This window comes from Nomascus leucogenys, chromosome 16 (assembly GCF_006542625.1).
Source record: "Nomascus leucogenys isolate Asia chromosome 16, Asia_NLE_v1, whole genome shotgun sequence".
NCBI lineage: Eukaryota > Metazoa > Chordata > Mammalia > Primates > Hylobatidae > Nomascus > Nomascus leucogenys.
Window position 1 is genome coordinate 75090109 of NC_044396.1, and position 135616 is coordinate 75225724.

General features: G+C 41.3%; 1 protein-coding gene and 1 non-coding gene across 13 annotated transcripts; one reads left to right on the forward strand and one right to left on the reverse strand.

The window, feature by feature from the left end:
* Positions 1-26433: 26433 nt before the first annotated feature.
* On the forward strand, positions 26434-109255 carry TBC1D31 (TBC1 domain family member 31). 12 transcript variants are annotated; one of them, XM_003256170.2, is made up of 22 exons: positions 26434-26594; positions 31192-31338; positions 36818-36933; positions 40649-40827; positions 50067-50218; positions 53732-53891; positions 57575-57775; positions 61822-61998; positions 65757-65836; positions 65914-66060; positions 76617-76750; positions 83763-83896; positions 84215-84394; positions 85980-86212; positions 86768-86920; positions 87897-88032; positions 92119-92211; positions 98802-98942; positions 100296-100490; positions 102744-102882; positions 107123-107218; positions 108908-109255. In XM_003256170.2, the coding sequence occupies exons 1-22, from the start codon at positions 26518-26520 to the stop codon at positions 109039-109041; spliced, it is 3204 nt and encodes a 1067-aa protein (XP_003256218.2). In that variant the 5' UTR covers positions 26434-26517; the 3' UTR covers positions 109042-109255. The 12 variants fall into 12 exon arrangements, with proteins under 12 accessions (XP_003256218.2, XP_030651271.1, XP_030651273.1 ...); XM_030795411.1 differs by having other exon boundaries at positions 107126-107218; XM_030795413.1 differs by having other exon boundaries at positions 86166-86212.
* Positions 109256-114452: 5197 nt separating this feature from the next.
* Positions 114453-114525, reverse strand: TRNAM-CAU. The gene has a single exon. It is a non-coding gene; the product is annotated as a tRNA-Met (tRNA).
* Positions 114526-135616: the final 21091 nt, after the last annotated feature.

Here is a 135616-nt window from a genome sequence, read left to right on the forward strand (position 1 = left end):
AAGTGTCATTACTGGGTTATGGGAATGGGGTGTATTTTTGGTAAAAATTAAATGGAGCAGTGTTTGATAGACTCGAAGCAAAGCAGAGCTGTGTGTAGCATCAGTTTAACATCAGACCTGAGTAAGAAGCAGGCTCTTTCCTTGGAAATCTCAAAGTTAAGATAAATGTGAAACGTTGGGTCTGAAAACTCTATCTAAAGCTTTGTACCTGTATTGAAAATCCTGTGTCAAAGTGACCAGTATGGCTCAGATGCTCTGGACAAGAATGGGATGTTCCATTCACACGGAAAGAATGTCAGACAGCAGAGTTTCCAACATTCTATAATTTTAGAGAATATTTGTCAGCACCATATCCTTGATGTTAATTAATAAAAACAGTTTTTTCATAACAAAAAGGCATTAAATATTCCACAGTGTAATGAGAGTATACAACATTTGGGGACCAATGGATAGCAAATATATGAAGAACACAGCTGGTGGGAATATAAATTAATACAGCCTTACAAAAAGATAATTTTGATATAAAAGTTAGATATTTATATAAATAACAGATAATACTTGATGATATTGCCTGAGGTTTATTCTGTTTATTTCCCTCTACTACCACCACCATTGTTTTGTACCCACTACTCATACCCAAGGTACAGTGAAAGAAAACAGGAGTTATCTGGCTTAGGTGGAGGGCTAAGGAAAGTTTCTCTGATAAACTCGTAAGTACACATGCATGAGAAAAAGACAAGAACAAGAAAAATGTACACCCAATATCTGGCAGTGTTTATTTTTTTTTTCTTTTTTTTTTTTTGAGATGGAGTCTCGCTCTGTTGCCCAGGCTGGAGTGCAGTTGCGCGATCTCGGCTCACTGCAAGCTCCACCTCCCGGGTTCATGCCATTCTCCTGCCTCAGCCTCCCGGGAAGCTGAGACTACAGGCGTCCGCCACCACGCCCAGCTAATTTTTTATATTTTTAGTAGAGACGGGGTTTCACCGTGTTAGCCAAGATGGTCTCAATCTCCTGACCTCATGATTTCCGCCCGCCTCGGCCTCACAAAGTGCTGGGATTACAGGCATGAGCCACCACGCCCAGCCTGGCGGTGTTTATTTCTAAGTTGTGCTCTAGAATTCACAGAGAGTGAATGCTCTGAAATTCAACTCCGGCGTTTAGAAACACTGAAGTTTAAATCACAGCAACGGTAGGCCAGGCGTGGGGGCTCATGCCTGTAATCCCAGCACTTTTTGGGAGGCTGAGACAGGAGGATCGCTTGGGCCCAGGAGGTGGAGACCAGCCTTAGCAACATAGCAAGGCCCTGTCTCTAATAAATAAATAAATAAAATTACGGCAACACCACTTTTTAGCAATATCATGTTGTAAAAATCACTTAACCTCTCTGACCTTCAGTTTCTTTATCTGTAAAATGCAGAAGAGAAAAGTAACGATAGTACTGAACTCTTAGGATTGTTGTGAGGATTTCAATGAGAAAAATTTATATCCAGTACTTGAAGCAATGTTGTTACTATTCTCTTTTGTGCTTAGCTGTCTTTTTGAAATGTTTTACTATAAAAGTGTATCACTTTGTAATTTCTAAAAAGTTAATTAGTAAAGGCACTTACCTGCCTGCAAATTGTCCTACCCTAAGGATGGAGAAGCTGTTTCCAAATGACAGTGGGTATAAGGATCGCCAGTGAGAACTTGGCCCCTCCCTTGGAGATTTCATGTTTCATAAGTCTCCATTTTTCAAAAGCCCTCCCTCCCTGCACCTTCCATGTGATTCTGATAGCAGCTGATCTGCAGATCATTCTCTGAGAACTATTACATTAGATAAACATTTATTTTTCTGTTCTCTCTATATATTGGAATAAACTATTCTAGGCATAAAATACAAAGATAATTTAATATTAGATATCTTAAATAAAGGACTTCCTCAATCTTCCCAGATAGTTTGCTTTAGAATTCATCACTTAACTTGTAAGGAATTTCTTGTGTTGCTGCCATCAATACAAGCCATCTTTTAAAAACTTACAGGTAAATGATACTGGGCTAAATGTTAGGAAAGAATATGGAGAGGTAAGGTGGGAAAAAAATGTGGAGATGTAGGCCTTCCGTGAATTATTGATGACAATGTACATTGGTACAGTCTCTACAGCAAGCAATTTGGCAATATTTAAATGCGCTTCTAGGAATTTAAGCTTTAGATAGACTCCAACATATTTTTTAATGTAAAAGGATAGTCATTGCTGCATTTTTAAATATTTTTAACTCTGCATTGCCTGAGGAAGTGCTGCATTTTTTGAAATAGCAAAAGATTGGAAACACCTGAATATCTGCCAACGAGAAATTGATTAAATAAACTTGTTTATCCATATAATCCAATGCCAGATAACCTTTATTAAAATAGGACAACTTTGTATACCCCAAAGTGGAATAATCTCTAACATATAATATTAAGAACAAAAGTCTGGGCGCAGTGGCTCACGCCTGTAATCCCAACACTTTGGGAGGCCGAGGTGGGCAGATCACGAGGTAAAACACACAAAGAGATAATTCACAAAAAAAATTAAATTACCTTAAAACATTAAAAGATACTCAACTTTTCTCATAATATGAGAAATGCAAATTAAAATCATACTGAGATACCATTTCTCACCTATCAGATTGGCAAAAAGTAGTACAATAGGAAATATTGTATAACAATGGAAACAATATATACCTTTACACTTTAACTCGACAATGTCAATTTTAGTAGTTTACCTTGAAGATAAACTTGTAACAGCATAAAATATTGTACAAAAAATGTCAGATACCCTAGTAAATGAAAAAAGTAAAGGGTAAAATAGTATATAATATGTTACTTTTCATGTAAGAAAAAAGAGGAAATAAGAATACACACACAAGTAAAAAAGAATTAAATCGCACCACTGCACTCCAGCCTGGGCGACAGAGCCAGACTCCGTCTCGAGAAAAAAATAATAATAATAATTAAAAAGCTAGGTGTGGTGGCTCAGTGCCTTTAATCCTAGCACTTTGGGAGGCCAAGGCAGGGGCATAACTTGAGGCCAGAAGTTTGGGACCAGCCTGGGTAACATAGCAAGACCCTGTCTCTACAAACATAAAAATTTAAAAATTAGCCAGTCTTGGTGGCACCCACCTCTAGTCCCGGCTACTCGGGAGGCTGAAGTGGGAGAATCACATGAGCCAGGAAGTGGAGGCTGCAGTGAGCTATTATTGTGCCACTGCACTCCAGCCTGGGCAACAGAGTAAGTCCCCATCTCTAAAAAGAAAAAAGTGAAAGGGAAAAATAGTACAGTCTTTCTCGATGAAAACAGTAGAACAGTTAAAAACAAAGAAAGAAAGAAAACAGTAGAAGAGTGGTTGCATTTCAGGAAAATTTGGTGTATACTGAATCCCTATAAATATTCTTTATGTTTATATGTAAAACAGAGTTAGTTCTAGGTTCAGATATTACAAACAGGGTTTTTACTTACAGCAGTATCTTAGGAATTGACAAATGGGTGTGGGCCATCTTGCACATTGTGGAATGTCTTCCTAGCACCCCCGGCCCCTGCCCTACATGGCAGCATGTCCCCTAGTTATTGTGATAACTGAAAACAACACTGTTGCAAGTTGGATTGTGTTCCTCCAAAAGGTATGTTGAAGCCCTAGCACCCAGTACCTGTGAATGTCACATTTGGAAATAGAGTATTTGCAGATGTAATCAGGTTAAGCTGAATCATACTGAATCAGGGTGAGGCCAAATCCAATGACTGGTGTCTTTTTTTTTTTTTTTTTTTTGAGACAGAGTCCAGGCTGAAGTTCAGTGGCATGATCTTGGCTCACTGCAACCTCTGCCTTCCAGGTTCCAGTGATTCTCCTGCCTCAGCCTCCTGAGTAGCTGAGGTTACAGGTGCCCACCACCACACCCAGCTAATTTTTTATATTTTAGTAGAGACGGGGTTTTACCATATTGACCAGGCTGGTCTAGAACTCCCGAGCTCAGGCAATCCACCTGCCTCGGCCTCCCAAAATGCTAGGATTACAGGTGTGAGCCACCACACCCAGCCAACTGGTGGTTTGTTTTTTTTTGAGATGGAGTCTCACTCTTGTTGCCCAGGCTGGAGTGCAATGGCACAATCTTGGCTCACTGCAACCTCCACCTCCTGCGTTCAAGTGATTCTCCTGCCTCAGCCTCCTGAGTAGCTGGGATTACAGGTGCCCGCTAAAACACCTGGCTAATTTTTATTTTTTATTTTTATTATTTTTTATTTTTAGTAGAGACAGGATTTCACCATGTTGGCCAGGCTGGTCTCGAATTCCTGACCTCAGGTGATCTGCCTGCCTCGGCTTCCCAAAGTGCTGGGATTACAGGCGTGAGCCACTGCACTCAGCCTGACTGGTGTCTTAATAAAAAAGAAAAAATGTGGACACACACACACACAGAGAGAAAGAGAGAGAGAAGGTCATGTGGAGACAGAGGCAGAAATTAGAGTAACATATCTACCAACCAAGGAACGCCAAGGATCGCCAGCAACCTCTAGAAACTAGGAGGAGGGCATGGAACAGACTCCCCTTCAGTGCCTCCAGTAGGAGCCAGCCCTGCCAATACCTTGACTTAGGATTTTTTTTTTGTGTGTGTGACAGAGTCTCGCTCTTGTTGCCCAGGCTGGAGTGCAGTGGCACGATTTCTGCTCACTGCAACCTCTGCCTCCCGGGTTTAAGCAATTCTCCTGCCTCAGCCTCCTGAGTAGCTAGGATTACAGGTGAGCCTCACCACGCCTGGCTAAGTTTTGAATTTTTTTAGTAGAGACAGGGTTTTGCCATGTTGGCCAAGTTGGTCTCGAACTCCTGACCTCAAGTAATCTGCCTGACTTGGCCTCCCAAAGTGCTGGGATTACAGGCATGAGCCACTGCACTCAGCCTGACTGGTGTCTTAATAAAAAAGAAAAAATGTGGACACACACAGAGAGAGAGAGAAAGAGAGAGAGAAGGTCATGTGGAGACAGAGGCAGAAATTAGAGTAACACATCTACAAACCAAGGAACGCCAAGGATCGCCAGCAACCTCTAGAAACTAGGAGGAGGGCATGGAACAGACTCCCCTTCAGTGCCTCCAGTAGGAGCCAGCCCTGCCAATACCTTGACTTAGGATTTTTTTTTTTTTTTTTTTTTTTTTGTGACAGAGTCTCGCTCTTGTTGCCCAGGCTGGAGTGCAGTGGCATGATCTCTACCACTGCAACCTCTGCCTCCTGGGTTTAAGCAATTCTCCTGCTTCAGCCTCCTAAGTAGCTAGGATTACAGGTGAGCCTCACCACGCCTGGCTAAGTTTTGAATTTTTTTAGTAGAGACAGGGTTTTGCCATGTTGGCCAAGTTGGTCTCGAACTCCTGACCTCAAGTAATCTGCCTGACTTGGCCTCCCAAAGTGCTGGGATTACACGTGTGATCCCAGCCACCACGCCCGGTCTTGACTTAGGACTTCTGGACTCCAGATATGTGAAAGAATAAATTTCTGTTCTTTTAAACCAAACCTCCACAAAGTATAGTGCACTACTGAAAACCTGTCTTGGGCCAGGCATGCTGGCTTACACCTGCAATCCCAGCACTTTGGGAGGCTGAGGCAGGAGGACTGCTTGAGGCTAGGAGTTTGAGATCAGCCTGGGTGGAGGTTGCAGTGAGCCAAGATTGTGCCATTGCACTCCAGCCTGGGCAACAAGAGTGAGACTCCATCTCAAAAAAAAAAAAAAAAAAAAACACCAGTTGGCTGGGTGTGGTGGCTCACACCTGTAATCCTAGCACTTTGGGAGGCCGAGGCAGGTGGATTGCCTGAGCTCGGGAGTTCTAGACCAGCCTGGTCAATACGGTAAAATATGGTTAAAAAAAATATGGTGAGATAAGACTTCGTCTCTAAAACAGAAGAGAAGGGGAGGGGAGGGGAGAGGAGGGGACGGAAGGGGAGTTTTGGGGTCTTCCTTCTGTACAGCTTAGACAACACCCTTCAGTGGTACCTTCCCTGAACACTTTAATCAAAATACCATCCCACGCCATCAGTCTCATCCCTTTATTCTGCTTAAATGTTTCCTCGCTTTTCATTACTCAATACATCATTTATTTATTTTCTTATTTGTTCATTGTCTGTCTCCCCAGCTAGAATGCAAGCTCCATGCAAGCACAACTTGGTTTTGTTCACTGCTGTAGCCCCCTGACCCAGAGCAGCTCTTGCGCACAGTAGGAGCTCAATTCACATTTATTGGCCAGGCGCAGTGGCTCATGCCTGTAATCTCAGCACGTTGGGAGGCCGAGGTGGGTGGATCACCTGAGGTCACGAGTTTGAGAACAGCCTGACTGACATGGTAAAACCCCTTCTCTACTAAATCCAAAAAATTAGCTGGGCATGATGGTGCATGCCTGTAATCCCAGCTACTTGGGAAGCTGAGGCAGAAGAATTGCTTGAACCCGGAAGGCAGAGGTTGCAGTGAGTGGAGATTGTGCCATTGCACTCCAGCCTGGACAACAAGAGCGAAACTACGTCTCAAAAAAAAAAAAAAAAAAAAAAAAAAAAAAAAAAAAAAAAAAAAAAAAAAAAACAGAAAGAAAAGAAAAGAAAAGAAAAAAATTGAGCTAATAAATGGGCATCCCTTTATAAAAAGAGCGCAAATGTGGCTGGGTGTGGTGGCTTACGCCTGTAATCCCAGTACATTGGGAAGCTGAGGCAGGCGGATCACAAGGTCAGGGGTTTGAGACCAGCCTGGCCAATATGGTGAAACCCCGTCTCTACTAAAAATACAAAAATTAGCCAGGAGTGGTGGCACGCACCTCTAGTCCCAGCTACTCTGGAGGCTGAGGCAGGAGAATCGCATGAACCTGGGAAGCGGAGGTTGCAGTGAGCTGAGATTGTGCCACTGCACTCCAGCCTGGGCGATAGGGCGAGACTCTGCCTCACAAAAGAAAAGAGCAAATGTAACCTTGGTATCATGAGGAACAGAAGAGAACCGTTTACCTGAAGAAGAGAGCGGAGAGAGGCACCAAGAACGCCTGAAAGCCAAAAGACTCAGAGGAAAAACAAAATAATTTGAGATTTTTCAGTAAAAGTTGAATGTGCAACCCCTTTTAGTCACAGAATATTATTGCTGTCACTGCAGACGTGATGTGCAAACATGCATATGCTTGACTGGCAAGGCATTTGAGCCAAAAATGCTACATCTGTCATGTTTGTTTGAAGCCAAGCCAAATAGGCTGAACACACATTTAGAGAGCGCTAAGAGAATTTTATACCTTGTACTTGCTGTCAAAAGCAGCAGGGGAAAATGTGTTGAAAAGAGAAAGTGTACATACTAAACAGCCAAAATGGTGCATGTGTCAGGTTACGTGCAGAGTTTCTCAACCTGGGCACTGTTGACATTTTGGGTTGATAGTTCTTTCCTTGTGAGGGGCTGTCCTGTGCATTGTAGAATAATTTGCAGTATCTATGGCCACCCCATGACAGTAGAACTTCTTCCCCACTTATGACAACCAAAAATGTCTGCAGATATTGCCAGATGTCCTCTGTGGAGGGTGTGGATGGAGGAGATGGCAAAATCACCCCGGTTGACAACCACTGAGTTTGTTTGGGGTTTTTTATTTGAAATAGAGCCTCGCTCTGTCACTCAGGCTGGAGTGCAGTGGAACAATCTCAGCTCGCTGCAACCTCCGCCTTCCAGGTTCAAACGATTCTCCTGCCTCAGCCTCCCGAGTAGCTGAGACTACAGGCACGTGCTACCATGCCAGGCCAATTTTTTGTATTTTTAGTAGAATCTGGTTTCACCAGGCTGGTCTTGAACTCCCAACCTCAAGTGATCCACTCACCTTGGCCTCCCAAAGTGCTAGGATTACAGATGTGAGCCACCACTCCCAGCGGAACATTTCTTAGATGCCAACATCATGTGAAGAAGCTCAAGCTAGACTACTGAATGATAAGAGGTCATGTGGAGAGAGGCCCTGATGTATGAGAAGCCATCTTGGATGTTCTACCCCAGCTGAGCTTCAGCTGAATGCAACCGTGAGAGGTCTTGGCTGTACCATGCAGGGCAGAAGAACTGTTCAGCTGAGCCCAGTCAACTCACAGAATTGTAAAAAAAAAAAAAAAGAAAGAAATCACAGGAAATCACAGCTGTTTTAAGCCAGTAAGTTTTGAGCTGGTTTGTTGCACAGCAATAAACAACTAAAGTATTATCAAATGTCTAAGTTGATAAAGTTGAACGCACTGTTGCAGCCAGCTCACACCAACTACAGGAGCCAAATGTTGAATTTTCTGAGTCAATTATTAAACACAGCTGTTATTAAAATTAAATTAGAGCACAATTCGCAATTGCCAAAATGTAGAACTAGCCTAAATGTCCATCAGTCAATGGGTAGATAAACTGTGGCATATATATATATACGATAGAATATGACTCAGCCATAAAAAAGGAATTAATTAATGGCATTCACAACAACCTGGATGGAGTTGGAGACCATTATTCTAAGTGAAGTAACTCAGGAATATGTTACTCGTATGTTCTCACTCATAAGCAGGAGCTAAGCTATGAGGATGCAAAGGCATAAGAAGGATACAAAGGACTTTGGGGACTCAGGGGGAAGGGTGGGAAGAGGGTGAGGGATAAAAGACTACAAATTGGGTGTAGTGTATACTGCTTGGGTGGATGGTGCACCAAAATCTCACAAATCACCAATAAAGAACTTACTCATAATCAATACTACCTATACCCCAAAAACCTATGGAAACAAAAAATTTAAAAATATATTTTTCTAATTAAATTAGGCTGGGTGCAATAGCTCCTGCCTGTAATTCCAGCATTTTGGGAGGCTGAGGCAGGAGGAACACTTCAGCCTAAGAGTTTGAGGCTGCAGTGAGCTATGATCACACCACTGCTCTCCAGCCTGGACAATGAAGAGAGACCCAGTCTCTAAAAACAAAATTAAATTAAATTATATAAACTTTCATTAAAACACATTATATTTCAAAAGGTAATAAGTACCAACTTTCTATTTATTTATTTTTGAGATGGAGTATCACTCTTGTTGCCCAGGCTGGAGTGAAATGGCCCGATATCAGCTCACTGCAACCTCCGCCTCCCAGTTCAAGCAATTCTCCTGCCTCAGCCTCCCAAGTAGCTGAGATTACAGGTATGCGCCACCACGCCTGGCTAATTTTGTATTTTTAGTAGAGATGGGGTTTCACCATGTTGGCCAGGCTGGTCTCAAACTCGTGACCTCAGGTGATCCACCTGCCTTGGCCTCCCAAAGTGCTAGGATTACAGGCATAAGCCACCACACCCAGCCTTTCTAATTATAATACTGCATTTTACTATTATCTATGCTCTTGAAGTTATTTATGTCTACTGTGTCTGTACAGTGAACATACTATATGATGGTGTACTGTTGCTCACCTTTGTCCAACTCTGCATTCAGTGATATTACATTGATAGCCTGAAATTGGCCATCACAGAGTATTTCCACCACAGAAATTGCCAAATGTTACATACCAGAACTCTTTTTGTCCAGAGAGGCGGTCATTAAACATTTACAGCACATCACTGGTACCCACCTGGCAGGGCTTTAATAATAGCTAGCACCCATTGAGGACTTCTATTTGCCTGATGCTATTTAAACTTTTCGCAACTCTATGAGGTGAGTCCTATTATGATACTGATTTTACAGATGAAGAAATCAAGAAACAGAGAAGTTAAATACTTTGTCCAAGGTTATAGTATTATTAAGAGTAAGAAATGGAGTGGAACTGAGGCTTCCGGGTTTCATGCCTTTAAGTATACTATGCATAGTTTTCCAACCATTACTCAGGGTACAAGATCTAATAATTGCAAATGTATTTAGTGGGGAGAACAGAACAGAAAACATGAAATGGGAACTCTATGTTCACAGTACCTATGAGTTAGAGGTTTTAATATAATGCAAAATTCAAGTAGGACCTTCTATGGGATTTAAAAACAAAAAGGAGGCCAGGTGCAGTTGCTCACGCCTGTAATCCCAGCACTTTGGGAGGCCAAGGCGGGTGGATCACTTGAGATCAGGAGTTTGAGACCAGCCTGGCCAACACGGTGAAACCCCGTCTCTACTAAAAATACAAAAATTAGCCGGGTGTGGTGGTGGGCGCCTGTAATCCCAGCTACTCGGGAGGCTGAGGCAGGAGAATTGCTTGAATCCAGGAGGCAGAAGTTGCAGTGAGCCGAGATCGTGCCACTCCACTCCAGCCTGGGCGACACAGCGAGACTCCGTCAAAAAAAAAAAAAAAAAAAGGAAGCAAGACCAAAGAACAAACTAGAATAAAGTGAAAAGCAGGTAACCTATACCTGGCACAGATGTCTAGTCAATGTTGGTTCCATTACCCTCTCCATGCCCCAGATGTTCACACCTACTTCCTTGAAAAGAAATTCTCTGCAGGGTTAAGCAGCTGGGCCCAACTTCTGGGCTTGATTTCACTAACAGACAGTACCCTTCCAAAGCCTATAGAGTAAATCAATGATCCATTGTGCTTATCCTCTTATCTTTTTCTTTCCTCACATGGAAAGTTGCTTGCAGTATTTATCAAACCCATCAATATAATAAAAACAAAAACACTTGGAAAAAATGGTTTTTACTACTAAGGCCACATAGAGAAGGAAAGAAATTGAAGAGCCAGTTGATGCGATATTTGGCTGAGGAGGGGTCTGTTAGATGCTGATCTCTTGCTGGTCATCCTTACTCCTCAGGGAGGGTGCCCAAGGAGCGATGCTGCACTGCCCTAGAATACTTTACTGGACAATAAATGCTTAGTTCAATCACTTTGTCTTCCACCCTTACAGCAATTAGAGGCATTTTACTCATAGTTTACTGGCATTTTCTCAGGCTTGATTGACAGCCTATCCTCTGAGCTCACAAATGTTATTGGGCACCTGCAAATCAAGGCTAATTATTCAGTCCTGTGGAGATAGTCCCAACATCTTTTGACCCCCACAGCCTTCCGCCCAGGGAGATCTTTGGAATAGGTCACTACCTGCAGATTATAATTTTACAGCCTAACTGATAGAATCTTCCCAAGCTGGTTTATACTAGTTCCTGCAATAGCACAATTAGATATTAATTTTTCTGGCACGCAGATTGCAAATTTTTTTTTTTTTGAGGGGGGTCTCACTCTGTCGCCAGGTTGGAGTGCAGTGGTACAATCTTGGCTCACTGAAGCCTCCGCAGTGAGATTGTGATTCTCCTGCTTCAGCCTCCTGAGTAGCTGGGATTACAGGTGACTGGCACCACACTCAGCTGAGTTTTATATTTTTAATGGAGACGGGGTTTCACCATGTTGGCCAGGCTGGTCTCACACTCCTGACCTCAGGTGATCTGCCTGCCTCGGCCTCCCAAAGTACTGGGATTAAAGGCGTGAGCCACCACTCAGCCTGCAAATATTTTTTTAAACCCAACTGCCAACAACTGGGGGATTATAAAAGTATGCCACATCCTATATGATGGAATATTATGTAGTTCTGGCTATGGCCCAAGTGGCTCTAGACTGTCCTTATTTCTTAGGACAGCTTTAGATGTCATAAAGGCTGATAATTCTTCCACTCTCACCTCCTCTCCTGGCCACGTGGAAGGGCTCTAAAGACTGGAAACTTGCAAGCAGGGCTCATTCTGTCGTGGGACTGGGAGCTTCAGTCCCTTTGGGCTCCTCCTTCCTTTAGAGTGGAGAAACCCTTTTAGAAACCTAATCTATGTCAGCAGTTTTCTCATCGTATGTGGGCATGATCTTGCTGCCTGTCAACACCAACATCACATTTCCTCCTCTCCTCTGATATTGTACTATTTCAGCCGCAGATGCCAAGTCCTTTTGATTATACATGAAACACTGCCCTTGGTTGCTTTCATGTATGTTTTATGAGAACACCTAAGCATGAATATTTATTAAAGCAGCTTGGAACACATCTCTTTGATTTTTTTCTGTTCTGACTCATATTAAATTGGGGAGAGAGGGAGGTAAACTATGTCATAGTTCACCTGCAATGGTTTCTGCCTTCTTCCTCCCCCTCACAAGGCCAAATAGTTGAGCCATTTAGGCAATGGAAAGCATTGCCTAGGTTTACATCAGTTAGCAGCGTGACACATATTTCTGTTTTACTGATGAAACAGAACTGTTTCTTTTGCAATGCCAACTTTCCTACACAACAGTTCCATAAATTTGTCACCTAACTGTTGCCTGACTTGGTCAAGGCTTCTTCACTTTTTGTAGAATAACAGCTCCCCTACTGTGAACTATGACACAGTGTACCTCCCCTCTCCCAGTTTTAATGAGTCAGTACAGAAAAAATCAGAGATGTGTTCTAAGCTGCTTAAATAAATATTCAACTTCTGTCTGAAGCCTCAGACTCCTTTGAGTGATATTCCCACTGCAGTCAAAGGGATGTGTTTAGAAAAAAAGGAGTTTCCTTAGAACCTTTCAGGATAAGATCCAAACTCCTTAGAAAGGCAGACTCAGTATATATATGTATATATATATATATAAAAATATATACATATATACACACACACATATATGTACTTATATGTATGTGTGTGTGTGTGTGTGTGTATATATATATATATATTTTTTTTTTTTTTTGAGATGAAGTTTTGCTCTTGTTGTCCAGGCTGGAGCGCAATGGCACGATCTCGGCTCACTGCAACTTCTGCCCCCGGGTTCAAGTGATTCTCCTGCCTCAGCCTCCCGAGTAGCTGGGATTACAGGCACCCGCCACCATGCCTGGCTAATTTTTGTATATTTAGTAGAGATGGGGTTTCACCATGTTGACCAGGCTGGTCTTGAACTTCTGACCTCAGGTGATCCACCGGCCTTGGCCTCCCAAAGTGCTCGGATTACAGGCGTGAGCCACCGCGCCCAGCCCCTAAAATATATATATATATTTTAAACACATTGTTTCCGTGTGTTTCTTGTTCTAGTGATTTTTTTTCTTTTTCTTTTTTTCTTTTTTTTTTTTTTTTTAAGATAGGGTCTCATTCTGTTGCCCAGATTGTAGTGCAGTGGCACCATCTTGGTTCACCGCAACCTCCACCTCCAGGGTTCAAGCGATTCTCCTTCCTCAGCCTCCTGAGGAGCTGGGACTACAGGTGTGCGTCACCACGCCCGACTTATTTTTGTATCTTCAGTAGAGACAGGGTTTTGCCATGTTGGTCAGGCTGGTCTTGAACTCCTGGCCTCAAGTGATCTGCCCATCTTGGCCTCCCAAAGTGCTGGGATTACAGGTGTGAGCCACCATGCCTGGGCCCTAAAATATATATATATATTTATATATTTATAAATATTTATATATTCATAAATATTTATAAATATATATATTTTCATAAATATTTATAAATATATATATTTATAAATATATATATTTTTTAAACACATTGTTTCAGCGTGTTTCTTGTTCTAGTGATTTTTTTTTCTTTTTCTTTTTCTGTAAAAAAATCTGGGATTACAAGATTCAGCCACTGTGCTTGGCTGGGTCTTTTATATTCTAACTTCGGCATAACTCTTATTCCTCTGCCATTCTCCATATAGAAATAATAATAACTGTTATTGTTATTATTGAGGGCTTTCAAAGTGCTAAGCATTGTATATGCCCAATGACTCCTTGTGCATCCTGCCCTTTAATTGAACAGAACTCTAGTTTCTGGAAGCTACCCTGTCGCTTCACAACCCTGGATTTTTACAGACGCTATTTCCTCCCCTAATGTCTCCTCTGCCTTGGTAAGCGCCACTCATCCTTCCCGACTGAGTTCGTGCATCATCGCCTCCTGAAGCCTTCCCTCGCCCTTTTTTTCTTCCAATTCCATCTACTCTCCAAATAAGAGGCAATGTTTCAGCTCCAGTACAGGAAAGTCTGGAGGCCAGATCAACTTCTGGGGCAATTAGAACAAGGGATATGGCCGAGAGCAGTGGTTCACGCCTATAATCCTAGCACTTTGGGAGGCCAAGGCGGGTTGATCACCTAAGGTCAGGAGTTCGAGACTAGCCTGGTCAACATGGCGAAACCTCGTCTCTACTAAAAATACAAAAATTTGCCCAGTGGGGTGCCACATGCCTGTAATCCTAACTACTCGGGAGGCTGAGGCAGGAGAATCGCTTGAACCTGTATATGCCTGAGAGGCGGAGGTGGCAGTGTGCTGAGATTGTGCCACTGCACTCCAGCGTAGGTGATGACAGAGCGAGATTCTGTCTCAAAAAAAAAAAAAACCAGGGACGTAAATGCTGCCAGGATGCTCTCTTCCCACCGCTTTTTCCAGCTTTGTCCTGAGCTTTAGCTATCCTCTCTCAGACTCATCACCACAAAGCTATTGCTTATGGCTACTCCCTGTCTTTGCTACTAGGGAGTATACACACACACACACACACACACACACACACACACACACACACACACACACACAAAATCCCAGCACGGGGTTCTGATTGGCTCAGCTGAGTCAGGCCCCACCCCATGCCAATCATACGACCAATGAGGGTGGACTAAGGAGCCTGTCCAGGAAGGGTTTGGGAGAGGGCAGTAGGTTTGCGGGTGGAAGTAAGAGTGCTGAGCAGGCGGAACTATCCATGTTTACAATCCTCCCCCAGCCCCACTTCCTCTGTGCTTTATTATGTTTTAAAAATGCTATCAGCATTGACAGCCTCTTTATGTACCAACACTCCCTTTCATATGCAAAGGAACTCTTTTGCCTTGCCTTCCCTTTTCTTTAAAAAAAAAAAGTTTTTAAATTTAATCCTTGTTTGGTTGAAACTTTTTATTTTATTTATTTTTTTAAACAAGGTAGGCTAGACTAAGCTATGATTGATGTTCAGTAGATTAGAACAGAATTTTGTAATAAAGGTTCCCAGAGATTTTTAACCCAGGTTAGCAATAAATTCTTTTCTGGTCTGAGAGATGGATCTTTTGGAAGAATTACAGAACTACATCAGTCTACCAGACTAGCAGACCCATCTACAAAGGCAGAGAAGCATAGGAAACGCAGAGTGAGACAATGGAGCCAGCTAGGTCTACATTTCAACCTTGGCTTAATGGCTGTATAACCATGGGCAAGTTACATAACCACTCCAAACCTCAGTTTCCTCGTTAGTCAAATGGGGACAAAATTACTGCATTAGGTGGAATGGGCAATGTGATGGTTAATACTGAGTGTCAACTTGATTGGATTGAAGGATGCAAAGTATTGATCCTGGGGGTGTCTGTGAGGGACTTGCCAAAGGAGATTAACATTTGAGTCAGTGGGCCGGGAAAGGCTGACTTACCCTTAATCTGAGTGGGCACAACCCAATCAGCTGCCGGCAAGGCCAGAGAAAAAAGCAGCAGAAGAATGTGAAAAGACAAGCCTGGCTTAGCCTCCCAGCCTACATCTTTCTCCTGTGCTGGATGCTTCCTGCCCTCGAACATTGGACTCCCAAGTTCTTCAGCTTGCAGATGGCCTATTGTGGGACCTAGTGATCATGTGAGTTAATACTCCTTAATAAACTCCTCTTTATATATACATCTATTAGTTCTGTCCCTCTAGAGAACCCTGACTAACACAGGCAATAACGAGAAACCACCAAAACTCTTTCTTCCATGTAGAAAGCCTTTCCACCTCATCCTTCCAGGCCTAGCTCAAGTGTCACTCTTCTTTTTTTTTTTTGAGATGGAGTCTTGCTGTGTCACCCAGGCTGGAGTGCAGTGGCATGATCTCGGCTCACTGCAACCTCTGTCACCCGGGTTCAAGCGATTCTCCTGCCTCAGCCTCCCAAATAGCTGGGATGACTGGTGCCTGCCAATGCACCTGGCTAATTTTTATAGTTTTTAGTAGAGACAGGGTTTCACCATGTTGGCCAGGCTGGTCTTGAACTCCTGACCTCGTGATCCACCTGCCTCGGCCTCCCAAAGTGCTGGAATTACAGGTGCGAGCCTCTGCGCCTGGCCTGTCACTCTTCTTTTAACATCTCTCTCTCTTTCCCAGATAATTAATCACTCCCTTCTCTGAAATTTACCAATACCTCAGTTATAGATGGTCCCAACTTGTGACAGATCAATTTATGCTTTTTTTGCCTTTATGAATATTCAAAAATAATAGGCATTCATTAGGAACCATACTTCAACCCATATAAGCATTGTCTTTCACTTTCAGTACATTACTCAATAAATTTCATGAGCTATTCATGGAATATTATTATAAATTTATTATAAATATTATTTGTTCTATAATAGGCTTTGTATTGGATGGCTTAGCTCAAGTATAGGCTAATGTAAGTATTCTGAGCATGTTTAAGGTAGGCTAGGCTAAGCTATGATTGACATTCAGTAGGTCAGAGGTATTAAATTCATTTTTTGGCGGGCTGCAATGGCTCACACCTATAATCCTAGCACTTTGGGAGGCCAAAGCAGGAGAATCACTTGAGCACAGGGGTTCAAGACCAGCCTGAGCAACATAGAGAGACCTTGTCTATACAAATAATAAAAAAAATTAGCCAGGCATGGTGGCATACACCTGTGGTCCCAGCTACTTGGGAGGCTGAGGTGGGAGAATCACTTGAGCCCAGGTTGTTGAGGCTGCAGTGAGCCATGATTGTGCCACTGCACTCTGGCCTGGGTGACAGAGCAAGACCCCATCTCAAAAACAAAAGTCGTTACTTATATATTTTTTGAGACAGTCTCACTCTGTTGCCCAGGCCAGAGTGCAGTGGCATGATCTCTTCTCACTGCAGCCTCCACCTCCCAGGTTCAAGTGATTCTCCTGCCTCAGCCTCCCAAGTACCTGGGATTATAGGCACTCACCACCATGCCAGCTAATTTTTGCATTTTTAGTAGAGGCGAGGTTTCACCATGTTGGCCAGGCTGGTTGAACTCCTGACCTCAAATGATCCACTCACCTCGGACTCTCAAAGTGCTAGGATTACAGGCGTGAGCCACCGTTCCTGGCCAACTTACGATATTTTTAAACTACATTGAATTTACCAGGACACAACTTAATCATAAATTGAGGCACATCAGTATAACACTGATCAAATGGTATTATAGTCACACATCTATTTCTCCCTAGAACTTCCCATTCCACCCTAAGCTGTGAGCTTTCCAAGAATATGAAACTCATCTTATTTTGTCTCTGCAACTCCAGGTACTTGTACAGGGCCTGATGCCTAGTTGGCATTCAAAATATTGAGTGAATGATCCACTGATGATTAAATCAATGAGTGACAAAAGCAAGATATGGCCTACCTATAGAGAGGAAAAGAACTAATCCAGGCCCTTTTCCAATTTTGATAGAAAGGATTTTGCAGACACATTGAGAATATGGTCATTTATAAGCTTTAAGTTTTTCAGGAGTAGTTACCAAGCCAGTTTTTTTGAGAATCATTGGGTTGAGCTGCTGTCTCCAATTTGGGGCATCAAAAGTTGGCTATACTTGGGTAACAAAGAATACAGGTGTGGAAAATAGGTACCAGGGTTCCTTTGTGACAAAAGTCAAAATGAAGTGACATGTCACATGTGTGTCATGAGAAATCCCAGAAGAAATAGGGAAATAAGTGATGAGGGAATCCTATTTCCCACAAAAAAGAAACCTCTTTCAGAAGTTCCAAACTTGACATTGATAACTTCAAGGGGTAAAAATGCAGCCATGTTTTTATGTGTGTCAGGAAGAAAACTTGTGTGTAAACATAAATCATGTCTGCTTGTGGCCTTCTGAATGCATACCTAAAAATATGAAATAATATTTTCTTTACAATTACACAGAAAAAAAATGTCAAGGGATGCATAAATGAGCTTCCATGTTGTATATTTAGCAGCACAGGATGTGGGAAATGGAAGGGGGTTAAGGGAGCATTTTTCCATTCCTGCTGTTTGCAGGTGACGAAGATGAGACTCAGAGAGGTTGTGACTTACTCAAGATCATGTAACAATGTAGTGACTGAGCTAGGATTAGAAACTCAGCCTCGTTTTTTTTTTTTCTTCTTTCCCACTGTAGTTTGATAAATTATTTATATATAAACACAGCCTGAAGTAGTTTAGTTTAAATAATAGCTCAATTGTTCAATAAACATGTCTTAAGGGCTTACTATGTGCCTAACACTGTGCCAGATGCTAGGGAGCACAAACCAAGTAAAGTCCCCCACTCAACACATATATTTTGTCCACTTTTCTTTTCCTTTTTATTTTGTAGAGATGGGGTCTTGCTATGTTGACCGGTTGGTTTTGAACTCCTAGCCCCAAGGGATTGTCCCACTTCTGTCTCCCAGAGTACTGAGATTACAGGCGTGAGCCACAGCACTGGTCTTTTGTCTACTTTTTCCATGCCACACTCTATGCTAGGCTCTGGCGAGCTCTGTCTTCATGAAGTTAACAGTCCTGTGGGGCAGGCAACATTAATCAAAGAATCACACAATTAATGAGTATCTGACATGGAGGGAAGAGAGTTCCGTAAGTGTGTAATCTTCCCAATATTTTTCCTTTTCTTTTTTAAATTTTTTATTTTATTTTACTTTTTTTTAATAGAGACAGGGTCTTTGTTGCCCAGGCTGGTCTCAAACCCCTGGGCTCAAGTGATCTGCCCACCTCGGGCCTCCAAAAGTGCTTGGATTACAGGCTTGAGCCACCACACCTGGCCCTCAACATTCTCACAAGGAAAGATTCTAGTTTCTGGGTCAGCTTCTAGACTCTGTTTCACTCCTGTTAATGAGAAAAAGAGCTAAATAAGCAGAAAGATAAAGCTGAGCTTCTAACAAAGAAGTTAGAGTCAGAAAACCTAGTGTTTATGGGCGCTGAGAAAAGTTTTAGAAGAGGAAAGGAGGAAGCCCTGAGGGTTGTGGAGATTTTAGATACTGAGAAATAGGGATGGTGTGGGAGTTTTTAATGCTTTTCACCAAATATTTTAGGTTCTTCCCCCTTCCAAACACATGGTAGGTGTTGTAGATTGCATAATTGGTCTCCGTTCTCCACTCCTCCCTGGATTCATGAAACTTTTCAGTGCTCTCCTGCCATGAATGCAATATAATACTCAACCCTTGGGCTCAGCCACATACTGGCTTTGGCCATTAAGAAGAGGTGAAAGTGATGGTGCGCCACCTTCAAGACTAGAGGAATTGCATGTCTGCTTGCTCACCTGCACCACTACCACTGCCTTGAGAACATGCTTGGTTAGCGTGGGAGGATGAAAGCCACTGGGAATAGAGTTACTGCAGTTGCCCCAGATGAGGTCAGCCTACAGAGCTGAAAACCAGCTGGCCCCTAGACATGGGTGTGAGCCCAGCCCAGATCAGTGGAGCCACCTGCTGACTTCAGATGCATGAGCAATAAATGCTTATGGTTAAATGCTAAAGAGGTTTGGTGGTTGTTTTTTTTTTTCACAGCTTTATTGCAACTATATATAACTGATTTAGCAGCATTGTACTTCCTAGGTCTGTGTTAAGGATGTAGCCATAGTTCTGAGGCAGCATCATTGTTTGGGGTAAATACCCAAGGTTCATCGTCTTACGCGAAGGAAATCAAGTATGCAGACACAGGAAGTCGGTTTAGGAGCAGAGGTTTACCAGGCAAAAGAAGGAGAAAGGAGAACAGCTCTCTCTCTTGAAATAGAGTGGGGAGGAGCCCGAATGGGACTTCCAGCCTGTGGCAGAGTGAACCAGATTTTACAGAAAAGCTTAAGGAAGTGGTGTCTGATTTACATAAGGCCCACAGATTGGTTGGACCAGGTGTGACGTTTACATAATGCCTGCGGAATGCTGGCCACACTACCCTAATCTTATTATGCAAATGAGCTTTCTACTTGGCCAGCACCATGTTGTCTGCTGCTTGCTGTATACCTGGTTTGGCAAAGAGAAGGGATGATGGGGACGCCATTTTGAACATGCCTAGTCCCAGGTAGACTTTTCCTAGTGGCACAGCTGCTGGCATTCACCCATGCAAGCTTCTAGCTTGCTTGTCTATGTCTGCAGCTCGATTTTACAGGCTGCTCCTTGTTAGAAAAGAAAATGATTTTGGGGCTGCTTTTCATTAAAAGGAAAACCTTACGAAGGACTTTCCTACCCTCACTATCTGCCTAAATAATTTATTCTTAACTCCTATATCAGTTCTGGTCATGAGTTGGAAGCAAAAACAATAATGACGTTTCTGGGCTGGAACATTTAATTGCTGGTGTGAGAACCTCTAGAACTCTTTTCCTACCAAAACTTTTCAACCAAAAACTTTTGAAATATTAGCTGCTCCCGCTGTCTGGATCCCTGAGAGAATAAGATAAACTGAAAACCCAGCCAAAAAAAAGCTGTTTTAAGCCACTGAGATTTTGAAATTGTTTGTTACTGTGGCATAACTTAGTCTAGCCTCACTGAATAAGGTGGGAAGGGGATATTTTAAGAAGTTTGCTAAAGGTTATTAACTGCTTTCTCTTTGATGCTCTTAGAGAGATTATTTGAATTGTATTTATGTGAATAAAATTATATTTATTTGAATTGTATTTTATTCTTATAGAGAATATTTTAATTGTATTTTCAATTATTTTTTGTTAACTTTTTTTTTTGAGATGGAGTCTCACTGTGTCACCCAGGCTGGAGTGCACTGGTGCAATCCTGACTCACTGTAACCTCCACCTCCCAGGTTCAAGCGATTCTCCTGCCTCAGCCTCCCAAGTAGCTGGGACTACAGGTGCCTGCCACCACACCTGGCTAATTTTTGTATTTTTAGTAGAGATGGGGTTTCCCCATGTTGGCCAGGCTGGTCTCGAACTCCTGACTTAAGTGATCTGCCTGCCTTGACCTCACAAAGTGCTGGGATTGTTATTTTTGTTACTGTACTACTTTAATTTGCTTGCTAACCTGTTGACTGGCCTAGGTTTTTTGAGACTTATCAATATAGTTACCAAAGAGCTGGGAAAGAGAATAGCTTCACTTCTTTACTTCCAAGTATCTTGACACTTTTCCCAGACCAAAAGGGTATTCAGATGTTGGGCAATCTATATGTCCACTAAGCTCCCTCTAGCAAACAAATTAGAAGTACTCTTTTTCTGTCCAAGTGCGAAAGTGTAGTGTGTGAGAGCACAAGGAGAAAGGGCTTTGCAATGCAAAATCTAAAATACCCTTAGACACACACAACTTTCCATTCTTCTAAGAATATATTTGACATACAAAGAAAAAAACAAAGGAAGAAATCTTTGTGACCTTGGTTTGGGAAAGCGTTTCTTAGAGATGACACGAAAAGTACAATCCATAAAAGAAAAGATGGATTGATCTGTGTAGACATTAATAACTTCTGCTTTTTGACAGATACTGTTAAGAGAATGGAAAAAAAAGGCCACAGACTGAGAGAAAATATTTGCGAAACATATACAGAATAAAAAATTTGTATCCAAAATATATAAAGTATTATGAAAATTTAATAAGTTTTCTTTAATAAGTTTAATAAAAACAAAATGGTCAAAAACAAGGCAAAAGATATGAACAAATACTTCACCAAGGATGTATGCAGAAGGCAAATAACCCCGTGAAAAGATGTTGAACGTCATTTGTCATTTCAGAAATGGAAATTGAAATCACCATGAGATACCACTACAACATGGAATGGCTAAAATTACAGACTCATCATAGATGTGGAGCACTTGGAACTCTCTCATACTATTGGTGGGGAATGTGAAATGGCACAACTACTTTGTAAATGTTTGACAGTTTCTTAAAAAGTTAAACCTACTCCTACCATATGACCCAACTATTACATTTCTAGGGTTTATCCAAGACAAATGAAAGCACATGTTCATACTGAGACTTGCATAAGAACGTTCACAGCACTGTTATTCGGAATTGCCAAAAACTGGAAACAACTCCAATGTTCATGACCAGGGGGATCAGGTGGATGGATAAGCAAATTGTTGTATATTGGGCCAGGCATGGTGGCACACACCTGTAATCCCAGCACTTTGGGAGGCTGAGGTTGGTGAATCACTTGAGCGCAGGAGTTTAAGACCAGCCTGGGCAACACAGTGAGACCCTGTCTCTACAAAAATACAAAAGATTAGCCAGGTGTGACACCTGTAGTCCCAGCTACTCAGGAGGCTGAGGTGGGAGGATCCCTTGAGCCTGGGAGGTCAAGGCTGCAGTGAGTCATGGTCATGCCACTGCACTCCTGTCTGAGCAACAGAATGAGACCCTATCTCAAAAAAAAATTGTGGTATATTGATGTATTAGTCCATTTTCACACTGCTTTAAAGACATACCCAAGAGTTGGTAATTTATAAAGAAAAGAGGTTAATTCGACTCACAGTTTCTCAGGGCTGGAGAGGCCTCAGGAAACTTATAATCATGGTGGAAGGGGAAGAGGTACATCTTACATGGCAGCAGGCAAGAGAGAGTGTTACGTGAAGGGGATAGAGCCCCTTATAAAACCATCAGATCTTGTGAGAACTCACTCACTATCATGAGAACAGCATGGGGGAAGCTGCCCCTCTGATCCATCCAATCACCTCCCACTTGGTCCCACCCTTGACATGTGGGGATTACAATTCGAGATGAGATTTGGATGGGGACAAAAACCCAAATCATCTCAATTGATGCCATAAAAAAGAATGAACTCGCCAGGTGCAGTGGCTCACACCTGTAATCCCAGCACTTTGGGAGGCGAAGGTGGGCGGATCACGAGGTCAGGAGATCGAGACCATCCTGGCTAACACAGTGAAACCCCGTCTCTACTAAAAATACAAAAAATTAGCCAGGCGTGGTGGCGGGCACCTGCAGTCCCAGCTACTTGGGAGGCTGAGGTAGGAGAACGGTGTGAACCCAGGTGGCAGAGCTTGCAGTGAGCCGATATTGAGCCACACTGCACTCCAGCCTGGGGGACAGAGCAAGACTCTGTCTCAAAAAAAAAAAAAAAAAAAAAAAAAGGAATGAACTACTGATACATACAAAAACAGAATCGAATCTCAAAATAATCTCAAATTTATGATGAATGAAAGAAACTAGACCACAAAAAACAGGAAAGACACCAAAGTACAATACATACACGTAGTCTATGAATCCATTTATATAAATTTCTAGAAAATGTTAACTAAAGAAAGGAAAACAGATCGGTGGTTGCTCATGGGCAAAGTAGGGTGGGAGTAGAAAGGTTACAAAGAGAAATGAGGAAACTTTTAGGGATGATGGATGTTTTCATTATCTTGATTATGGTGATGGTTTCATGGGGGGGTTAGCGATCTAAAAACTTATAAAACTGTACACTTTCAATATGTAAAGTTTATTGAATGTCCATTATTTCTCAATAAAACTGTTTATATATACATACTTGGAACACTAATTGGTAGTCCCTTCTGCTCTAGTTCCTTTCTGAATCATTAGTCATTCAATAACAGGTACATATGTGTATATATAATATACACACATAATATAATACACACGTAATATAATATATACACATATATATGTACATTCTGTTTATATATGTACATGCTATTTATATAGTACATACTATTTATAGGTATGTAAATATATATAAAGGTACATATTATTTGTGTGTATGTATTTATATATATACACATATAAATATATATAGGCTAGGTGCAGTGGCTCACACTTGTAATCCTAGCACGTTAGGAGGCCGAGGTGGGTGGATCACTTGAGGTCAGGATTTTGAGACCGGCCTGGCCAACATGGTGAAACCCCATCTCTACTAAAAAAAAATATATACAAAAATTAGCTGGGCGTGGTGGTGCAAGCATGTAATCCCAGCTACTTCGGAGACAGAGGCAGGAGAATCACTTGAACCCGGGAGGCAGAGGTTGCAGTCAGCTTAGATCATGCCACTGCACTCCAGCCTGGGCAACAGAGCAAGACTCCATCTCAAACAAACAAATAAACAGACATATAAAGGTCCATACCGTGTACCTTTATAAATACACATAAAAGTACGTATAAATAGTATACCTTTATACTATACAAAGGTATACTATATACTAAAGGTATATTTATATATAAATAGGTATATAGTATACCTTTATATATAAATAGGTATGTAGTATACCTTTATATATAAAGGTATAAAGTATAGGTATATAGTATACCATATATATAATAGGTATATAGGTATACTATATACCTTTAAACATGTAGATACCTTTATATATGTATATGTATTTTATATATATAACGTGTGCGTATATATATGCATATAAATAGTATGTACCTGTTACTGCGTGACTAATGATTCAGAAAGGAACTAGAACATAAAGGACTACCAATTAGTGTTGTAAGTGCATACGTGTGTGTATATCCATATATATACACTTGGATATCCAAATATAAATATATGTATATATATTTATCTATATATTGTTTATCTGTATATATACAGATAGATACATATAAATAGTATGTGCCTGTTATTGAGTGACTAATAATTCAGAAAGGAAGTAGATCACAAGAGACTACCAATTAGTGTTGTAAAAACTGGGAGATCTAATGAGTAGAAGGTTAGCAGCTGTGGGTACACATCTCTTCAGCCTGACCTTCAAATTGTGCCCCCTAAATCAAAAGATAAGTACAAAGTGGGAGTCCAGAAGATCCAACATATAAACCTCTTTATCACATATCTGAGATTGAATAGGATGGTCACATGGGCTGAGACAGCCCAAACTAGCTTAGCTGCAGACAGGTTAAGCTAGAGAAGTTAAGAAAATCATTCAGCAGGTTTATCTTTGTTTCTGATAAAAAAGGTTGTTTGGTTAACAGTGTGGGATAGAAATGTTGTGAAATAATCTGTTTCAGGTTGGGCACTGTATCTTAAGTTTAAGATTCTAAGTTTCCTAAATAATAATGCAAACATTCATACATGTAGTTTATCACAATCTCAAAACCAATAAATAAAAATAAGAGCTGCAGTTGCTTCCTCTGCAATAGTTCATTACAAGTTGTCTGATCTTTCAGAGCCACCCCTTGATAACAATATAAAGTTTAAAAATCTGCATTACTATTTTTTTTGAGAATTTGCTTTTCTGATCAAGAGTTTGAACTTTTCAAATACCACGACCATATAATTTTTTTAACATCATTTTTCTGTTGTAGAAAAACACAGAGACTAGGAATGGAAAGATTTAAGGTTTCCTTGTCTGCAAAAGTGGATAATATTAGTACTTACCTGTAATAGGTTGATTGGTGGCCCCCCAAAATATATGTCAACATACTAATCCCAAAATCCGTGACTGTTACCTTACTTGGAAAAAGGGTCTTTGCAGATGTAATCAAGTTAAGGATTTTGAGATGAAAAGATCATCCGGTATTCCTGTATTATTCATATGCACCCAATGACAAGTTTCCTTATAAGAGAAAAACAGAGGAAGATTTGAAACAGACAGAAGAGGAAAAGATACATCCAGGAGGAGAAAGACGGGTGAAGATGGAAGCAGAGAATGGAGCGATGCGATCACAAGCCAAGAAAGTCAGCAACTCCCAGAAACTGGAATAGACAAGTAAGGGAATCTTGCTTAGAGCCTGAAAGGAGGCTGCAGACACTTTGATTTACGATGTATGGCCTCCAGAACTTCCCAAGAATACATTTCTGTTTTTTTTATGTCACCAAGTTTGCGGTAATTTGTGAGGGCAGCCTCAGGAAATTAATGCACAACCTCATAGAGCACTAAAAATGGAGATAATTAGTACTACCTAACTTGTAAATTTGCTACGAGGGTTAATTGAGTTGATATATTCGGAAAGCAAGTAGAAAAGTGCCCCATACCTAGTGAGCACTCCGGAGGCACTAAGAGAATTTTTATCAAAGGAACGCTTAAAGTCAAGGCAGCCAGTTGTTGATATTATTGCTTTTCTGGACTGTGATTGGTGGACTGGACATCATAATGCTGGAAGGTCCTGTCAGATAACGGAACTGAAGAAACAAAACAAAACCATGAAGATTGTGAAAAGGTCGGGAAGAATGGACTATTTCATCTGTAAGTTTCTTTTGAGCCCGAACGTTCTATGAAAGGAACTCATCAGTTCTCAATGTATTTGTCTCCTTGCTTCTCTGCACTTGTCTCCTTGCTTCTCTTAGTTATTTCTATACAATTCCTTAATCTCTAAAAGCAATTTAGAACGGAATGCAGGGACCACAGGAGAAAATGACTTTTATTGCCTCTGATGGGAGCCTAAAACCCCACGAGGCTCCCAAAGGGCAGAATTCCCAAGCCAATTCCTCGCGTCTATGATCCACCTGCAGAAAACTACGATTCCCAGAAGGCTTTGGGTCCGGGGACGGGAAGACTGGGCTCAGAAAGAGGTGGAGTCTAAGAGAAGGTCTTTGGTCGATTCCATCGTCCAGAGAGGGAGTGGCCGCTTGGGCGGATTTTGGGAGGGATCCGCCTTCCGATTGGTTGTTATCAGAAAGGAGGGGGTTGGTACGGCCGGCTGGTGCAGGACCCAGGCCGCCGCGGCCGGAGCTCAAATTTCCCGGGCCGGGAGCGCTGGGCCTGCCGGGAAGGCGCCCGGACGGTTACCCAGCGGGCCGCCGGCGGTCGTGGGCGAGCTTCGCCATGCAGAGCACTGACCTAGGCAACAAGGAGAGCGGCAAGATATGGCACCGCAAGCCGTCCCCGGCCACGCGGGACGGGTAAAGGCCGTGGCGGGAGGGCGCGGGCTGTGGAGGGGATGGAGACCGGCGAGGAGGGGACGCCGGGCGTCAGGCAGCGGTCCGGGTTCTGGCTCTGACCTTGCCCCGCATCCCTGGATTGGATGACCTGCGGTGGAACAGGTGGCCCCGGACGCCAGGGTCCGCAGAGATCCCCTTCTGAGTTCTGGGAGCGGGGGTCTGGTCCGGGACAGCGCAGAGCAGGAGGAGGCCGGTGGTTCTCAGACCTAGGAACTTGCGGCTTTTGCTGTGTGCCGGGACTCTCCTGCTTTTATGATCACGGTATCCCGCTAGTGTCCCTGGCACGTAGTAGGTGCTCAGTGAGTATTTAACAGTTGCAGCTGGAGCAGAACTCCAGGGGGAGATGCGGCGTGGAAAAGCAGGACAATTCTGCCTCTTCCAAAGCCTGCAGTTTATCCATCCTTAAATCCTTGGATGTGTTTAGACGCACAAGCATTCATCAACTATTTGTTGAGCGCTTACTGTGTGCCAAGCACGCCTCTAAGCACTGGGGACGGCGATGGAACAAAACACACTTCCGGTTCTCTGGAGTTCTCTGGAGTTTACATATTGGCGTGTATACAGGGGCAGGGGCTTTCATTATGCATTGCTGGGGGGCTTCTAGTACGGCCAGCGCTGCTTTTCATTCTGTTCCCAGTTACCTGTCCTGTTTGAGGCTCAGCCTGTCTTGTGTGATTTCCGTGGAAGCCTTTGCTACAAAGCGGTGCCATCTGGATTTCGATTTCTGCACGCAGAGTGACCTTATTGCTTCTAATTCCCTAGGATTTCACGGAAATCGCTTGAGTTCCTGTTTCCGTGTGCTTCTTGTTCTAGTAGTGATTTTTCTTTTCTTTGAGACAGAGTCTTGCTCTGTCGCCCAGGCTGGGGTGCAGTGGCGCGACCTCGGCTCACTGCAACCTCCACGTCCCGAGTTAAAACGATTCCCTTGCCTCAGCCTCCCAAGTAGCTGAGATTACTGGCGCGCGCCACTACACCCGGCTAATTTTTGTATTTTTAGTAGAGACGGGGTTTCACCATGTTGGCCAGGCTGGTCTCGAACTCCTGGCCTCAGGCGATCCGCCTGTCTCAGTCTCCCAACGTGCAGGGATTACAAGCCTGAGCCACCGCGCCCGGCCTCTAGTGATTTTTTTATTGATTGTTTGGTTGCTTCTCGACAAATCGGAATTTTTTTTTTTCTCTTGAGACTGTCTTGCTCTGTCGCCCAGGCTCGGATGCAGTGGCACGATCTCGGCTCACTGCAACCTCCGCCTCCCGGATTCAAGCAATTCTCCTGCCTCAGCCTCCTGAGTAGTAGCTGGGATTAAAGGCGCACCACTCCCGGCTAATTTTTTGTATTTTTAGTAGAGACGGACCGTGTTAGCCAGTATGGTCTTGATCTCCTGACGTCGTGATCCACCCACCTTGGCCTCCCGAAGTGCTGGGATTACAGGCGTGAGCCACCGCGCCTGGCCGACAAATCAGAGTTTTAAGTGCCTACTCCGTATATCCAAAGTGTGATGCGAGACGTTTTACCAGCAGCTTGTTTGGCTCCTGGTTACTGTCAGGCCTCTTTATCAATGCCGCTGTCTCAACTACGTTGAATAAAAAATTTTGTCTAAAGTGGGGATTCCTCAAGTTTTTCATTTTCAAATTTTGAGTTTGTGTAAATACCACTCCCACCTATGGTATTCTGTAAACATTCTAAAAGTTATCGCCAACTCGCCTTCTCTTTTTTTTTTTTTTTTTTTTTTTTTGGAGACAGAGTCTCGCTCTTTCACCCAGGCTGGAGTGCAGTGGCGCGATCTCGGCTCACTGCAGGCTCCGCTCCCCGGGGTTCACGCCATTCTCCTGCCTCAGCCTCCCACGTAGCTGGGACTACAGGCGCCCGCCATCTCGCCCGGCTAATTTTTTGTATTTTTAGTAGAGACGGGGTTTCAGCGTGTTAGCCAGGATGGTCTCGATCTCCTGACCTTGTGATCCGCCCGCCTCGGCCTCCCAAAGTGTTAGGATTACAGGCGTGAGCCACCGCGCCCGGCCTCCTTCTCTTTCTTGATGATACAAAATATCTAGATATATGTGCAAGATTCAAAAAGTGAGAGAAATGGGTTGATTATCCAAATGTCTTGTTGCTTCTTCCACTAAAGCATAGCTTATCTTTGTGTTCGTTAAAACCCATTGTTCACGCTGTTTAGACAGGCAGAGAGCACTGACTTGGAGTCAGATGTATTTTGTTGAAGTAAATGTCCGTTTACCAACTCTGTGACCTTGGGCAAGTTAATCACTAAGGCTGTCAGTGGGGATAATCAGATTTACCAGACAGGTTGTCTTACACATTTAGTGCTCAGTAAATATTTGATATTCTTCTTATGTTTGAGAACTGAGGAACTCTGTTAGGCAATCTGTGAGAATCTGAAAGGAAGTTGCTCTAAAATAAATTTTTTATGTGTGATTTATATGAAAAATCGGAGGGGCAGAATGTCACTATTGTGATTACATCTACATGGTAGGATTATAATTGAGTATTTTTTAGTGTATTTCTATATTTTTAATATTTTGAACAATGATTATGTAATTTTGTAGCCAGAACATGTAATAAGTGTTGTAGAAAATAAGACTGGAGGAAAAAGTGGTTTGCTCTGAGTTCAGTTGCCATGAAACATTTTGATATTGCTTGTCATTTCTGTACGTTTATTTTTGTGTTTTTAATTCCTTGGGGACTAGATAAAAATAAGCATTGTTAAGAATTTTGCTGTTTCCTTTAGTGAGTCTAAAAAGCCTTATGTTTAGATAAACATGAAGAAAATGTTTAATCCACTTAATTCAATTTAGCATACTTTAATGAAATTATAATGAAGATAGATGTTTCTAATATAAAATCCAAAAACTAGGCAAGGTGCAGTGGCTCACGCCTGTAATTCCAGCACTTTGGGAGGCCAAGGTGGGCAGATCACGAGGTCAGAAGTTCGAGACCAGCCTGGCCAACATGGTGAAACCCTGTCTCTACTAAAAATACAAAAAATTAGCTGGGCATGGTAGCAGGCACTTGTAATCCCAGCTACTCAGGAGGCTGAGGCAAGAGAATCACTTGAACCCAGAAGGTGGAGATTGCAGTGAGCTGAGATTGCACTACTGCACTGTAGCCTGGGTGACAGAGCGAGACTCCATCTCAAAAAAAAAAAACAAAATCCAAAAATTTATGAAAAATCAATTAAGATAAAATTTTCATGATTAAAAACTATTGTTGCAATAAAGAATGGGATTATTCTGATCTTTGCGAACAGAATATACACACATATATTATTTTAAGGCGTTATTTTGTGCTGTAAATTAATTTTACAGATTTTCTTTCAACAGATACAGGGTATATGATCCTTGTCTCAAAAAGGGTAACTTTAAACACATGTATTCTTGTCTTTCCTGTTAATGAAAATAGTACGTAATCATTAAATAACATGTCTAAAAGATAGAAAAGTAGAAAGGGGAAAAAAATTAACCATATTGCTATTACCTGCAGACAGCTGCTGCTAATGTTTAGCTGTGTTCATCTTTTTTTCCCTATACGTATTTTTCTTTTCCTTTGGAGACAGGGTCTTACAGTGTCACCCAGGCGGGAGTGCAGTGGCATGATCATGCCTCACTGCAGCCTTGCCCTCCCCAGGCTCTAGTGACGCCACCTCAGCCTCCTGAGTAACTGGGATCACAGGCACATGCACCATGCCTGGCTAATTTTTTGCAGTTTTTCTAGAGACGTGTTTGGTTTTGATTTTTCTTCTTTATTTTTTCTTTTAATTGTGTGTGTGTGTGTGTGTGTGTGTGTGTGTGTGTGTGTGTGTATGTATCAGTGTTTAAAACTTCAGGTTAGAATATTTTCATTTTCATTTAAGTTTAATCATTACATATGTGTCTCCAAAATAAGATTGAAAAATAAGCTCCCTTACTGTTTTATAGAGCAGTATGATTAATGTGGGTTTTAAAGAATGATTTCTTAAAGCATTTGTTCATTCAGCAGGCATAGTTTGAGTGTCTTGTGTGTTGTAGGCCAGGTGCTGGGATACAGTAATGAGCAAGCAGTGGTCCTGTCTTTACAGAACTCGCCTGGCAGGGTATTCATGGTAGATACATTAGAAATGGAAGTAAAACTCATGCACGCATAATTCACTGTGAAACATTCCATACACAAAAACAAAATCTCATACCCTGTTGTTACCACTTAATCACAGTTTATAAATCTGTTTATATGTGTGTTTATTTTTTTAATGTCTGTCCTTACTACTAAGCTGTAAGTGCCATGAAAGCAGGGACCATATCAATTATTCTTAGCACCTGGCTTGTTCTGTGTCTGACACAGTGAGTTTTCAAGTATTTGATGAATAAATGAATAGTAGCTACTTTGATAATGAGTAGCTTCTGACCTGTTTTTCTGAAATCCTGGTAAGATTGATTCTAGAGGAGAGGGGGTATAGCGGTAGCAGTAGGAGAGGGAAGAATGAACAGACAAAATGCTTTACTTGCCATATTTTTCATAATATCAAGTAATAGGTGACATAGATTCAATGTTTGGGTTTTTTTTCTTTGACAGAATTATAGTGAACATTATTCACAACACTTCCGATTACCATCCAAAAGTTTTGCGATTTTTGAATGTGGCTTTTGATGGCACAGGCAACTGCTTAATTGCTGGGGACCACCAAGGAAATATTTATGTTTTTGACTTGTATGGAAACAGGTAAGCAGATACTGTTGATATCTACATTATTTAACAAGTTATTAATTCACTGACTGTTTTCATACCTGCTATTCATTATTCATTCAGAAAGATTTATTAAGTTCTATTATATTTCAGGTACCTTGCAAAACACTGTCATAAGTGCTAAAGGAAGAAAGTGGGAAATAACAGAATGATAATATGGTTCACATTTTAAAGAATTAAAGTGCTGGTTTTAATAGTCTGTCTAGTAGTTAATTTTTTTTTCTTAAATTTAAAAATTTATTATTGCTATTTTTTTTTTTCTTCAGACGGAGCCTTGTTCTGTCGCCCAGGCTGGAGTGCAGTGGGACGACCTCAGCTCACTGCAAACTCCGCCTCCCAGGTTCCAGCTACTGCACCCAGCCCATTATTGCTAGTTTATCAATTTCTGGTACATCATCAGGCAATGTAGAAATAACGCAGTTTTCTTTGCACATTGTTGTTGTGGGGTGCCAGATCTAAGAATTTTAAAGAATTGATTTTCAGCTGGGCGTGGTGGCTCAGGCCTGTGATCCAGCAATTTGGGAGGCCGAGGTGGGCGGATCACTTGAGGTCAGGAGATCGAGACCAGCTTGGCCAACGTGGTGAAACACTGTCTCTACTAAAATACAAAAATTAGCTGGGTGTGGAGGTGCACGCCTGTAATCCTGGCTATTTGGGAGGCTGAGACAGGAGAATCACTTGAACCCAGGAGGTGGAGGTTTCAGTGAGCCAAGATTGTGTCACTGCCACTGCACTCCAGCCTGGGCGACAGAGCAAGACTCCATCTCAAAAAAAAAAATTTGGTTTTCACTCTTCTTCCTCTTCTCTTCCCTTGTGAAACAATTTAGTCCGAAAGCAATTAGGTGGGATTGATGGAGGTAGATATTCATGCAGTGGGGCTAAGAGGGAAGGAGAGCTGCAGCAGCCTAGCAGAGAGGCAGAGGATGTCTGCATAGCGAATGGGGCAGTGATGGGAAGCTAGTTTAATACAGGGGGCTGTGATCAAATAAATATATTATGGATAATGAGGGCCAAGTTTCTCACTCTTAGAAAAGAGACTTACATATATGGAGGGCAGAAAACTAGAATAAACCCCGTGGTATTGTATTGGAATTAGATATATCAGTTTGAACCCCTGGTTTTGAATATATAGAGATAGATATAGAACTAAATAGAGGTATATACAAATATATGTACACTTATTCCCTAGCTTCGTACACCCAGAGGGCCTGGGAGCAACAGCATGCCAGTAGCAACGAATAGACCCGGTGTTGAGTTCTTGTTTTCAAAATACCACTTTCTACTAAAAAGAATCAAGGATATTTGCAGAAATGGCCAATTTCAGAATGCGGACAGGGAAGGTACAGGATGAGCCTGTAACATTTTGTAGCCAGAAAGAAGGAATTGTTCAAAGAATGTTTGGGATGTGTCAAAAAGACACAGTTGCCAGCTTGAAGGAGCTCCCTCTGGTCATATTGGAGATGGGTCATCCATTGAATAACATTGAAATCTATGAGTTCATGTTGTAACCAACAAACAAACAGTTTAGTAAGGCATGGATATTGAATAGTCACAAAGTACCCCCCCCACAAAATACTTATTAATTATAGAAGAAAAAAAGAATAATTATACAATGAAGAAGCCTAGCAAACACTGCCTTAATCAAATGACTAAAGTTAATATAACCAGTAGTGGAATGAATCAAAATTTGTGTGCCACCTGATAGAATGCAGTGAAAAGAACACAGCATCATTTCTGTGATATTCTTCCCAAGATATATAACCTGAATCTAATCAGTGGGATCATCACACAAAGCTAATAACAAAACTGTTTTGTTGCTAATAACAAAACTGTTTTGTTAGTAATAACAAAACTGTCCTGTTATCTCCACAAGGGACAAGATCATGCAAGTTGGGTAAAGACTAAAGAACTCCTAATCTGAGGGAGGTGAAAGGGACATGACAAAGGCATGAATCTGGACTGATCCTTTTGCTATAAAGAACATTATGAGGAAAATTGGCAAAATTTGATTGGAGTTTTAGGATTAGATGGTGGTAATATATAAATGTAATTTCTTGGTGCTGATGGTTATGTTGTGATTATGTAGGAGAGTTTTTTTCTTTATAGGAAACTTGATCTTGGTAACTTAAACAGTTAAAGAAAAGATGTGACATATAATTTACTTCTCTGTGATTCATTAGGTAAAAATCTGTAAATCGTTGTTTCTGCCCTTTACCAAAAAAGTAATGGGCCCAACTTTTCTACCCTTTATTCTTGCTTAACTTACCTCACCAATTCCCAATCTTAAATCAGTACCACTGTCTATTTGCTAATACTTCTGAAAAAAATAAAAGTAATTGTTGATTGATTTCATGACAGAATAATGAACTTCAACATCGAGGATTCTTTGCACTTCATTTGCTTATCTACCGTTACTTAACTTTTCCTATTCTCCACCAAGTGTCGCAAACCTTTACCAATTTCCTTGTCTCCTTGCACTGGACTCTACTCTTATTCTGACTGCCAGGCCTCCTGATTCATGGGAAAATAGATACCTTCAAGCTTTCCTTTCTCCTTCCCCATTGCAGCCTCAAGTATATTGTAAGTTCAGCCCCCATTACCTTATTCATAAAGTTCAGCTCTCATTACCTTATTCATAAAGTTCAGCCCTCATTACCTTATTCATAAAAACAGGCAATCTTAATTTCTTCTAGTGCTAATCCCTGTCTTCGATAGCCTCCCCTGAGACATTGCACCATGAGTGTTACTATTTTGTCCATTGTCGCCTTTTCACTATTGGTTGTTGGGGAGAAAAAATAATTTTTCCTCTACCCTTCTAAATTCTCAACTGGGCCCTTGTAACAAAAGATAGATTAACAAGAGAAGAATGAACAAGTTATTAATCTCTATCATGCGTGTAACACATGAGAATACCCAGAGTATCCAGGTATTAGTATGAGATGTTATCAACTTGTATCATGTATGTAACACGTGACAATATCCAGGTATTACTAACTCAAAAAGTGGCTTATGCTCTGGCTTATGTAGCATCTTCAACGAAGAACAATACATTTTTAGAGAAGTGACAAGACAAAAGAAGAGGACCTTGAGTCTCTAGGGGCAGCAAATTGTGGGAAGGCAAATATATGGGAAACTAATGGTAGTTATATACATTTCTCTGGTGCTATTTCCAGGATGATAAAGATCTAAAGTCAACTCCTGTGATCAACCGTTGTCCTTCCTGGTAGAGAAGGGAAGAGGGACTGCTTTGTAAATGTATGCAAATTCATGTAAACTTTCAGACAAGGGCAGAGAGCTTTTCTTTTCTTTTCTTTTTTTCTTTTTTCTTTTTTTTTTTGAGATGGAGTCTCACCCTGTTGCCCAGGCGTGATCGGCTCACTGCAACCTCTGCCTCCTGGGTTTAAGCAGTTCTCCTGCCTCAGCCTCCCAAGTAGCTGGGACTACATGTGTGTGCCACCATGCCCAGCTAATTTTTTGTATTTTAGTAGAGACAGGGTTTCATCATGTTGGCCAGGATGGTCTCGATCTCCTGACCTCGTGACCCGCCCGCCTTGGCCTCCCAAAGTGTTGGGATTAGATGCGTGAGCCACCACACCTGGCTGAGAGCTTTTCTTGTATCTGCTTTTTCTCATTTACCTTCAGCTCAAAGTAATCCTATGCCAAAGTGGGATGTTCAGGATGGCATATTCTGCCACCCTTCACTAAAAACATTTGCGGCTGAGCAGTTAGCAGCAGAGCTGGGACTTAAAATCAGACTTGATCATAAAGCCCAGTATACTGGGCTCCCTCAAAATCTTCCCAACTGTTCAATCCATTGGTCACTTTTCAGTTCTCATTTTACTAAAACAGTAAATACTCATCTTCCTATCCTGCCTGGAATTATTTTCTTTGGCTTCATGGTACAGCTCTTGCTGAATTTTCTACCTCTCTGATCATTTTTCCCCCTTGTTTTACTGACTTTTCTTCCAGTGCCTGCCCCTTTCATGTTGTGCTCCCCAGACATCTTTCTTTGGCTTACTTCCTTCCATATTTCAGGTACTTTTTTTGATAATCACATCACCACCAAGCCTCAGGCTTCATCTGCCATGTAAACACTGTTGACTTAGACCTACTTCTGCTACTACTACCTACTAGAAATCTTCTAGATTGGGCTCTCCAGGAGCCACTAGCTTGCATGTAACTCTTGAGCCCTTGAAAAGTGATTGGTCCAAATTGAGATATGAAGCACGTGTAAAATTAAAATACACAGTGGATTTTGATGACTTAATATGATAAAAAGTGGAAAATATCTCAATAATTTTTGATTAAATATTGAAATACTAATGTTTTAGACACATATTGAGTTCATAAAGTATATTAGTCTGTTCTCATGCTAATAAAGACATACCCGAGACTGGGTAATTTATAAAGAAAAAGAGGTTTAATGGACTCTCAGTTCCATGTAGGTGGGGAGGCCTCACAATCATAGCAGAAGGCAAAGGTACTTCTTACATAGTGGTGGCAAGAGAGAAATGAAGACCGGGGAAAGGGGTTTCCCCTTATAAAACCATCAGATCTCGTGAGATTTATTCACTACCATGAGAGCAGTGTGGGGGAAACTGCCCCCGTGATTCAATTATCTCCCACTGGGTCCCTCCCACAACGTGGGAATTATGGGAACTACGATTCAAGATGACATTTGGGAGGGGACAGAGCCAAAGCATGTCATGTATTATTAAGATTAATTTTACCTGTTTCTTCTTACTTTTCTAATATGGCTACTAGAAAAGTTTAAATTACATATGTAGCCCACGTTGTATTTCTTTCAGACAGCATGACTCTAGATCAGTTTCACAAGGGCCTTAAACATCACGTTTAAAAGGTTTATTATTTCCTACCCCCAAACTTATTCCTCTCTTGCCTAAGTTCAAAAGCTTAATTTTTTGTAAATTAAACTCTAGCTAGGTGCCCTATACTCTACTGAGCACTCAACATGTATTATTTCATTTAGTCATCACAACAGCCTTATATCTATTCTTATCTTCATTTTACACAAGATCGGGTCCTGATTCCCCCTTCTTCACTCCATGCTTAATCCATACCGAGCCTCTGCTTGGCTTCTGAAACCTCTCCTATTTATGCTCCCATATCTCTGGCTGAGATTTTCTGTAGTAACTTTCTTAGTGATCTCCTTTATTCCTTGTCCCCTGTCCATTTGCCATTGCTGCCAGGATCATCCTTCTAAAACACATACCTGATTGTGATTCTGCTGTGCTAAACACTTAAAGTGGTTTCCCATTCTGATAACATCCAAACTCCTTAATATGGTACATAGCACCCTTCATAATCTATTTTTGGCCTAAAATGGTAGCTCATTTTTCTGGGTTTCATTTTCTTCGTCTCTCCGGACTCCTTCCACATGGAATTTATAATTATTGGAAGAATGTGTGATACTAATGCAATGATCTCTTAATAGGTTCAATCTTGTTCAGCGAACAGCACAAGCTTGCACAGCTCTGGCCTTTAATCTTCATAGGAAATCTGAATTCCTTGTGGCATTAGCTGATTATTCTATTAAATGTTTTGATACAGGTAAGAATTTCTCCTATTTTTCTTTTGAAGCAGAGTAAAATATAGACTGAAGAACTGCAAGAAGTTTATCACTCTGTACAGCTTGAGGGAGCAGTGCCCATGACAGCCCTCCCTTCAGACACTAGGTGCAAGCTGGGGGTCCTAGAAACAGCCTCACTTTAGATCAGTTGACTACAAAGTCAGGGTTTCCTGACTACTGTCAGTTTTGATAATTCACTAGAACAACTCACCGAACTCAGGAAAGCACTGCACTTAATGATGACAGTTTTAATATAGCAAAAGGATACAAAATATAACTAGCCAAAGGAAGAGAAGCATAGGGTGGAATTTGGGAGGCTTCCAAAAGGGAAGCCTCCATTGTCCTCAGGGACGCATTGCCCTCCCAGACGACCCTCCCAGCATTGGTGTGTAGCTGGCCATCTGCGCCAAGCACTGTTGACACGGGGAGTCGACCCAAGCTTTGGTGTCGAGAGTTTTTACTGAGGCTCTATGACATAGGCATGGTTGATTGGATCATTCCCCACGTGGCTGGACTCCGTTTCCAGCCCTCGTCTCCTCCTAAGAAGTTAGTCTGATGTCACCTGTCCCAAAAGCCCCAAACTTCTAATCACACGGTTGACCTTTCTCGTGTGGCCATCTCCCACTCTGAGTCTTCTTAGCATAAGCTATCTGGTATAGTGTGAGGGACCCGCCAGGAATAACAAAGACACCCCTAAGTCAAGGGTTTAGAGGTTACCTCCCAGGAGCCTAAACAGAAGCCAGACCTCTCTGTAAAGGTCAAATTCTTTACTACACAGGTACAGTATCTTTTTTTAATATAGCCTGTGTGTTTTCTACCATATCATGTTTTTAAATTGAGAACACAGAGTTCTATAGACTAAACATATTACTCTTAAAAAAGATATCTCAACTGTATTTTTTCATATTGAAATAATGTGTTCTAATATTCAGCAGATGTATAAATAATAATGGTAAAGATAGTGATAGCTAACACATAGTGTTTACTCTTTGGCAGGGACTTTCTATGACTTTATACACATTAATTAATTTTAATCATCATCATAACCCACAGAGATGAATACTGTTATTATCCCCATTTTGCAGATGAGGAAACAGAGGCACATGGGTAACTTATCAGAGTCCCACAGTTTATAAGCAGTGGAGCCAGAATTCCAGCCTAGGTGGTCTGGCTGCAGAGTCACTGCTGTTAATCACTGTACTACACTCTCATCCTGCATACAAAGAAGAAAAAAAAAACAGTGATTCTGTAGTACTGCCTAGAGACACAGTGTTTTCAGAATGGGGCTCTCTCTTTCCAGTCTGTTTTCTATGTATATACTTTTTTTATATTCTAACAAATGCATAATTATCCTATCTATATTGTTTTGTGGGATAATTTTACCTCATTAAAATTCATGCAGCATATGTAAAATCAATACCTAACATTCCATTGTACAGATAATTTTTTAACCTATTACCTATTGCTGGACTTTCAAACTGTTTTCAATTTTTGGCATTACAAACATTGCTGTGACAAAATATCAGAAAAATGAGGTCTTTATAACTCACCTTTCCTTAGATTCCACTCTTCTCCTCTTTTTCTTCCTTGTTCTGTGTTCTTACAGTTTCTTCTACTTTACTCAACCCCCATCATGAAGCCCCTTCCTTAGACACTGTCTCCCTCCTTCTTTCTTTCCCCTCTCTGCCAAATTCTGATTCTTCGCAGTATCCATTGATGAATTAATTCTGACCCTTGCATCCCCTACCCCATGCTACTGAGACTTCTGTCTCCAAGGTCCTTAGTAACCCTAACCCCTGATTGTTTAAGTCATCTTTATACCTTTCATCCTACTTCTCTATAGGATTTAACAATTGGGATTACTTTGAAAGTTTTTTGTTTTGTTTTGTTTTGTTTTAGTTTTCATTCTATTACCTTGGTTCTCTTCCTGTCTTTCTAACTGCTTCTTAATCATGTCTCCTGAATTCTTTCAGTGGTTCCTAGACTTTTGGATTTTTGGCCCCATTAAAAAAGTGGAAGAACTCACATAGCTTGTCAACTTTTAATATTGCCAATTCACATTGGAAAAAATACAGTTTCATAAAACAAGGGATTTTCTTTCAACATAAACAGGGAGTGACATAATACAGATGAAAAGGTAGTACTTTAAATTTGACTTTATGAAAAACTCACTGCATTATCTGTATTTTTCTCTTTCACTGAAGACCAGTGGAAAATTTATCATTAACTAATGCCAGACCTCTGAATGGTGTTTGGAAACCACTGCTGTTTCCCTAAGGGATTGGTCTGTTTCTCTGTCTTCAGTTTTTTTTTGTTTTTTTTTTTTGAGACGGAGTCTCACTGTGTCGCCCAGGCTGGAGTGCAGTGGCGCGATCTCGGCTCACTGTAAGCTCCGCCTCCCGGGTTCACGCCATTCTCCTGCCTCAGCCTCTCTCAGTAGCTGGGACTACAGGCGCCCGCCACCACGCCCGGCTAATTTTTTTGTATTTTTAGTAGAGACGGGGTTTCACCATGGTCTCGATCTCCTGACCTCGTGATCCGCCCGCCTCGGCCTCCCAAAGTGCTGGGATTACAAGCGTGAGCCACCGCGCCCGGCCCTCTCTGTCTTCAGTTTTGACCTACTTTGTATCATAATGTTTCCCAGATTTATATCTTGCTTTCTGACTATTCTCAAGTTCCATCTTTCTGGGGGGAAGATTCTGATCATAAAAGCAAAACATGCCTACTGTAGAAAACTTACAAACATACAAAAAAGTATAAAGGAAAATAAAAATCACCTATGCTTTTACTACCCAGTGATAATTAGCATGAATAGTTTTTGGTGTTTTCCCTACCAAACTGTTTTCTCTGCTTACACAGATACACACAAGTACATCAGAATCAAGTTTAAAAACCAAATGTATTGTCAGTATCTCACATTGATAAACCTGTTCCTCCTCATGTATTTATTATTATTATTTTATTTTATTTTTTTTAGAGATAGGGTTTTGTCATGTTGCCCAGGTTGGTCTCAAACTCCTAGGCTGAAGTGATTCACCTGCCTCAGCCTCCCAAAGTGCTGGGATTACAGGCGTGAGCCACCACCCAGCCCCTCCTCATGTATTTCCTACATCCACTAACAGTATCACCATCTGCTTAAATAACTAAGCTGGAACCACTGGAGCCTTCACTTCTCTTATATCTCAGGATATCAACTTGATCACTAATATTTTTTGTTTTTCTCCTTAGTAGCTCTTGGATTTGTTCTTTTCTCCATTGCCACTTTCTTAGTTTAGGCCCTCCATATCTCCTGCCTGGATTATTACAGCAACATATAAATTAGTCTTTCTTGTTCAATCTCTTCCCCTCCACCAGATATCCTCAAAGTGCTCTTTCTAAAACACAGACTAGATATGGTACTCTTTTACATAAAATTACCTGCAAGAGAAATCCCAAACTCACTAGCATCAATTTTGAGGTTATTCTTCATCAAAGCCTTTGTCAGCCTTGTCTCCTACATGAATGAGATGTTGCTAACATGTCCCGTCATACGCTTTATCAACTAGCCACAGGCTTCCATTTTTGTGGATATTAATGGGAGTGCCTCATAGAATACCTAACCACCCACTGGATCAGTTCATCTGTGGTGTTTATACGTAGCGTTACTTCTAGACGTACAGTGTTTTACCTGGGTAACACTTTTATTTTTTACCACAGTCACCAAGGAGCTAGTTAGCTGGATGAGAGGACATGAGTCATCAGTATTTTCGATCTCTGTGCATGCATCAGGGAAATATGCCATCACCACTTCTTCTGATACAGCACAATTATGGGACTTGGATACCTTTCAGAGAAAAAGAAAGCTGAATATTCTCCAGTCTGTGGGTATACAGAAGGTCAGTGAGGGGGGACATCTTGGCCTGTGGTGCTTCTCAGGCTAATTTCTTGGTCAGCAGGATGTATAGATGATATAAGAGTAATGATTTACTTTGTCTTTGTAGCTCTGTAACTCAGCAACAAGCAAAGCAAAGTGGCCGACACAAAGATGTTGCCTGTAGCTACAATTTATGACTTAGTGAGCTCTTTTCTAAAATTATAGCTGTGTAACTTCAACTGTCCTAAGGCGAAAGTTATTTAGTTGATTGGTTTTGTTTTCATTTTTAACCCTCTGACATTTTATTATGAAAAATTTGAAACATGCAGTAGATTTGTGAGAATTTTTGAACACATCTAGATTCTACCATTAACATGTTACTGTACTATCCTTTACTCTACATGGTACTATACTCTCTTATGGGTCTATCCATCTTTCTTTTTTTTTTTTCTTTGTTGTTGTTTTGAGACAGAATCTCGCTGTCACCTAGGCTGGACTACACTGGCATGATCTCAACTTACTGTAACCTTTGCCTTCCAGGTTCAAGCGATTCTCCTGCCTTAGCCACCCAAATAGCTGGGACTACAGGCATGTACCACCATGCCCAGCTAATTTTTGTATTTTTAGTAGAGACAGGGTTTCATCATGTTGGCCAGGCTGGTCTCAAACTCCTGGGCTCAAGCAATCCTCTTGCCTTGGCCTCCCAAAGTGCTGGGATTACAGGCATGAGCCACCGTGCCCAGCTGTGTGTGCGTTTTAAAGTAAACTTCGGTCATCCGCGTACTTCCCTGTGAATACTTAAGCCTGTACTTAATTGACTAGGGGGTCAATATTTGTTGATGTAAAATTTATATATAATGAAATAGGTAAGTCTTAAGTATTCATTTGTTCAATTTGACAAATACACACACCTGTGTAACCTGTGCAGCTGTAGCATTACCATTATCCCAGAAAATTCCATCATCTCCCTCCCTGGGTGACCACTACTCTTACGTTTTCCCACCATGGATTAGTGTTGCCTATTCTAAAATTTCATATATATAGAACTATACAATAATAGTCTATGTAAGGCTTTTTTCACTCAGCATAATGTTTTTGTTTTTTGTTTTTTGTTTTTTTTTGAGATGGAGTCTTGCTCTGTCACCCAGGCTGGAGTGCAGTGGTGTGATCTCGGCTCACTGCAGGCTCCGCCTCCCAGGTTCACACCATTCTCCTGACTCAGCCTCCCGGGTAGCTGAGACTACAGGTGCCCGCCACCACGCCGGGCTAATTTTTTTTGTATTTTTAGTAGAGACGGGGTTTCACCCTGTTAGCCAGGATGGTCTTGATCTCCTGAGCTCATGATCCACCCGCTTTGGCCTCCCAAAGTGCTGGGATTACAGGCGTGAGCCACCGTGCTGGGCCCCACTCAGCATAATGTTTCTGAGATCCATCCATATTATATTTATTAGTAGTTTGTTCTTTCTTATTGCTGTTTAGAATTCCATTGTATAAATATACCACCTTTTAAAAATCCATTTCTTTTGTTTTTTTCCAACTATGTAGCAACATATGGTATATGGGCCTCCAGTTGTACTCTTGTTCTGAGCCCCACAAATGCCCCAGTTTGGTTCTATCATTTCTTTTAACAGACAAGCCACATAACCAACCTCTCTGGGCTTCCGTTTCCTGAGCAGGAAAATGGGTCTGTGGTAACACCTTACCAGGGCTGGTGAGAAAATGAGATAAAATAAATAATTCATGTCAAGGGCTTGGCCAGGTGCCAGGCCCTTATATAGTAGCTCCCATTGTTATTTTGTCCTTTATGTCCCCTGGCTGTCATCTCCTGTGATTTCCTATATGACATCCAAACTGGTCTCTTTCATAGGGTTTCCACGCTGCTACCCCCTCCTCCCTCCTTACGACACCCAATAACCTTCCCATTCTCTCCACCTAGTCAAATCTCACCCTTTCTTCAATTGTGATAATAGCTACTGAAGCATTTACTATGCTTCAGGCATTGTATTAAGAACTTTCCATACATTATCTCAACTCAGTCCTGACACTGCCTCAATGAAGTAGGCAGTGTTTATTGTTCCCCAAACACAAAGACACAGGGGTCTGGAGACTGGAAGCACTGGCAGCTGCAAGCGCCAGAGCCGGCAGGGTGTGAAGCCAGACTGGAGCCTTTCTGCAGAGTCAGACCTCCCAAATCCTGGGATGGAGTCAAGGAGCCTTTGGCTGTCCCACACTTTTTCAGTGCCCCGGTGACTCTTCCTCCGTCAAGCCCCCACATCCAAGCCTGTCATATCTCTTCAGCTCTAGGGGTCAGTCTGTGACTTCCACCCTAAGGGAGCTGGCACTTTGTGTCACACTACATTGTCCACATCACCGATTCTCCCTCCCTCTCTCCCCTTCCTTCTTCCTCCCTGTTCTTTTTTTTTTCTTCCCCCTTTGAAACGGAATCTGGCTCTGGCACCCAGGCTGGAGTGCAGTGGCACGATCTCAGCTCACTACAACCTCTGCCTCCCAGATTCAACCGATTCTCGTGCCTCAGCCTCCTGAGTACCTGGGATTATAGTCGTGCGCCACGACAGCCAGCTAATTTTTGTATTTTTAGTAGAGACGGGGTTTCGCCATGTTAGCCAGGCTGGTCTCAAACTCCTGGCCTCAAGTGATCCACTTGCCTCATCTCCCAAAGTGCTGGGATTACAGGTGTGAGCCACCTGTTCTGTGCCAGGCTTTGGTGTTAAAAATGTTAGAATTGGAGAAGTCAGAGGAAGATGGAATTATAGGTCTTCCCTCTTCAAAGCTTTCTGTTTGGCTGATTTTATTCAAATGAGCACACAGGCCCTATTCCTCAAACCCACTTCAAATGTGGCATTGCTAGGTTGTTTTAGTCCAAGGAAGGCCCTGTCTCCTTAACACCCACCGTCTTTTGCTTTTCAGGTTTTTTTTCTTTCTATTTCATTAGCTAAATATTATTTTCAGACGTATCTGAGTCTCTTGTGTGATTAATTATTTTGCTTCAGGTTATATTATACATGCAGTACTGCTTTTAATTTCTAGGTTATTAACATGAACAGCCAGCAATGCATGTCAACCAAAAATTTACTTTGTAGTCTCCATGGAAATCCCAGAGTTCTTTAAGGTGCTTTTAATAATTAAAAAGAGATAAAAGTTGTGCCAGCTTATTCATTAGGGATTTAGGCCAAATGTCTTAGTAGGTCTTTTCTTCTTTAATTGCTTTAGTACTTACATTTTGAATTTTAAGTTCCAAAGAAGAGAACACTGGGAGTTGAACCCACATGGAAACAGTTATGAAACAATGACACATGACACAAAAACCATCTGTTCTTTTTACTATGAAATTAAAATGAGTATACGCTGAATAGTTGCCAATGCAAACCTTGCTTGGACATTTAGACATTTTAGTTTAAAAATTAGGACTGTGGAAAATGTATGTATAGTGTGGTGTGTGCCTAAGTATATTAATGTTAGTGCTATAAGAATAAAATTAAATGTGAAAGTGTATGTATAGTGTGATATGTGCATATAGTAAATTGTTCTAAAATAATAAAACAGGACCGGGTACGGTGGCTCACGGCTGTAATCCCAGCACTTTGGGAGTCCGAGGCGGGTGGATCACCTGAGGTCAGGAGTTGGAGAACAGCCTGGCCAACATGGTGAAACCTCATCTCTACTAAAAATACAAAAATGAGCTGGGCATGGTGGCCCATGCCTGTAATCTCAGCTACTGGGGAGGCTGAGGCAGGAGAATCACTTGAACCTGGGAAACAGAGGTTGCAGTGAGCCGAGATTGCACCATTGCACTCCAGCCTGGGCAACAGAGCGAAACTCTGTCTCAAAAAATTAAATAAAATAAAATATAAAATAAAATAAAAACCACTAAAGTCTAAGTTATCAGCAAATTTTTTTAAAGGGCCAGTAAATGTTTTTGACTTTGCAGTTCAAGAGCAAAATTACATAACCATTCAGAATGTAACCATTTAAAGCCAGGTACCCAGCTACTCTGGAAGCTGAGGTGGGAGAATCTCCTGAGCCCCAGAATTCAAGACCAACATGGGCAACACAGTGAGACCCATCTCAAAAAGAAAAAAAAAAAGTGACCATTCTTAGCTCCTGGGCTGTGCAAAGACTAGAGATGGGCCAGGTGATGACCACTTCAGTTGTAAACAGGGAATAACTGTAACCTTCATATTAAAGTAAAACGTTAGTTTTTTAAAAAGTTTTTTTCCCATGACACAGCCCTCAGGAGAGCCTGAGAACATGTGCCCCTAAAAACATTAATTCTTATCAAATTCTTACTAAACTCGTATTTTTATTACAGATTCTGATTCTATATTTTAAATAGAACTTTTATTTATTTATTTGTTTTGATGACACATGTGACCCTTCAGTAACTTGCTTTGGGTCTTTTGTTATGGATTTCATTTTTGATGGCTCTTTTAATCTAACACAGTCTTCTACTTTTTTTCTCATGACATTAATTTTCTGGAGAGATCAGACCAGTTATCTCAGAAAATGCCCCACATTCTGGAGTTGTTTTTTCTGTTTCATCATTATTGTTTAACTTCTCTGTCTTTCACCTGCATTTTCTGTAAACTAGACATTAAGTCTAAAGGCTTGAGTAGATTCATGTTAAACATTTTTGACAAGTTATTTATCTTATGTGTAGGAAAAAATAGTAAACAATGCAGGTTGAGGATTCCCAATTTGAAAATCTGAAATCCAAAATGCTCCAAACTTTGAAACTTTTTGAGTGCCAACATAGTACTCAAATATCAAGCTCAAAGGAAATGCTCATTGGAGCATTTAAGATTTCAGATTTTCAGATTAGCGATACTCAATTGGTAAGTATAATGCAAATATTCCAAAGTCCAAAAAAATCCAAAACATTTCTGGTTCCAAGCATTTTGCATAAGGAATACTCAGCCATAGTACCTCCCTCAGGGTTGGTTTCAGCATTGAGTGTGATAATCTATGCAAAGTTAGCACAGTGCTGGTTGTGTAGTAAGTGCTTAGTAAAATTGCATCTGTTGCTGTTGTTACAATCAAGCTTATGATAGGATTATCTCAGTGCAATTAGACAATGTGCTTAAGCGGTAGGGTGCCAGGCACATGGGCTCACACCTGTAATCCCAACACTTTAAGAGGCAGGCTGATGCTTGAGCCCAGGAGTTTGAGACCAGCCTGGGCAACATGGCTAAACCTGTCTCTACAAAAAATAGCGTGGTGTGCTGGCATGTGCCTGTAGTCCCAGTTAAGAGGCTGAGGCATAAGAATCGCTTGAACCCAGGAGGCAGAGGTTGCAGTGAGCCAAGATCACACCACTGTGCTGCAGCCTGGGCGACAGAGTGAGCTCCTGTCTCAAAAAAACAAAACTGTGGAGTAACTGTTATTTATTTTTTAGCTACATTATATTAACAATTCAGAAACCCAAAAGTACTTAAATAACTCAGCGGCAAAATGCGATCTGACCTCAATTCATTTGGCAGCAAAATCTGAACTGAATTGACATGAGGCTGAAGTATTAATATATTTGAGTATGGGGCATTGCCCCAGGTCTCCTAAAGTTCTACATAATGTTATAGAATATACATCATACTACCTATCTAAAATTGGAAATCTGCATTCTGAAACACATCCGGCCCCAAGGGTTTCAGAAAAGGAACTATGGAACTTTGATTTCAGACTGTTTTTAAGGAACCTACCACTCTAACCTCTTTCCGCTGATTTTTGTAAGCAGTAATAGTAGTAATTATTAGTAATAGTAATAGATACCTGTTGTTCAGTATGTTCCATGAACCTTCATTTTAAATATTTTAAAGCTTTAATCCTAAAGGGTGGATATTATTATCCCCGTTTTACAAGAAGGGAAACCAAAGTTCAGAAATATTAAGCACTTTGTCCAGAAATATTAAGTAATTTGTTCAGTATCACATAGTATAAGGGAGAATTGCAGTTGGAATTCAAACCTGTCTTTATCTAAAGCCTTGCTGCTTCTCAGGTAAACCAGTTATACCTCTTCAAATTAGTACATTTTTATTCTTTTGTTGATGCTTGGAGGTAAGATATTCAGCTCATTAGTTAGGGATTTTGGAATCCCCGGGATTTGTGATTACTGTGGTTCAGTAGGTATCAGAAAAGGCTTTGTGATGGATACCACAAAACATCTAATAAAGAGTGTTTTGCTGAACTTAATTCAGCCTGTGTACCCAGGACACTCACTAAATTTCTGCCAAATAATACGTTTGACCTTAACTTGCTAATATTAGTATCCTAAACTCTTTAAACCTTGAAAAAGGGCTGGGCACCGTGGCTCACCCCTGTAATCCCAGCACTTTGGGAGGCCAAGGCAGGCGGATCACTTGAGGTCAGGAGTTCTAGACCAGCCTGACCAACATAGTGAAACCCCATCTCTACTAAAATATACCAAAAATTAGCTGAGCGTGTTGGCACGTGCCGTAGTCCCAGCTGCTTGGGAGGCTGAGGCACGAGGATCGTTTGGGAGGTTGTAGTGAGCCAAGATCGTGCCACTGCACTCCAGCCTGGGTGACAGAGGGAAGACTCTGTCTCAAAATAAATAGATAGATAGATAGATAGATAGATAGATAGATAGATAGATAGATAAAATAAACCTTGAAAAGAGTTCATCTACCTCCTAAAACTGAATTGGAAAGCTTAGGATTTTTGTGTCCTACAAGGAAAAACTACAGCTCCGTCCTTGAACCTAACCCCCCAAAAAGTATACTTTGTTAATGTTTTGAAGTTTTTCCTAAGGTTTTTATGTTTCTCAAGAGATGACACTATCTAAATAATAATGACATGCTTCATTAGGAACAATTTTATAATCATTAAAATATGGCAATTAAAATCACAAATCTAGTAATGAATAATCATGTAGGCAATAATCTATCACAGTTATTCTGCTAAAATAGCAGTTGATGCTCATTAACTTTTAAGCTTCTGCTTTTCCCAGTAGGAATAAACTTTATTACTTTTCCAGAAAAATGACTGCTAATTATAATAATAATTTTCTTAAGTCACTTTTTGACATCAGTTTTGAAACAGTGTTTTAATGTATTCATTATAGATTATAGAAATCTGTAAGGCCTTCATATTATAAATCTTCCTAACAGTGAATCTGATAGCAAAAGATCTACCACAGATTGTCTTTAGCAAAGTGAGCCAAGGAAGAAGTGAGGAGCTTGATCAGGCCCTTGCCTGATCTGTCAGTATCTGATGTAGTTGAGTTCGTATTTTTTATTGTCTTATTGGCATTAATCCTGAGTAGATTATTTTTGCTAACCAGTATGTTCTCTAGTGCATTATGTATGTGTGTATGTTGTACAGATGACACACAAAATTATATTCGAAGCCACTGAAACTTTTGTGAGAAAATATTGGTTAATTTCCGTTAATAATTTTGCATTAACAAAAGGAAGCATTGTTTATGCTTATGTGATAGAAAAATGAAAATTAGGAGAATAAAGTGATGACATTTTCAACTTTGCTGTCAGTTTCACTCTCAGTTGTCCATTAAATGAACTGAATCTGTAATAAGATAGGATTATATATGCATTTGCACCTTTTTACTCTTATAAAAAAATGGCTTAACACTTACTTATCTCGAAACACTTTGCCCAGTATTCCCAAAGGACTTTTTTTTCTTGAGATGGAGTTTCACTCTTGTCGCCCAGGCTGGAGTGCAGTGGCGCAATCTCAGCTCATTGCAACCTCCACCCTCCGGGTTCAAGTGATTCTCATGCCTCAGCCTCTTAAGTAGCTGGGATTACAGGCATCTGTCACCACACTTGGCTAATTTTTGTATTTTTAGTAGAGATGGGGTTTCACCACGTTGGCCAGGCTGGTCTCAAACTCTTGACCTCAGGTGATCCGCCCACCTCAGGCTCCCAAAGTGCTGGGATTATGGATTACAGGTGTGAGCCACTGCGCCAAGCCAGGACTAACTTTTAAAAGCAAACTGACTAATTTGGGAAGATATATATTTTAAGGCTGTTGACACATATTGTATAGTATCTTTAACTAATTTTTACTCCCAGCAGCAGTGTATAACAGTGCATTTTTTTACTATATATATAGTATATATAGAACTATATACTAATATAAACACTATATACTAATATAAACACTATATTAAATACTACTGATAGATGTTTAAAAAATATCAAATGTTGGTGGAAGTATAGGGAAAAGGCACTGTCATACACTGCTGCTGGGAGTAATATATACATACACCCCATTTTGTGGGAGTAATATATATATACACACACCCCATTTTGTGTATGCATATATGCGCTTTCTTTTTGAAGACAGAGTCTTGCTCTGTCACCCAGGCTGGAATGCAGTGGTGCAATCTTGACTTACTGCAACCTCCGCCTCCCAGGTTCAAGGGATTCTTCTGCCTCAGCCTCCTGAGTAGCTGGGACTACAGGCATACGCCCGGCTAATTTTTTTTTTTTTTTTTTTTTTTTTTTTTTTGAGACGAAGGCTCACTTCTTCGCCCAGGCTAAAGTGCAGTGGCAGGGTCTTGGCTCACTGCAACCTCCACCTCCCGGGTTCAAACAATTCTCCTGTCTCAGCCTCCCAAGTAGTGGGGACTACAGATGCCTGCCACCATGCCTGAGTAATTTATGTATTTTTAGTAGAGATGAGGTTTCACCTTGTTGGTCAGGCTAGTCTCGAACTCCTGACCTCAGGTGATCCACCCGCCTTGGCCTCCCAAAGTGCTGGGATTACAGGTGTGAGTCACCACGCCCAGCCTAATTTTTGTATCTTTTTATAGAGATAGGGTTTCACCATGTTGGCCAGGCTGGTCTCGAACTCATGTCCTCAAGTGATCTGCCCGCTTCGGCCTCCCAAAATGCTGGGATTACAGGGGTGAGCCACCACACCTGACCAATGTGCTTTATTTTTAAAGTAAAATTGATACTCAAAATTGTATCTTGTTTTCATTTAACTCTTTAATAATATTAGGTGAAATTTTTTAAACTGTCGTTTAGAATTTTGTGACTTGCCTAATGATTATAGTGTACCTAGTTTTCGTTTGAAGGGTTTTTTTTAGTTAATAATAATTTATGAAATAATCAGTATTACTCCTTGTCATATATTAGAAATGTATTTTTCTCCAGCTTAAGAATATTTTAATAAAGAAAAATAGACTACTTGTATAATTTTAAATTTAAAGAGTACTATGTGAACCTTATGTGAAAACTAACTTTCTCTATTCCTCCTTAGGTTTTCTTTCTACCATTAAGTAATACCATCCTCAGCTGTTTTAAAGATAATTCCATTTTTGCCTGGGAATGTGACACACTTTTTTGTAAATATCAATTGCCAGCTCCACCTGAAAGCTCTAGTATATTATACAAAGTGTTTGCTGTGACCAGGTAATGTGCATTTTAAGACACTAGGAATATTTAAGAAATTTAATTTCTGGTAAAAAATTACAAATTTTCATTTAGTTTTTATTCAGTATCTTTTTGTCATATTAGAAAAAGTTACCTTCAAATTTAGATATGATCTGCTGACTTTTTTTATTTTGCAAAATATCAAATATACACAAAAATAGAAAAATACATGAACCCCTAAGAATTTCTTCTTTTTTTGTGTGTGTGTGTTGTTTTATTTATACCAGCCGTTCCTCCATCAGAACCACTAAATATTTCCATAAGCCACAATAATCATCAACAAATGGCCATTTTTTTTTTTTTTTTTTTTTTTTTAATGGAGTCTCGCTATGTCGCCCAGGCTGGAGTGTAGTGGTACGATCTCGGCTCACTGCAACCTCTGTCTCCCGGGTTCACGCGATTCTCCTGCCTCAGCCTCCTGAGTAGGTGGGATTATAGGCACGCGCCACCACACCAGCTAATTTTTGTTATTTTTAGTAGAGACAGGGTTTCACCGTGTTAGTCAGGCTGGTCGCAAACTCCTGACCTTGTGATCCGCCCACCTCGGCCTCCCTGAGTGCTGGGATTACAGGCATGAGCCACCGTGCCTGGCCATTTCTATTTTTATCAATAACTTCACCTACTTCTCCAGTGCATTGTTTGAAGCAGAACCTAAGCATATCATTTTATCCATAAATATTTCAGTTTATCTCTGAAAGATAAGGGCCCTTTTGGAAATGTAACCATGGTATTATCACATTTTATTTATTTATTTATTTATTTATTTATTTATTTATTTATTTTTGAGATGAAGTCTCATTCTTGTCCCCCAGGCTGGAGTGCAATGTCACGATCTCAGCTCACTGCAACCTCCGCCTCCCAGCTTCAAGCAATTCTTCTGCCTCAGCCTCCCAAGTAGCTGGGATTACAGGTGCCTGCCACCACGCCTGGCTAATTTTTGTATTTTTAGTAGAGACGGAGTTTCACCATGTTGGCCAGGCTGGTCTCGAACGTCTGACCTCAGGTGATCCACCCGCCTCGGCCTCCCAAAGTGTTGGGTTTACAGGCGTGAGCCACTGCGCCCGACCTATTATCACACTTTTTTAAGATTAATAAGAATGTCTTAATATTGTCATATATCTAGTTATTGTTCAAACATCCTTGATTTGTCTAATAACTGGCTTTTATGATTGATTTGTTTGAATAAGAAGGAAAACAAGGTTCACAGATTGTATTTTGTGGATATATTCGTCTTTTTTTTCCTTATAGTTTATTCATTAAATAACTGGTCATTTCTCCTCTAGAGTTTTCTATATTCTGGATTTTGCTCTTGTTTTCATGTGGTATTGTTTAATATGATCCTCTGTTATCTGTATTTTTCCTGTATACTGGTTATACCTGTATTTTCTAAAAACTGGAGGCTTGATCTGATTTAAGGACAAGAAGACATTATAGGTGGTTTGTGTAATTTCGTCAGGAACAACATAGAACAGTTTTCTTTTGTGATGTCAGTAGCCATTAGTGATCATTCCCTAGATCCAGTACTGCCTTAGAAGTTAGCAAAATGCTGCTGTTCTAATTCTCTCATTTCTTCTTCACTTATTAGTTAATAACCTTCTATAGAAAGAAACTTCCTCTCATCAACCCCTTGGTTAATTTGATGTACAGTTGTAAAGGAAAGACAGGATAAATGCTTAATTTTCCCTTCTTTTTTCTTAAACTAGTTTTCGAAGTAATGAATTGGTTTATTGTCATCTTTCAAAAGTGACCAATGAAGTTTTTTATCTTGAATCTTTGTAAACTTACAGGCTTAGAGTAGTTGACATGTTCTAATACATTGCAGCTGTCATTCTTAGAGATGTTCCAGTTCTTTCATCTTTGACTAATAGGATCCTGTTTTTGCTGGCTTTGGCATCCTTTTACTACAACTCCAGTTGCCTGTGATAGCTTTCATGCTTTCTGGTATGACAAGATGTTCCAAGCTTATCTTGTACAATTCCTGCCCTAACCCTGGAATTAGCCATTTCTCTAAAGAGTCTGGGTTCTTTTTTGGGAAATGGTAATTCAAGACCCTAATCTGGATGCTAGGGGTTCTCATTTTGACTGGGCCGATCATTGTTTCTAGTCAGGGGAAAGAGTTACGAAATAATTGTTAATTCCTCTCTTTTCTCACCCTGTTCTTCTAAGTCATCGGTAAATCCCATCAACTCAACCAAACTATATATCAAATTGGTCAATTTGTTTTTATTCATTGCTGTGGGTATTACCCTAATCCAAGCTACCCTAGCCTCTTTTAGACTACTATAATAGCCTTCTTATTTGTTCTCCCTGTTTTCAATCTCATTTCCTATAGTCATTCTCTGCACAGCAGATAAAGTGGTTTTTATAAATCAGTAAGTCAGATCATGTCACTTTCCTATTTAACCACTCAGAGTAAAATCGAACCCCCCACCCCTCATTTCTCCCGAGGCCTTCTGTCATCTGGCCTAGGCCTCCCTCGCTTCATTTCATTTCCTTCCTTAGTCTGCTCTAGCCACATCCGAGTATAGCAGTGTACTTTCATATGGCAATGCACTTGAGTATGACCTCTTACTTACTTTTCGTTATATACTAACCTTACTGCTTTTTCAGCACTTTTGTACCAGCCAGTCTGGAATACTGATCAGGATAGAATTCTTCCTCCAAATCATCCCATGACTGGCCTATTTGTGTCATTCAGGTAGCAGATCTTCCTCCTTTCCCAGCTTTCATCACTTTATTTTATAGTTCTATATAGAACTTATCACCCGCTGAGATCAAGTTCATTTATTTGTTTGTTTGCCTCCTCTAGAACGAAAGTCCTGTAAGAGCAGGATTACTTGACTTGTGCAGCCTTAACTGTGTCCCTGGCTTCTGAGACCATACCTGGCTTATAGCAGACACTTTGAACATAACCATAGTATTATCACACTTTTTAAAAATTAGTAAGTCCTTTACAAGTTCTTGTTGAATGAATGAGCAATGGCCTTGCAAGTCAAAACAACTTACTCTTTTTGTACCTTATTAAGGTAGCTTTCTTTGAGCAGGAAAAAAGTTTGGGCTGTTTTGTTTTTTTCATATAGCCATGTACCACCAATTCTATATAGCTGTATGTGAAATATAGAAAGTCGGATAGTGATGAGTGACTTTGAGATTATGCTATAAAATATAAGTGTTATATAAAAAACCCACAATCAGGTCATTAAACAAATGTTTGGTAAACTGGTGCCTTAGCACAGTAGGTAAAAAAAGATATACTATAAACCTGAGCTGTCCATGCAAGTATTTGAATTAATACAAATTAAATAAAATTAAAAAATAAGGTCCTCATTAACATTAGCCACATTTCAAGTGCTTGGTAATCACATGGGACTAGTGTGACCATACTGGATAGCATAGACACAGCACATTTCTGTCATCATAGAAAGTTCTGTCGGACAGTGCTGCTACAAACAATTGAACCCGTTTTTCTTTCTCACTTTTTTGTTTATATAGAGATGGCCGAATCCTGGCTGCTGGAGGCAAGTCAAATCATCTTCATTTGTGGTGCTTGGAAGCTAGGCAGCTCTTTAGAATCATCCAGATGCCCACTAAAGTTCGAGCCATTCGCCATCTAGAATTTCTTCCTGATAGTTTTGATGCTGGTTCTAATCAGGTTAGTAACATAAATGTAGGGCACTGTACTTTTTGAGAAAGAACACATCCATGTCTGAACTATATTAGCTCTTATTTATTTAACTTACACCGTGGCCATTACAAGAGTTTGAAATTACAAATATGTTATTTTTGTGAAGAGTCTAGAATTGAAAAAAATTTCAAAATCTTGTATTCTTTATACTATTGACAATTTGCTCTTTTTATAAAATCAACATACTGTAAATTTATATTGTACTTTCTGGTTTGCAGTGTGCTTTAGCATGCTATTTTTCATTTGATCCTTACTTCTTTGGCATAGGCAGGAAAGATATTCTCCCCATTTTACAGATTATAACACTAACAACAAGAAACATTGACTCGTCAACATTCCTGTTAATTGTAAGGATTAAAGATTGGACTAGAACTAAAATGTTTTCATTGTGTTGTTATTTTATTTACCCTAACTGGTTGCTCACTCTGTGAGACATGTTTTTATTGGTATCTTTCCTTAGTTTACAAAGGGCTTCTTTGCCTATCCCCCTTCGCTTATTCCTTTTTAAGAGTTGAGTTCTGTCAAACCTTAACTTTCTTATTTCAAATAGACTGTCATGGATCTTGTATTTTAACAGATTATATATATGTTTTACATATATCTAATAACTTTCTATGATGACAGAAATGTGCTGTGTCTATGCTATCCAGTATGGTCACACTAGTCCCATGTGATTACCAAGCACTTGAAATGTGGCCAATGTTAATGAGGACCTTATTTTTAAATTTTATTTAATTTGTATTAATTCAAATACTTGCATGGATAGCTCAGGTTTATAGTATATATTTTTTTACCTACTGTGCTAAGGCACCAGTTTACCAAACATTTGTTTAATGACCTGATTGTGGGTTTTTTATATAACACTTATATTTTATAGCATAATCTCAAAGTCACTTATCACTATCCAACTTTCTCTATACATACATACATATGCATGTATGTATATATCATGTCCATTTTACTTACGTTTTTGATTAGGTAATATATTCACATGGTTGAAAACATAAAACAGCATACAGTAGGAAGTCTGTCATGCCTTTCTACCATTTGTCTAGTTGTTCACCTCCCCCCATATCCACTGTTATTATATATAGTGTTATGTTTTTCCCATTATTTTATACAGCCTTGCACCTTCTATTCTTCCGTTTTTGTTGTTGTTTTGAGATGGAGTCTAGCTGTGTCTCCCAGGCTGGAGTGCAGTGGTGCAATCTCGGCTCACTGCAACCTCCACCTCCCAGGCTCAAGTGATTCTCCTGCCTCAGCCTCCCAAGAAGCTGGGACTACAGGCATGAACCACCATGCCCAGCTAATTTTTGTATGTTTAGTAGAGACAGGGTTTCACCATATTGGCCAGGCTGGTCTCAAACTCCTGACCTCAAGTGATCCACCCACCTCAGCCTCCCAAAGTGCTGGGATTATAGGCGTGAGCCACTGTGCCCAGTCTACCTTTTATTCTTAAATTGGAAATTGTTCTGTATCAGTGCAGAACTTCTTTTTCACAACTGCATAGTGTTGCAGTTTATTTTTTAAACCAGTCTTCTATTGGCAGTTAACCTATTTTTAGTCATTTCCTGTTACAAATAATGCTCACTGAATGACATTTCGCAAGAGTCATTTCACACATCCTCTTTGTAGGATTAAGTCCCAGAGTCAAAATAGTGGCATAAGGGTTATGTGCATCTGTAATTTGGGTAGATCTTCCAGTTGACTTCCAGAGGAGTTGCATCAACTGCAGATGAGGGGCTTTGTTTCCTACAAGCCAACCAACAGGAGAACTTTATAGAGTGTCACCTCCAAACTGCCTTTTACCGTCTTTTGTATGATAAGTGACATCAGCATTTCAAGCAATCACATGGTGGCATCACTTACCAGCCACTGCCACTGGGAAGAGAATCTGCACTTAGACAAGGCAGCATAGGGGTTTTTTGCTTAAACTTTTTTATTACATGTTTTTTTTTGTTTTGGTTTGGTTTTTGGTTTTTGGTTTTGAGATGGAGCCTCACTCTGTCACCCAGGCTGGAGAGCAGTGGCACGATCTCGGCTCACTGCAAGCTCCGCCTCCTGGGTTCACGCCATTCTCCTGCCTCAGCCTCCCGAGTAGCTGGGACTACAGGCGCCTGCCACCACACCCGGCTAATTTTTTGTATTTTTTAGTAGAGACGGGGTTTCACTGTGTTAGCCAGGATGGTCTTGATCTCCTGACCTCATGATCCACCCGTGTCTGCCTCCCGAAGTGCTGGGATTACAGGTGTGAGCCACTGTGCCTGGCCTTTATTACATGTTTTTAATTTTTGAAATTATGAGTTAAAATTTAAACTTTTCTCTCCCCTTAAAAGACTAGCTTCCCTTCTAGCCCTCTACTACCCTTGCAACTCACAAACTCTCCATTCTCCAAATGTTACTTAAAATATTTGCTGAAAACAGGCAGACAGTGGGGAGCCTCAGTGGGAGTGACAGGTTTGTGTGGGGGCAGCAGGGCTGATGTTAGCTTTGATTAGCTATGGAAAGAGTACAGGAAGGCAAACCCTCCACACTCCTTGTTTCTGATAGCCAGTGTGGAGGCAAAAGTTAGGAACTGTCTGTCTTAGTCTGTTTTGTGCTGCTGTATTGGAATACCACAGACTGGGTAATTTATAAACAATATAAGTTTATTTCTCACAGTTCTGGAGGCTGGGAAGTCCAAGATCTAGAAGTTGGCATCTTTTGAAGGCCTTTGTTCTCTGTCATAATATAGTAGAAGGCCTCATATAGGTGAGAAAGGGAGGGAGGAATGGGAGGGGACAAGAGGGAGCCAAACTCATCCTTTTATACCAAACCCACTCCCACAATAACAGCATTAATCTTTTCATGAGGGCAGAGCCCTCATGCCCTAATCACCTCTCATTAGGCCCTATCTGCCAACACTGTTGCATTGAGCAAGTTTCCAATATTTGCTGTTGGATAGACACATTCAAACTATATCATTGTCTAATCCTCTGTCCCCTGTATATGTCATCAGTGGGTATGATCTGCCTGTGGGAAGGGAAGATTCTTAGGGTACCTTTCCATAGTCTACCATGATAGGTTCCCTGCTGATTCTGATTAGAGCCAGGGCATAATCAACATGAGCCATAAGTTGTGATTTTAAAACATATAATACCAGGCCAGGTGTGGTGGCTCATGCCTGTAATCCCAGCACTTTGGGAGGCCGAGGCAGGCAGATCACCTGACATCAAGAGTTCGAGAGCAGCCTGGCCAACATGGTGAAATACCATCCCTACTAAAAATACAAAAATTAGCCAGGCGTGGTGACACACGCCTGTAATCCCAGCTACTCGGCAGGGTGAGGCTGGAGAATTGCTTGAACCCAGGAGGCAGAGGTCGCAGTGAGTGGAGATCACGCCACTGCACTCCAGCCTGGGCAACAAGAATAAAACTCCATCTCAAAACAACAATAATAATAATAAAATAAAACATATAATGTCTCTCTGAGAATAGAATTTCCTCTGGGTGTCTCCCTCAAAATATATATATATTTACACACACACACACACACACACACACACACACACGTACATAAACGTTGCATACATGTAAAGACGTGTATATAGTATGACTTTCAGACATTGACTATCACATATTTTTAGGAATTTGTATTTTTTCTCTCTTAGGTGCTTGGAGTACTAAGTCAAGATGGTATTATGAGATTTATCAATATACAGACTTGTAAACTTCTCTTTGAGATTGGGAGCCTTGATGAAGGAATTAGCTCATCAGCAATTAGCCCACATGGACGGTACATTGCATCTATTATGGAAAATGGAAGTCTAAACATATATTCAATTCAGGCTTTAACACAAGAAATAAATAAGGTATGTATGATGAAGTAATCAACATCAGCTTTTTATAAACACTTATATATTATATCATCAAGAATAAAATCTTCATGCTACTATTTCTAACTTACCTGGAACTTCTCCATTTTTCTGGATATATTTTGTTGCTCTTACTCCCAAAGCCACATCTCTGGCCTTGATTTCTCACGTATGCTCCATTCTTAAATTGCTGCCTTCCTGAGGGACATCTCCGTTTGATGTCTCTCATTTAGGTGTTACTCATTATCTCCTTCCCTAAAGAGTTCTTCAGTCCTACTTTCTTCAATTCTCTCTCATGTTTTCTTCCCATCTCATAAGCTAGAAACCTTGAAGCTCTATGACTTCCTATGCCTTTATTTTCTAAATCCAGTCAATACTAAGTCATATAACTTGTTTGGTTTTTTTTGTTTGTTTTTGTTTTTTTTTGAGATGGAGTTTTGCTCTTATTGCCCAGGCTGGAGTGCAATGGTGCGATCTTGGCTCATTGCAACCTCTGCCTCCCAGGTTCAAGCGATTCTCCTGCCTCAGCCTCCTGAGTAGCTGGGATTACAGGCACATGCCACCACGCCCAGCTAATTTTTGTATTTTTAGTAAAGATGGGGTTTCACCATGTTGGTCAGGCTGGTCTCAAACTCCTGACCTCATGATCCGCCCGCCTTGGCTTCCCAAAGTGCTGGGATTACAGGTGTGAGACACTGCGCCCAGCCCAACTTCTTAAATTTGAAATATCTATAAATGTGCTGTCTGTTCTCCACCTCCATAATTGCTATCCATGTATTGGTCTTCATTAACTACTCTGGACTAACGGTAATTTAAAGAAATATCTTAAACTCAGAGCCCTCAGTGCTTGCCCTGCCCATCCTTCCATCTTCATCATCATTTCTTAACTAATGCTACTTTAGTGGCTTCCTTCCTTCGCCTGTTGAATTAAGTCCAGACTCTTCTGCCTGGCTCTCTGTGTTCTCTCTAATCTTGTCTACCTGTCTAACTTATTTCCTCGAACTTACAGCTTCCCTCGTTATCCCCATAGACACCATCCTTATTTCTGCATCTATTATCCACACCATCCATTTCACTAAAATGCATGCCTCACTTCTCTTCTCTGGTTATCTAAAATTCCTCCAGCTAACCAGTCATATTGTCCTGTGTCTTCCAGTCTGGAATTGCACCTTGGTAGCTCTAACAGAGACTTTGATGATCACCTGATTTAACCCTTTCATTTTACACAGGAAGAAGTTCATGTTCAAAATTAATCACACAGCGAGTAACTAGCAGTTCTGGGTGTTCCAATTCTTCCAAGATCACATGAGATTGGGTGCATTTGGAGTGGCGTTTGCCACCTTTTTTTATTCTAAAAAAAAGTTTGTGCCTCCTCCTTTTTGTTTTCTTTATCTTTTAAAAAATTATACAAGTAGTTAGTGTCTTATTGCAGAAAAAAATAAGAATATACAGAATAGCAAATAGGCAAATACAAATCACTGAAAGTCTCACCATTCTCAGATGATTCTGATTTATACGTTCCCAATTTCTCTTCTATGTGTGTAAATATATATAGTCACTCCTCATTATTTGTGCATTCTATACATGAGAATTCACCTACTCACTAAAATTTATTTGTAACTTCAAAATTAATAGTTGCAGTGCTTTCATGGTCATTCAGGGACATGCACAGAGCAGTGAAAATTTGAGTCACCAGACACCCTTGTTCCCAGCTGAAGTCAAACAAGGCAACACTCTGTCTTCTTATTTCAGCTCTCATAGTGTAAACAAGTATCCTCTTTGTGGTCTACTTAATACCATTTTTTTTTTTGCATTTTGAAGCTTTTTGTTAAGATTTTACTGCTTAAAGTGGTCCCCAAGTGTAGCGCTGAAGCGCTATTTATTGTTTCTAAACACAGGAAGGCTGTGGCTTACCTTACAGAGAAAATACGTGTGTTAGATAAACTCATTCAGGAATGAGTTATAGTGCTCAGCTGTGAGTTCAATGATAAGGAATCAGCAATATGTATTAAATAAGATGTCTCTAAACAAAAACACACATATATGTATTGATTGATTAATGAGGCTCTCAGGAACCTGACTCCGTGTTTCCCCTAGGAGCAGTGTTTTAGTATTCACTAATTGAGTGTTCATGGTGACTTTATAGAACCACTGCAAATGGTGAGAATTAACTATCCATATATGTTTGTGTGTGCGCGCACGTGTGTGTATGCATACTTGTCCCTAAACATACGGGATTATACTCTGCTGCTCTTTTGCTCTTTATATCATTATGTATACTATATAAATATGTTTTTACATTATAATATGTGCTATATATTAATAAATTTTTTGAAATGTATTAATATCTGTTCTTACTGAGAGTTTTCAGCCTCTGAATAGTCAGTTTCACAGTACTAGCTAAACCTTCTTTTCTTTTTTTTTTTTGAGATGGAGTCTTACTCTGTCGCCCAGGCTGTAGTGCAATGGTGTGATCTCGGCTCACTGCAGCCTCTGCCTCCTGGGTTCAAACAATTCTCCTTCCTCAGCCTCCCTAGTAGCTGGGATTACAGGCGCATGCCACCACGCCCGGCTAATTTTTGTATTTTTAGTAGAGATGGTGTTTCACCATGTTGGCCAGGCTGCTCTTGAACTCCTGACCTCGGTGATCCACCCACCTTGGCCTCCCAAAGTGCTGGGATTACAGGCATGAGCCACCACATCTGGCCTTGCCAAACCTTAATAGAGGCAAGCAGAGATCTGAGAAAAACTGTGGTAAAAATGAGTCATTTAGTTCCTTTCTGCTTGTTATCTGTTGAGCAAATTGAGATCACGTGAATAGAAAAGCTAGCTTAGAAGTAGAATGATCTTTTTTATTTTTTGGAAACATTCCCAGTACTGTCAGTGTCTTTATGGCTGTTCCAGGCTACATTAATGTTCAGCTCTATATTCTCTATAAATCATAACTCACCTTTGTCCCATTTTTACCAGTTTTATTTTCTTGTCATTGGAGAATTTCTGGTATTGTGGTAATAGAGTAAATGAATTCTTACATGTTGAAGGTTTAACACTACAAAGGTATGTCAAGTCAGGTCATATCTCAGGTTCTTTTTGGGAGGTGATACTTCATGGTAGAGGAAAGGCTCAAACAGGAAATTGTGACATTACAATGGAAATTTTAATAAAAATTTAGAAGAATGGATTGAAGTCAAAAAATAGTTTAAGGATATTAAAGATGGGTAATATTCAAAAGTCAGGCCACTATTAATCCCATCCCATAGATGAATTGAAGAATTGAATCATAAACTGTAAATGGTCATTGTATTTGAATTGTATTTAGAACTTAGAAAGCCTGAGTTACCTTATTTGCTCCTTTGAAGAAGGAAGATCTTTTGATTTCAAAGAGAATATTATTTATGGAGAAAATGTTCTAGTGAGTAATGTTACTTTAAGTAAATTGAAGTTGTTCAGATTTTTTTCCCTGTTTGATGAGCCCCATAAAAATGAAGGTATAAGTTCTAAGTCACATTGTCTGAACTGCTTAAACTGTTGATACAGTAAGGAACTAATAGTGATCGCTAAGCAGATTAAAACATTTAACCAAGGGATAGAGGGGCAGAGATTCCATGCTTCTAGAAGAAAGTCATTTGGCAGTTTCCTCTGAGAAATTTCACTTGACCCCAAAGAATATTAGGATACTTCTGTCAGAATTCTAGAGGGCCATACCTCTAACTGTACCTTTTTTGCTGTAGATAATAATCACCATACTAACTATGTATGTGTAAACATGATTTGGTATTAAATGATTTAAGGCCAGCTTTCAAGGAATAATTATATTTATTGCTTGTTAATCATGTATCTTTATTATGTTCTTCAAAAGGATTCAGCAGAAATTTGCTTCGATTTATTAGCCAAAGCAAATGTTCTTAGATATTTTACTTAGGTTTTTTGCCTGAAGAATAATTCTATGGCATGTTATTAAAGCAAATTTTGAAAATTATATATTAACAGGCCTATCTTCCAAGGATATCCATTAGAATATATATATTTATTTTTCCATTTAGCCGCCTCCACCTTTAGTGAAAGTTATTGAAGATTTGCCCAAGAATAAACTGAGTTCCGGTGATCTTAAGAGGAAAGTAACATCAGGAAGAGTACAGCAGCCAGCAAAATCTAGAGAAAGCAAAATACAAACTAGAATATTAAAACAAGACCTGACTGGTGATTTTGAAAGTAAAAAGGTAAGAATATTTGGTAATTAAACTTTATTTGTCATGACTCTGCTGTAGCCAAGTCTTGTGATTTCTAAGCCATCACCACTCTTCCCTCTCTTGGGAATTAAAGAAAGAGAATAAATGAAGAGAATAAAGTTGTAACCTAAATTACGCACAGGCTGGTCTCAATCCTGGCCTCAAGTGATCCTCCCACTTTGGCCTCTCAAAGTGCTGTGATTACTTTCTTTCTTTGAGAAAGAAAGAAAATATAGCTATTAATAGAGAAGTTACATTATTTTCAAGGGATTTTAAAACTTTTTAATGACAAATATATACACACACATATGCAAAGTACACATTAAATATAGAGCTCAGTGAACTTTCACAAAATGCACACACCATGTTACCAGCACCCAGATCAAAAACTGGCACATTACCATCAGCTTCTTGCTCCATTCCACGCTCTCTCTCCCTTACCCCCGCCCACCCCAGAATAACTACTCGACTGATACACTGTAGATTAACTTAGTAAATACTGTCAGTTTTCCTAAGTGGTTGATTGAACAGTAGTTGATTTACATTCCTACCAGCAGTATTTGAGAGTTCTAGTTGCTCCATATTCTCACTAATAATACCTGTTATTTTTCACATTGATTTTAATACAGTGTCCTTCCTTATCCATGGTTTTACTTTCCATGGTTTTGTTTACATGTAATCAACTGTGGTCCAAATATATTAAAAGGAAGATTTCAGAAATAAACACTTCATAAATTTCAAATTGCACACCGTTCTGAGCAGCATGATGAAATCTCCTGCCATCTTGCTCTGTTCAACCTGGCACATGAAGCATCATTTTGTCTAGCATAGTCACTCAGTAGCCTCTTGGTTATCAGATCTACTGTCACAGTATCACAGTGCTTGTGTTCCAGTAACCTTTATTTTACTTAAAAAACTTCTGTAGAGCACAAAAGTACTGATACTGACATTGTCAGAATTGTGCTATTTTATTATAAGTTATGATTGTTAATCTATTGTTGTGCCTAATTTATAAATTAAACTTTATTATAGGTATGTATATATAGGGAAAAACATAATATATTTAGGGTTCAGTGTTATCTGAGGTTTCAGGCGTCCTCTAGGGATCTTGCAACACAGAAGAGTGTCTAAAACAGATTACAACTTAATGAAAAGTAATAAAAAGATTACATATGTATCCTGTGTCAGGTGGCTGCAAGACCATCCTTAGGTTTGGTGATTTATTAGGACTCAGCATGTAGTCATATTCATTGCTATAATATGTTAAAAGTGAAAGGATGCAAAGCAAAATCAGCAAAGGGAAAAGACACATGGGGTGAAGTCCAGAAAAAACCAGGCACAAGCTTCCAGCAGTCTTCTCCCACTGGAATCACAAGACATCCTTGATTCCTCCATCAATGAATATGTGTGGCAATATGTGTGAAGTATTGTCTACCAGGGAAATTTATTAGAGACCTGGTGCCCAGGATTTTTACTAGAGGCTGGTTCTGTAGGTACCCTGTTTTAACAGGTTTCAAATTTCAGACTCCCAGAAGGAAGGCGGGCATTCAGCATAAACCACATTGTACAAACAGTTTAAGCCCAATGAGCCACTCTTTATTGGTTCTGGGGGTGGTGAAAACTTTCCTGAAATTCAACTTCTAGACACCAGCCAAAGGCTGACCTTGCAAGTAAGCCTTCTAAGGGTAGCAGGCTCAGACCGGCTTGTGTTCACTTTTTTCTGCACATACCCATTTCCACATGAAGAAATAGAGCATTACTGTAGCTTTGGAGCCCCCTGTGTGCTTATCCCCCTCACATTTTTCTCCCTACCCCATATATATAACCATTGTCCTCACTTTTATGTTAATTATGCCCTTGATTTTCTTTATAGTATTATAACCTCTTCACGTAACTAAACAAAATATTATTTCTTTAAAGAAAAAACTGAATAGCAGACACAAGCCTAGCCTAGTTGTGTAAAGATTGGGCAATATTGCTCCTATTTAATGAATGCTTCAATGCAAAGATAAGCTGAATGGTATCTCTGAGATGTTCTGGCTTCAGAGTTTGCAGGACCTTTTTCTGGGAAAACTGGTGGGAATGGTCATGAGTAACTTCGGGAAGTAAAAGGCTCATCATGTCAGGGTATCTGGCAGCATTGTAGTGTGGATCAAATCTGGATATCCTACAGAAATATGTCAAGGAATAGAGCTGCTTCCAAGGAAACCATAGCCAGCTCTAAAAAGTAGGTCAAAGTAGAACACTTGGATGGGGTGAAGTGCAAGTCCTCAACTAATCTTTGCATTAGCACGTGGAAAGGAAAGAAGGAACTTTATCAGCTCATGGTCAAGACAAGGACAGATCAAACTGAGGCCAAACTCTCCAGGGCATCTTTTTCTTTGTTTAAAAAGAGGCTTCAATGGCAGCAGGTATCTTGATGGCGAAGTCAGTCTTCCTGGATCATATTGCTCTCATTTGCTGTAGCTGCCCTCTATACCTTTAACATGGCACTCAAGTATCTTCATTCACCATCATCTTGGGTTTTCCCTTCACCCTTCTCTTACACTGGACTACCTGTTTCTTGTAAAAAGAGCACTAAACTAAATCAGAAAGTCTGGCTTCGAGTCTTGAGCCAAGATTTAGCAGATTTGTGACCATAAGCAATTCACCAAACTTCTCTGATTTTCCCATTTTCTCAACTAAAGGAAGACATTTCATCTGTTTCATATAGTTGTTAGATCCAGTTGAGATAATATATGAAAACAGCTTTATAATCCTAAATTCTATAAAATATTTTTTATTAAGGTAAAAATTGACTTAAAAGTCTTAGATATAAGGGACTATCAGCAGGAGCTGATGTCTGTTAGGATAAAATGATGAACTCCCACGTGTTTTTCTGCCAGACTTGTCCTTGATGCTTTAATGCTAGGAATTGCCTAGAATTTTAAGGAAAGAGAGAGATGGGGGGGAGCGGTCAGAGTGGATTGCTCTTGATGCAGGAGTCCCAGATGACAGCTGATGGGCCTAATTCGGCTATTCAAGCTAAGAATGGTTTGTGCATTTTTAAGTGGTTATATATAAATATATAATTTTGATTTTTCTTCTTGGCCCACAAAACCTAAAATATTTACTAACTGGCCTGTATTAGTCCGTTTTCACACTGCTATAAAGAATACTACCTGAGACTGAGCAATGTATAAAGAAAGGAGAATTAATTGACTCACAGTTCCACATGGCTGTGGAGGCCTCTGGAAACTTACAATCATGGCAGAAGGTGAAGGGGAAGCGGGCACCTTCTTCACAAGGCAGCAGAAGGAGAGAGAGGAATACGTGGAGGAGAGACTGTCAAACACTTAACAAAACCATCAGATCTCGTGAGAACTCACTATCATGAGAACAGCATGGGGGAACTACCCCCATGATCCAGTCACCTCCCACCAGGTCCCTCTTTCAATGCGTGGGGATTGTGGGGATTATAATTCAAGATGAGATTTGGGTGGGGACACACAGCCAAACCATATCATAGCCCTTTACAGAAAGAGTTTGTCAAGCTCGTTTAGGGAAGGTACTATATCATGAACTTTATTGGCTATGTATATGCATACCCAAGAGAAGGAGAGAGGGGAGTGGGGAAAAGACCTATGATACACAAGTATGTCTTACTGTGTGTTGTTTTCTGAAGTTGGGAAGTCACTGTGGACTAGATTACCATTTGTCACCTTTTCATTTTTAATGATCATTTATTAATATTATCTTTTTCTTTGTAGAATGAATTACCAGATGGATTAAACAAAAAGCGTTTACAAATCTTATTAAAAGGCTATGGTGAATATCCAACAAAATACAGGTACAATTTAAATTCTGTATGTTACATCAGTTTTGCTCAAAAAAAATTGGGGGGATTAAAATATATTTTTATTTCAGAATGTTCATTTGGCGCTCTCTACTACAACTGCCTGAAAATCATACTGCTTTTAGTAGCCTCATAGATAAGGGGACTCATGTGGCATTTCTCAACCTTCAGAAGAAATACCCCATCAAAAGTAGGAAACTACTCAGAGTATTACAGAGGTATGTTCTGTATATTGCAGCAATGTGTATGAGACCTGCAATGTTTTAAAATCTCCTGTTTATAAAATATTGTTTTGTCAGTTTGATTATCCTTATGTGATATGTCGGTTTAATTTTAAAAAGGTACATACACATATATTACATGTGAATATTAGTTTGTGTTGTGTTCTAGAAAATAGGACTCTTTCAGTTAATCTAAAAGAACATCCCAGCACTTTGGCAGGCCAAGGTGGGCAGATCAGCTGAAGTCAGGAGTTGGAGACCAGCCTGGCTATCATGGTGAAACCTATCTCTACTAAAAATACAAAAAGTAGCTGGGTGTGGTAGCGGGCACCTGTAATCCCAGCTCCTTGGGAGGCTGAGGCAGGGAGAATCAGTTGAACCTGGGAGGCAGAGGTTGCAATGAGCCGAGATCTCGCCGTTGCACTCCAGCCTGGGTGATAGGGGAAGACTCCGTCTCAAAAAAAAAAAGAACAAGGAGGCATAGTGGAAAGAGCTTTGAATTTGAAGGCAAAAGACCTAGTTTTGAATTCTTATTCTACCACTTAATGGTTGTGATGTAGGACGTGTTATTTTACTTCTTAGCCTTAATTTTTATCTAAAAGTGGTAATAACACCAACATCATGAGACTATTGGGAAAATTAGATGAGAATCTCTTTTAGAATGCATATACTAGAGTCTATTCCTAGGAAGCATCCAGTGAAGTTAATAATAACAGTAGCTCATCCTTTAACATGCTTTTCATGTGTTAGGCACATTTAACTTATAGGTAAAGAAACCAAGGCATAGAGAGACTAGGAAATATGATCAAGTCACAGCAGTGATAGAGCTAAGATTAAGCCCAGGTTCCACAGCCAAAGACTTTTTTTAAAAATAATTTTTATTATGAAAAATTTCAAGCATGAATTAAAAATAATGTAACAAATATCCCCATGCCCATCACCCAGCTTCAACAATTGCCAACTCATAGCCAATCATGCTGGGTGAATATTCCCACTCACTCGACACCCCACATCCCAAAATACACACACTCCCCCTGCTAAATATATACATATGTATCCCTAAAGGATAAGGACTCTTTTTCTTTAACATAAGTACACTACCATACTCACACACAAAAAAGAATTAATAACTCTTAATTATGTTCAAATATTCAATCAGTATTCCTCTGATTGTCTTAAAAAATTTTCTTACGTTAACTTGTTCAAATCAGGGTTCAAACAACATGTACACATTACATTTGGTTGATACCCCGCTGAGATTAATCTATAGACTCTGATACCTCTTTTTTTCTTACAATTTATTTGTTGGAAGAAACCAGGTCATTTAACCCATACAGCCCTCTATGTTCTGGATTTTGCTGATTTTATTTCATAGTATTGTTTAACATGTTTCTCTTTCTCCTGAATTTACTATAAACTGACAGTCAGAGCGAGGGGCTTGATCTGAGTCAAGGTTTTTATTTCCCCCCTTTGGTATTTGCTTCTTTGGCTTGCAAGAAAACTTCCTAGGTGGTTTTATGTACTTCTGTTAGGCGGATTATAATTAATACCTGCCTGTCTCTCTTTTGGTGATGTTGTTGTCCATTGATGATTATTGCCTAGATCCATTATTTCACCAGAGATTAGCAAAATAGTGATAATATAATTCTGTTCCTTCTCATTTTATAAACCGGGAAATTTCTCCAAAGAAAAAGTTCTTAGGATCAACTGTCTGGTTACCGGAAGATACAACCCACGTAGGAAAGGCAAGTTAAATGCTTAGTATCTTTTTTTTTTAAAGCAGTTTTCAGAATAGTAAACTGATTACCTTAGAGCTCCCCAGAGTGATCAGTGTATTGATTATTAACTCAGATTGAACATATAGACCTTTTCAGTGCATAGAACCAGGAGTTCATACTAATATTTTCAGTTCAGATTTAAGATTACAAATTTGCATAGCTGCTTTGATTTTATATTTGTATCTTTTTTCTTACGCTAAAAATCTTGATTTCTAACAGCATTGACATAATTCCTTATTTTCTTTAACACACATACACACACACACAGTCACACAATGGTTTTTAAGCCCCATACATGTATGCTGTATAATAAAAACTATACAACTATAAATAATAACAATGTGAATATTATGATTATTGAAAGCAGTCCAAAATATCTTTTACAGTTCTTTTTGTCCTTAGGTTATATCCCACTAGGCTTATATAATCAAATTATTATTTTCTTTTTTCGTTTTTGTTTTTTGAGACAGGGCCTCGCTCTGTCACCCAGGCTGGAGTGCAATGGCATAATCATAGCTAACTGTAACCTCAAACTCCTGGGCTCAATCGATCCTCCCACCTTAGCCTCCCAAGTAGCTGCTACAGGTGTGCACCACCATGCCTGGCTAGTTTATTTTTATTTTTTTAAGTAGAGATGAAGTCTTACTATGTGGCCCAGGCTCATCTGGATCTCCTGGGTTCAAGTGATCTTTCTGCCTCTACCACCAATGTATTGGTATTAATGTATTGGTATTACAGGTGTGAGTCACCACACCCAGCCCAAATTATTGTTTTAAAATGACTTGAAATAACTCCTCTTCATATGATCATGCCACTAGCTCACTACACAGGTTAATTTGTTTCATTTGTTTTCAGTTTTTTTGAAAAAATTTTGTATTTTATTTAATTTGTTTTATACTTTTATACAACATTTACATGTTTTCTAAATCAAATCTACAAAATAAGGTACATTCAGAACAGGCTGACTTCTGTTTCCTTTGTCCTGTTACTTCTCCTCCCAGTAAGTCATCCTTTTAGCAAATATCTTATTTGTATTTACCTCCTTAGGTAAATGGTTGTATACTATTACACTTTTCTGTACTCTGCTTTTGAAATTTAACAACATATTCTGGATATCATTTTAAAGCAATGTACAGAAATATTCATCTTTTTTTTATAGCTGCATTATGCACCATGGTGCAAATGCACCATTATTTATTTGGCCTGTCCCTTATTAATGAAAATGTAGATTATTTTCAATCTTCTGCTGTCACAAGCATGCTGCATTAATTAGTTTGGCCCATTAGTCTTTTTCTATTAAGTGTATCTTTGGAGTAGATTCATAAATTTTAGATGCTGAGTCAAAGGGTAAATACATAATATACTGCCCTTTTCAATTAGAGAAAACATCAGATAGCTTTGTTAAGAGATGACTTAGAGATGGGAATTTGCTTACTTTTTCTATTTGGTCTTCACACTTACTATGCTTTCTGTCTGTGTATAAGATAACATCACAGTTCAGACGTTTGTCAAAATACCAGTGTAGACCGTCAGTGCCTTGCCTTTGCCTTTTAGGTTCATATTCTAGGTTAAGAGCCGTAAATACCTTGGTTAGAAAGTGAAGTCTCTCATCAGATGCCAAAGGAATTAAAAGAGGAGAGTACATTACTTCAAAAATGATGATTTTGTGCATTCTTCTGAAATAATAAATTTCCTGAGTTCAGAGGACAAGGTAGAAAACATTTTCTCCTTCTGTTGACCCCCTCACTGTAGGGAATGAAGAACTGATTTTATCAATAAGTAAAAGTTACTCAAGTAACTGTTTAAGGTATCTAAAATTTCTTATAATTTTTGCGTATCCTAGGATTTTAGACTTTCTAAATTATGAATGCTTTTCTTGGGTACTTGTTGATGCTTCTTCCTTATCCCCAGTAGTACAACTTAAAAACAGAATATTTTAGGATTTTTTCACTCTTTCATTAAGTTCTGTTCACATTCACATTAAGAGCAAATGAATTTAATTATAATACTGCTCTGCTTTTTGGGAAAGAGTGAGGTAACACTTTTAATATCATAATGTAAGCTATAAATTTGATTAAAAATTCAAATTATCAGAGAAATAATTTTGATGTTTTCTACCTAAATACAGTGTATACATGGGGACCTTCTTGAGATGTATTTTCCAAAAGATCTTCCTAAAGTGACAAGAGGTTGCTCATATCATTTGAAGTTTCTCATAAAATGTAATAAGGTGTTATGCTTTATACACTTATATGCCTACTAGTACATTTACAATTAAAATTACCATTGTAACTCTAATTCTGTGTATGTGTACTTTAAATTATAATCCTAGTTTAGTTAAAGCTTCACAGCAATTTTTTGTTTCTTAAATTTGTTTTTCTAAATTTTTAAATTTAAATTTTACATTTCTGTTTCTACTAAAATTCAAAATTGCAGCTTAAAAGGGAGGGATTATTCTACATTAAAAGAGATAGAGATTTAAGGGTGATAACCAAATTCAATGAGTGAGCCTTTTTTTTCTGCTACAAAAATGGATCAATGAGTGACTCTTGTTTAGACAACTGGGGAAATTTGAGTCTTGCCTGATTATAAAACAATACTACAAAAAATCATTAATTTTATTTACATTACAGTGGTGTTGTGACTATATAAGAAAATCATCCCTCCCCCACTTTTTTAAAGAGTTATAGACTTCTGTATTAAAGAGCAAAGTGGCATGATGTCTGGGATTTGCTTTATAATAGTCTAGCCAAAAATTGAGGGGATATAGTCAATGAAAGAAGTATAATAAAACATGGATTTATTGTTGGAGCCAAGCGACAGGCTCATGGGGCATGATTGTGCTTTCTAGTTTTATATATGTTTGAAATTTTTTGTGATACAGTTTTTTGTTGTTTTCTGTTTGTTTGTTTGTTTGTTTTTGTTGTTGTGTTGTTTTTGAGACAGAGTTTCCACTCTGCTGCCCAGGCTGAAGTGCAGTGGTGCCATCTTGGCTCACTGTAACCTGCGCCTCCCAGGTTCAGGTGATTCTCCTGCTTCAGCCTCCAGAGTAGCTGGGACTACAGGCACCCCCCACCACACCTGGCAAATTTTTTGTGTTTTTAATACAGAAAGGGTTTCACCAAGTTTGCCAGGCTGGTCAGGAATTCCTGACCTCAGGTGATATGCTCACCTCGGCCTCCCAAAGTGCTGGGATTACAGGTGTGAGTCACTGTGCCCGGCCTGTGATACAGTATTTTTAAAAGTAACTTTAAAGTATTCATTTTAAATGATAAAAAGAATATTCCTCCTTTGTAAAATAATTCAAACAGTACAGAAGATTATGAAGAAAAAATCAGCACCTCTTCCAGCCCCAATTTGACTTGCTAGAGGTAATCGTTTGGTTTACTTTTGTACAGATATTTTTGTATGTATATAATGCAAAAGTATTCACATTTAACAAAAATGGAACCGTACTATACATACTATTTTGCTGCTTATCTTCTTTTTTACTTTCAAGTCTATCATGGACCTCTTTCTCTCAGTATATGTAGGTTTACTTCCTTCTAAAAAATGCACATGGATGGACGTTTCAGGATTTAAGTCTTCATCTTGTTAATTGACATTTAGGTTATTTTATGTTTATTTGCTTTTCAGACAATATTATAATAAATACCCTCATAAATATCTTGTGTGAATATTTTTGTGTAGACTTCTAGAATTGAAACTACTAGGTCAAATCATTTTTTCTCTCTCTCTCAGAAAATTCTGCCAACCCTGAGAAATGCCAGTGTTACTGTGTTTTCACCGACACTGGATGTTATCAGTTTTTATTTGTTGTCAGTCTGAGAGTCAGTCAAAAGATGGGAACTCACCATTGAATATGTAACTTCTGTAATTATGAAAGTACTATCCTTAGGAGAACATGTCCTTGTATTTAGGTTGATTTCTAGCCCTTCCAAAAATGAGGATTTCCTTACATTCTCTGGAATTCCATTTCCTAGCCTCAGTAATGATGCTAATCCCTCCCTCCTGGGGTTGTTCTGAGTATTGTATCGAATAATAAAAAATGTCTGACATAGCTTATTAACTCCATTAACTATATTAGTTCTCTATTGCCGCTATAACAAATTACCACACATGTAGGGGCTTAAAAACAACAGAAATATATCCTTAGAGTTTGGTAGGCAGAAGTTCACCATGGGTTGGATCTCACTGGGCTAAAATCAGAGTGTCAGCAGGACCACATTCCTTTCTAGAGGCTCTGGGCAGAATCCTTTTCTTTGACTTATCCAGCTTCTGCAGGTTTCCCATATTTCATGACTCAGGCCCACCTTCTCTGTCTTCAAAGCGCCTCTCTAACCATTCCTCTGTAGTCGTATCTCCCTCTGACCACAACCAGGAAGGGGTTCTTTGATATTAAGGACCTATGTGATTAGATTGGACCTACCCAGGTAGTCCAGGATTAATGCCCTCACCCCAAGGTTCTTAATCATATCTGCAAAATCCCATGTGAAATAATATCTTCATGGATTACAGGGATGAGAGCATGGACATCTTTTGGGGAGGGGGGCAGTTTGCATTATTCTGCTTGCCACATTAACTATAAAGTATACTCAGAAAAATAATTTATATTTAAACAGTAATGAAAGGGAATTAGCCTTAAAAATATTAAAAGCTATTATAAATCATTGAAATTGCTGCTGACATATAAATAGATATGCAGAGTCTAACAATAGACCCAGCTACATTCCAAAACTGACTTGTTTTTAAAGATGTCATCTCAAAGTAATGAAGAAAAGATAGGTTATTTAGTAAATGACATGGAATAACTAGCTAGCCATCTAGAAAAAGTTGAAAGCATACCTCATATCTTACACCATATAAATTCTGCTTGAACTAAAGATTTAATTCCTTTTTAAAAAAACAAAACCATCAAAGTATTAGAAATAAATGTGGAGTTAGCAAGTCTGAAACTACTTTATGTGTAGAAGCCACTTTTTGTATAAAAGTAGCTAAATAGAGATGAGAGCCAGGTTTCTTACTCTCAGAGAAAGAAGATAAATAAGCAAAAGGGCTAGAATGAATCTTGCAGTAGCTGATTGGAATCGATACTGTTAGTTCTTAACGTATATGCAGATAAATAGACACAGAAAGAAATATGGATATGTATGTATGCAGGAATTAGTATACATGCATGTATTTCCAAGCTCTTTCTACCGAGAAGGCCTAGCGATGACACCCTGGTAACAGTGAGCGCACCTACTGGTGTGGGAAAAATACAAGAAGAACCTGAAGCATCTTTTAGTGCCATAAAGTAAGGAAATGCTCTGAAAGGATGGGCATGTCACAGGGGCACATGACTCAAAAGTTTCCAGTGGCCAAAGCTGGAACAATTTGAGGAACAAAATAAATAACAATCAATTATAACTTGTAGAATAAAATAAATATCCATGAGTTCATCCTGACATAAATAATTGAATAAATAAAGATATAAATGAGGGAGAAGGGACAGTTCTAATAAATATAGAAGGAATTAGAGATATAGAAAATCACCATTGGGACATCACAATCATAACTGTTGGAGGCAAGATCCACCAATTGATGCCAAAATTACTGGACAAAAGTTATAGGAGTGCCCGGGCACAGTGGCTCATGCCTGCAATCCCAGCACTTTGGGAGGTCAAGATGGGTGGATCACCTGAGGTCAGAAGTTAGAGACCAGCCTGGCTGACATGGTGAAACTGTGTCTCTATTAAAAATCCAAAAATTCGCTGGGCATGGTGGCGCGCACCTGTAATCCCAGCTACTTGGGAGGCTGAGGCAGGAAAATCACTTGACCCTGGGAGGTGGAGGCTGCAGTGAGCCAAGATCATGCCACTGCACTCGGCCTGGCTGAAAGAGTGAGACTCTGTCTCCAAAAAAAAAAAAAAAAAAAAAATTCTAGGATTAACAGGATATTTGCATAGTCTTAAAATATCTCCCCCAAGATAGTTATTAATGGCAAATGGAAAAATAGTAATTTTATAGGAGATAAACTCAGCAGATACCAGCTTAACCAAGTAAGCACATTTAAAATCACTAGTACACCAGGCATGGTGGCTCATGCCTGTAATCCCAGCACTTTGAGAGGCAAGGTGGGCCGATCACTTGCCCAGGAGTTTGAGACCAGCCTGGGAAACATGGCAGAAACCCACCTCTACAAAAAATTTTTAAAAATTAATTGAGCGTGGTGGCACACACCTATAGTTCTAGCTACTTGTGGCTGAAGTGGAAGAATTCCTTGAGCGTGGAGATTCAAGGCTGCAGTGAGCCATGATAGCACCACTACACTCCAGCCTGGGCAACAGTGTGAGAACCCGTCTCAAAAATTAAATAAAATTACTGGTAATAAGACGTCAATATGATTCACATCACTTTTGTGATATTCTTGCCAAAAATATGTAACCTCAGTCTAATCATAAGTATCAGATAAACCCAAATTGAGGAACAATCTAGAAAATAACTGAAATTCCTCAAAAATGGCATTGTCATGAAAAATAAGGAAAGACTAAGGAACTCTCACATTGGAAGAAACTAGAGAGACAAAACAAATGTAATGTTGAATCTGGGGTTGGTGAAATGAAAGAAATAACAGAAAAATGGTATCAGTGGAAAAATGGTAAAATCTGAGTAAAGTCCATAATTTAGTGAGTAGCATCATGCCAGTGTTAATTTCTTAGTACTGATAATTGTACTATGTGCAAGATGTTAATATTAGGGGAATTTAGGTCAAAGGTGTACAATAACTCTACTATTTTTGCAGTTTTTTTTGTAAATCTAAAACTATTTCAAAACAAAAAATTAAAAAACGGGAATTAACAATAAAGGTATTAAAAGTACATGTAGGAGGATTATAATCCTAGAGGTAATGAAGGCCTTTCTAAGTATGACATATTCAGAAGAGGTTGATAAGAATAAAAATCTCTACATGTAAAAATAATTCCCAAAACAAAGACTCATGTAAAACTGAAAAAACATAGGCAAAACATGACAAATGAAATGCTGGTTTCTTTAATGTATGAAGCACTTATATAAATAAACATGTAAAGGACCAGCCAGTAAAAAAATTGGATAAACAATTTAATAATACAGTTCACAGTGTAAATTGGTTCTTTCTGTTTATTTTTGTTTTTTGTTTTAGAGACAGGATCTTGCTCTGTCACCCAGGTTGGAGTGCAGTCTTGTGACTATAGTTCACTGCAGCCACAAACTCCTGGACTCAGGCAATCCTCTTGCTTGTCTCCTGAGTAGTAGGCGTGCGCCACCACACCTGGCTAATTTTTAAAAATTTTTTGTAGAGATGAGGTCTCGCTCTGTTGTCCAGGCTGGTCTCAAACTGCTGGGCTTAAGCAGTCCTCCTGCCTCAACCCCCCAAAATGTTGGGATTACATGCATGAGTCACTGTGCCCAGCCTAGAAGTGGTTCTTAAACATGAAAAGATGCTTAATCTTTCTCATAGAAAGAGTAATGCCAATTGGAACTATGTTGAAGTACCATTTCTCACCTAGATTAAATCGTTTTTAAAAATCATTGATAATATGCTGGCAAGAGAATGAAAAACAGGCATACCTTTACGCAAGTCCTAGGAACATAGACACTTTTTGTGGGGGCTAATTTGGCACTGACTTTCAAAATTACAAATGCACGTATTCTTGACTCAGCAATTCCACTTTAGGAATTTCCAAGTCTGTATTCTCTTTTTTTTTTTTTTTCGAGATGGAGTCTCTCTCTGTTGCCCAGGCTGGAGTACAGTGGCGCTATCTCTGCTCACTGCAAGCTCCGCCTCCTGGGTTCACGCCATTCTCCTGCCTCAGCCTCCCGAGTAGCTGGGTCTACAGGCGCCAGCCACCACTCCCGGCTAATTTTTTTGTATTTTTAGTAGAGATGGGGTTTCACCGTGTTAGCCAGGATGGTCTCGATCTCCTGACTTGTGACCTGCCCGCCTTGGCCTCCCAAAGTGCTGGGATTACAGGCATGAGCCACCGTGCCCGGCCTAAGTCTGTATTCTCATATGAAGAATGATACACACTGTATGATACATACAGTGGCATTAACACAGTATTGCTTATAAAAGACTGAAAACGAATGCTCTACAATAGAGATCATGTTAAAGAAATGAAGGTGGCTGGGCACAGTGGCTCATGCCTCTAATCCCAGCACTTTGGGAAGCTGGGGCAGGAAGATCACTTGAGCCCAGGAGTTTGAGACCAGCCTGGGTAATATAGTGAGACCCTGTCTCTACCTGCCAAAAAGATTAGCCAGGCATAGTGGCACCTGTACACACCTGTAGGCCCAGCTACTCAGGAGACTGAGGCAGGAGGACCACTTGAGCCTAGGAGTTTAAGGCTGCAGTGAGCCATGATTATGCCACTGCATTCCAGTCTGGGTGACAGAGCCAGGCCCTGTTTCGGGAAAACGAAAGAAAAAAAAGAAATGAAGGTGTATCGGTACAAAGCTATTATATCCATCTGTAAAATGTCGTAAGGAAGTTCTGCATATACTGATATAAACTATTTCCAAGATACCATTAATTGAAAAATGCAAAGTACAGAACAATTTTTATAATATACTACCATTTGTGGTTTTTTAAGAAAGGATTTGTACTTTTAACAGTGGTTACTTCTGGAGAGGTGAACTAGATGATAGGGGTACAAGGAAGAATTTTCACCAAATATACTTTTTGTATCAAATTTTTATCATGTGAAGATATTATTTATTCAAATAAATTTTAATGCTAAGTTATTTTATTCACAGAACCTTATCTGCATTAGCTCACTGGTCTGTCATTTTTAGTGACACACCGTATCTTCCACTCTTGGCATTTCCATTTGTAAAATTATTCCAGAACAACCAACTCATCTGTTTTGAAGTTATTGCTACTCTCATAAGTAAGTAAATACTTATTAAAGTATAAGATCAAGAATGGATTCTTACACATTTTCCTGATGTCTTTGCACCTTTGCAACATTTAACAATTCTAGATGTCTCTACTTTTAAGTCACAAAGATGTGAAACAATAAGGTATCAAACATAAAATAGACAATTGAAGCATTTATATGTAAACCTTTTTATTTAGAAGAAAATTTGGAGGCCAGGCACGGTGGCTCATGCCTGTAATCCCAGCACTTTGGGAGGCCAAGGTGGGTGGATCACTGGAAGTCAGGAGTTCGAGACCAGCCTGGCCAATGTGGTGAAACCCTGTCTCTACTAAAAATACAAAAATTAGCCAGGCATGGTGGCGGGCACCTGTAATCCCAGCTATTTGGGAGGCTGAAGCAGGAGAATCTCTTGAACCTGGGAGGCGGAGGTTGCAGTGCACCGAGATCACGCCATTGCACTCCAGCCTGGGCACCAAGAGCAAAACTCCATCTCAAAAAAAAAAGAAAAGAAAATTTGGATAGTTAAGTTTTAAAAGTATTATAGACTGGATTTTGCTAGTAAGAATGAAGCAGATCCTTCACTTACTGAAAGACAGTTACTCTTCATTGAACTGTTATAATTGTAAAGCATTGCACATAGCTCCTGTGGTTTAATACCCAAGTGTTGGCCTCTGTCCTCATCCTCATCATCCATGGCTGATGTTTATTGAGCATTTTCTGTGTACCAGACACCATTCTCAGTGTTTTGCCTTTATTAATCCATTTAATCCTTCAAATAATCCTATGCTGTAGGTATTATTTATCCCCTTTTTACAGATGAAGAGCCTGAGGCACAGACAGTGTAAATTACCCAAGGTTAGGTTAAGGGCAGAGCAAGTGTTTGAACCCAGGCAGGCAGACTTCGTAGTCTGTACTTGCAGCCATTGTATTTACTCTCTATCGTCATCATTTACACTGAAAAGTGAGTTGTTATTTTCATATTAGTAAAATCAGGTCTTTTAAACTGGATCTAAATTATGGATTGGTTTAACAAAAATCAATTTTATTTGTACTTTGTTACTTAGTGTGTTTTTCTTATACAAAGGAGATAAGTAATTTAACTTAAAATTCTGAAAAGTAGAAATAAGAAAAGTTTCAATTGTATAGATGTTGTATATTTTATTGTATTTTTCTCTACACTTCTGTTACATTGTACTTGTTTTGATAATTTTTTTACTAATCATTGGAGAAAATTTGAAAAATATAGGAAAATACACAAAAGAAAATTAAATGTACCAATGTTTCTCTTCTCCAAATATAATCTTTGAAAATGGTGATTTCTTACAAGAGCATTTCTTCCCAAATCATTAAATATTCGTGAAAAACATAATTTAGGCCAGGCGCGGTTGCTCACACCTGTAGTCCCAGCACTTTGGGAGGCTGAGGCGGGTGGATCACCTTAGGTCAGGAGTTTGAGACCAGCCTGGCCAACATGGTGAAACCCCAGCTCTACTAAAAATACAAAAATTAGCCGGGTGTGGTGGTGCATGCCTATAATCCCAGCTACTCAGGAGGCTGAGGCAGGAGAATCACTTGAACCCAGGAGGCGGAGGCTGCAGTGAGCTGAGATTGCTCTACTGCGCTCCAGCTTGGGCAAGACAGAGTGAGACTCCGTCTCAAAAATAAAAATAATAATAATAATAATTTATTGTCTGCATAATATAGTATTTCATCTTAGGGATATATCATTTATGTATTCCCCAAGTGCAAGAATTTTATTTTTCTAATTGTTCCACACTTGTAAAGCAGTTTTTTTGTTGTTATACTACTTTTACTTCATGTTATATATATTTCCCTTATTTTTATAAATTTCATGAACATTTTTTATTGGCTATTACTACATAATGTGCATGTACTAGTTTAATCTTCTTGGATATTTATATTGTTTCTAATTGTAACCTCCTTTTTTTTTTTTTTTTTTTTGAGACAGGAGTCTCACTGTGTCACCTAGGCTGGAGTGCAGTAGTGCTCACTGCAACCTCCACCTCCTGGGTTCATGTAATTCTCCTGCCTCAGCCTCCCAAGTAGCTGGGATTACAGGCACCCGCCACACCATGCCCAGCTAATTTTTGTATTTTTTTAGTAGAGACAGAGTTTCACCACATTGGCCAGGCTGGTCTCGAACTCCCGACCCCAAGTGATCCGCCCACCTCGGCCTCCCAAAGTGCTGGGATTACAGACATAAGCCCCTGGCACCCAGCATTTTATCTATTAAAAGTAACAATGTTATAACTATCTTCGCATACAAACATAATAGTTACCTTTGGGTAGATTCCCAGAATTGCTGTTACTGGGTCATAAAACGTGAATAATTGATTCCCCAAAAGGGTTGTCATATGGTTTGGATGTGTGTCCTCTCCAAATGTCATGTTGAAATGTGATCCCTGATGTTGGAGGTGGGGCCTAGTGGGAGGTATTGGACCATGAGGGTGAATCATTCATAAATGGCTTAGTGCCATTCCCTTGGTTGTAAGCGAGTTCTCACTTATTTAGTTCACACAAGATCTAGTTGTTTAAAAGAGTGTGGCACCACCTGCCCTGTGCTGTCGTTCTGCCCTCTTCCAGAGGCCCTCACCTCATCTGTCGCTCCTGCTCCCTTCACTTCCTGAAGCAGGTGCTAGAGCCCTGCTTGTGCAGCCTGTAGACCCATGAGTCAATTCAACCCTTTTCTTTATAAATTATCCAGTCTCAGGTATTTCTTTATAGCAATAGAAAATCAAACTAACACAAGTATTAGTTTACCTGCCAATAGCACTACCATGTTTTAAAAGCACAAGAAACACAATAACAAAAAGACAAACAAGCCAATTAAAAAATGGGTAAAGGACTTGAATAGACATTTCTCCATAGGCAGTATACAAATGACCATCAAGCACATGAAAAGATGCTCAGCATCATTAGTCATTAGGGAAATGCAAACCAAAACCACAGTGAGATGCCACTTCATACCTACTAGGATAGCTATAATTTAACAATGTTATATACATGTTAGTGAGGATGTGGGAAAATTGGGACCTTCATTTATTGCTGGTAGAAATGTAAAATGGTGCAGTCACTATGAAAAAACAATTTGCCATTTCTTCAAAAATTCAAACATAGAATTACCATATAACCCAACAATTTCACTCCTGGGTATATACCCAAAAGAATTGAAAACTGAGACTTAGATACCCACTTGTGAATGTTCATAGCATCGTTATTCCCAATAGCCAAAAGATGGAAACAATCTATTAACAGATTAATGGATAAGCAAAGTGTGGTAAATACACGCAATGGAATGTTATCCAGCTGTCAAAAGCAATGAGGTCCTGCCGCATGCTAGCTATGACATGGGTGAACCTTGAGAACATCATGCTTAATGAAATACACTAGATACAAAAGGACAGTTATTGTATGATTTCACCTAGGAAATATCTAGAATAGGCAAATTCGTAGACACAGAAAATAAATTAGAGGTTACAGGGGCTAGGGAAAGTGGGACAGAGAGCTAGTCCTGAATGGATACAGAGTTTCTATTTGGGGTATTGAAAGGATTTGGGGAATAAATAGTGGTAATCATTGTATAACCCTGAATGGGATTAATACCTCTGAATTGTATACTTAAAAATGGTTAAAGTGGCAAATAACATCTATTTTACTATAATTAATACAGAAAGAAATGGATTATAGTTAATTTAGGTATGCATGCAAAACTAAATTTTTTATTTCTGGTAAAATCTTGTTACATAGCTAAAATGTTTTATACTAAGGAAATTGATTTTTCTCTTCTAAACAAACAAGCCTGAAATCTAAATTTGGGAGATTATTGTTTCCTCTTGGATGGTCAGCATGAGTGGTGGATTTTTATCAAGGGTCTCAAATTAGTTTTACTCAATAAACATTTATTAAAGAGTAACATTTCGGAGGGGAGCGAGTGAGGAGGCTGCGTCTGACTCCTGCTTTCACGGCCATTGCAGTACCTGGAGCTCCACTGGCGCAGGTGCGAGCCTGGTGGACACTGGGTGACTCTACCCTCACTGAGGAAAAAGAACTAAACACCGGCAAGGCAATTCCAAGAAGCTAAGAGGCAGAATGTCATCACATGCGTTCTTTGTGCAGATTCGCCAGGAGAAGCACAAGAAGCACCCAGATACTCCAGTCATCATCTCAGAGTTTTCTAAGAAGGGCTTCAGAGAAATGGAAGGCCACGTCTGCTAAAGGGAAGGGAAAAGTTGAAGACACGGCAAAGGCAGACAAGTTTCATCATGAAAGAAATGAAAACCTACATCCCTCCTAAAGGGGAAACAAAGAAGTTCGAGGATCCCAGTGCATCTCACAAGAGGCCTCCTTTGGCCTTTTTCTTGTTCTGTTCTTAATATTGCCTTGAAATCAAAGGAGAAGATTCAGCCTATCCATTGGTGATGCTGCAAAGAAACTGGAAGAGACATGGAGGGACACCACTGCAGATGACAAACAGCCTTTTGACAAGAAGGCTGCAAAGCCGAAGGAAAAATGCAAAAAGGATATTGCTGCATACCAAGCTAAAGGAAAGCCTGATGCAGCAAAAATGAGAATGATCAAGGCTGAAAAAAGCAAGAAAAAGGAGGAGGATGAGGAAGATGAAGAAGACGATGAATAAGTTGGTTCTAGTACAGGTTTTTCTTTTTGTCTATAAAGGATTTAACACTCCTGTACACACTCACTTCTTTTAAAGAAAAAAATTGAAATGTAAGGTTGTGTAACATTTGTTTAAACTGTACAATGTCTTTTTTTGTATAGTTAACGCCCTATCGAATGTCTTTAGGTAGCCTTGTCCTGGTGATATTTTCAATAGGATTAACTTTGTTTGGTACACTATGCGGATTATAAATTGGCATGGAAATTTAAAAGCAAGTTTTTGTTAATCCACAGCACAAATTAGTTATTTTGTTTGGGGACAGTAGTTTTTTTATCTTCAGTTTTCTCTGATGTAGCTTATACAAAATAAATGTTTTGTTAACTGAATACCACTCTATAATTATAAAAAAAAAGTTGCAACTGTTTTGTTGACATTCTGAATGCTTCTAAGTAAGCACAATTTTAAAAAATTTACTGAACTTCGGCTAAGTACTAGCACTGCTGGGATATGCCATCATTTTGGCTTTTAGGTTTATAGGCTAGTTGGGACTTAGAACTGACATTTTGAAGGAAAAGTCACATCTATGTATAATTTGGAATGTATTTGTAAAAGTCTTTTTTAGACACCAGAGTCTCTTTTATGACCAGACATAAAGTCTTTTGATTTAGCAAAGAATCTCCACGCAATTATCATTTCTCTGTATTTTGCTCTCTGTCAGTTCTCTCTCTAGGTCCTCTACGCATGCTTTTGTGGTGGCATCAAAGCAGAATAAAAATACTTAAGAGCAGGCAGACAGTTACTGTATGCAGTAGGATACCCTCTTGCTAAGGAAAAACAGTGCTCTCTTAATGAAGATTGTAAGGATCAGGCCTTTGGGTATATGTGTGGTGGTTTAAATTCTCAGAACTACCAGTGTCTGAGACATAACAAGTACTCAGGTGCTGAACCATATTTTTCCACTTAAAATTAAGAGCTGGGCTGGGCGCGGTGGCTCACACCTGTAATCCCAGCACTTGGGAAGGCCAAGGCGGGTGGATCACCTGAGGTCAGGGGTTCGAGACCAAACTGGCCAACATAGTGAAACCCTGTCTCTACTGAAAATACAAAAAAAAAAAAAAAATGAGCTGGGCGTGGTGGTAATCCCAACTACTTGGGAGGCTGAGACAGGAGAATCACTTGAACCCAAGAGGCAGAGGTTACACTGAGCCAAGATCATGCCACTGCACTCCAGCCTGGGCCACAGAGTGACACTCCGTCTCGAAAAAAAAAAAAAAAAATTAACAGCTACAGAGAATTTGAAATATTTTTTAAAGCTCAGTCTTTGCAAGATTTTATTTATGACTTCATTATTAACTCAAATTTAAATGATCAATAATAAGTGAAATAATGGAACTCCAGAATTGGAAAGTGCTTATAAACCACTGTAATCTAATATTCTGCTGATAAAGCCTTCTTTTGCTATTTTGAGATAGGAGATCTTATTATCAAAGGATGAATCTACAACTCAATATTTAAAATTTAAAAAATTTAAAAATTAACTAAAGGAGAAGTTAAACATAGTCTTATTGAACAAAACAAACCAATGGTCTTATATGCGGTTTTGAGAACAATCTGTGGGTCATTCTACTGATTACAGAGCACAAGTGAGTCAAAGTCAGCCTTAGAGTTAGTTGAATATATTCTACTTTGGACTAGCTGACTTTCAAAGAATGCCACTGTTACTGATTGGTTGGTTTTCAAGTCAAGTTTACTGAAACAAGTTGTCAATGATCAATTAGATATAAAACCAGTCCTGGTGGCTATTTACTGGTTATTCCTTGTTACCATGGTTATAGGACAATTAGTCTTTTCCTCAGAATGAGGACATTTTTAGTGTCATTATAATGTTTAAGGGATTAGGGATACAGTATATACACATTTGTTTTTATATATTGCTGATGTAATTTTGAACATTTTCCTCAAGTTTTTCTAATTGTGATTACATGTGAATTTTAGTAGATTTGAGGAAATCGGCATGCTAACGTTGATTACATTTAATGAAGGGTTAAATAGGGGCCCTTTTTAAAAAGATCATTTTGTTAATCAGGTGATGAACAAAGCAGGAGTCAGGAGCCAGAATGCCATCAGGAGTACTTTGAGAAGTTGTGATTGTTTTAATCAACACTTTTTTATTGACTACTGTAAGGAAATTTGCAAAATTTCTGTAAACATACTATGTTAACATGATAGAATTTTAAAATCGATTGTCATACAATATAAAGAGTTTTTTTTTATTATTCATGGACATATTGAGAACATAAAGATTGGATACATTTAAGAATTGCAAAGAGTTTTGATAACATAGAAAGATATTTAAAGATATGTTTTCTTTTTTTTCCTTCATAGTCAATTGGTGTCAACACTGGTTTGAATATTTTCCTAATCCTCCTATCAATATTCTTAGTATGATAGAAAATGTTTTGGCATTTCATGACAAGGAACTGCTGCAACACTTCATAGATCATGATATAACCTCCCAGGTAAGAAGCATAAGGTTTTTAGAATAACATGCCTTATTTTGTAAGCTAACATTGGTTCTGGTATAAACAGTATTTTCTTGAAGGAGTATAATAAAAAACATACTACATGTTGTATTTTTAACAGTATTCCATTCTTTTTCTTCATTAAACTGCCTTCCTGAAAGTCTATAAAGAAGGGTCCAAATTAAGGTAGTTATTTTCATAATTATGTATTTAATATGATTTTCATAGCTTAAATCAAATGTAAGGGAATATTACCAATGACTCCGTTTTTACTTTTCCCTAGAAAAATAATAAATTTTTCCTTATCTGTTTTAGCTATATGCATGGCCTCTTCTTGAAACTGTGTTCTCAGAAGTGCTGACAAGAGAGGAGTGGCTGAAATTGTTTGATAATATCTTTTCCAACCATCCTTCCTTCCTTCTGATGACTGTTGTAGCCTACAACATGTGTTCTAGAGCGCCTCTGCTCAACTGTAATCTTAAAGATGACTTTGAGGTAACGGTCCTTGTTCTTAAGAGAAGGTTCTCAAATATCAGTTATTTCTCTCTATTTTTTTTTTTTTAATTTTTTGAGACAGAATCTTGCTATGTTGCCCAGGCTGGAGTGCAATGACGCGATCTCAGCTCACTGCAACCTCCGCCTCCCGAGTTCAAGCGATTCTCCTGCCTCAGCCTCCTGAGTAGCTGGGATTACAGGTGCACACCATCATGCCCAGCTCATTTTTGTATTTTTATTAGAGATGGGGTTTCACCATGTTGTCAGGCTGGTCTCAAACTCCTGACCTCGTGATCCACCCACCTTGGCCTCCCAAAGTGCTGGGATTACAGGCGTGAGCCACTGCACCAGGCCATATCAGTTATTTCAGTTGAAAAATCCATTTATTTACTGAGTCCCTGTTATATGTCAGACACTGGTGCTAGATGGTAGGAATATAAAGGATAACAAGTTAGACCACATCCCTACCCGTGTACAGTTTATAGACAATAAAGTAGGCAATTATAGCAGGCTAGTAGTGTTATAATCATAGCTTAAGAAAAGAATCATGATAATATTGGGGTTTGTGCTTTTTGCTTTTTTTTTTTTTTTTTTTTTTTTTGAGACAGAGTCTCGCTTTGTCACCCAGGCTGGAGTGCAATGGCGCAATCCCGGCTCACTGCAACCTCCGCCTCCCAGGTTCAAGAGATTCTCCTGCCTCAGCCTCCTGAGTAGCTGGGATTACAGGTGCCCGCCACCACGCCCAGCTAAGTTTTTTGTATTTTTAATAGAGATGGGGTTTCACCAGGTTACCCAGACTTGTCTGAAACCCCTGACCTCAGGTGATCCACCCACCTCGGCCTCCCAAAGTGCTGGGATTACAGGCGTGAGCCACCACGCCCGGCCACTTTTTGCTTTTATAAAGGATGTTTAACAGGTAGAGGGTTGTTATTCTGTGCATAATCTTATCATGACCCATCTGGTCTTAGATGGTCTCAATGCTTATTACACATGCAAAAGGTAACATGAAAGTTTTGAGACTTGGCAGAAAAGTGTCTGAAAGAAAGCATTAAGATCATTATAAAAAGTAGATGCTCTTTTGGTAGACAAGATGAATTAGCTGGGTTCTTGTGTGTGTGTGTGTGTGTTACTTATTTAGTGGTTACTGTCCAAGTAAACTTTATTTTTACTTCATGATCCTGTAATACATTAATTTGGATCTTCCAGCAAAACAAGATAATGTGGAGACATTTCAGATATTTTTAAAGAATCAAGCTAATTTATTCTCAAAGGCTAATTTATCATTTATTTTGGATTTTGAAGAAAAAAAAATCCAAGCAGAGTTTGTTCCATCGTTGAAGCATTCTTTTTCTATTGTAAGAAAAGCCTTCATTTTTTAATTTTATGTCAGAATATCTTATGATTGTGAAACTCTTACATTTTTTAGATAGTCTTCGTTTTAAAACATAAGAAAAGCTTTAATGAATTTGCAAAAAAATGTATATTCTTAAAGATAGATACACTTTTTTTTAAATTCTTGTTTTAATTCTACCTCATAATTGCTTTGTCAGGTAAATCTCGATTTAAACACCAAGTTTTCTTACAGTTTTTTTTTCACCATCGGAATAACCTGGATATAAATGTTGTGATTAGACAAGTTTATCATCTCATGGAGACCACGCCTACTGACATTCATCCAGACAGCATGCTTAATGTTTTTGTTGCACTGACCAAAGGGCAGTATCCAGTATTTAATCAATATCCAAAGTTTATTGTGGACTATCAAACACAGGAACAAGAAAGAATAAGGAATGATGAATTGGATTACTTAAGAGAGAGGTAATTATGGAATAGTTTTTCTTTTTCTGATACAATGAAATATGTTATAAACATAATAAGAAATTTTTAATGAAAAGTACATTTGGCTGGGCACGGTGGCTCACGCCTATAGTCCCAGCACTTTGGGAGGCCAAGGCAGGTGAATCACAAGGTCAGAAGTTCGAGACCAGCCTGGCCAACATGGTGAAACCCTGTCTCTACTAAAAATACAAAAAATTAGCCAGGCATGGTGGCATATGCCTGTAGTCTCAGCTACTCATGAGGCTGAGGCAGGAGAATCACTTGAACCCAGGAGGAGGAGGTTGCAGTGAGCGGAGATCACGCCGTTGCACTCCAGCCTGGGCGACAGAGTGAGACTTCATCTCAAAAAAAAAAAAATGCGTTTAAATTATGAGTATTTGTGTAAAATCAGAGTTTGAAGGCTAGAAATATTAAAGATAGTTAATTCTTGCATATGGAAATAAAATGGATTATACATTAATCGGTATACATTTTGTGTTTTGATGATTCTTAGCTTTCTTCTTTGTGTTTTCATAATAATATTACCTACTTAAGGCAGACAGTTGAAGATATGCAAGCTAAACTCGACCAGCAAAGAGTTGAAGATGAAGCTTGGTACCAGAAACAGGAGCTGCTTCGTCAAGCTGAAGAAACAAGAAGAGAAATGCTCTTACAAGAGGAGGAGAAAATGATACAACAAAGACAGAGGTATGTGTTACCACTTTAAAAAAAATCTGGACATATAAATTAGTTGAATAATTTTTATGTTCTTTCATTTTTTCATTTTAGAAACAACATTATATATAGGATTACCCAGCTGTAGCATTTCTATTAAGCAACTATTAAGTTAATAAAAAGAATCTTTATATACCACTTTTCAAAAAAGTTGCTATGTAGTAAAATGTAATTCTAAAGCTATGCTGAATATAATACAGCTTTGCACGGATTAATGTTCCTTGAAGGACATTATTTAGAAACATTATTCTATAGTGGGCAGAAATGCTTTGTAATAGAATGCTGGGTACATCACCTTTAGTGGAGTATAATTTTTTTAATTGTGTTTTAAACATATTTGTGTGACCTGACAGTTGTAACACAGAATGATTATGTCATTACCCATTTAACACTTTGGAGGACAGGGGAATGAGTATTAAATGCATATTCAAAAGTATGTTAGCTGGGTGTGGGGCCGTATACCTATAGTCCCAGCTACTAGGTAGGATCACTTGAGCCCAGGAGGCAAGGCCAGCCTGGGCAACATAGTGAGACCCTGTCTCTTAAAAAATAAAAAGAAAAAACTTAAAAATAAATACATAAAAGTATGTTAATAAGGTAAAATGTGTAAATTAAGTAAAGTTATGGGATAAACATTGAGACTAAGCCCAATAGTTGGGAAACTCACTTCTGTGTTTATTGATTCTTATTCTTAGATGGAACTTTATGTAACAGATTTATAGTGTGGGTTAAAAGGAATTACTGAACTGAGCCCGTGAGCTTTCTATTAAAATTCTCAAAGCATAAGTATACATCATCTTTGGTAATGGTGGAGCAGTTCTAGCATTCTTCTTTCAAATAAAGGATATCAATTGTATTGAAATGATCGGCATGGTAGACCTGTTATGAAAAAACTAAATCATATTAGGAATTGCTTTATTTGTTCCACTTCATGTATTTTGTATTTAAGGCTAGCTGCTGTGAAAAGACAGCTGGAAGTAAAGGAAATGCACTTACAAGATGCTGCAAGAAGGCGTTTTCTGAAGCTTCAGCAAGATCAACGGGAAATGGAACTAAGAAGACTGGATGATGAAATTGGGAGAAAGGTTTATTATTCTTACCTTAGTTCTCATCATCTCCATTTACTCTCACTTAAATGTAATGAACACCTTCAAATTAAATAATATTCTTAGAGTCCACCGTGAATACTAAATAGCCCCTTTAATTTTATTTACTTTTCCCCTCAGCTTTCTCATTCTCTTTTGTATTTCATGAATGGCTAAATATTTAAGAAATGCCAGGAAAATGAGTCAAGTGTCCTTGGTGACTATTTCTCTAAAACTAGAAATATCAGTATCAGTTAGCCATTAAGTTAATTTTTTTTTTTTTTGAGATGGAGTCTTCGCTCTGTTGCTCAGGCTGGAGTGCAGTGGTGCGACCTCAGCTCAGTGCAACCTCCGCCTCCCGGGTTCAGGCGATTCTCCTGCCTCAGCCTCCCAAGTAGCTGGGATTACAGGTGCACGCCACCACACCCAGCTAATTTTTGTATTTTTCGTAGAGATGGGATTTCACCATGTTGACTAGGCTGATCTCAAACTCGTGACCTCTGGTGATCTGTCCACCTTGGCCTCCCAAAGTGCTGGGGTTACAGGCATGAGCCACTATGCCCGGCAGTTAATTTTTAATTAGGGGACTTATTCTTTTTTTCATATAAAAATTATCTGTGGCCAGTATAAAAATAATTTCTAGCACAAAATATGCAGAATTAAAAATGGACCTTCTCCATGAGTTCTCATATCATCCCCCAGAAAACACTGTTAAAAAAATGGTTAATTGGCCGGGCGCGGTAGCTCACGCCTGTAATCCCAGCACTTTGGGAAGCCGAGGCGGGTGGATCACCTGAGGTCAGTAGTTCGAGACCAGCCTGGCCAACATGGTGAAACCCCATCTCTACTAAAAATACAAAAATTAGCTGGGCGTGGTGGCGTGTGCCTATAATCCCAGCCACTCGGGAGGCTGAGGAGGAGAATCACTTGAACACGAGAGGCGGATGTTACAGTGAGCCGAGATCATGCCAGTGCACTCCAGCCTGGGTGACAGAGGGAGACGCCATCTCAAAAAAAAAAAAAAAAAAAAAAGGTTAATTGGCCAGGTGCAGTGGCTCATGCCCGTAATCCCAGCACTTTGGGAGGCCGAGGCGGGTGGATCACCTGAGGTCAGGAGTTCGGAACCACCCTGGCCAACATGGTGAAACCCCGTCTCTACTAAAAATACAAAAATTAGCTGGGCGTGGTGGCAGGTGCTTGTTATCCCAGCTACGCGGGAGGCTGAGGCAGGAAAATTGCTTGACCCTGGGAGGTGGATGCTGCAGTGAGCCGAGATCACAGCACTGCACTCCAGCCTGAGCGACAGAGTGAGACTCAGTCTCAAAAGAAAAAAAAGGTTAATTACATAGCCTTTCACGTATGTTCTATAGATAGAGAAGTAATTACAGTCATGTTTTCCTATATTTATACAAAAATGGGATTATTCTCATTATACATTGTTTTTGTGACCTGCTTTTTAAAATTGCATATGTTGAATATCTTTTCATATTTGTTATATGTGTATCTATTTCTCTTTTTGTGGTTGTATAATATTCCATTGAATTAATAGCTTATTTAATCCTTTGCTATTGGACATTTCGGTTATTTGCAGTGTTTTGCAAATAACAAAACCATGCTACATTGTAAAAGTCTTTGGGTACTTGCACACATACTTTTGTTGAGTAACTTCTAAATTATGCCAATTTTTCTCTAAAAATGAAACAGTTTCAGTTATTTTAAGTCTGTAAAAGTACCCACCCCCTCGTATAGTCAGTTGTACTGCATCAGTCTTAATATTTGCCAAGCAGATAGATGACAAATAGTCTATTTTAATTTGACTTTTTTTATTGTTAGTGAGGTTAAGTATCTTTTCTGTTACTTATCTTCCATTTGTAGAATTACATATTACATATTTGTATCATTTGTCCATCTTTCTGTCAAGTTAGACTAAACTTTCTGTCAGGTTAGCTTACTTATTTCCAAAAGGTAAGTCAATTGTCCCAACACCATTTGTTGACTATTAGCCAAGTCATTTGCCAACTGATGGTTTTTACATATTAAATTGTCTTACATATTTGATCTCCTTCCTTGCTTTTTCTGTTCCTAAGCCAGTACCACACTGTTTGAATGATAGTAGCTTTGAAGTGTTTTACTAACTAGGCCTAATTCTCACTCATTAGTCTTCCTTTTCAGAGTTTTCCTCAGTATTCTCAAATGTTTATCATTCCAAATAGACTTTAAGAATTGTTTCACTTTTGGAATTCTCACCTCTCCCAATCCTATTGGAATTTTTATTAGGATTGCACCGACTTTATGCACTAATTTAGAGTTTCAAGCCTAGTTTTGATAGTATTTTTTCAGTCTTTTCTCTTTTTTTCTTTTTCTTTTTTTTTTTTTTTTTTTTTTTTTTTTTTTTTTTTTTTTGGAGAGAGGGTCTCATTCTGTCACCTGGGCTGGAGTACAGTGGTGTGATCCCGGCTCACTGCAACCTCCGCCTCCCGGATTCAAGCAATTCTCATGTCTCAGCCTCCTGAGCAGATGGGATTACAGGTGCCCTCCACAACACCCAGCTAATTTTTGTATTTTTAGTAGAGACGGGGTTTCACCATGTTGGTCAGGCTGATCTCAAACTCCTGACTTCAAGTGGTCTGCCCACCTCAGCCTCCCAAAGTGCTGGGATTACAGGCGCCTGGCCTAAGTCTTTCAAAGTATTTTTAATTCATATGTATTAGAAGTCTATTATCTCTTTATAGCCTGATACTTCTTGTTTTGTTTAAATCTTGTTAATTTTAAATTGGTTTTCAAAATCCAAGATTTCTTATAATTTTCTCGTCTAGTGAATGAGATTGATGTTTCATTACTGTAGAAAAGTGTATGTTCTTCCCACAAAGTAAGCTCAGAACTCTGATGTCTTTATTCCAAACCCCTTTGAAACAGGAGGAGGCATTTTTTGGTCCAAGAATTCTATAAACTCCTTTCAGCAATATGATCTGGCCTCCACCTACCCTTCCAGCCTCCTGTCCTCCCAGCGGCCTGTTCTGATGTTGTGTTCTGACCCTGCCAAACTGCAAAAGCTCTTCTCATGGTTCAGACTCTAGCAGGAAAGGCTGCTTGAATCTGAAGGGACAAGTACATGTGACTGTGAACATCTATTAGCAGCAAGCAAAGCTGATCGGTTTTTGCTGTGGTACATAGCTGTTTGTATCTCTGAAAATTCATAAACAAAAGAGCTCTGTAATTGAAATTCCTAAAAAGTGTGATTTGCTATGCCACACCTCTCCTCCACTTCCTGGCATTATTATTGTTCTTGCTTCATACAATCGAGCTTCCCCCAACCTTTGAGCTAGCTCCTTTCCCGATAACCTCTTTAAATTGAACTGGTCCTGGCCCATGTTTCTCTTTTAGTCTTTAGATATATATGTTTGCACATCCAACTATATTCTCATTTACTGTTTCTCCTATTTTAGGTATTCGATAGCATGTCTTTTACCATAATGACAATATCTAACATTTCACCTTATTTCTAAGATCATTTCTAAGAGTCTCTAGAGAGTGCCATATCCCATATCCAAACCCTCTAGTATATAGGAATAAAAAGCCTCCAACTAATCAAATTTTGGAAATAGGTGAACTCTAAATTAATTCACTTGGAGCAGAACACATACAGGTTGAACCATCTGCAAGAAATTTAAACATAGAATTGTTAATTGTCAAACTAAACTTATAAAAGTAGAGAAGTTTAGTCAAAAAGAGCATTAAATAAATGTTATATTTTTATCTACCCCAGATTTAAATTGTTCAAGTTTTTCTAACTCATGATATTGGTTACTGTAATACTGTAAGAACTGCTGTCTGTTCTTCCAGTCTGAGTAGATGGGCATATGGTATTGTGCTTTTTATTTTTAAATTAAACTTAACTTTAACTGAGGGATTATTCCTAGATTCTGCAGTGAATATTAATCTTTGTCAGTTACTCTGGTTTCAAAAACCCAATTGCTGTTATTTTAAATACTGTTAGTAGGTCGTTCAGATTACAGGATTACTAAATATATTAAAAATTATTTTGTAAATTATTTTTGGTATTCACAGTTTGTTGTTTGGCCGTAGGTATATATGAGAGATCAAGAAATTGCTGCCACAGCCAGAGACCTAGAAATGAGACAGCTGGAACTCGAATCACAAAAGAGACTTTATGAGAAGGTATAATTCAGTTATTTCCAACATAAGAAAAGCAGGTTTTGGCCAGGCTCAGTGGCTCAAACCTGTAATCCCAGCACTTTGGGAGGCTGAGGTGGGAGGAGGATCACTTGAGCTAAGGAATTCCAGACCAGACCTGGGCAATAGAGTGAGACCCCATCTCTACTAAAAATTTTAAAATTTGGCTGGGTATGCTTACCTGTAGTCCCAACTACTCAGGAGGCTGAGACAGGAAGATCACTTGAGCCCTGGATTTCGAGGCTGCAGTGAACCGTAATCACATCACTGTACTCCAGCCTGGGCAAACAGAGCAAGACCCTATCTCCAAAAAAAAAGAAAGAAAAAGAAAAGCAGGGTTTGTATAAACCCATTTTAGACTGTATTTATGCATGGTTTCCTAGTGTTCATTTTATTCACTTTTTAAGCAGAATATAGTGCCATGCAGGATTGTAAGGTAGCCAAAATGTCTGAATGTACAGTTTGTTGTAATTATTTAATTCATGTTTCTGTTAGCAGCTTAGTCTAGTGTCTGAAGCACCAGATGTAGGCCCCAGATTTTGCCTCAGGATTTTTTACCAACTTACTAAATTTTCCTGTAATTACGTAATAGTGACTACAAAATTATCTCAATACCTCACAAGGATCCTGAAAGGTAAATCAGTCAGGAGCTGTAAAGTACTTTCTTTCTTTATTTGTATTTTTATTTATTTATTTTTGAGACAGTCTTTCTCAGTCACCCAGGCTGCAGTGCAGTGGCACCATCTCAGCTCACTACAACCTTCACCTCCCCTGCTCCAGTGATTCTCCCACGTTAGCCTCCCCAATAGCTGGGACTACAGACATGCGCCACCACGCCCATCTAATTTTTGTATTTGTTGTAGAGATAGGGTTTCACCTTGTTGCCCAGGCTGGTCCCAAACTCCTAGGCTCAAGCCATCTGCACACCTCGGACTCCCAAAGTGCTAGGATTACAGGCATAAGCCACCGCACCTGGCCTGTAAAGTACTTTAAATTGGAATCTTCTGGAGTTAAATCAGCAAATATCTGCTTAGTACTTACTGTTCAGTTTTCAAGACACTGGAAGAAAGGAGCTTTGTTAATATAAATTTTTATTATTTAGGAAAAATGTTTTGTTACTCATTTAGTGTTGAAACTGTAAGTTGTCACTTCTTTCAGCCCACTTAAAAAGACAGACTTTTTAGCCTGGACAACACAGCAAGACCCCATCTCTACTAGAAATACAAAGAAATAGCCAAATGTGGTGCTGTACAGCTGTGGTGCCAGCTATTCAGGAGGCTGAGGTGGGAGGATCACTTGAGCCTGGGGGACGGAGGCTGCAGTGAGCCAAGATTGTGCACTGCAGCCTGGGTGACAGAGTGAGACCCTGTCTCAAAAAAAATGTCATACATAGTTTTAGTTTGAAATTAGTGATAACTGAATTCATAACACGTAACATATACGTTTGATATCCACATTAGGTGAGATTTAAACCATATAGCATCCATTTACACCTATAACACTTTCAAAGTCTCCACACTGAATTCCTTCTAGAACTGAGCAAGGGATTTACAGTTTGGCTGAGTCTCCCATGATTTGGAATTAGATGTAATTCATTTGGACTAAGCTAAGCTTTACTTTTTACTATCTTTTCTTTGGGGGTGGAGGATAGTGGCAATCAAAGGGTATAATTCTAGAACTAACAGGGAATTTGCAAGAAAAATACTAAGAATTTCCAGATATTTGTCTCTCAGATTTTTAAACACTAACATTCTACTAAATTTGCTTTCTCTTCCTCTTTTTCTCTACCTATACAGATATGTACACACAAACATATACTTGTTTTTCTGAACTGTTATAGACCCGAGGCTCCTTTACCTCTAAATACTTCAGTGTATATTTCCTAAAACCAAGGAATCCTCTTATATAACCACAGTACAGTTCTCAAAATCAGAAATTAACATAATATGATCTGATATATAAACCTTATTCAGATTTGATCCATTGTATCCAAAATGTCCTTTAGAGCAAAAGAAAATCTGAGATCTCATCCATTGTTTGTTGTTGTCAGTTTAGTCTCCTTTAAAATAAGAAATGTTCCTGACTGTCTTTGTATTTTATGACATTGATATTTTTTGAAGTGTGTAAACCAGATAATTTGTGGAATGTCCCTTAATTAGCATTTGGCTATTGTTTCTTCATGAGAAGATTTAAGTTACCCATAGGAGTGCATAACTTTAATCTGTGGCATTCCTGCAACAGAAGTTATATTTTGAGATGGAGTCTCGCTCTGTCACCCAGGCTGGAGTGCAATGGCGCGATCTCGGCTCACTGCAACCTCAGCCTCCCAGGTTCAAGCAATTCTCCTGCCTCAGCCTCCCGAGTAGCTGGGATTACAGGCGCCCACCACCGCGACCTGCTAATTTTTGTATTTTTAATAGAGATGGGGTTTCACCATATTGGCCAGGCTGGTTTCGAACTCCTAACCTCAGGTAATCCACCCACCTCGGCCTCCCAAAAGCTGGGATTACAGGGGTGAGCGACCATGCCCAGCCTATGCTGAGTTTTTTTTCTGTGTATCAGAATGGGAGGCAAATGTTTGTTAATCTCTTTTTGCTGTCTTTTGAAGGAAGTATTTATTTAAACAAACCAATAGGAGTAGAGAAGAGTTAAACTATTCACCAAAACAAATTTATGAAATCCTGAACTTTATCTGGTCAGTTAGGTATGGATGTGCTGCCACTACCTTTTTCAAATTGGCTTTAGTGATTGACACTTTACCTGCCAAATTTATCTCTTACATTAGGTTGATTAAATGTGTCTATTTCTAAAGAAATTATGTCCCAGAAAACCAACAATATTATGATTACCTCCACATGAGCTCAACGTTCCATATGTATCTAATTTGAATCAAATTATTTTTCAACAAAAGAATGAAACTAAGTATAAACTAAAAGAAACAAGTAAATACTAACCTGTACTCCAGATCTCATCCCCTCATCATCTTCTAGGACCTCATTTATCAAGTCTGTTTTCTATCTGTCTCTCTTTCACATGTATGTACCTTCTCCTTGGCATAATACCAGTCTTGCAAAGATTGCTATAAAGATTAAATGAGTGAATATGTATTTGTCTGTGTCAGGGGTCCCCAAGACCACCCTCAGGTTCAGTGATTCACTAGGACTCACAGAACTCTAGAAAAGCTCTTATATTCATGGTTACATTTTATTATAGTAGAGGAATACCGATTAAAATCAGTAAAGGTAAAAGGCACATAGGGTGGAGTCCAGGAGAGACCAGGCAGAAGCTTCTAGTTATCCTCTCCCAGTGGAGGTGTACAGACAGCATTTAATTTCCCGCAAAGATGTGCAACGGTATGTAAGACTATTGCCTACCAGGCAAGCTCACTCAAGCCTTGGTGTCCAGGGTTTTACTGGGGGTCATGTAGACATGGAGTATATATGTGGCTGACTGTAGTTACTTTCTCTACAGCCCCTCCAAAGGTCAAACTGATAGAGCATGGACCATGGTTCCCACCAGATCCCATCATTTAGCATAAACCAGCTGGCATGGCCAATATCTCCAGCTATACAGACACTCTTATCAGGCAGAGTATTCCAGGGGCTTAGAGGTTATCTCCCAGGAACTGATCAAGGGCCAGTCTTTTCTTTAGAATGTGCAGGTTTTGAATTACTCAGGCCTACTGAGTTAACCCTGTATTGCATAGTGTCTGATGTATGATACATATTGGATAGATACTAGTTTCCCTCTTTTCCCTTTGGCCTAAAAAGCTCTATTATTTTAAAAAGCTAATTGACAACTCCAGTATGCACACGTCGTCCAATATGCTTCTTCATACCATTACCCAATCTTTGATCCTCTTCACCATTTTTAGAGTTCCATTGTTTCTTCTTAGTCCTTAATCTCTACACATACATGGTTTTACTTCTTTATGGAGTAGCTAAAATTCTATGTTCTGCTTTTCTTCTTCACTTAATAAAATTCTTTTTCTAAATGGCTACATATTTTTGTAACTGTCATTGGTAGTGGCTGCTGGTGAACCATAACTTATTTAAGCTTTTTTCTGTTGTTAGATGTTCAAGTGGTTTACAATTTTTGATAATAAGCATCTTCACATATATATCTTTTTTGCATATAATTGAAAGATATTTTTATTTTTAGCAAATTATAAAGGTAATTATGTTGTCTATAGATGATTAGAAAAGTAGAAAAAATCCCTCAAGAAATAACAACTGCTAATGTCATTAATAGTAATATGAGATTATTTGGTACATACCATTTGTATTTGGCTTTTTTAACCTACCTCTTCATGAAGGCTGTTTACTATCCTTCTCTCAACTACTGTACCTGTTAGCATTTACTCTCCTATATCCCTGCCCCTGGCAGCCACGAAGCTGCTTTCTGTGCCCATAGATTTGCCTATTCTGGATATTTCATATAAATGGAATCATACAATGTGTGATTTTTTTGTGACTGGCTTCTTTCACTGAACATGTTAAGAATCTTTTCATATGTTTATTGGCCATTTTATATTTTCTTTGGAGATAGTGTGATTAATGTTTACTTAAAGTGTGTATGGGTCATATTTCTTGTTTTGTTTTGTTTTTGAGACAGAGTCCCACTCTGTCACCCAGGCTGGAGTGCAGTGGCGTGATCTCAGCTCACTGCAACTTCTGCCTCCCAGGCTCCTGCAATCTTCCTGCCTCAGCCTCCCAAGTAGCTGGGACTACAGGCACATACCATCACACCCTGCTAATTTTTGTAGTTTTTATAGAGATAGGATTTTACTATGTTGTCCATGCTGGTTTCAAACTCCTGGGCTCAAGCAGTCCTCCCACCTTGGCCTCCCAAAGTGCTGGGATTATACGTATAAGCCACTATGCCTGGCCCATATTTCTTGTTTTTTTTTTTTGTTGTTTTTTTTTTTCAAACAGTCATGTGATTTTTTGTTGAAAACTAGACATTTTAAATACAATGCTCCTCAACTTGTGATGGGGTTATGTCCTGATAAACTCATCATAAGTTAGAAATATTGTAAGTTGAAAATTCATGTAACACCCTAATAGACCCATCATAAAATCAAAAAATCATTACGTCAATTCAAGGACTGTCTAGAATATAATGTGGCAATTTTGGAAATAAGATTGTCTCCCCTCCCCAGGGTTTCTTCTTGTTTCTTTGCTTAGTGACTTTTCTAAACTAATTTTGAAAGTCCCTATTCTTTGTTGTATGTAGGCACTGATGTCTCTACTCAGGTAGTTTGGGGGTCAGCAAATGATTGGACAGAGATTTTAATAGATTCTTTGAACCAGTAAGCTTCTAGTAGTTGTGGAGGGGCTCTGTGTGCATGTTAGGGCATGCCTTTATCACTCAGCTAGGCAGTTTATACTTCTTAGATTCCACTTCCTGGTGATGCAAAACCTCAGAGTTAACCAGAAGTGTGAGATCTTGGGTCTTTCTCAGGTCTGAGAACACAGCCTTAGCATATGCACAGCCTTACACATGCACATGGCCTTCCAGGAACCTATCAGAGCTTTTTTAAGCCTCCTGTGGACATCTGATTCTCCAGTTTTTCCTGTTAAGCTTTTTGCTTAGCCTATTGGTTGCTCTCCTAAGATCTACTGCCCCAAGCAGCCAAGATATTCAACAGTTTGCTCTAATTGTTTTCAACAGCTTCCCCAGGGATAAGGCTATTCTGTACTAGGTGAGCTCTGAGTGAGATCAAAAAAGACAGCCTTAGGAGGGGTCTTTCAGGGAACCACCAGACAGGTCAAAGAGTGACAGTTCTCCAGCAATGATGGTTTGAAGGGGCTCCGTCCAACCCCATTTTGCTTGGCTTCCTTCCTTGGCTTCCAGGCTGCTGGTTTTCAAGACTAATGCATAGGCTGGACATGGTGGCTCACACCTGTAATCCTAGCATTTTGGGAGGCCGAGGCAGGCCGATCACTTGAGGTCAGGAGTTCGAGACCAGCCTAGCCAACATGGTGAAACCCCGTCTCTACTAAAAATTAAAAAAGTTCACCAGGTGTGGTGGTGTGCACCTGTAATCCCAGCTACTCAGGAGGCTGAGGCAGGAAAATCACCTGAACCCGGGAGGTGGAGGTTGCAGTGAGCCGAGATCATGCCACTGCACTCCAGCCTGGGTGACAGAGTGAGACTCTGTCTCAGAAAAAAAAAAAAAAAGACTAATGCATAGCTTGGGAGTGGGGTGGGAACAGGAAAAATGCAAGATGAAATGTCAGAGAGCTAGCCGTTCTTACCGAGATTCAGCCATTTTTGTAAGTAAATGCTCCCCAGATAGCTCCAAGCCTTTGGTTAATTTCCAGAATGCTGAAAAAGTTCATTTTGACATTTTTTAAATCAGTGTTCTCAATGCTTTTATGGATGAGAGGATTTCCAGGGGTCCTTACTCTGCCATTTTTGCTGATGTCTCCAGTCTTAGAATTTTACTTTGAAAATCAGATGATGACAGCTTTTATTTGTGTGCATATTACTATTCTGAAAAAAGTTGTTTTTGTATTCTAGCATTATATAAATCGGTGATTTTTTTTTTTTTTTACAAATGATTTTAACAGAATCTTACTGAAAATCAAGAAGCTGTTGCAAAAGAAATGCGAGCAGATGCAGATGCCTATAGACGAAAAGTGGATCTTGAAGAACACATGTTTCATAAGCTGATAGAAGCAGGTGAAACCGAGAGTCAGAAAACTCAGAAGGTAAAAATATGATCTATTTAGTGTACATGCAGAGGAGAAATTTTCATCTGTCACCCTCTTAAGAGAACAAAATCGAAATTAAACTCTGTAAAGTTGAGTTAGTTTGTTTCTTTGCTTCAGTTGTCACAGTTCCTAGAATCTCACATTGCTTCCTTTTGTATATGGGATGCTTACTTCACTGACAATCACATGATATTCATGTCTTTTTCCTACAGTTTGAGGAAATACAAAGGAATTTCCTCAAAGAAAATACAAAGGAATAGTGACTTACAAGAAAATACGAAGGAGTAGTGACTTAGAAAATACAAAGGAATAGTGACTTAGAAGAAAATGCAAAGGAATAGTGACTTTACAAATTATACTGTCCTTCTGTGTTCTGCCTCTGAAATTGTCCCTGAGTTGATTAGGTTCAAAGCATCAGGTCCCTGCTTGGTATGTAAGCCAGCACTTCCAAGTGTATTGTGTGGACTATTAACTATTATTCAATAAGATGGGGGATGGTCAAATAAGTATTGGAAATGCTGTCTTAAAGTGAGGTATTTTTCTTGCCAAATTTGAGGATACTGTACATTTGTGAATATTTAAGAAAATTTCCCAGACGTATTTCAGAGAATTTCTTATGGAGTACGCTTTCAGAAATGCTGACTTAAGTGAATTGAAATAGAACCTGAGACTTTCAAAGAAGAGCTTTCTCTATTATCTCTTTAACAAAATGTTAAATGGGTATGTGTACCGGTCTGCTCCTATTCCAAAAACCAGGAATAGTGTACAGTAGATACCTTCTGTTCTACAACAGTCTTTTAGGTGATTTCCTCAAGATATTCCATTTTTTTAAATAGGCTTTTGTCCAGTCTGTTAAAATGGGCTCTTCTTCAGAGTCTCCTCTTCAGAGGGCTGAAAACATGGAAATTGTTGAATCCCACCCATACTCTAGCCCATAAGTTCTTAACCTTGTCTGTAAATTAGAATCACTTGAAGAGCTCTTAGAGACGGAGTCTTACTCTGTCACCCAGGCTGGAGTGCAGTGGCACAATCTCAGCTCACTGCAACCTCTGCCTCCTGGGTTCAAGCAATTCTCCTGCCTCAGCCTCCTGAGTAGCACGCCACCACGCCTGGCTAATTTCTACTTGAAGAGCTTTTTAAAGGTGCCGGTACCCCACTGTCCAGTGATTGGTTTAATTGGCTTGTGGTAGGGCCCAGACATCAGCTTGTTTTAAACACTCCCAGATGATTCTAATATGCAGCCGGAGTTGTGAACAACTGCCCCAGACACTTGGATACATTGAATGGTTATACCTTCATTTTATATATTAGTAGTTTGATCTTGTTCTGAAATGTATAACTTTTTCCTAGGTGATTAAAGAAAATTTGGCAAAGGCTGAACAAGCATGCCTAAATACTGACTGGCAGATTCAGTCTTTACATAAACAAAAATGTGATGATCTACAACGAAACAAATGTTACCAGGAAGTAGCCAAACTCCTTAAGGAAAACAGAAGGAAAGAAATAGAGATAATAAATGCAATGGTGGAGGAGGAAGCCAAGAAGGTAAAAACAGTGTTATAAACTTTTTAATATCAAGCATTGATTTTTTTTTTTTTAAAGAGACAAAGTCTCACTTTGTTGCACAGCCTCAAAATTCAAACTCGGGGCCTTAAGCAATCTGCCTGTGTCAGCCTCCCAAAGTGCTGGGATTACAGACATCAGCCCCTTTACCCAGCCTAAGCACTGAAATTTTGAAATAGTACAGAGTCAAATGACAAAAGCATCAAACCAAGTCATTTTTGCTGGAAAAGATAATCTAATTTTAATAGGTGTTTGTCAGAGACGTCGTCTAATACTGATTCTACCTAAAAATGACTAAGCGTCTTTCTCATTTACATGAGTGTGCTTCAATTTCTCAACTTCCTGGATGTTTGTTCTGGCTGATTGAATAATATTAGTACTTTAACTTAGCTAATTCTTTATACTTACAATGTAAAAGATGCTGAATAGGTAGAAATGGTACGTAGCTGCTAGTAACAAAACCCCAATTACAATGACTATGAACAGGATAGAAATATAGTCTGGAGGTAGGGAGTCTAGGGTTAGTATTGTGGCTCCAAAGTTATCAGGGAAATGCCCTCTTTCAGCCTTTCTGCACCTCTTCTTAGTGTATGGCTTTCATTTTCAAGGTTACCTTACCATCCAAGATGACTCCTGGGGTTCCAGCCATCACATACACATTCCAGGCAGCAGGGAGAAGGGAGAGCACAAGTGCGAATGTTCTGCATCCCATTTGAGTCACACTCCCTTCTAACTTCTTTCCAGGAGTTCCATATCGTATTTCAAGCCACATTTGTCAGTAAAGGATGCTGAGAAAAACAGTATTCTTCACAGGGAGCATTATCATCCCAAATAAAATTAAGATTCTGTTCCTATCAGTTAATAAGATAGTTAAAAATAAAAACAAAAGATTCTACTGCTAAAGAAGAATCAAAGAATGGAGTTCGAGGAGGTAATTAATAGTATATGTCACACGTGTGTATCTTTTGGTTGATGCTCGCACAGACTCTGGGATCTGTGCTTTGGAGATATTATCACAGGTACCATGGACTTTCCTAAGGACACTGAGGAGCTGGGGAAAGATCAAGATCTAGATACCTGGCTTAATTGCTTCTCTCTGTTGCTGTATCACAGTGTCTATTCTGAAAGCTGGCTTCTTACAGTGTATTTCCTTCAAGTCACTATTCCAGATTCATTTTCCTCCTACCCCATCCCAGTGGCATGGAGCCTTATCTTATAACCTTTCCATTCCAGGACAGGAAAGAAGGGCTTGGAGAGGGTGGGGGTAATATCCAGAACCCTGAGGCTGTTCTCAGGAAAACTGGGGTGGAAGCTCACATTCTCAACATAAATATTGCTGACACTAGGGCTAGACTGTGTGAAATTCACTGCTGCTGGACTTTGGGTAAAATGGTACTTTTGAGAGTTGGCTGAGAATCATTGTAGGGGCCTTTCACGTTCTGCAGAAATCCTTCCTTGTGTCTAGTGTCTTGTGTTGTAAAGCTGACTTGACTACTGCGTGGCCTTGGGAAATTGCTCAGAATCAGCCCCCTCATCAGTAACATGAAAGGGATGGATTTCTGTAATCCTTCCTTGCCCTATTTTGTGATTTTTTTTAAAGTTTTTGTTATTTAATGCATTATTATTTCTATAACATAAAAATTATGTGTTTCCATGTAAAAGCTGTAGCTTTTCCAGAATTTTGGAAAACTTTAGGAGTTGGATTTTAAATTTATTTTAGTAACCTTCTGAGCTAATTTTAAGATTATTATTTTCTCATTTTATGGAGAAGAAAATAGGGGTGAATAGAAATCAATTGACTTCCCTGTGGTCATCATGTGGACCAGAGCTGGGCAAAGAGTTCATTCTCTGAATTTTGTAGATTTTATTATTAAGATAGAGCATTCAAATTAAATAAATGCAATTGCCACTAATACAAAACTAGCTTAGTCTCATAAGATTTGAGATTTGAAACTTACTGAAATGCATTATTATTTCAGCAACTATTGGGATATAGTTGTGTGCTTTGTGGCACTCTGCAATACCAGGGGTTGGATAAAACCTGTCTCTGCTTTCAAGGCTCTTAATAGCCTTGGGCCAACACAGGCACCCCAATTACCATAACACCAAACAGATCCTACTTGCCATGGGAATATAAAGGAAAGTGGATAGAGAAGACAGAAGGGGCTCATTCCACTATGAAATGTGTATTACTATACTTTTTATGTAATTTTTTTTCCATTTATTTGAATTTAGTGGAAGGAAGCTGAAGGAAAAGAGCTCCATTTGAGATCAGCAAAGAAAGCTTCTGCTCTTTCAGATGCATCTAGAAAGTGGTTTTTAAAGCAAGAGATAAATGCGGCTGTAGAACATGCTGAAAATCCATGTCATAAAGGTGAGTGTCTGAGAGGCCTTTCTCTCCATGATGTTACAGATTTATTCTTTTTTTTTTTTTTTTTTTTTTGAGACAGTCTCGCTCTGTCGCCCAGGCTGGAGTGCAGTGGCACAATCTCGGCTCACTGCAAGCTCCGCCTCCCGGGTTCACGCCATTCTCCTGCCTCAGCCTCTCCGAGTAGCTGGGACTACAGGCACCCGCCACCAGGCCCGGCTAATTTTTTTGTATTTTTAGTAGAGACGGGGTTTCACCGTGGTCTCGATCTCCTGACCTCGTGATCCGCCCGCCTCGGCCTCCCAAAGTGCTGGGATTACAAGCATGAGCCACCGCGCCCGGCCCAGATTTATTCTTTTAGTAGGGTCTATTATTATGATTTTTTTTTTTTTTTAGAGACAGGGTCTTGTTCTGTCACCCAGGCTGGAGTGTAGTGATGCAATCATGGCTCAGTGCTGCCTTGACCTCCTGAGCTCAAGCAGTTCTCCCATCTCAGCCTCCCAAGTAGCTGGGACCATAGGCGTGTATCCCCACACCTAGCTAATTTGTTAAATTATTTGTAGAGATGAGATCTCACTATGTTGCCAAAGCTGGTCTCAAACTGCTGGGTTCAAACCATCCTCCTGCCTTGCCTCTCAAAGTGCTGGGATTATAGGCGTGAGCCACTGTGCCTGGCCAGTGAATAAATTATTGGGATGTATTTTGGCACTTCAATCCACTGCTCAAGTAAAAGGTAATCACTGGTTACCACATTTTTGGTGGGAAAGGGTGGGCTGAGGTGGGACTATTACAGAAACAGAGTTCCAGTCGAGGAAAAAGTTTGTGCAGACTGTCCTGTGGAGTTCTGTTTGATTCTGTTGCTCCAAGGTAAAATATGTACTTTGCCAAAAGCTGATCCTCAGAACAACAGTATATTCAAGTATCACATGGAAACTTCTCATAGGATTTGATCCAACGTTAGGTTTCGGTACGAGGCTTATAGTGGCATCAACTGAAAAATCAAAATTATAATTTAAAACTGTAAAATACTCTGGAGGCTGAGGTGGGAGGATCTCTTTGAGCCCAGGAGTTTGAGGCTGTAGTGAGCTATTATCATGCCACTGAACTCTAGCCTGGGCAACAGACAAGACCCTGTCTCTTTAAAAAAAAAAAAAAAAAGATATTTCCATAAAATTATAGAGTACAGTTAACAAGGAGCTTTTATGTTACTATGTTTTATTTTGTTTCAGCCTTTTATAATGTGTATACATTGCTTTTTAAAATAATAGCTTTGTTGATACATAATTCACATGCCCTATAATTCACCTTTTTTCTTCTTTTTTTTTTTTTTTTTTTTTGAGACAGAGTTTCGCTCTTGTCTCCCAGGCTGGAGTGCAGTGGTGTGATCTCAGCTCACTGCAACCTCCACCTCCCAGGTTCAAGTATTCTCCTGCCTCAGCCTCCTGAGTAGCTGGGATTACAGGCCTACGCCACCATGCCTGGCTAATTTTTGTATTTTTAGTAGAGATGGGGTTTTGCCATGTTGGCCATGCTGGTCTCGAACTCCTGACCTCAGGTGATCCACCCGCCTCAGCCTCCCAAAGTGCTGGGATTACAGGCGTGCCCAGCACTGCACGCAGCCTAATTCACCTATTTAAAGTGTATTATTCAATGTCATTATATTATCACGTACTAAAAAATACACTTACATAGTCATGCAGCCATCACCACAAGCAAGTTTAGAGCATTTTTCACCACTCCAAAATAAACCCAGTACCCATTAGCAGTCACTCCCCATTTCTGCTCACTCCCCCAAGCCCCTGGCAGCCACTAACTACCTTGTGTCCATTCACCTATTCAGGAAGTTTCATGTAAATGCAATCATGTAATATATGGTCTTCTGTGTCTGGTTTCTTGTACTTGGCATAATGTCTTGAGATTCAACCATGTTGTAGCATATACCAGTATTTCGTTCCTTTTTATTGCTGAATAATATTCCATTGTGTGGATATTATGTATTTTTTTAATCTATTCATCAGTTGATGGACATTTGGATTCTTTCCAATTTTTGGCTTCATGAATATGCTATGTGCATTACTTTTTCATTTCACAAGTTTGAAGAGTGAAAATATAGGTTAGGTCATTTAATTATGCCTACCTTTTTTTTTTTTTTAAAGGTAGAACTTCACTCTGTTGCCCAGGTTGGAATGCAGTGGCACAATCTTGGCTTACTGCAACCTCTGCCTCCTGCATTCAAGAAATTCTCCTGCCTCAGCCTCCTGAGTCGCTGGGACTACAGGCGCATGCCACCACGCCCAGCTAATCTTTAGTAGAGACGGGGTTTCGCCATGTTGCGCAGGCTTGTCTCGAACTCCTGGCCTCGAGTGATCTGGCCCCTTTGACCTCCCAAAGTGCTGGGATTATACCTCACCCGGTATAAGGTGGGAGGATGGCTTGAGCCCAGGAGTTCAAGACCAGCCTGGGCAACATAGTGAGACTCTGTCCCTAAAAAATAAAGAAACAAAAAGATCTGAGGAACCACACCTGATTCGCGTCTTATCTGTGCAGCAGATGCAGCAGTGGCCAGCCTGCTTGCGCCAGAATGCTGGTAGACTGGGAAGCTCATGATCTGATTCCATTTGCTACAAGTATTTTATTTCACAGTTATTTCTGGCCAGGCGCAGTGGCTTACGCCTCTAATCCCAGCACTTTGGGAGGCCAAATCATGCCTACTTTTAAAACTGCTCATACACCTGAGGTCAGGAGTTCGACATGGCCGACATGACCAACCTGGTGAAACCTCGTCTCTACTAAAAATAGCTGGGCATGGTGGCATGCGCCTGTAATCCCAGCTAGTCCAGAAACTGAGGCAGGAGAATCACTTGAACCCGCTTGAGCCCAGGAGGTGGAGGTTGCGGTAAGCCAAGATCACGCCACTGCACTCCAGCCTGGGGTGACAGAGCAAGATTCCGTCTAAAAAAAAAAAAAAAAAAAAGTGTTATTTCTTAGTAAAATAGTTCAGTCTGCTTTTTCTTTTCTCTTTTTCTGCTGAGTTCTGTCCGCAGAAACCGTTCTCTGGAACAGTGCAGATTGCAGATTATGTTTACTACCTCCGCCATGTCCCGCCCTTCAGATGTTTGAAGATGACTCTTAGATTCCAGTTAGTTCCCCACCAGTTCAAATTAGTCATTTGGTGATTAGTCACATTACCTTAATGACTCATTGAGCTAAAACTATGAGTTAAAACCATTAGCTAAAGCTTTTCAGAGAGGTAAAAGGCAGACATCTTACCAATTCAATGAGACTCCCAGCATTCTGGGCTCGACACATGGAGGCGTAGACGCTAGTGGTGGGAGTAGAAAGGAAGGGACTGTTATAAGCAATGTCAGGATGCAAATATTTTTAAAAACACCTTGGTGTCATACTGGATGTGCTGCTGTAGGAGTTAGGGAACAGTGAAAACACAGCTGAGGGTGAGTGTAAGGTTTGAGATGAGGAGAGTAATTGATAAAAGTAGGGGGAGGCGCCTGTAATCCCAGAAGTTTGGGAGGCCGAGGCGGGTGGATCACGAGGTCAGGAAATCGAGACCATCCTGGCTAACACAGTGAAACCCCGTCTCCACTAAAAATACAAAAACTTAGCCGGGCGTGGTGGCGGGCGCCTGTAGTCCCAGCTACTTGGGAGGCTGAGGCAGGAGAATGACGTGAACCCAGGAGGCGGAGCTTGCAGTGAGCCAAGATCGTGCCACTGCACTCCAGCCCGGGCGAGAGAGCGAGACTCCATCTCAAAAAAAAAAAAAAAAAAAAAGTAGGGGAGGCACCGCTAGTTGCTAGGGCACTGCCCTGCCTACTACTCTAAGAAGGGTTCAGGTAAAACTTGCCTGTGGCTGGCTCTGATTTGCTGTATGTTGTGATGAGGCCCTGCCTAGCTAAAACCAATAGTGATCAGCTCATAATAGTTTCCAGGGAAGCCTTGCTAATCACATTTCGTAATCTCTATCTTAATATCTATATTTTCGAATTTGTTGGCTTTTTGTTTTAGCTGAAAGTGTTTTTAAAGTACGTTTTACAGAAGTCAGCTCAGCTCTTAATTCTCACTAATGACACTTCCTTGCCTTTTTGAATGTTGACCGCATTCTTCTTAAAATAGAAAAGAAAGGAGTTTTTAGCCATCCTTGGTGATTTTAACTTACTAGGGACCATTTGGAATTAGTAAGCCTTTCTACTCACTCCCAAACATCATCTTGATCTCCTCACTTTTATAACAGAAGAACCCAGGTTCCAAAATGAACAGGAGGACTCAAGCTGTTTGCCTAGAACCTCACAATTAAATGACTCTTCTGAAATGGATCCCTCAACACAGAGTAAGTTGATAAGCAAGAAAATGTTATTCTGCCATTTTAAATTTAACAATATTTAAGCAAAATTGTGGCTTAAATTATGTTTATAGCATGTGGATGCCATTTTCCCAGGGCACTGATAATGAAAATCCTAAAAGGGAGGCAGCAAGATGCTCTCAGATTTTCCAGTGGGAGAACTGGGTGCAGACCAAATTCCAAGTAAAGCAAATGTGCTGGATCCACTAAAGCCACTCCAGTTCTTGAGCACCAGCACTGCTGCCCAAGAACGTAGTTGGAGGTTCTAACAGAAGTCTCTAACTAGGTTGATAATATGAGATTCATAACTATTTTGACATCATTATGAAAAAAATCTCAGCGTTGTTTTTCAAAGCTATTGCATAGTTGAATTTTCTTGACTCTGTTCATCTGGGCTGGGCTCCCTCCAACAACCATCGAAAACATGTGTCTTCCCTGGGCACTCCGATGGAATTCTGGGCCCCAGCAGCAGTAGAACTGCCAAACGCAAATGGCTTCATGCTGATGAGCTGACTTTTGATCCCTGGATGTGGTTCATTGGAGGGTTTGGGGTTTTTAGAAGGGACAGGGTAGAAGCATCTTACAGAAATGTAGTCACAGCATTAGGCCATCCATAAAGAAGCTAACAATCTTCCCAGTAAAGTGTATTATTTATTTTTAAAAGGGAGGAGGAGACAAGACACTCCGTTAAACTTTCTTTCAACTAATTTTTTTCAATAAAACTGCTATATAGATGAAGCAGAATTTAACAAGATCTTTTGAGTTCTTTTGGAAGAACAAACTTTTATACAATGTCCCAAAAAGAAGAGCTTTATAAGAAATATGCCTAATACCAAGTCATGAGATTCCAGTATTGTGTAAAATATTTTTGCTAACTGATATTTTTATATGCATCTATAAATTCTGTGCCAGAATATGAATTAAACCAAAAATCATTGAAGAGTCAGATGAAGTATGAGAGATTCTCAGCTGTTCTCTGTTCTGACATATCCAATGGTTATTTGGTAACCTTAGGTTATTTGGCAGCAAAATACAAAAGCATAAAAGTTGTATTTCTTTGGGAGGAAAAACAGTTTTCCAGAAATTGAAGCTGACTGACTGTTTGAATATGTAACTAAATTTCAGAGAAGTATATTTTTAAGGGCTTTTAAAAAAAATTTCAGTGTTCACTAGCCCCTCTAAATCAGTAACACTCTTACACTTGGACATGTTGTAGTATTTTAATCTTGATTCTGGACCTTCCTGATATTAGCCAGTATTAAAAGGCATTTGAATTACTTATTTCTATTTACTTATTGGAAAGGTAGTCATGGTATATATTTCACAGTATTATGACTTGGAATGCCTTTTCTCATTACCATTAAGCATCACTGTGAGGAAGCTTACCATTATAAAAACTCAAATTCTCTCTTAAATAAGCATTGTTTCTAACTTAAGATTGTTTGTATCCCAAGTATTTCAAAGCAGAGAAGTTCTCTGTTAGCATTCATTCAGTCCAACAAATAATTATTTGGCTTGTAAATGGAACCACCTAGGGCCAGGTAATATGTAAAATTTAGGTTTTAGAATTGCATTTCGTTATTTATTTTTACAACACATTTATCTTTAAAATAAATGCTGTATCCTTGCTAACATCAGAAAACTCAGCTTTTCTAAATTTTAAATTTCATTTTCAAGTTTCTTTAAATAGAAGAGCAGTAGAATGGGACACCACGGGACAGAATCTTATCGAGAAAGTGAGAAATCTTCGCCAGAGACTCACTGCTCGGGCTCGTCACAGATGTCAAACCCCTCATCTTTTGGCTGCATAGAACGCATGTCACCTTGAGACGGTCGAGAGAGAGACCTATTTTGCAATCAGTGACACTGATTTTTAGATTATTTATTTAAAATTCCTATAAAGATCAGCCCTTTGTACAGAAAAATGTGTCTATAAAAATTATGTGTTATTTAATTCTGATACTTTTTGGCTTGTAAATGGCTTCTTGAACTTTTTACAATAAAAATGTTTTAGAAACTGTTAAAGCTGTGTTAAGCTTTCAGGTTGCAGGGACCGGCATAAACCTCAGTAACTTTAGTTGATACAGATTTATCTTAAAGATGAATGGAGAAATAAAGAACAGAAAACCATCTCAACAGCTCTATAGCCTGGACTTTGAGAGAACTCAGCAGCAGGTGGAGAGCGCCAGTATCGTGAAGTGGCCTATATCACCATCTTCCTGCCCATCCCCTCCTCTGCCAGTGGGACCTCCTCTTTGTCAGGGACCCCACTGGACTCGTAACATCTCATCTCTGACCCAGCTCCTTCTGCCCTCTGCCTACTTCTTCTGGCAGCACCGACTGCTCTTCCTCCCTCCCTCTGCTTCCTAGCTCCAGAGTGGGGCTGCTTGTGACTTGCCGAACCTTACTCTTTAAAAGGAGGGTAGAAATACTTGATAGGAGGATTAAGTAAGATCAGGCAGGCCAGACGTGGTGGCTCACACCTGTAATCACAGCACTTTGGGAGGCTGTGGTGGGTGGATCACTTGAGGTCAGGAGTTCAAGACCAGCCTGGCCAACATGGCGAAACCCTTTCTCTACTAAAAATACAAAAATTAGCCGAGTGTGGTGGCACATGCCTGTAATCCCAGCTACTTGGAAGGCAGGGGCAGGAGAATCACTTGAACCCAGGAGGTGGAGGTTGCAGTGAGCCAAGATCACACCACCACACTCCAGCCTGAGCAACAGAGTGAGACTCCATCTCAAAACAAAAACAAAAAAAGATCAGACCTAGAAAGTTCCTGGCCCAGTGATTGACACATAGTAAGTGTACAATATGTAGTACTAATTATTTTTTATGGGGCCATGAAGCATAATCTTATGGTTTGTCAAATATTTTCAGCAAAGTGCTCTCTTGTCCAATAAGCAAAGTTCTAAAATGATATCCTGGCATTATACACAGCCATTGGTTTCCCAAGAGTATTTTCCTCAGCCTAGTTTTCTGTACATTTTTAGGTGGCTGCAAACATATGCCTGCATGGGCCAAGCTGGTGTGTGTTTTTTGACAACAGGAATCCCAGGATATAGAATACGTAGAGTGTGTTGGGAACTTTGGTAGACTAGAATTGCTTGCTCACCAGAAAGCATTGAAATTCTAAAATTCTGTGGTTCTGCCACCCAGAAACAGCTGTCTATTGCAGTTTTTTACCTCTATTTCAGGTCCTCTTTGACTAGGATTTATACCTAGTCAGGTCTGTTTTGCAGCTACACACACCACATACACATACAAAACCCTCTTTTTTATATCTAGAACTGCAGTAGTTAATTTTTGAAAAAAGTTCCTGTTCATTCAGTGAAAGTGCACTATGAATGCTGTCACCCAAATGAAGTTCTTTTTATCACATGCTTCCAGTTTTCTCTGAGCCTACGTTTCTCCAGTAATCTTGATACATTCACTGCCTTAGCAGATTTCAGATACTTGGTTGAATCCCCTCAGTCATATGTGCTTGGTTGGTATTGCAAAGGTTATCGCATTTAATGAAATATATGAAATACATTTCTGATTATTTCTTCCTGCTTCTTGACATTATATCTTCAATCTTCAATTTCTTTATAATGTGAATTCTCTGGAATTGAATAAGGGCTGAACTTGGCTAAAATTCCTTGCTACATTCAAAAAGTTTCTCTCCATTACTCCCTTGAGTTTGTTAAAGAAGAGCAGTCCCTATAGGCCTTTTCATATTTATTACATCCATAAAGTTTCTCTCTGGTGTGAATTCTGCAATGTTCGCTAAATGTTGGGCTTCAGCTAAATCCCTTTCCACATTGGGCTACATTTGGAAAGTTGTTTTCCAATATGAATTCGGTGGTGCTAAATAAGTTATTAAGTTGGTTAGGGGCCTTTTCGAATTTATTTACATTCATAGAGTTTTTCTCTAGCATGAATTCTCCCAGGTTGAGCAAGATTTCAGCATTTGCTAAAGGTCTTTCCACAGTCATTGCATGTGGGTCGTTACAGCTGTTGACTACAAGGACCGCATAAGGCTTAATTTATCAATATGGGTGTGCTTACCGAGAGTCTAGATTTAATGTTCAATCTCATTGTATCAGTCTGGATCCAGTCAGGAAGCAACCCACACAGTTGTTTGGATAGGGAAAGTTTAATGTAAAGACTTATTAAACTATGATGGGGGCAACTATGAAGACGTAAAGAGAACTCTACAGGGTACGTGGGACTGAGGAGAGTACTCAAGGAAGGACAGACTTGGAAGGGAGGCTCCTCCCTCCCCCGGGCTTAGGTCAGGCCTGGTCAAAGAAGGTGTGGTTGCAGACCACTGGATACTGGGGAGGGCCTCAGAGTTGGCCAGGCTAGGGGTAGTCCATGTCCCCAGGCAGCAGGAAACAAATCTCCTGGGCACAGACAATCCGAGGCTGGTAAAAATGCACAAGGAGGCAGGGCATAAGGACCCCGCTTGTCAGGTTGGTGTGCAGGCTGGCCATATCCAGAGAGCCACAGGAAACCACCCTCAGGCACAGGCAAACAGGCCAGCAGGCAGGTGCTCAGAGTGCATCAGGGTGGTACTGCTGGCATGAGACCTGGAACATGCCAGTGTCCATGCTGAGAAGACTATAGTGACATGGTCATTGGGCTAGGACTGTGAAATCATAAAGCAATTGTGCACACTAGGCACGTGGTTGGGGCAGAGCACGACTAGATGTCCCCCATGCACATGCACCGCTGGTGGGCCATGAAGCAAGAGCAAGAGTAAGCCAAACCAGCACACTGGAGCAAGGAAGAGAAGCCTTGTTTCTCCTGCAGTGTCCTTCCAGCACCCTCTATTGACAGCTCGGCATCATGCGCACTGTAAGGAGAAATGCCTCAAGAGCCCGTCCCATCACTGCAGAACTGAGATGACTGATAACTGCCACGCTCATACCATTGAAAGTGGCTCCACAGTTTACGTGGTTGGTTGACAGGAATGTGGACTCAACGTTGGCCTCTATCTAATGAGACAGATGCCAGAATTTCCCTGGCATGATGTGGATGCAGGTATCCAAAGGCTCAGGGAGGTAGGAATGTAGGGGTGGATTGATCACATCTGGCCTCCTCACTCACCTCCCAATGCCATGCTCTGGGCCCAAAAGCTACTTCCTTTATGAAGGCACTGAGCAAGGGAGCACCTGCAAACCTGAAAAGCGCTGTGGTGGCTCATGCAACAAGACGTGATGGTGAGAGATGCCACCACCACAGATGTGCTCCCTGGTTTCAGTGGGAATAATGGAATTCTGGGGCAGCAGAGGCCAGGTAGAAGCACTTAATTACCAGACAACCATTTACAGTAAAGGGCAGCAGGGCGGTGGTAGTATTAAAGGATTTTTGGCTACTGGTAATTGACTACACTGTCCCTAAGAATGAAATAGATAGGCAGCCTACTAAAATGTTGCTTGAGATATGTAACAGGAAAAACTCCAGACCTGGTAGCCGAAAAACTGACTCGAGTCATCACCATGGAGAGTCATAACCTGTCACCCAGTTTCCAGTACGAAAATGATTCCCAGATCCAAAGCCTCTTGATTGAAGGGGAGGCCAAATTCCTCTGAGGAAGGACCCTGAAGCAGTGCCACATATACATGCTTACGAGTATTCTTTAACCCTTCCCCAAAGGAACCTCTTGCCAGTTACTAGAAGGATTGTGTACTAGGGAAAAGAAAACACCCATATCTCACAGGGATTACTAAACATGGGTTCTGAATTGACACTAATTACTATGGCCTACCAGTAAAAGTCACAGCTAACGATGGTCAGTTGATCAAAGGAGTCTTGAGCAAAGTTTGAATTACAGAGGGTGAATAGGGCCATGAAACCAACCTGTGGTTATTTTCTGAGTACCTGAATATATCATTGAAATAAACATACATGAAAAATGGCAGACTCTCCCCGTTGGCACTAAGACCTATTGAGTAAGAGCTATTATCCTAGAAAGATTCAAGTGAAAGCCCCTGGAATTTCCTCCTTACCAGGATAGTAAACCTGGTTAGTAAAAAGTTATCGCAATTATCCCCAGGGGCCGGGCACGGTGGCTCACACCTGTAATCCCAGCACTTTGGGAGGCCGAGGTGGGCGGATCACCTGAGGTCAGGAGTTCAAGACCAGCCTGGCCAACGTGGTGAAACTCCGTCTACTAAAAATACAAAAGTTAGCAGAGTGTGGTGGCACGTGCCGGCGGGACAATTGGTTGAACCTGGGAGGCGGAGGTTGCAGTGAGCCAAGACCATGCCACTACAGTCCAGTCTGGGCAACAGAGTGAGACCCTGTCTCAAAAAAAGAAAAAAAAAAGAATTATCCCCAGGGAAATTGAAGAGACTCATGCCACCAGCAAAGAGTTGAAAGATGAAGGGCTGGTTATAGCTATTCCATCGTAATTTAATTCTCTATTTGACCTGGGCAGAAGGGAGATGGATCTTTGAGAATGGCTGGGTTATCAAGAACGTAGTAGGGGAGGACTGCAGTTGCAGCGTCTGTTTCAGATGTGGTCTTGACACAGCTTCCGGCATATGGTATATCCCAGCTGCCTACATGACCTCCATGAGACCTCTCTTCCCAGACCCTATCATGACCTGCATTTCCAGATAGATTCAGTGCCCACCGCTGGCCTCTCATCAATGCTGCCTACCCATCCCGCAGCTCCCTCGCCGCCCCACACCGTGTTCCTAGCCACTCCTCTATTGCCTCCATTAGACGGCCTTGAACTCGGCCGCGCTCGCAGCGCCGTAGTGAACTGTAACCACCCGGACTCCTACCCTAACCCAGAGCTGTGCGCGACCGCCCCGCGACGGCCAGTGCCCAAGGGCAAGGGCAAGGGCAAGGGCGAGGGCAGGTCGAGGAGTCGGGGGCTGCTCCAGGCCCTTACACGTGCTCTTTCCTGGACACTCGGGCCGCAGCGCGAGGATGGTCTTGGCGGGGGTTCTTCTTAACAGGTTCACCTGGTCCCAGGACACTCGTCGCAGATATGTCTTTTCCCCTTATTTTCACCCCGTGACTTTGACAAGCAAACAAAACGTTTCTTTACGACGGGGTTGTAAGGACAGCAAACGACGGGGTTGTAAGGACAGCAAACGACGGGTTGTAAGGATAGCAACGACGGGTTGTAAGGACAGCAAACGACGGGTTGTAAGGATAGCAAACGCGGGGTTGTAAGGACAGCAAACGACGGGGTTGTAAGGATAGCAAACAAAAGTATTGTGCCCCGTGTGAGGATCGAACTCACGACCTTCAGATTATGAGACTGACGCGCTACCTACTGCGCTAACGAGGCACCTAACAAGCGCTTCCGGACAGAGATTTACGAGGCTATACAGCTGGTCTGCTGCGCATGCTCAGTTTTACTTTTACCGCTCCTGTAAATCCCATCCAGAATACTCGGAATTCTAGTTCCGCTGCGTCCTCCCGCTGTCCCGTTTGTCAATTAACAAACACTGTGGCTGGCTTGTCAGTGCCTCACTGGGTAGCGGCGACACGGAGAAGGGGGATTTTTCCTCCGACTGTTGTGAACCGTTATTTTTGTGTAGTGCGTACAAACCGTTTGCACACTCGCGAACGCATGAAACACTTATTAGGCACCTACTGTGTTCCCGGCCCTGTTCTGGGTGCTGCGTTCACAGGAACAAACCCAGGCTCAAGGAGTTGGGCTAAGATGTATAATGATTGGAAAACACATGCGCGCGCGCGCGTACACACACACACACACACACACACACACACACCCGCTATTACGGCCCCCACCGCAGACCCCAGATCCCACCAGTCCCGGGCCTCCTCCCTGCGCCCCAGGTTTCCACGTCTGCCTGCAGCTCCTCGGCTGAGGCTGCGCTTCGTAGGGGCTGCCGGGCTCCGGGACGCAGTCCTGCAGTCTTTTTCTTGTTTATAGCCAGGATAGACCACCATTCCTGTGGCCAGTGCCCTGTTGCACACTTGAGCTGGTTCTGATTTCTTCTTCCTTTTTTTCTTTTTGCTGTTCAAACAGGACTTCAGGGAATAACCGTGGAAGCGGTGAATTAATGTTAACTGGGAAGCCCGCTCTCCTTTCCCTTTCACTCCTCTCGCCTTCCTCCCAGCCCTTTATATAAGCTTATTTACCTACATTATTGCTAAAGGAAACTTAGTGCCCGTATCATAAATGGAAAACAGGTAAGGGTTTTTCCCTAACACATGTTCAGATAAATACATAACTATTATAATAAAAAAAAGACTCTTCCACGTACTGTCTAAAATCAGCCAGACAGTGGCACATTGAGGATTTGTACGTTTCGCCGTATGTAAATTTCACCTTATAAAAAGGAAATTGAGACGGAACTCTGGGCAAGGCCGGGAGTGGGGACCCCTGGGGGGAGTGTGTGGATGCCCGCGGGTCTGGGTGCCTCCCAGGGAAAGGACGAGTGATGGACAGGCCGACGGAAGGACAGGGAGTGGGGAGAGGTTCGTATGGACCTCGATGGGTGTGCGGATATTCACGGCACAACTGTCAACTTTTCCATTTGTCTGAAGTTTTTCCTTAGAAAATATTGGGGGTGGAATTTTGTTAATCACCTAGAATTTGAGGGATACGGCGGGGTGTTAATGGGGCAAAAGGCAGTATGAGTACAAGCAGGTAGGGACATACCATCTTGACAGCAGGCACCACAATTGCTGAGGGTAGGCGAAAGGGAATCTCGGAGTGGATGGGGGTGGGGCCTGCTCGACCTCCCAGTGGGAGAAGGACTGGGAGCTGCCGGGCTGGTGGCCGAGGGGTGAGGAAGGAGGAGTTGGAGGTGGGGCAGGCTGCCGGGACCCCAGACCCGGAGACTGACACCCATTCCTCGGGAAGCTCCTGGATCCCACAGTCTAGGGTGGGAATCCCAGGACCTCTGCCAGCCTCGGGAAGCGCGCATCCACACGCACCGGCGGGAATCCGACCCACGGGGCTTGCTCCCTGGTAAGGTTGCTGGGGCATCCCCTGCGGACTGCGGACTGCGGACTGGGAGTGTCACCTAGATCCAGCTGTTTCTTCCAGATCTGCAGGCCCGAGGAGGTGCTGATTAACATGCAGATTAAATCCCAACGGTCCTGTCTACCACAATTACAAACAGCCCCACTTTCGGGTGTAGCAGTCCCAGAACTGGCAAGCTACCCAACATATTAACTCACCACTTCCACAGTTATTCCCTGAAGTCGTATTTGAACAGGAAAAAAAAAAGAAAAAAGGAAAAGGAAACAACCCAAGTGTACAACAGGGAACTAACTGGTCACAGGCATAATGGTCTGTCCAGGCTGTAAACAAGAAAAAGGGATGCTGTATGTTGTGATATGAAATGAGCGAAAAACACAACTGCAGAAGTAACAAGAGTATGAGACTATTTCTGTAGAAAGGGGTAGATGTTTATATTTGCTAGTGTTTGCACACAAAAAGCTAAGATCGCCAGACGCAGTGGCTCACGTCTGTAATCCCAGCATTTTGGGAGGCCTAGGCGGGAGGACCACCTGAGGTCGAGAGTTCGAGACCAGCCTGACCAACATGGAAGAAACCCCATCTCTACTAATACAAAATTAGCCGGGTGTAGTGGCGCATACCTGTAATCCCAGCTACTCAGGAGGCTGAAGCAGGAGAATTGCTTGAACCCGGGAGGGGGAGGTTGCGGTGAACAGAGATCGCACCACTGCATTCCAGCCTGGGCAACAAGAGCGAAACACCGTCTCAAAAAAAAAAAAAAAAAAAAGCTAAGATCGATTATTAATACGCTGAAGGGTGGAAACTGTATGGTTGGAGGTAGGGGTGAGAGGAAGACTCTTTTTAAAAAAATAAACTTTATTTTCTAAACAGTTTTAGCATCACAGAAAAATTGCAAAGATAATAAGAGTCTCCATAAAGCCTGCACCCAGGTTCCCATATTATTAGCATTGGTAGTTAGTATGGGTTGTTTGTTACAAATAGTGAACCGGTGTTGATGCTTTAACTAAAGTCCGTCTTAACTCGGATTTCCTTAGTTTTCACCAGATGTCCGTTTTTCTGCTCCAGGACCTCATCCATGACACAACATTACATTTAATGGTCCTGTCTCCTCACGCTGTTCTTGGCTGTGACAATTTCTCAGATTCTTCCTGGGTTTTGATGACTTTGACTGTTCTGAGGAGTACTAGTCGGGTATTTTGTAGAATGTGCCCACATTTGGCTGACAGTTTTTCTGGGATGAAGACTTTTCACTGTATACCTTTGAACAGTTTTTTTAAAAACATACTTGAACTATGTTAATCTATAAACTATTTAAATGTTGACGTACATTAATTTAAAAGGCGAACTGTAGGAATTAGAAGAAAAGGGAGGAGAGGAGGAGAGGAAGAGGGAGGAGGGAGAGGAAGAAGAGAAGTTGGGGAGGAGAAGGAGAAAGAGAGAGAGGAAGGGGCAGGGGAGGAGGAGGAGCAGGCTACCTGGAGGCGCTGGGCTGATCCTGCCTTGGGCCCACTCTCCCGGCGACCTCCCGGCGACCTCCCGGTTCCCAGACCTGGCTGAGCCCAGCGGCCGCCAGGGGACGCTGTGCCCAGGGGTCGCCGCCGCTGCCCCGCAGGTTTCGGCTTTTTCCAAATTTGCCTAGGGACACACCGCGCCACTACCCGGTGCAGGGTACCCGGCCCGATCCCCACGCCAAGGTGGCCCCATCACCCAGACCTGCCCAGGGAAGGGAGGTAGAACAGGAGTTGGGGGCGGGGGCGGGGGCGGGGGCGGTGCAGATAGTTCGCTCCGTAAAGTGTCTCCAGCTTTTAAAGATGTATGTCCCCAATTTTCCAAGACCTTCTGAGCCTTCGAGTGGAATGAAACTCGCACGGCTTCCCAGCCGCGGCGATGAGGTCCCCCTCCTGCAGAATCCCGGCAGGAGCGGAGACTCGGGAGGGGACCGCTGGCTGCGGGCGCTCTGCTGGAGTCCGGAACGAGGGCGGTTGGGGTCGCCTCCCCACGGGGTCGCAGGTGAGGGAGTGGGGCCGCACACGGAGGCTCCTGCAGGCAGTGACCCCCAGGTCTGGCCCGTAGAGAGTGACTGATGCCGAGGACCCGCTGGGGACCCGAGGGCCTCAGCCTGCGCCTGCGCCGGGGCTCCCCGACCAAGACCTTCCGGCCCCCAGGCCTTTGTACGGCAGCTCAAGGCCTGATGTGTCCTGCCCTCAGGCCCCTCTGTAGAGACGGGGCTCTCTTCCTTACCCTACGTCAGCCGGGTCGGATGTCACCTACCCCCCGCCCCCCCCCGAAAACCTGATCACCATTGCCTTCATCTGCCTCCTTCTCCCACCCTCCTCCCCAGGCTGAACGGGCTCCTTCCTCCCAGCTAGCTAAGCGCCTTTCCCGCGGTGGCTCATTTACTTCCACTCTTAGAGCAACCCAAAGGGCTCAGTGCTTCAATTGCCCCTCACGGAGTGAAACTCAAACTCAAGGTCAGGCGACCTGACCAAGTTCAAATGATCACCGCCCCCCTTCTCAGCAGTTTCCAAATCCTTTTCCTCACGTGCATTCCCTAAAATAATGTTGAAAAACTTCTGGGCATCTTCTCTCATAATGTTAAGTTGATATCAAAACAATTTCATTATAAACAATTGCAAAAGACGTAATTACCAGTGTATGTAAATGATGATTTTTTAAATATAAAATTGAGTATATGACATTTAAAAATATATCCAATGGGCCGGGTGCATTGGCTCACACCTGTCTGTAATCCCAATGCTTTGGGAGGCCGAGGCGGGCGGATCACCTGAGGTCAGAAGTTTGAGACCAGCCTGGCCAACATGGTGAAACCTCGTCTCTACTAAAAATACAAAAAATTAGCCGGGCGTGGTGGTGGGCACCTGTAATACCAGCTACTCGGGAGGCTGAGACAGGAGAATGGCTTGAACCCGGGAGGCGGAGGTTGCAGTGAGCCGAGATTGTGCCACTGCACTCCAGCCTGGATGACAGCGTGAGAGTCCGACTCAAAAAAAAAAACCCAATGACATCTATATATCCTATGGATTCCATACAAACCAAAATCTATTTTGAATATATACAAATATGTCTTCCAACATTTGGAAAGTTTACATTTAATTAATTGCCTCCTTGAACTCATTTCCATACTACTTCCCCCCACAGAATACTATCCCCCTACAGTACATATTTTATGTTTGAATGTGTTCATTGATCACCTAGCATGCCTCTGAGCAACAAAAAATAGAGTTTATTAGAAGCCCATTTTACAGAGTGGAAAGTGTATCTCTGTGTGTGTGTGTGTGTGTGTGTGTGTGTGGTGTGTGTTCTGGGAGGCAGGCTCCGGGCTGACTGAGCAGGGTAACTTAATGGAAACCTGTTGAGAGTGATTCCTCCTCCCTTGTGCCAAATGGACCCAGGCAGGGAGACCCCCAGGACACCCTGGCAACCATCCAGGCCCAGGCGATGAAAACACATCCTGGCAGGTGGTTACAGAGAGCTAAAGGAGGGAGCCACGTGGAGGCACATTCCACAGACACAGGACTTGGGTCTGGCTGTCAAGAGAAGCCAAGTTACTCCAAACTGGGATGAGCAATGTCCAGAAACATTCCAGTGCCACCGCCAAGGAGGAAAGCAGGAAAGAGGGGCCTGTTTGGATGAATGCAATAAATTCTGGTTTTGCTTATTTTCAATTGCATGAATAATTTGTACTAATTATAAAATATATGCATACAGCCATGCTGTATTAGTCAGCTATCACTGTGCTAGTGCTGCTTAACAAACCGCCCAAAACATAATGGCTTAAACAGCAAGCATGTGTTTTCCTTTTTCTTTTCTTTTCTTTTTTTTTAGACAGAGTCTCACTCTGTCGCCCAGGTTGGAGTGCAGTGGTGCAGTCTCAGCTCACTGCAACCTCCGCCTCCCAGGTTCAAGCGATTCTCCTGCCTCAGCCTCCTGAGTAGCTGGGATTACAGACGCACGCCACCATACTCAGCTAATTTTTGTATTTTTAGTAGAGATGGGGTTTCACCACGTTAGTCAGGCTGCTCTCGAACTCCTGACCTCGTGATCTGCCCGCCTCAGCCTCCCAAAGTGTTGGAATTACAGGTGTGAGCCACTGCGCCCGGCCCATTGGGTATATTTTTAAATGTCATATACTCAGTTTTATATATACTCGGCCTCCCAAAGTGCTGGGATTACAGACATGAGTCACCGCACCTGGCCTTTTATTTTTTAAACAGTCTTACTGACATATAATTCACAGACCATATAATTCACCCATTTTAAGTGTACAATTAAATGAGTTTGGTTATCCTATATGTTTTTTAAATTGTGGTAAATATATGTAACACATAATTTATCACTTTAACCTTTTTTTTTTTTTTTGAGATAGAGTCTTGTTCTCTCACCCAGGCTGGAGTGCAGTGGTGTGATCACAGCTCACTGCAGCCTCCACCTCCCCAGCTTTAGCGATCCTCCCACCTCAGCCTCCCAAGTAGCTGGGACCACATGGGCATGCCACCACACCGGGTTAATTTTTGTATTTTTTGCAGAGACAGATTTTTTGCCATGTTGCTTAGGCTGATCTTGAACTCCTAAGCTTAAGCCATTTGCCCACCTCAGTCTCCCAAAGTGCTGAAATTACAGGTGTGAGCTACCGCACCCAGCCCATTTTAACCATTTTAAAAAATTTTTTATTTCAATATCTTTGGGGGGTACAGGTGATTTTTGGTTACATGGATAAGTTCCTTAGTGGTGATTTCTGAGATTTTGTTGCATCCATCACCCGAAGGAGTGTACCCAAAGTGTAGTCTTTTATCCGTCACCATTTTAACCACTTTTAAAGTTTATAATTCAGTGACACTAAGTACATTCACAGCATTGTGAAACCATTGCTACTTTCTAGCTCCAAAACTTTTTCATCACCCTAGACAGAAACTCTGTGCTCATTAAGCAATAACTCTTCATTCCTCCTCCCTTAGTCCCTGGTAACCTCTAATCTATTTTCCATCTCTATGTATGTATTCTAGATATTTTATATAAGTAGAAGCTTGCCATATTTGTCTTTTTGGGTCTGACTTATTTCACTCAGCTTCAGGTAAGCACGTCTTTTTCTTGCTCATGGATCTGTGTATTAGCTGGGTTCAGCTCCAGGCTGAGGCTGGGTTCAGTCTGCTCTTCAAGTCTTCACATTCTCCTTGGACCAGCCATTCACTAAGGCATATTCTTCTGAGAGAGTCACAACAGCCCAAGGGACCAGGCCATGCCAAGGAGGCACATTTAAGGCCCCTGCTCTGGGTACATACATCAAAACTCCCTTGGCCCAAGCAAGTCACATGGCCAAGTTCAACATCAGTGGGGCAGGGAAAAATACTCAGCTTACTGTGGCAGAGGGTGCAGAGTCTCAGGCCAAAGGAAATGAAAAAGAATGAAGAATAATCCAGGCCAGGCGCAGTGGCTCACGTCTGTAATCCCAGCACTTCAGGAGGCTGAGGTGGGCAGATAGTTTGAGGTCAGGAATTTGAGATCAGCCTGGCCAGCGTGGTGAAACCCCACCTCTACTAAAAATACAAAAATTAGCCAGACATGGTGGCATGTGCCTGTAATCCTAGCTACTCAGGAGGCTGAGACAAGAGAATCGCTTGAACCCGGGAGGTGGAGGTTGCAGTGAGCTGAGATAGCGCCAGTGTACTGCAGCCTGGGCAACAGAGCGAGACTCCATCTCAAAAAAAAAAAAAAGAATAATCCAACATGCCACGCGTATAGATGTACACAAGTCAAGTCCCCTGAAGTCACTCCTAATCCTGTTCCCCCTCCAGAGGGAAGCCCTGTGAGTGGTCTTCCTATACACAAACATAAAAATAAACACTTGGGTTTTAGGTATCTACGTAAGATCATATGGTACTTATTATTCTGTGACATTTTCCACTTTACAGTAAGCTGCACCTCTTTCCTTGCCGATACATAGATATCTTCCCTGTTCTTAGTAACTGCAGTAGTGTCTCTGGGGAGAGGAGATCTGGACACAGGTACACACAGAGAGAAGATGACAAGGAGACCCAGGAGGAAGATGGCCATCTACAAGCCAAGGAGACAGAACGCAGAAGAAACCAGTCCTGTCAACACCTTCGTCCTAGCCTCCAGCATCGTGCGGGAATAAATTTCTGTTGTTTAAGCCACCTGGGCTGTAGTTAGCCCTGGCAGGCCTAGGTCTTCTAATTCTAGAACATCTCATTCTTCCCAATTAGTAACAAATACTAAGTGACCATCTTATGCATGTATGTGATAACAAACATCTGAGGAGCTTGTGGACAGCCAAAAAATCTGCCTGTCCTAGATTCGGCAGGTTTGCTGTTTCACCCTAGGGAACCCAGAAGAATTTTCCATCTCCCTGAGGGTGAGGACCAGAAGTCCCAAGAATGGCCTGAGCCGAGCCAGGGCATTCACAGGCATCAGGAGCTGGGGCTTTTCTTTTCACTCCTGGCCTCTTCCTGCACTTCCATCCCACCCACCCACAGGTCACTGTCTCCATCTGCTTGGCAGGGGTCACAGCTGGACTGTGGGCTGCATCTGTCCTGGCCACAGCCACAGCCTGGCTTTCTTGAAACAGTTCTCTGCAGGGGCTGCTCCAGCTGGAGGGACGTCAGGGTGAGTTGGCTCCAGAATCTATGCACACCGTGACTCCCCTCTCCTTTCCAGTTCTCTCTGCTTAAAATAAAAATAATAGCCGGGCGCGGTGGCTCACACCTGTAATCCCAGCATTTTGGGAGGCCAAGGCGGACGGATTGCCTGAACTCAAGCTTTGGAAACCAGCCTGGGCAACACGGTGAAACCCCGTCTCTACTAAAAATACAAAAAATTAGCTGGGTGTGGCAGCGTGCGCCTGTGGTCCCAGCTACTCAGGAGGCTGAGGCAGGAGAATTGCCTGAACTCGGGAGGCGGAGGTTGCAGTGAGCCGAGATCGCGACACTGCACTCCAGCCTGGGTAACAGAGCAAGACCCCATCTCCAAAAATAAAAATAATACATTAAAATAAAATAAAATAATAAAAATAATAAAGATAAAGAGGGAGTCGGGGGCTGGGTGAGGGGAAGGCTTATCAGGGCCAGGGGGAGGCTAGTGAGGAAGGGCCTGTGGTGGGTTGCAGTTCTCCCGTGGTGCTTTGGGAAGCAGCGAAGTTTTCCTGGGTCTGGCCTTTTCCCCGCAGGCCTTGGTGACATGGCAGGACTTGGTGGTAAGCCCAAGTGTCTCAGCTCCTCATTCTGGCTGTGACAAGCCAGCTGGGCAAGCCGAAGGAGGCCCAGGGAGCCTGGATGTAGGGAGCAGGGAGCAGGGAGCAGGGTTTTCTCCAGATGTGCCCTGCAGGATGCAGCCAGCAGTTCTTTTGTCATCTGTGCAGGGGAGCGGAAGGTCATGGTCCTCCCAGCTCAATTTCCTACTCAACAAGTGGCCGGCGAGGTGTGAGTCAGCCTGTTGTTGCTGGACGGGTCTGAGAGCCATCGCTCTGCGTGGTGCTGACAGCACCCAAAAGAAGAAGGAAGGCCTCACCCCTGCAGGCCCAGATGCTCCCAGAGAGGCTCCATTGTCCCCACACTGTGGCCAGAGGGAGCCGTCATAAATGCTAACGTGTCCTGCTAAACAGCCTCGGAAGCGCCCGCTGACCATGACATAGAAGCCAGGGTGCCCGCCTGAGCTTCTTGCGGGCTCACCTCCTAGCCCATCTCTTCCCACTCCCCCCAACCCCATACCCCACGGACACCCCATTCCCTCCACCCCACCCATCCGGCTGATGACTGTCCCGCTGCTCTCCTCTGTGGCCACAGAGAGGCCTCCTGAGCTGGCTCCCTGCTGCTCACCCTCCCAGCCCCATACTCCCCAGACCTTAGCCTCATCACCGTGCGGTGCCATGATTTCTCGGTTACTGTCGTTCCCACTGGATCACAAGCACCAGGCACGCAGCAGGGGCTGTGCAGTACCCACTGTGCAGAGCGACGGTGGGCCCTCGAGCATTTGTGTGTTTGATGACTGCATGCAACATTTCCCACCCTGCACTGTAATGGCTCAGCTTTTCTTGAGGGCAGGGACTGTTGTTGATTCATTTCTGCATCCCCAGGTATTAGTCTGATCAAAGACTTATTTTCTAGTTCCAAAGGCATGCAGGCTCTGATTTCTGTAACTGAGTGAACCTATCCATGGACTGGCCCAGAGTGGGCTGTAAGGCCATTGCCCTCTCTCAGTATACTTGGTGGGGAGACAGCGAGGCCCCCCAGCCAGAGGAGAGGAAAGAGTTACAGGACTCACCTTACAGCGCCCTTCCACTCTGCTCCTACTGACAGATGAGATAAGTCGGAGTGGGTGTGTTCCCAGCAGCCCTGGGGCCCCAAGGAACTGTGGGCCTGCTCCTTCCAAGTTCAGGCCTAGAACAACACAGTGGTTCTGCCCACAGTTCCAACAGGTAAAACAGCAACGGGGTAATAGTGTGTGTCCCCATCACCCCAGGCCAGAGCCATGAGGCCACAGAGCCATGAGGCCCCCTCCTTTACAGGGCTACTGGGTCTCATGGTTCTTATCTCCAGGAGCCAGGCACACAGGGACTGGGCTGTCTGAACACCAAGCCTTTGAAATCATATCACGAAAATCTACCCCCGAGCCTATATCTCAAACCTGGCGTTTGTGCCTGAAATTGCACAATTGGATTGTGGCACTTGCATCATCTGGCTCATAGTTTAAGGCTTAGAGGTTTCACTACTTTAGATGACAGCTCGATGGCCCAAGGGAGAAAGTCTGATTACAAAGTGGCATTTACTGAGAGGTCCAGGCCCCCAAAAGGGATTGATCTGGGGGTCCCAGAACCGGGACTCCAGCAGCCCCCACATACATACACAGTAGGCACTCACTGAATGTGGAATGAATGCATGATATAAGTTTATAAGTGAATGCATGATGTAAGTCCGTCAACCTTTTAATATTCAAACATCTTCCCCCACTTTACACACACACACACACACACACACACAGAGAGAGAGAGAGAGAGAGAGCAGGTCTTTGCTTATTGAAGGGAAGCAGGGAATTGGTCACAGTGAGTTGATTCATCCTTACAATTTGTAAGTGACTAAAACCAAAGAGGGGTGTAAACCAGAATCTTCTAGAGCAAGCTTGTCCAATCCATGGCATGAGGACTGCATGCAGCCCAGGACAGCTTTGAATGCTGCCCAACATAAATTAATAAACTTTATTAAAACATTATGAGATTTATGCATGGACCTTTTTTTTTTTTTTAGCTCATCAGCTATTGTTAGTATCAGTGTATTTTATGTGTGTCCCAAGACAATTCTCCTTCTTCCAATGTGGCCCAGGGCAGCCAAAAGATTGGACACCCCTGTTATGGAACATTGCCTTTCTCTGCAAAAAGAGGCAGTCAGCAAGAGTTGGCAATGGGGGTGGCGAGAGGTCGTACAGTATGCATAAAAGGAATACAACCCACTTGGTCCACAGAAAGGGCCGAAGCTGGTATTCTGTTCTCGCTTTGGACAGAGGCTGCTGGAAGGTGACCAGATGTTTCACTCAACAGACATTGATGAAGTGCAGCTATGAGACAGCCACTGGGATTAAACTGGTGAACAAGACAGACATGGTTCCTCCCTCATTAAGAGACATTGAGTAGGTAAACAAATACATAAATGAGCTAATTCCACATTATGGTAAGTGCTGTGAAGGAGGTGATGAGAGTTAAGCTGAAGCCTAATGAATAAGTTCTTTGCTGCAGACAACAGAATCCACTCTAGCTAGCTAAGCAGAAAGGGATTTGTTACAGAGTGTTAATTCATTACAGAATTTCCAGGAGGATCAGGGAACCATGCTTGGATGCCACAAAACAAGGACAACCCAGCCAGGAGGAGGCCCAGCCACACCGTGGGACCTCCCTGCTGTGACCCTCACCTCCCCCTCTGACACACGGTCTGGCACCAGCACTTGCTCCTGTCTAAGCTGCTGAAGAAGAACCAGTCTCTGCATGTGGCCTGCTCAGATGGCTCATGTATGCCTTCCAAGTCATGTGGGGATGCTCCCCCTTGTCAGACCCAGGTTCCTAGAAGAGCTCTGGCTTTGGGGAGGGCTGGGAAAAGGCTTTCTTCTTTTTTTTCTATGGAGTCTTGCTCTGCGGCCCAGGCTGGAATGCAATGGTGCGATCTTAGCTCACTGCAACCTCTGCCTCCCAGGTTCAAGCGATTCTCCTGACTCAGCCTCCCAAGTAGACAGGATTACAGGCATGCGCCACCACGCCCAGCTAATTTTTGTATATTTAGTAGAGATGGGGTTTCACCATGTTAGCCAGGCTAGTCTTGAACTCCTGACCTCAGGTGATCCACCTGTCTCAGCCTCCCAAAGTGCTCGGAAAACAGGCATCAGCCTCAGTGCCCAGCCAGGGGAAAGACATTTTGAGCTTCTCAGACGCCTTGGAAGAGAACACTCGAGGGAGGTTGCAGGGAACTCCAAGGTATGTAATCTACATTGTTGCTGCAACACACGACAAAATGGTAACAGGTTTTTTTTTTTTTTTTTGAGACGGCGTCTCACTCTGTTGCCCAGGCTGGAGTGCAATGGCACGATCTCAGCTCACTACAAGCTCCGCCTCCCGGGTTCACGCCATTCTCCTGCCTCAGCCTCCCGAGTAGTTGGGACTACAGGCGCCCACCACCACGCCCAGCTAATTTTTTGTATTTTTAGTAGAGATGGGGTTTCACCGTGTTAGCCAGGATGGTCTCGATCTCCTGACCTCATGATCCACCTGCCTTGGCCTCCCAAAGTGCTGGAATTACAGGCGTGAGCCACCGCACCCGGCCTGTTTTTTTTTTTTTTTTTTTGAGACGAAATTTTGCTCTTGTTGCCCAGGCTAGAGTGCAATGGTGCGATCTCGGCTCACCACAACCTCTGCTACCCGGGTTCAAGCAATTCTCCTGCTTCAGCCTCCCAAGTAGCTGGGATTACAGGCACGTGCCACCACGCCCGGTTAATTTTGTATTTCTTAGTAGAGACAGGGTTTCTCCATGTTGGTCAGGCTGGTCTCAAATTCCCGACCTCAGGTGATCCATCCGCCTCAGCCTCCCAAAGTGCTGGGATTACAGGCGTGAGCCACCACACCTAGCCTAACTATTTTGATGTCCAGCGGTGTGGCTATGAAAGATGTTCTGTTGCTTTTTAAAATTTTTATTTTATTTCTTTTTGCTTGTCTGTTTTTCCCAAATTTTTACAATGAACATGTAATATTTACAAAACAAAGTGCAAACGCCAGTAGTGTTATTTTCAAGGAAAGGAGACACAATGGAGTCCCATGGAAGAAGGGTTTCCCAGCCCAGCTTGGAGGGACGGGCCTTCTGATTACCTCTGCCAGCCTGAGGGCCACTTTGGGCAGGTTCTGACTGTTTGATGGCCTGAACTATTTACTATTCGTGAGAATTATCTCTAAGTTGTTAAAGAGATGGCGTTGGGATGAGCTCCTTATACATTCCTTCCTGTGCCGTCTGACATCTTCAACCTTTCCTCCCCACCCACTCGCAGCTGTATGTGTGTGTGTGGTGCAGGGGCCTTCAGTGCTCTTGCTCCCCATCCAGCACCCAGACAAAGCTGGGGTGGCTCTGGGAGCTTATTCCAGTACAGCGTGTGTGACGTTGTGATACAATAAGAAAGATATATTTGGTCTTTGTTTCCACTTCCCAGCACAGAGCTCCTAAAACCCCGGAATTTCCTGAGTGACAGGGGTGATAGGAGTACCTTTTGTTGTAATTGGTCTTAGTCCTCCGTTCCTGATACAAGAGCTTCTAAGACCCTAGGAATCTCCAGAGTGACAAGGGTACCTTTTTGATGATAGCAAGATGACTGGTAGCTGGGGGCCCCTAGATAGCTTCAGAATGGGAGCTGGTCATGAGAAAGATCAAGACATGATTAGAAAGCTGGAACTTTCAGTTCCTACCCCTACCCTCTGGGGAGGACAGAGGCTCCACAAAAACCCTGAACCCAGTTGGTAAACACATCCATATTTGAGGAGTAGGGGGCACCCCAGCTCCACAGGGGCAGAAACTCCCGTGGGTGGGACCCTTCTGCACCTCACCCTTCGTACCTTTTCATCGGACAGTTCATTTGTATCCCTTATGATAATCTAGTAAGCATAAGTAAAGTGTTTCCTTGAGTTCTGTGAGCCATTATAGCAAACAACCAAATGAGAAGAGAGGGTTGTAGGAACCCTGATTTGTAGCCAAGCCAGACAGAAGTGTGGGAAAACCTGAGGCCCCACTGCTTGCAGCTGGCATCCGAAGTGGGAGTGGTCTTGTCGGACTGAGCCCTTACGCTGTGGGGTCTGTGCTAAGTCCAGGTACTTAGTGTCAGAGTTGAATTAAATTGCAGGACACGTCTGGGTGCCGTGGCTCATGCCTGTAATCCCGGCACTTTAGGAGGCTGAGGTGGGTGGATCACCTGAGGTCAGGAGTTCAAGACCAGCCTGGCCAACATAATGAAACCCTGTCTCTACCAAAAATATAAAAACTTAGCCAGGCTTAGTGGTGGGCGCCTGTAGTCCCAGCTACTCTGGAGGCTGAGGCAGGAGAATTGCTTGAAGCCAGGAGGCGGAGGCTGCAGTGAGCCAAGATTACACCATTGCACTCCAGCCTGGGTGACAGAGCGAGACTCTATCTAAAAAATAAAAATAAATTGCAGGACACCCAGTTGGTGTCTGCAGAGAACTGGATAATTGCTTGGTGTGGAAAAGCCCACACTTTTGGAGTCAGAAGTATGCTGTGGGTGGAGAAACGGTCTTCCTTTAGTGGACTTCCCCAAAAAGCAATTAGTCCCTTCTGAACTCCTGAGCTTCTGAACTGGGTCCCCTGGCCTCAGCCAGGTGCTGTGCTGGATATGAAAGAGCAGAAGTTATGATCTTCGTTCTAGAAAAAGAGACAATTTCACCAGAGAGACAAGGCACAAGTTAGATCGATAAAAACAAAAAACTCCCCAATTGATGCAACTAGATGGGACTTCGGGGATTGAATATTTTTATATTACAAAAAATATTTTAATTTGGATTCACAAATAATGCAACGTGAGAAAACTAATTTCCTTATGCTGCCACCCAGCGCTGGCTTCATGTGTGCAGTCCCACAGGCCCCACATTCAGAAGGACCCCACACTTGGTTTAACGCTCTGTTGCAATTGTCTCAAAATTCTTGATGATTTGATCATTGAACTTGGATTTAATAAGTGAGGTCTGGTGCTGGTGTGAACAGAAGGATAAGTGAACTTGGGCATCTAGAGTCCCTTGCTGACCCATCCCCATATAGCTTCACATTGTCCTGTGAGCACTTAATTCCAGGAGACCCACGATGCATGGGAGGTCAGCAAGACTCAAAGTGAGCACAAGGTAAGTGTCTTAACTCTGTGATTCAGTGGGGGTGACAGAGCTGAGAAGCCACACTTTCTGTTCAAACCACAACTTGCCTAAATGCAGAAAAAAGGCAATGGCGTTCTGAGAAACATAAATGACCAAGGAATTCTACCGTATGCTTTCTTACTTGTGTCGTTTCCTCACACTGACCAACCAGGTTACACTCAAAATGATGACACAGAAAGACCAAGAAAGATAAGGTGGCCAGGCCTGGTGGCTCACGCCCGTATTCCCAGCACTTTGGGAGGCTGAGGCAGGCAGATCACCTGAGGTCAGCAGTTCGAGACCAGCCTGGCCAACATGGTGAATTCCCATCTCTACTGAAAATAACAAAAATTAGCCGGGCCTGGTGGCTCGTGCCTGTAATCCCAGCTACTCAGGAGGCTGAGGCATGAGAATCGCTTGAACCCAGGAGGTGGAGGTTGCAGTGAGCCGAAGTCATGCCACTGCACTCCAGCCCGGGTGACAGAACGAGACTCTGTCTCAAAAAAAAATAAAAAAGATAAGGCAACCCACAGTTTCTTTTCTGCTCTGCCCTTCCTATTCATCAGTAAGCCAAAGGTAGAGAGTGTTGGTAGAATGTGTGCATATCAAGAAGTGAAATAAAAATAGCTGAGCTCGTTTTGTGCAGCATTTCTACTTTCTGGTAAGAATGAAATACATATGCATGTACAAACAAAATATGGGTTGTGTAATTTCAGTAATTCCATGTACAAGTTAAACACTCTCATCTTTGCATTTAAAATGTCATTGCACAATGTAAACATGAATGCTAACAATCTTTTTTTTTTTTTCTGAGATGGAGTCTTGCTCTATCACCCAGGCTGGAGTGCAGTGGTGCAATCTCTGCTCACTGCCACCTCCACCCCCCGGGTTCAAGCGATTCTCCTGCCTCAGCTTCCTGAGTAGCTGGGATTACAGACATGCGCCACCACACCCAGCTAATTTTTTGTATTTTTAGTAGAGACGGGGCTTCACCATGTTGGTCAGGCTGGTCCCGAACTCCTGACCTCAAGTGATCCGCCTGCCTCAACCTCCCAAAGTGTCGGGATTACAGGCATGAGCCACTGCACCTGGACTGCTAATAATCTTAAATTTTAAGTTTTCTTTACTTAAAACATCAAGAGCAAATAAAAACACTACAAGAAGTCAAGAGAAAGAGTGCAGAAGAAAGGGAAACCCTTTCTGTTTTCATACATTTCATGGCATTTTTTCCCTTTTGTTTTGAGCAAAAGGACGCACATTTTCATTTTGCATTAGGCCTTGAAAATTATGCAGCCAGGCCGGGCGCGGTGGCTCACGCCTGTTATCCCAGCACTTTGAGAGGCCAAGGCGGGCAGATCACGAGGTCAGGAGATCGAGACCATCCTGGCTAACACGGTGAAACCCCGTCTCTACTAAAAATACAAAAACTTAGCCAGGCGTGGTGGTGGGCGCCTATAGTGCCAGCTACTCGGGAGGCTGAGGCAGGAGAATGGCATGAACCCGGGAGGCAGAGCTTGCCGTGAGCCGAGATCGTGCCACTGCACTCCAGCCTGGGCAACACAGCAAGACTCCATTTCAAAAAAAAAAAAAGAAAGAAAAAAGAAAATTATTCAGCCAGCCCTGCTATGACCAGCAATGCATGTTATCATTTCTTAAAGTTATGCATTGGCAAAGATGTGGAGCAACTGAAATTGCTGCTGGGGATACAAAATGTTACAGGCACCTCAGCAAGCGCTGTGGCCGTTTTTTATTGAGTTATACAGACACCTATCATAAGACCCAGCAATCTCACGTCCAGGTGTTGACCTAAGTGAAATGAAAGCATGTTCTTACAAAAACCGGTATATAAATATTTATAGTGGCTTTAGTCATAAACTCCCCAAATTAGAAACAGCCCAACATCCTTCAGCTGGGAAGCAGATAAACAAACTGTGGTACATCCATGCAATAAAATGCTACTCAGCAATAAAAAGCAGCTAGCTACCAACACATGCCACAGTGTGGATGAATCCCAAGTGTGTTATGCCAAGAGAAAGAAGCAGAACTCAAAAGGCTTATACTATATGGTTCCATTTATATGACATTCTGGGACAGGCAGAAATTTAGGGACAGATAACGCATCAGTTCTTGCCAGGTGATGGGGTAGGGGAAGCAGTGACTACAAAGGGCAGGGGGAAGATGTAAATAGTCTGTATCTTTTTTTTTTTTTTAATGAGATGGAGTCTTGCTCTGTTGCCCAGGCTGGAGTGCAGTGGCATGATCTCATCTCACTGTAATCTCTGCCTCCCGGGTTCAAGAGATTCTCTAGCCTCAGCCTCCCGAGTAGCTGGGATTACAGGCACGTGCCATCATGCCCAGCTAATTTGTGTTTTTTTAGTAGAGATGGGGTTTCACCATGTTGGCCAGGCTGGTCTCGAACTCCTGACCTCAGGTAATCTGCCTGCCTCAGCCTCCTAAAGTGCTGGGATTACAGGCATGAGCCACCATGCCCCGCCATATTCTGTATCTCGACCATGATGGTGGTTACACGACTGTATGTGTTTCTCAAAACTCAGAGAGCTGTACACTAACGAGAGTACATTTTATTGCCAACAAGTTATACTTTGATTTTTTAAGTTTTCTGCAATGTCCTAACCAAACCATCAGAGGTCCCATGGTTTTTATGCATGTCGGAAATCCTGAGGAATGGAATGGGGACTCTGAAGTAGGAAACTCGAGAGGGCAAAGGCATTTGCAGCTGTGGCTCTCTGGGAATGGAGCAGTGTTTTTACCAGATGCTGAAGATGGAATCACTGAGGATGACCCTGCAGAGACACCGTTCCCATGAAAAGCATCTGTAAGGCCAGGTGTGGTGGCTCACGCCTGTAATCCCAGCACTTTGGGAGGCCGATGTGGGCAGATCACTTGAGGTCAGGAGTTCGAGCCCAGCCCGGCCAACATGGTGAAACCTTGTCTCAACTAAAAATACAAAAATTAGCTGGGCATGGTGGCACGTGTCTGTAATCCCAGCTGCTCAGGAGGCTGAGGCAAGAGAATCACTTGAACCTGGTAGGCAGAGGCTTCAGTGAGCCAAGATCGTGCCACTGCACTCCAGCCTGGGCAACAGAGTGAGACTCTGTCTCAAAGAAGAAAAGAAAAAAAGCAACTGTAAAGGACCTGTGGACGGGGGAGTGGGGTCTAGGGTGCCCGGCAGGACACCCTGGCCTGTTCCGGCTGCCACTCTCTGACCTTGCCTGCCGGCAGAGGCCAGCGCTGCAGGGGCTCCTTGGCCTACCTTCGCTGAGCTGATTTTAGGCAGAATGGATTGATTGATGTTGACAGGGAGCTATTTACCCGTCTAATTAATTATGCCAACTAATTTTCAACTTAATTGCACTTCTCGGGTCATTGGGTAAGGAGACTGTATGATTTTCATGCTGCTGCAGGCCTTGATGAGGAAGTGGCAGGAGAGGGTGGCAGCTGCCCCTGGAGGTCAAACAGGCACCCTGTTCCTTCAGGTCGCTGTGTCCCTGGCCTGACTCCTGCCCGGTGGACAAGCTCTGGAGTCCTATTTGTGTGCATTCTATCCGCATGAGCTGGCCTGTGATTCAAGAGCTCTTTGCTGTCTATTCACGTAAGTGCGCATTCGGTGCCTTCGACGTGCCAGCCCCAAACTGGAATAGGCACTTGGAGTTCCAAGAAGCTAAGTCATGCGTGACCCCACCGCCACCCCAAATAGCTTACAGCCTAAAGGAGGAGATTCCCGCTTACACCAGCAGTTACAGACAAACCCAATCCAGCCTCTGTCATGGGGCCCTTAAGGAATTTACTTAACCTCCCTGTGCCTCAGTTTCTTCATCTAGAAAAACATTACCGGGCTGCGCCAGGATGCGGAGTATATGCAACAGGACTATCCGTCCCTGCTGCTGCCCTCTTTACCTGCCCTGCCCGTTGTCTTGTAGATTGTCCCATGTTCCGGATTTTTCTGATTGTTTCCTTCTCATGGGATGACCTAAAAAACATTTTTTTTTTTTTTTTGAGACGGAGTCTCGCTCTGTCCCCCAGGCTGGAGTGCAGTGGTGCGATCTCGGCTCACTGCAAGCTCCGCCTCCCGGGTTCACACCACTCTCCTGCCTCAGCCTCCTGAGTAGCTTGGACTACAGGCGCCCGCCACCACACCCGGCTAATTTTTTGTATTTTTAGTAGAGACGGGGTTTCACCGTGTTAGCCAGGATGGTCTCGATCTCCTGACCTCGTGATCTGTCCGTCTCGGCCTCCCAAAGTGCTGGGATTACAGGCGTGAGCCACCGCGCCCAGCCTAAAAAACATTTTTTTAAAATCAAAAGCTTATTGAAGCAGTGCAAAACCAATACAAAGTATTTCCTTTCTCCTTCTCCTCCTCCTCCTCCTCTTACTTCTTTTTCTTCTTCTTCTTCTTTTTGAGACAGTGTCTTGCTTCTTTCTTCTGAGATAGGGTCTCACTCTGCCACACAGGCTGGAGGGTGGTGGTGTGATCATGGCTCTCTGCAGCCTCACCCTCCACGACTCAAGCAGTCCTCCCACTTAAGCTTCCCAAGTTGATGGGACTACAGGTGCATGCACCACCACACACACCTGGTTAATTAAAAAAAAAATTGTAGATATGGGGGTTTCACTATATTACCAGGGTGGTCTGGAACTCCTGGCCCAAGCCTCCCAAAGTGCTGGGATTACACATATGAGCCACTGCGCCCAGCCATTTCCTTTCTTTTGAACCATTGAGAGAAAGCTGCCGACAGAATGTGCCATCATCCCTATTATTTTTTGTGTGTTTCCTACAAGCTGGGATTCTCTCTTACAACCACAAATCAACCATCAATATTGGGAAATCAACAGTGATAAATTGCTGCCATTTAATCCTCAGGTCCCCTGCAAGTTCTGCCAACTGTCCCAATATGTCTTTCGAAGCAAAAGAATCCAGTGCAGGATCACACGTTACATTTACTTATCAGAGCTCTTTAGTCTCCTTCAATATGGAGCAGTTCCCCAGACCTCCCTAAGATAATGGCTTTGATGGTTCTGAGACGAGAGGGCAGTTACTTTGTAGTATGTCGTTGCATTTGGCTTTGTCTGATATTTCCTCCTAATTCTATTCTGATCACGTATCTTTGCCAGGAACATCACAGAAGCGATTCTGTCATCTTGTTGCATCCTCTCAGGTGGCTCAAGATTTCAGTTTGTCCCTTTTTGATGAGGGTCACTTTGATCACTTGATTAGGGTGGTGTCTGATAAGTGTCTGTCTTGTAAAGTTTCTTTTTTTTTTTTTTTTTTTTTTTGAGACGGAGTCTTTCTCTATCCCCCAGGCTGGAGTGCAGTGGCGCGATCTCGGCTCACTGCAAGCTCCGCCTCCCGGGTTCACGCCATTCTCCTGCCTCAGCCTCCCGAGTAGCTGGGACTACAGGCACCCGCCAACACGCCCGGCTAATTTTTTGTATTTTTAGTAGAGACGGGGTTTCACCGTGTTAGCCAGGATGGTCTCAATCTTCTGACCTCGTGATCCGCCCGCCTCGGCCTCCCAAAGTGCTGGGATTACAGGCTTGAGCCACCGCGCCCAGGCTTGTAAAGTTACTCGTTCCCCTTTGTAATTATCAAGTATTTTATGGGGAGTTTATTTTTATTTTATTTTATTTTTTTGAGACAGGGTCTCATTCTGTTGCCCAGGCTGGAGTGCCTTGCACAAACACGGCTCACTGCAACCTGGACCTCCTGGGCTCAAGCGATCCTCCTGCCCCAGCTGCCTGAGTAGCTGGGACTACCATCGTGCACCATCACATTAATTTTTTCTTGGTAGACTCGAGGTCTTGCCCTGTTGCTCAGGCTGGTCTCGAACTCCTAAGCTCAAGCAATCCACCCACCTTGGCCTCCCCAAATTCTGGGATTACAGGTGTGAGCCACCACGCCCTGTCGGGAGTTTATTTGAAACTTTATCCCATTCCTTCTCAAACTTTAAAAATATGTATTCATTTGTGTTAGTCTGGTCTTGTGGTTTCCTA

Coding starts and splice junctions, on each gene's coding strand:
- TBC1D31 (XM_003256170.2), top strand. CDS start 26,518: ATGCAGAGCACTGACCTAGGCAACAAGGAGAGCGGCAAGATATGGCAC. Junction 40,828..50,066: donor AGTCTGTGGGTATACAGAAG/GTCAGTGAGGGG, acceptor ATTCCTCCTTAG/GTTTTCTTTCTACCATTAAG. Junction 92,212..98,801: donor AAAAGAGACTTTATGAGAAG/GTATAATTCAGT, acceptor TGATTTTAACAG/AATCTTACTGAAAATCAAGA.